Raw genomic sequence first — 143852 nt, 5'->3', positions numbered from 1 at the left:
CCCTGAGCCAAGGAGATAAGTAGCTATACAATCTTTAGAAGACATCTGAAGGCAGCCTTGTATAGTGAAGTTTTTTATGTTTAATGTTTTTATATAAGTTGGAAGCTGCCCAGAATGGTTGGGGCAACCCAGTCAGATGGGTGGGGTATGAATAACAAAAGTATTATTATTATTATTATTATTATTATTATTATTATTATTACTATTACTACTACTACTACTATTATGGGATAAGATGTCCCCATTTTCATTGGAGAAATGTTGGAGGGTGTGGAGGTACACTGTCTGAAACCAACCTTTTGTGCATGACTTTTAAGGTAAGTGTTAAAAGTAGCTTTGATTTCTTTTATATACCTTTCTATATCAAAACGCCAAAATCCACCACTATCCATAAGTGGAAATGCAAAAAAAAAGTAACAAACAATTCTGATTGGGGGATATAAATTTGGATTTTTGCAAGCAAATCTGAGTAAGAAGAATGAGTTCCTCAGATGTTTTCTTCTTCTTCTTTTGCAATATAATCTGTGCAAAGTTACCCTCTCTTGATTTTTGTTTTCTGCCTTTTTGGTTTGAAGTGCCCAGATTTCAATCTGAAACGCTCTGCTACAAAAAAGCCCTGGCACAGCTCTATATTTGGGCGTCCCTTGGGATTATAAACCTCGGAGCACAAAGTGGGGGAGGAGCTATATGAATTTCTCCCTCTCTTTCTTTTACAGGATCACAGTTCTTATCCGTCACCCTTCCCATTCTTAATGTGAGAAAATGGAACGTGTTTCTCCTATTATCACCTTCTAGGTGACGATGAGCCTCCAGGGACAGGGGGGTGGGGGTGGAGGCGGAAGAGGAGGAGGAGGGAGGCGCAGCCGAAATCCACTGCGGGAGCTCACCCTCCCTGTCACAATGGATCACATGGTTCATAGTCAACGGTAGCGCAAAAAATCCTTCGAGCGCCACTAGGCCAGAGGGAGACCAGGAGAAAAGGCCTGGTTCATCTATCAAAAGAAAGCACTAAATTGGTTCGCTTTGTATGTGAGATGGGGAAGAAGACAGTGCATAGGCTAATGAGATGGGGGGGGGACAGGGAGGGGAGAGAAAACCCTCCACTTAAAAGAGGAGAAACCCAACTAACAAGGAGAAGTGGGGAAGCAAAGCTAGATGCCAACTTCAGGCACAATCCACTGGGAAGTTCTTCTGTGCAAGCCTCATTGAGATGAATGGGCTATGGTACAGTATGTGGGTTGGGTGCTCTTTGGATGTGTTGGGCTACAACTCCTATCACCAAACCTCCAACTGTCCCTATTTCCCCGGGACATTCCCAGAATTGCAGAAGCCATCCCGGCTTCTGATTGGATCCCGGAATGTCCTGGGGATGACCCATTGCTGGGGCTTGCGGTGGTACCATGCCCTCACATGAATCAGCCGGCTCCTGCGAGACTGCCGCATCAGAAGACATGTGCCGCTATAGTCATCAGAGTAATGTTGGAGCGTTATCCATCAGATGCAGCCAGCACTGGTTGGGGCTGATGGGCACCAAAGGTTGGCAAAGGCTGGGGTAGATGATTGCCCCTTCTACTACCCATTAATCACCTGCTGTCAGAGCTGCTGAAAGCTTTCCACCAGGATGGGGAATCTGTAGCCCTCCAAATGTTGCTCAGCTCCCTTCAGCCGCTGACAGAACGTCTCCACCCCCATCGTTCAGCCCGGACACTGAGGTTCAGCGCTGAGGCCCTTCTGGCGGTTCCCTCACTGCAAGAAGTGAGGTTACAGGGAACCAGGCAGAGGGCCTTCTCGGTAGTGGCACCCGCCCTGTGGAAAGCTCTCCCATCAGATGTCAAGGAAATAAACAATTATCTGACTTCTAGAAGACATCTGAAGGCAGCCCTGTTTAGGGAAGTTTTTAATGTTTGATGTGTTATCGTGTTTTTAATATTCTATTGGGAGCTGCCCAGAGTGGCTGGGGAAACCCAGCCAGATGGGCAGGATATAAATAATAAATTATTATTATACTCCAACAACATCAGGAGCCACATCTCTCTTGTGCACAGGCTGATGGATCAGATGGCAGATTCCAATGGGGGAGCTATTTTCCTGTCTCTCCCTCCTCCATCCCGGACCATGTGTCTTTTAAAAAATAAAAATAACTGTGGAAGAAGAAACACTGAATGTTAATTTCAGGTCTGAAGACTACATAGGGAGCCCTGCAATGAGTTTTACAGCATTCCTGGTCTCTGTCAGATGTGTTGTGTGGGTCTGGGCTGAGCTGTGATGCTGGCCTGGTAATGGATTCCCACATAAGCCTGCTTAGATTTCTGGGCCCATATACAAACAACCTCAGATTCCCTGCTGCCATTTTGAATTCAGAGTGTGCATCTGAGAATGGAAGGGAAACCAAGGTTTCTGAGGAACATGGCCTTAGCCACACTTTATAAAGCCCAAACCTTTTAAGGGTTTTACGATTTTCCCTTCCAACCCCCGGTCAAGCGGAGATGGTGGTGTTGGCCTTTTCATTTTCTGAGCAGCCACTGGCGGAGTAGTTTGGAGGCACTTGTCGCAAAGGCGAAGCAAGTCCTCTTCCCCGTGCCCCATTGCCAGGGGATTTGTAGCAGTCTTTTCATTCCCCTGCCCCCCAGCCACTGACACCAATGTGAGAAGAGTTCCCTTTCACAGCGCCAAGCTCCCTCGGCCCCCGGTGGCCAACATTTCACTCCTTCCCCAGAAAACATATCAATGTGCGCTAGAGATCAAAGGCCGGTGACCTAAAATTAACTGCGGAGACAGGCATGGATCTGGCATGTGGGCGCATCTCTCGCGGATCACGGGATGCTGAGGAGGAAGGTGGGGGGTGGAAATGACAGGCCACAGCTTTGGGGGAGCGCTGGGACCCCCCTCCCCTCAAATCGTCTGTGTGTATGCGTGTTAATACCCAAGACACAGAGAGCATGGAGAGGCTGCGGGGCAAGTGATCTCACTGTCAGGAGGTGACAGAAATGAACTTCCCATGACATTACTATACATGACTCTTCCCCCCCCCAAGACTCCCCCTTCTCTCTCTCTCTCTGTATAGTATATATATCTCCCCCTTCCTCTGGTATGGACAATGCCTGATCAAACCCAGCCAAGGGGGTAGATCTCAGCTGTCAGAGCTGATCTATGTTGGGGGTAACATTTTCCAAAGCGGTAAGTGGGGTTAAATTTAGGGTCATCGGTATCAAACATCAAAGAGTGTTTGTTTATCAATCCAGCCTCTCCCGCAAGCTCCCCCCTCGCCATGTCAGCTGCTGCCAGCCTCCTTCCACCCCCCACCCCGCCAAATCCGAGGTGCTTGTCTGAACGGACTCCTTGGGATTCTTTTGCATGTGCATCTCCTTTTGCTGGTTGAAGGCCTTTGGCACCAGACAGGGGGAGAGAGAGGAGGGTGGGAAAGACAAAGGAAGCAAAGCCAATGGGAAAATGGAAATCGGGAACAGCGGGTGGCATGGAAATATCTGTGGCAGCCTCCTTTCCAGCAGGGAGCCTTCCCTCCCTCCCGCCCTCCCTCCCTCGGCTCGTGCCCTTTGGCACCCAGAAACACCAGCTGCTGATCTTGTTTTCCTTCACCACAGCCTATATAGAATTTGATTTTTACTTTTTTTAGATATAATCTTGAAAGTTCAGAAGAGAAAAGAGAGCACCATCCAAGAGCCAGAGAGGTACACTGACTGAACTGAGTTCTGATACCTTTGCCATGGGTATGCTCTATGGCCTTTTGAACAATTGCCTAGCCTCAAATTGCCTACACTATGGACTCATCCACACTCCCCATTGTCCCATAATTTCTAGGTGTGGGTCAGAAAGGTTTTGCTTTGCTTTTCCCGGGAAAACCCACTGCTTACCACTGAACCAGAACAGACATCATTCCATCGAAAAGCCGATTGACTTTTTTCCCAATTCAGCAGTAACAGGCCCTGCAAGTGTCCCTATTTTCCAGGGGCGTCCCTGATTTAGAGAAGCCGTCCCAGTTTCTGATTTGATCCTGGAATGTCCTGCTTTTCCTTAGGATGTCCCTATTTTCATTGGAGAAATGTTGGAGGGTATTGGAGCCCCCCTCAAGCCGTCTGAAGGCAATCCTGCATAAATAGCAAAATTGTCATTATAGAATGGGACATCCCTATTTTCATCGGAGAAATGTTGGAGGGTATGCAGTAAACAATGGGTTTTTCCAGGGAAAGTGGCGGAACGAAAGAGAAACCTATCGGACCCATGCCTGAAAATAATGGGAGGAGATGTGTGGATGTGCTCTAAGAAATGGAAATCTGCACCATACATTTAAAATGTTGCGAAAATGGATGTCTTAAAAACTAGTAAAGATGATATAAAAATAAAGCACCGCTGTATATTATAAAGACAACTGAGCAGTGTGCAAAACAAAATGAAAATAAAGAGCCAGAGTGCAAGACAGCTTGGATAAACATGTATGTTTTAAAGAGTTATTTAAATATCATTACTGTCTCCACCTCCTGAATTTCCTGATGAAGGACACTCCAGAGGACAGGTGCTATTGCTGGCCACATTTGCACCATACATTTAAAAGCAGCATGATCTCACTGTCAACAACCATTGCTTCTCCCCAAAAATTATGGGAGAATTCACAGTGGCGAGAGCAGTTAGGAGGCCCCTATTCCCCTTACAGAGCCAAGATTCCCAGAGTGATTTAACTAGGGTTGCCATATTTCAAAAAGGGGAAATCTGAACACAAAAGTTGTTGGGCTGTTTCTGCAAAATTTTGAGCTACAGTGGTACCTCGGGTTACAGACACTTCAGGTTACAGACTCCACTAACCGAGAAATCATACCTCGGGTTAAGAACTTTGCTTCAGGATGAGAAAAGAAATCGCATGACGGCGGTGCGGCAGCCGCGGGAGGCCCCATTAGCTAAAGTGGTACCTCAGGTTAAGAACAGTTTCAGGTTAAGAATGGACCTCCAGAATGAATTAAGTTCTTAATCAGAGGTGCCACTGTATTTTTAAGGAACTTTGCAGAAATCTAGACTTCCAACATGGGTTGCCATACGTCCACTGGCAGAGGAAGGCGGGTGCGGAGGGTGCGGTGCACACCGGGTGTCAGCCGTGAGGGTGGGTGACATCGGCATGCCACCCCCCCACACGCTGCGCGGGTGGCGCTCCTGGACACTTGCCATGCAGGCAGTGCCCCAGGACGCTCACTGCGTGGGCAGCAGGCCACTCGCAGTGCCCTTCACGCTCATTGCGCAGGTGACTAGCAGTGCCCCTCCTGAAGCTTGCCGGGCGACAGGCAGCTAGGGACACTCACTGTGCGGCCGGCTAGCCCCACCCCCACACCACTCCGGGTGCCGTGGCAGGTAGCTCTGCCCCTGCATATGTCCGTATTTTCCTGGACATATGACAAACACTAGATTTAACCATCCTTCACTCTCCACAGGGAACTCTGAGAATTGCAGCTCTGTGAAGGAAATCTCAGCATTCTCAGCACCTTTAGCAAATGGTAGCTCCCAGAATTCTATGAGGGGAGTTATGAGTGTTAAAACTGGTGTCACTGTGCTTTCATTTTATGGTGTGAATGAGGCCGCTATGAGGGCCCTCTTCTGCACTGCCAGCAAGTGACAATCCACTTGGTGTGGAACAACAACCTGCTTGTTTTTTTAGCCAGGGAGGTATCTGGTAGACACCCCAATCCCAAGTTGCTCAGGGCTTTAAATGTCAACAACGAAACCTTGAACTTGGCTCAGCAGCTAATAGGCAGCCAGCACAGATCTTTCAACCCCACTAAGCCTCCTAGCAGCTGCGTTTTCCACTAGCCGCAGCTTCTGCATCAGGCACAAGGGAATACCCCATACGACGCATTGCGAGGTTCCCAACCTATGGGCCAGTGGCAGAGCCGTCTTTCCTATTGGGCTTGCTGGCGCGTTGCACCAGGGTGCTAGCCTCACAGGGGTGCCCCAGTGAGTGGGAGAGCTGCGCGGCTTTGCCGGCGCCCTCCCATTTCCCTGCCGCCCGCCAGCTGTGCCCCATCAACCATATGGCTGGCAGGCATGCAGGGAAAGGGGAGGCCAACGGGGCAAAGTCACCCACGTCAAGGAGCATTTTGGATCAGGCACTGTCCAGAAACATCTGGATTTGGTAAAGGCTACTTGGGCCTCTAGTTACAGTGATGGATCTAAGAGCACCCCCAAACCACGCAACTGCTCCTTCAGAGGGAGGGCAACTCATTCAGAGACAGTACACAACCCAAGTCTGCATGCAACATTGAGGTGTCCAGTGTCTTTATTTTAACTCCAAGTGGAAGCAATGTAACGTCAGCCGGTAAGTCACAACATATGACCTGTCATGTTTGCTACTCAATTTTATCTTATGAGGAGAATTTCTGGATTATATCACTTCAGTCTGGAGGCAGGGGCTCCCTTGGTAGACTCACCTTGCATGCAAACATCCCTGTAAAGGTAAAGGGACCCCTGCCCATTAGGTCCAGTCGTGACCGACTCTGGGGTTCCGGCTCTCATCTCGCTTTACTGGCCGAAGGAGCAGGCGTACAGCTTCCAGGTCATGTGGCCAGCATGACTAAGCCGCTTCTGGCAAACCAGAGCAGCGCATGGAAACGCCGTTTACCTTCCCGCTGGAGCGGTACCTATTTATCTACTTGCACTTTGACGTGCTTTTGAACTGCTAGGTTGGCAGGAACAGGGACCGAGCAACAGGAGCTCACCCCGTCGCGGGGATTCGAACCACTGACCTTCTGATCGGCAAGTCCTAGGCTCTGTGGTTTAACCCACAGCGCCACCCGCGTCCCAAACATCCCTGTAAATGTAAAGGTAAAGGTACCCCTGCCCGTACGGGCCAGTCTTGACAGACTCTGGGGTTGTGCGCCCATCTCACTCCAGAGGCCGGGGGCCAGCGCTGTCCGGAGACACTTCCGGGTCACGTGGCCAGCGTGACAAAGCTGTATCTGGCGAGCCAGCGCAGCACACAGAAACGCCGTTTACCTTCCCGCCAGTAAGCGGTCCCTATTTATCTACTTGCACCCGGGGGTGCTTTCGAACTGCTAGGTTGGCAGGCGCTGGGACCGAGCAGCGGGAGTGCACCCCGCCACGGGGATTTGAACCGCCGACCTTTCGATCGGCAAGCCCTAGGCGCTGAGGCTTTTACCCACAGCGCCACCCGCGTCCCAGTACATCCCTGTACATACACGTAAATTTATTTTCCCCCTGGGCAATGGTATTGCTAAGAAATAGGGTGTTTGCCTCCTTGTCTGTGAGACCAGGCCTTAACTGAAGGCTTGAAGAAAGGCAATCTTGCAAAGTGTTTGTTTTGTTCTTGCAAGCTAAACTCTTTGGTGGGGGTGGGGAGGAGGGGCGGTGATCAGCAAAAGACAAACTGACCAAAACGAAAGGCAAAAGTTAAGAGATGAAACTTTACAGCAGGAGGGTGGGAGTTCCATCTTTAAAAAGTGAATTAACACGAACAGATACTGCTCATCTTCCCAAGAAATGAAACAGCTAAAATCAGAAGCTGTTTCTTACCCATTGATTGACTGATTTAGAAAGGGGAAAAAAGAGGTTCTGGGCTCAGAAAGCTATGAGCTCTAACTTGGAAGTCCTTCTCCCTAGACTAGACATGGAGGGGCTGGTTGTGATTATGTAGTCGTGCAGCAAATGCGCTTTGCACATGCCCATTGGCACTCTTTCCTCAACCCACATATAGCTGAGCCTTGGAAATTAAAACTGGTTCCCACCTGGCTGACTCTTCCCTGCTAAGCCCCGGCTCAAGTGAAACTTTCCCGTCTAGTAACCAAGCAGTTCAATGGGAAAAGAGCAGCATCATTTTCCAGCTTTCTGAAAGCCAACACACGGAAACGAGCCCAGTGTATCCGAGCACATTTCACAGCGTACCCTCCCAATCTGAAATAGATACTGGATCCAAAACCTCAGGCTAAGGACTTGAGGAGTTGGGCAAAAAAGGACATGTCAATGGAGAGGTGTCAAAATCCCAGTGTTGTGAAATGTGTTTGAGTGCCGGGCAGTTGCTGTCTGATTTGCTCAGTCTCTGTTGGCCATAAATGCCGAGACAAGATCACACGTGGGGCTCGTCGAGAGGATATCAATCGGCAGGCAGGGCATTGGCACGATTGGGGAGCCAGCAGAGCTGTTCAGCAAGGAGATTAATTTCTATGAGGGTGGTAAAATGCTGCTTAGGGACGCGGGTGGTGCTGTGGGTTAAACCACAGAGCCTAGGACTTGCTGATCAGAAGGTCGGCGGTTCGAATCCCCGCGACGGGGTGAGCTCCCGTTGCTCGGTCCCTGCTCCTGCTAACCTAGCAGTTCGAAAGCACGTCAAAGTGCAAGTAGATAAATAGGTACCGCTCCAGCGGGAGGGTAAACGGCGTTTCCGTGCGCTGCTCTGGTTTGCCAGAAGCGGCTTAGTCATGCTGGCCACATGACCTGGAAGCTGTACGCCGGCTCCCTTGGCCAATAAAGCGAGATGCGTGCCGCAACCCCAGAGTTGGTCACGACTGGACCTAATGGTCAGGGGTCCCTTTACCTTTACCTTTACCTTTACCTTTAAAACGCTGCTTGCGAATGGGGGGGCGGGCACCAGGAAGAGGACAGTGGTGTTTTCTTGCACAAGATGTGCCCATGAGAACCACAGCAATATGTGGAACACAGAGCAGATCCACGCCATGCATTGAAAGCACATCAAATTTGAAATTCTGTACAAATGCCAAATTATTATGATTTACTAGTCAAGTTTAGGGACGCGGGTGGTACTGTGGGTAAAACCTCAGTGCCTAGGACTTGCCGATCGTATGGTCAGCGGTTCGAATCCCCGCGGCGGGGTGAGCTCCCGTCTTTCGGTCCCAGCTCCTGCCCACCTAGCAGTTCGAAAGCACCCCCAAGTGCAAGTAGATAAATAGGTACCGCTTTATAGCGGGAAGGTAAACGGCGTTTCCGTGCGCTGCGCTGGTGCTGGCTTGCCAGAGCAGCTTCGTCACGCTGGCCACGTGACCCGGAAGTGTCTCCGGACAGCGCTGGCCCCCGGCCTCTTAAGTGAGATTGGCGCACAACCCTAGAGTCGGACATGACTGGCCCATACGGGCAGGGGTACCTTTACCTTTACCTTTACTAGTCAAGTTTATGTTATATCTGTGTATTCATTAGTAGATCTACATTATTTCCTGATGTTTCAACAGCTCAATATGTGTTCGGAGCTATTTAATTCTCTTACTATCGGCACCTGGGCTGGATTTTCTCTTCCTTGACCTGTGAGAATCTCGTGCCCTTAGGAAACAAGCTTGTGGGGACCTGGGGCTCCTGAGAAAGAATAGGTTTGAAAACCCTGCTTAAGTTAGGATTGGCTCTCCAAAGAGATGTAACCTCCGAAATTGTGTTTCCCTACCACCCTTAAACAAGTCCACCCACTCAAATGCGGTGGGATTAATACAGCAGCTGGATTTGTCTATTTTTAAATGTAGAACCGTGTTTTGAAGCGGCAGCTGTTCTTGGTTTTGTAATCCTACCATGACACACCTAGCGTGGCCCTCATTATATCTGTCATTATAGAACCTCGTGCCATAATAAGCCCTGATGAAGAATGTGGAAGTTGGGGTGAGGGGAGAAGCAAGCAGGCAGCAGAAAAATGTCGGAACGGGACAGTTGTGAGAAGAAGCCTTTGAAACATCCCAAGAAGCAAGCAAAGGAAACAGATGAGGAAGGCAAAGCTTTCAAGTGAAAACAGGAGGAGGAGCAAAACTAACTGGATGAGTTGAAGGCAAAAGCTGCTGGCAAAGGCCCACTGATTGGAGGTGGGATTAGGAAATCTGGTAAGAAGGAGCAGATTTGATCATAGAATCATAGAATCATAGAGTTGGAAGAGACCGCAAGGGCCATCGAGTCCAACCCCCTGCCAAGCAGGAAACACCATCAGAGCACTCCTGACATATGGTTGTCAAGCCTCTGCTTAAAGACCTCCAAAGAAGGAGACTCCACCACACTCCTTGGCAGCAAATTCCACTGTCGAACAGCTCTTACTGTCAGGAAGTTCTTCCTAATGTTTAGGTAGAATCTTCTTTCTTGTAGTTTGGATCCATTGCTCCATGTCCGCTTCTCTGGAGCAGCAGAAAACAACCTTTCTCCCTCCTCTATGTGACATCCTTTTATATATTTGAACATGGCTATCATATCACCCCTTAACCTCCTCTTCTCCAGGCTAAACATGCCCAGCTCCCTTAGCCGTTCCTCATAAGGCATCGTTTCCAGGCCTTTGACCATTTTGGTTGCCCTCCCCTGGGCACGTTCCAGTTTGTCAGTGTCCTTCTTGAACTGATGAGTCTTCGTGACAAGAAAAGCATTCGTTTTCATTGGTTGCTGGGCAGTAGGGTGGATTTCCAAGCTGATGTTAAACATTAAAACAAATTAAACAAATTAAAACATTAATTTGAGCACCTTTGTGCGTTTTGTTCAAAGAAAATAAATAGTGCTTTTTTTGTTAAAAAAAGAATGTGGAAATTCCCAAGAATAGGGAGGGAGATTTAAGATCATGATAAGGGCCTTGTTGTGATCTTCATAAGATATAAAGGGACAGTCCAGACTGGTGTTTTATTGTGGGTGCATTCCGCAACATGTTCTTGTCACAATAATAGTGCATTAACAGTGGATTTATTCTGCTTCAATTTTGAGATGCTTCCCCAATCCTACCACCTTGTGCCCAGCTGCCATCTTTCATCCGAACCTACCTCACAGGGTTGTTGCAAGGATAAATGTGGTGGAGGGGTCTATTTACATTAATTTAAACATAACTTTCTATTCATTTGTTATTTAGTTGTTTTCTGAAAGATGTTTGTCAGCTACGTTTGAGTCTGAAAAGAAAAATGGAAAACATGGTTTTAAATAAATGACACTGTCTCTCTGTGTGTGTACACACACACACACACACACACACACACACTTTCTTTCTAAATATAGTCCATGCCTGGCAGGTTGCAGCAGCCAGATGTGTCAATATAAGCTGTTGGTATCTCGATTAGTCTGAACTTTTTCTGACCCTTCTGAGGCTAGAAGGGTTGCTGACAATCAAATGAGTGCAATGCAATCAGGAGGGTTAGATCTCTGTGCTCAATAAATGAATTAAACACACACACACACCATCCAGATTCAGCCACACATGTAAGGCTGCCTGCAATCCTATGCACACTTCCCTAGAAGCAAATCCTGATCCAAGTGCGTTGACTTTTGAACCGCCCTTCATTATCTGATCAGGATTCCAGGACGGTTTACAAAAGACTTGTTAGAAGACCATCATTTAACATGCCATTTAAGCAAAACATTAAAAACAAGAAGACGACAAAGCTGAAATTTAAAACGGAACCAACACGTTTGTAAGCAGAGTGGCAGTCAAAAATTGCCCTTGGACCGGAAACAATTTCTTCCCAAAGCATGTGTGAACATGTCACGTGACCTCAGATCAGTAAAGGAGATGGTATTGGCGTTTGGTACATATGTTGTAGTGGTTTGCAGAAAGAACGAGTCTCGTAAGAGACACAGGGCCGTCTTTAGTATATGCGCTGCCGGGGTGCAAAGATCTGCCCAGCGCCCCCAATTTTAGTTTAGCTGCCCCCAAATTAACTTTCACTGAGCTTTTTTGGGAGGGGGGAAGCCAAAGTTGTTGACCTTGCTCACCTGTAACAACGACGCAGTGGGAAAAACTGCTTTTGTTTCCTGACTCGTCGGGAATATTTTATGCTACGGAGTAACAGAGCAACGGAGGAGGGGGCGGGGAATTTCACTCCTTTGCTTTTCACTGCTGCCAATCAAGAGGGACTGGTATACCGCAGGTATACATTTGGCGCCCCCCGGAATTCGGCGCCTGGGTGCACTGCACCCCTTGCACCCCTGGGTAAAGACGGCCCTGGTAAGACAGCTGGTTGAAAGGATAAAGAAAACTGAAGTTTCTTCCTCATAGCAAACAAAGCCATTCTACGTATCTGTTTTACTTGTGGCCAAGGTGGAACCAAAAAGCTAACGATAAGCACATGTTAACTCATTCTGAAGAAGCAAGGAAGGAATCAAAGCCTGAGAGGAAGAGATCTGCTTTTACCAGCGATGAGTTACTAAAAGAGAAGGACTCAGTGAGGAGAAGGGACAGGTTGCCTTTTTGTCTATCACCAACTCATTCTGGTAACTTATTACAAGTGTTGTCGCTTCACAGAAGCCACCCATACCTTTGCGGCTCAACTTCTCAGTAGAAGAAGAGAAGAAGAGTTTGGATTTGATATCCCGCTTTATCACTACCCGAAGGAGTCTCAAAGCGGCTAACATTCTCCTTTCCCTTCCTCCCCCACAACAAACACTCTGTGAGGTGTGTGGGGCTGAGAGACTTCAGAGAGAAGTGTGACTAACCCAAGGTCACCCAGCAGCTGCATGTGGAGGAGCGGAGACGTGAACCCGGTTCACCAGATTACGAGTCTACCACTCTTAACCACTACACCACACATGCATAGGACTGCAGTTTAAAATGGGAAACATGACCACATTGGGGAGCATGAAGTAGAAAAACCAAATGGACCCTCCTTTTCTACTAATAAACACAGGATGCAATTCAGTGGGAATTCATACAAGTGTCCTGCTCAGATGGAGCAATGATGATTTAATGGGTGCATTTTTAACCCAAGAAGCTCCTTACCACTATTGAAGTAATACTAGCCTTATGAGTTGGAACAACAAGGAACCCTTTGAACCTCAAAAGCTAACACATTTATTATGGCATTGCATTTTGTGGACTACAGTCCACTTCCAGGAAAGTTTATGCCTACTACTAATAATAATACACAATATCCTATGTGTACCATCTAATTGAAGACTAAATTTCATGCATCTAGGGTAATGTATTGAATGCGTGTGAGAGTTTTCCCTCTGATATCTGTCTTCAATAAATAATTGCATCGCATTGTGTTATGTTAAATTTTGCATTTTCTTCCTTTTTCAAAGGTGGGTGGGGTCCAGTTGACCACAGAAAAGTGTGTATGCAAGCTCATTCCATACCTTAACATTAAAAAGCACCATCATTTTACAGACAAACATTGCAAACAGAATGCCAGACTAAATTACTTCTTTTGCTCCGCCGGATTTACAAATTGGCTTGATTTGCATAATTTATACAGGTTGCTGAATTCATTTTCTCTTGGTGCAGGATTTGGGTTGTTTAACCATAGAATTGCGATTCCTTGTTTTTAGCAGGGTCAACGCTTAAAAGCACACTGAATTATTCCTGTAAAGTGAGAGCAGGCAATGAGAGACTTGTGATTCTCCCTATGATATTGGACTACAATTTCCATCATCCCTGACCAGTGCTTTTTTTCTTTAAAAAAATATTTAGGGGTACTCTCATTTTCCTACTCATATTGAAATACTGCCTCTCAATAAGGCCAAACTTACATTCACAAAATGTTTAGGGGTATGTGTCCCCCCCCCGAAAAAAGGACTATCCCTGACCACTAGCTATGCTGACTGGGGCTGATGACTGAAGGAGGCCAAGAATACCTGCAGGTTAGAGGTAAGGATGGGGAGAAATCCAGTTCGATTCACATCACAATGTGAACCTAAACACAACTATCCTTCAAAAATCACACCTCAGAATTTTGAATGGGGTTCTCCAATTTTTTTAACAAATGTACAGAAAGACATATAGTGGGGGAAATGTCCCAAAAAATGCATATAGTAGTGACAAACCTAGACAGCATCTTAAAAAGCAGAGACATCACCTTGCCGACAAAGTTCCGTATAGTTAAAGCTATGGTTTTCCCAGTAGTGATGTATGGAAGTGAGAGCTGGACCATAAAGAAGGCTTTTGAATTATGGTGCTGGAGGAGACTCTTGAGAGTCCCGTGGACTGCAAGAAGATCAAATCTATCCATTCTTAAGGAAATCAGCCCTGAGTGCTCACTGGAAGGACAGGTCCTGAAGCTGAGGCTCCAAGACTTTGGCCACCTCATGAGAAGAGAAGACTCCCTGGAAAAGACCCTGATGTTGGGAAAGATGGAGGGCACAAGGAGAAGGGGACGACAGAGGACAAGATGGTTGGACAGTGTTCTCGAAGCTACCAGCATGAGTTTGACCAAACTGTGGTAGGCTGTGGAAGACAGGAGGGCCTGGTGTGCTCTGGTCCATGGGGTCACGAAGAGTCGGACACGACTAAACGACTAAACAACAACAAAGTGAAAATACAATAAACGCAATTAAATTAGGGGAAGTTGCTTGCACAAAAAATGTCTATTGGGGGAAATCACATACAAAGATGTGTGTAATAGGAAGAACCACACACACAATTTTGTTGTGAGGACTTTATTTTAAAATTTCATTTTTTAAAAAAATTGCATCAGAAAAACTGGGGAAGCACAGATTTCCCAGGGTAGCTGTGTTCCGATTCGTGTATCGTTTTAAATATGCGTGAATTAGGCTGAACCAATTTTCTCTCCCACTCCTCACACGACTTATGCCAAAGGTCACACAGCCTGTGTTGCATGGATCTCTCAGCCTCCTTCCCTCCGGGAATCTCACAACCCTGAGTGTCCAGATTTGATAACCCACTTAAGTTGCCCCATTTCACCTCTTGTCATGGGGCCTGGCCAGTGTTTCCGATCAGCTGCCGCCATGTGGGACTTGCGTTTTGAGAATTTTGCAAGTGAGAGGAGGGAGAGATGGAAGCCGTTACGAGTGGGAGGGAGAGAAATGTTACTGAACTAGCTGCTGAAATTAAAACTGCTTTTATCTCCTTCCTCCTGACCTATTTCTAACATAGGATTGGACTGGGTTCCCCACCACCACTTGAACATTAGTCATCCCCTTCCCCTCCCCCTCCCGCCTTCTCCCCAGTTTGCCATGTCAGCCCAGCGTCACATCAATTAAAGCACAGGGACCGTCATTTGTCACTTTGAATTTTCTCGCACAACACCAAACGCTTATCCATTTTTCTTCCCATCCCCGCCACTCTGCTTCCTCCAGCTGCATAGGACTGAGTTTTTATAGCATTAATGATTGCCCATCCACTAATTCTTGCTATTAATTAAGAGCCAGATTTATTTCCCCTCTGCTCATTGTGTGGCCTTGCTCACACGACAAACAGCAAGAAGGAAGCGCTTTTATTTCATTTATTTATAGCGCATTGTTAAGTTAAAGTTGAAGTTATTCATTCATTCATTCATTCAAAGTGTATTGTTAAATTGAGGTAGATAGCCTCAGTCTTAGCAGCTGTATTTTGGCGCCACTTTGGCCCCCTTGGAGCGCATATCTACTCAGATGTAAAGCCCATTGGCTTCAACAGGACTGACGACAAGGTGAGTTCGTGTTGGATTGCAGCCATGATCCCACTTTTGTGTCTCTCACACAGAGAGACACAGGTAGGCGTTTATTTCAGTTTACACCTTTCTTTCAAGGCACTGGTACGTGATTCTCCCACCTCCCCATGTTATGCTCACAACAGCTGTGCAAAACAGGGAAGGTTGGGCTGAGGGAGAATAAATTTCCAACCTATATAGTTGATTGCCCAACATTCTAACCACTAAACCACAATGGCTTACCATTGTTCGAACTGAAAGAGTGAGAGAAGGCCGTGAGCAGTCAGGGAATGGGCTGGTTGTGTCCATAGATGCTCCTGGAATTACAGTGGTACCTCGCGTTAAGAACTTAATTCGTTCTGGAGATCCGTTCTTAACCTGAAACTGTTCTTAACCTGAGGTACCACTTCAGCTAATGGGGCCTCCTGCTGCCACCACGCGATTTCTGTTCTCATCCTGAAGCAAAGTTCTTAACCCGAGGTACTATTTCTGGGTTTGTGTAGTCTGTAACCTGAAGCGTATATAACCTGAGGTACCACTGTAGTGCATTAACATGCTCAGAGGCTTAATGAGGACAGCAGGCACCCACGTTGCTTCTCATTTTTCCCTGGGCCACCATATAGGCTCAGGAGAAAATGCAAAGCGTATGACACTAGGCAGCAGCTACTATCCAAAATGGCTGTGTGCTCCCTCCACTGTGGGAGCTCTGAATAGCAGGAGCTAGGAATCGCAGGTGTGGAGGGTGCCCAGCTTCTGCTCACAAGCTTCCTATGGACCTCTGCTGCCTTAGCCAGTCTGAGAAAAGGTTGTTGGACTAGATGGGCCTTTGGTCAGATCCAGCGAAGATCTTCTCATGTTCTTAAGCCAGCAGACTTTCCACACAACATTTTCTGGGTCAAGAGCAGCTATACGAGCCAACTCCTAGGGGCTGAGGGGGCCTCACCCCCCCATTAAATATTTGCCCCCCCAAGTTGATGGGCACTGCCATTCAAATGGTGTGTGTGCACCACATCATGTGATTGATTATGCTGGGTGGGGCTTACCTGGGCCCCCCACAATATTTTGTTCAAGTTGGCACCCCTGGGAGCAACCCAGTGCAACTTTGTGATTTCAGCAGCTGTACGTACACCAGTTCTTAATTGATTTAAGTGCCAGTTTCTGGGAGAGATGTGTACTTGGGAGCTTGTCTTGGAAACTGAAAGGGCACTGGAGGGCTAGCATCAGATTTGAATAGATGAGTCTGTTTCTCATTGGTCAGTTTCACATCCTTTGAACCAAATCCCCTGGCTCATGGTACTTGTCACTGGGTAGTACAAGGCAAGAGATCATTCTGGCTGCTGTGAGACCAGAGGTAGCTCTCTGGTTGAATGGGAAATGGAAGAGCAATTGAAAGCAAAGAGAAACCGCTGCCTAAGTAAATGAAAAGCAGAGGCCGCTTTTGATTAATCGAGGCCAAAGCGTGCTTTTCATTTTTAATCATCGTTCTTCTTCTTCTTTAATCCAGTGTTGCTACATCCGTTCATATGGAAAATACGGCCCTCCCAGACTTGGTTGAGCAATTTACTGTCTCAGGACTGATCCGCCAACTTCCTCGCTGACGTGAAATTCCCCAGCGCCTCCAAGTCGCGTTCTGATTCGGGAACGTGGTCCACCAGGTCACCTGGAAACTCTTCGGCACTGTTGCAGATGCATCTCACTGCAGCGTTGATGAAGACAAGGGGACAGAAATTATCAAACTGCCACACACCCACACACACCCATTCACCCCACCACTTTTTATCCTTTCCATTTCTGGATGGCAACTCACCGAATGCAGAGTCTATTTATTTCCTTTCCAACCAACCCATCTCTGGGAGAATAGAGTGACTTATATAACTCTCTTTTTAAAAAGGAGAGGAGAGGAGAGAGAGAAACCCAGATATGTAAAAAAAACAAAACCCAAACCCTTAAGTTATTGTGGCATTTCTACAATGAAATCTGGCATGCCATCACACCCACAAAGGGCACATGCTGGAAATCTCAGTTTTGGGGTACTTAAAAGGTAAAGGGACCCCTGACCATTAGGTCCAGTCGTGGCCGACTCTGGGGTTGCGGCGCTCATCTTGCTTTATTGGCCGAGGGAGCCAGCGTACAGCTTCCGGGTCATGTGGCCAGCATGACTAAGCCGCTTCTGGCGAACCAGAGCAGCGCACAGAAACGCTGTTTACCTTCCCGCTGGAGCGGTACCTATTTATCTACTTGCACTTTGACATGCTTTCGAACTGCTAGGTTGGCAGGAGCAGGGACTGAACAATGGGAGCTCACCCTGTCTTTGGGGTGCTTAGCCCAGCAATAAATAATCTCTCCTAGAGGCCACACTCCTGAATTTTGATACTCTTTGGTATTTGAGAAGGATTTGCAACATCAGCCAGATCAGGGCAAGGAAACTTTGTTAAGGGCCACGTTTCCTCAGAGGGGGTATACTTTGTTTTCATCTCTTTCTAATGTTGCATTTTAAATCATTGTGACCCACCCTGGGACCTTAGGGTGAAGGGTAATGACTCAAATTCATCATCATCATCATCTCCATGAATAGTAGGCTATTGAGGATGTAGACATTTCTGATTACCTCTGTTCATCGCATCTCTAGTCTACTCTTCCTCCATGTAACTAGAGCTACTGCAATACACTAGGTCCATTTCAGTTTATCTCTACCACATTCTTGTGAGATAGACAAGGCTATCACTACATACAGACTGAACAGTACTTTTAATGCACATTCAAAACAAATTTTCCTTCTCAAAGAATCATGGGCCCTGGAGTTTACCCCTTACAGAGTGACACTTCCCAGCAAACCCTAACAAACTACAGTGGCCAGAATCCTTTGAGGGGAGGGGGGAAATGTGCTTTGAATGTGCTTTCAAAGGTATAGTGTCTACACAGCCTTAGAAGGAATAATTGACCCAAGCAGATATTTTAAATCTGGGTCTCCCTGGCCCAAGTTGGATACTGTATTCACTAATCCCAGGATATGTTCTGAAGACATATGAGGCCACCACTTTTCTGAAGATTACCTGGGTCTTGTCAGTGCCTGGATGGGTGACTTCCTGGGGACCACTTTGGCTTCCATAATGGAAAAAGGAAGGATGTAAAAAGCATAAGAAAATAAATAGATAAAAATAAATCTACCTACAACCTGGCGGCCATATGCAGCCTTCCAACTTCTTCCATGCATCCTTCTCCAGGTCTGGGGAGAGATGTGGGGCAGGAATGAAGACAGCAGGAGGTGCTTGCTTGTGTGTGTTCGTGTGGGTAGATGTATGTATCTTTGTGTGTGTGTGTGTGTGTGTGTGTGAGAGAGAGAGAGAGAGAGAGAGAGAGAGAGAGCACCAGATAGACACACACACACAGAGAGAGAGACAGACACAGATACAGAAACAGAGAATGATGGATGAAGGAGAGAGAGGTACATCAGCCATTTTGTTACTTTAGCCCCACTGACTTTATGCATTGGCCCCACCCACCACTAGTGGCATGTGAACCCTGCCTATTTCCTTCTCATAGGAATGCAACCCTCCGTAAAAAAAGGTTCCCTTCCTGCCTCCCTTGCTGGGTCTCCATATCTGCTTTCCTTCAGTTTTTCTGTTCACACTTGGAAGAACGATTCCTGTGCATTACACACACCCCGCCGCCGCCACAGAATTTGCTTCTATGGCCTTTCATGACCTGTACAAACCCGGTTGCCTGTTCGAAACCATTCCTGACTGTTGCCTTGCTAGTTTCCTCTCCTTTTTGTGCCAGTCTTCCTTGCAGGAGCCGCACGACATATGCTCCTGTGTCACTGTGTCCTTGCTGCTTCTGCACAGAGCAAAAGTGACCACAGCACTCATGTCGTCTCCTACACAGAAGTGACAGCTGAAGGAAATATGTGTGGAGCGAAGCAATGAAATTAACTTAACATTTCTCCATTGGTGCTTGAGAGGAGCTCTCCAAGGTACTGATTTCTTCACCAAGCTAACCAAATTCCTTCTTAGCCTTCAGCTAAGCCACCCAGGCCAAGGACTCAGGAACACAGGAGTCTAATACGGAGTCAGACCCATTAGTCTATCTACCTCAGTATTGTCTACACGGACTGGCAGAAGCTCTCGAGCATTTTAGGCAAGTTACTCTCCCAGCCCTACTTGAAGATGCCAGAGACTGGACCTGGGATCTTATGTGTGCAACCACTGAGCTACGGCCATTCCATGCTCTTAAAGTAATACTAAAGAGGGTGATTCACACAAATTCCTCTGTACTCTTCAAATGATTTCAGGTCTCCCCTGCCCTCTGCTTTCCAGAAAACTTCCACGAGGCCTCCTCCCAAAAGCCCTTCTTTTCTGTGAAGTATTTGGCACAACTTCCTAGTCCCTAAAAACCCACTGCAGCCTTTGCTGTGTTGGCTTGGGCTGATGGGGGTTGTCGTCCCAAACAGCTGGAGGGCACCAATTTGGCGAAGGCTGCCCTGCTGAACCTAAGCCTGACTGCAGTCACATTGTCTTCCCCCTGTTAACCCCAACCTTGATTTCCTTCCACTTTCTCAGTCATCTCTCTTATTTCCTTTTCTAGATTCTTGTCTCTCTTCGCTTCACCCTCTTCATTCCTCTCTGTGTTCTGGGATGGGGTGGGGGGAGATGGTCGCAGCAGAGACTCCCCGGCTTCTTCAGAATAAGAGTTTGGATTTGATATCCCGCTTTATCACTACCCTAAGGAGTCTCAAAGCGGCTAACTACCTCCTTTCCCTTCCTCCCCCACAACAAACACTCTGTGAGGTGAGTGAGGCTGAGAGACTTCAGAGAGAAGTGTGACTAACCCAAGGTCACCCAGCAGCTGCATGTGGAGGAGCGGGTAAGCGAACCTGGTTCCCCAGATTACGAGTCCACCGCTCTTAACCACAATGGCTCCCAACTCTTCACCTCATCCCTGTCTCCTGGCCCCCCTCCTCTCCTCCTCTGACCCACTCTCTGCCACAGCTTCTTCCTGCTCACTAAACCCTGTTACCTCTTCAGCTTCCAACACCTGCTCCCTCTTCTCTCTCTGACCGCCCATCATCCTACTACCACGGATCTCCAGGCTCTGAGCCAGGGGTGCCAACTTGAATAAAATATTGTGGGGGCCCAGGTAAGCCCTGCCCCACATAATCGACCACATGACACAGTACACACACACACACACACAGAGAGAGAGAGAGAGAGAGTCCCATATGAATGGCAATGGCCATCAACTTTGTGGGGCCCCAGCCCCTTCAAATATTTTATTGGGGGCTCCCGAAGCCCCCACGGCCCCTAGGAGTTGGCCCCTTTGCTCTGAGCCGTCCTCCCTTAGGGGTTCCCCAGCTGGTGCCTCCACCACTCCTCTGCATTCAGCCTGCCCATGACATAAAGGTATGGCAGCCTCTGGCCATGGCCAGCTTTAACAGTGAGGAATGGTTGACTTACTTTATGCTGTGCCTTTCCTTCATTGATTTCAAGGCAATATTCCTGGTTCTACTCCCCTGTTCCCCCAGAAAAACCCTGCAAGGTACGCCAGGCTGTGAGATAGTGACTTGTCCAAGGTCCCCAGTGAGCTTTGGGGCTGGGCAGGGGGATCTGAGGCTGGTTCTCCCCAAATCCTAGTCCACTACTCTCACTACTAGCCCAGCACACTGGCTTTTTGAATCTTTGAAATGGAAGAAGCAAAAAGGGGCCAGGAGTATTCAAGGAAGGGACTTGGAATCCATGATGGGATGGACACTTCCAAAAGATGCTCCTGAAAGTACTGCAACTACCACAGGATCATAGAAATTGTGGAATTGGAAGGGATCACAAGGGTCATCTAGCAGGAACCTTTGGCCCAACATGGAGCTCAGACCCAAGACCCTGAGGTTAAGAGTCTCATGTGCTACCGACTGACCTGTCCCAGCTATACCACCACCACCTGCAATAAAATAGGTGTTGTGGTTATACTTCCTTGACTGAGAATCTAGTGTGGTGTAGTGGTTAAGAGCGGGAGACTTGGAATCTGGTGAACCGGGTTCGCGTCTCCGCTCCTCCACATGCAGCTGCTGGGTGACCTTGGGCCAGTCACACTTCTTTGAAGTCTCTCAGCAGCCCCACTCACCTCACAGAGTGTTTGTTGTGGGGGAGGAAGGGAAAGGAGAATGTTAGCCACTTTGAGACTCCTTCGGGTAGTGATAAAGCAGGATATGAAATCCAAACTACTACTACTACTACTACTACTACTACTACTACTCTTCTTCTTCTTCTTCTTCTTCTTCTTCTTCTTCTTCTTCTTCCAGTAATCTGAATGCCACAAAAACAGCAAGAGGCACAGTGTAGACAATGTTAATGGGGCAAGTTAGAAGCTGCTGAAAAGTCCAACGTGTGGGAGGGCCTTTGGAGGCAAAGGGGAGACTGTGGCTCCCTACCCACCCTGTCCATGGGACTGAGAGGGAACTATGAAGTATGTCAATGCCCTATTGGTGGGTTCTCTTCAGTTGAGAACCAGCAGCGGCCTATTGGAGCCCTCGTAGCTTAGGAATCTTTGCTAATGAATCTTTCCTTACCTGGTCAACCATTTCCAGTAGAGGGGGCCAGAGATCTGCACTCCAAGGGGTGGGGTGCAAAGGCAATAAACAGACTTCTTTGGTATCACAACCATCTTTTATTCCACGCAACACCCCTCAAATTTACTCCCTGTCTTCATCAATTGACATTGAAAGATTTTTATTCGCTTCTCCAATGGAGCATTGCATCTGCCTGGTCAACAGTACTTAGTACTATTCTGCCTTCCTCAAAAGGGATAAGTTCCTATTTATAATTTCTCCTTCCAACATCCTTCCTTCCTTGATTATATGCAGGGCAAGTTGGGGTCAGGAAGGTAGTGGATCCCTAAATATTACAGCTACTGCTGGGGTTTCAGTTTCTGTTCAGGTGGACCTCATTTTTGTTTTTAAGCTTGTGTGGTAATTGATACTCCTCTCCTCTTCCATCTGAAACTATTGAGTATCACTTGAGAGAAACTATGATCACGTCACAGGAAACCACCAAGGTAGGCTGGTTATTTGTCAGAAGCCTGTGTGTGTGTGTGGGAAGACATGCTACTGTAGTTACTACTACTGTTTAAATTTTTCTGCAGTTAATAAGTGTATACATGGTGATGTTGTTGTTGTTTAGTCGTTTAGTCGTGTCTGACTCTTCGTGACCCCATGGACCAGAGCACGCCAGGCACTCCTGTCTTCCACTGCCTCCCGCAGTTTGGTCAAACTCATGCTGGTAGCTTCGAGATCACTGTCCAACCATCTCGTCCTCTGTCGTCCCCTTCTCCTTGTGCCCTCCACCTTTCCCAACATCAGGGTCTTTTCCAGGGAGTCGAGTCTTCTCATGAAGGGCCCTGCAGGACGTGACATCTTTCCGCAGGGCCTGCAAGACAGAGCTGTTCCACCAGGCCTTTGGTCAGGGCGCAGCCTGACTCCCTCCTTTGGCAATCTTTACAAAACTTTAGTTTATGGTTGCCATCAATTTTGATTTTAATTAATTTTTATAATGCTTTTATAATGTTGCACTGTTTTAGTGTTGTTAGCCGCCCTGAGCCCGGCTTCGGCTGGGGAGGGCGGGATATAAATAAAATTTATTATTATGATGATGATGATGATGATGATGATGAGGTGGCCAAAGTACTGGAGCCTCAGCTTCAGGATCTGTCCTTCCAGTGAGCACTCAGGGCTGATTTCCTTAAGAATGGATAGGTTTGATCTTCTTGCAGTCCATGGGACTCTCAAGAGTCTCCTCCAGCACCATAATTCAAAAGCATCAATTCTTCGGCGATCAGCCTTCTTTATGGTCCAGCTCTCACTTCCATACATCACTACTGGGAAAACCATAGCTTTAACTATACGGACCTTTGTTGGCAAGGTGCTGTCTCTGCTTTTTAAGATGCTGTCTAGGTTTGTCATTGCTTTTCTCCCAAGAAGCAGGCGTCTTTTAATAATTGTATACATGGTGATAATTATATGTTTTACATACTGCTTCATTTCTCAACAGAAATCTAAATGGGTTTCTTTATCCCCAAAAAAGGGAGTCAGTATTAAAAAAAATAAAAATAATGCAAGACAAATCCCACATCCTAAACCAAATAAGAATAATTCCACATTTTAAGTAACAGTAATTTAACAATAAACATCTCCAAGCAATGCACAAAAGGAAATCATATACAAAAAGATCAACCTGCAGCTTTGAAATGCAACGTAATTTCACACCTGATGCTCCTCACCTCATCACAGGAAGCGCCCCAGTCAATCAGACAAAAGCAGATGAAAACAATCTCCCTCAAAGAGCAACAATGCACCTAGGATAAAGCCCACAGAAGTGGCAGAATCCTGCCGATTAAAATCTGATTTGCAAGACTAAAGTAAGGAAAGGGGTGGGGACTGGAGCAGAATAGAGATGAGCAGAACTATTCAGACCCCGGGGAGCAGAATGGCAAAAATTACAAACTCAAGTTTTAGAATTAAGAGGATGATAAAGTCGAGAACACTTTCCGGCATTTTTGAAATTGAACTTTTTTGCCTAGAACGTAGGAATCTGGCTTCATTGGACTGAACTTCATTTTGGGGTGGGGTGCTGCAAGAATATTTTCCTACAATTCTCTGTTCTCACAATTCTCCCTGTAAAACCAGATACAGTGGTACCTCGGGTTAAGTACTTAATTCGTTCCAGAGGTCGGTTCTTAACCTGAAACTGCTCTTAACCTGAAGCACCACTTTAGCTAATGGGGCCTCCTGCCCGCGCTGCCAGAGCACAATTTCTGTTCTTATCCTGAAGCAAAGTTCTTAACCTGAAGCACTATTTCTGGCTTAGTGGAGTGTGTAACCTGAAGCGTATGTAACCCGAGGTACCACTCATCCATCTATCTATCATCTATCTATCTATCTATCTATCTATCATCATCTATCTATCTATCTATCTATCATCTATCTATCATCTATCTCTATCTATCTATCTATCTATCTATCTATCTATCATCTATCTATCTATCTATCTATCTATCTATCTATCTATCATCTATCTCTATCTATGTATCTATCTATTTATCTATATCTATCTATCTATCTATCTATCTGTCTATCTATCATCTATCTATCATCTATATCTATCATCTATCTATCTATCTATCTATCATCTATCTATCTATCTATCTATCATCTATCTATCTATCTATCAATCTATCTATCAATCTATCTATCATCTATCTATCTATCTATCTATCTATCTATCATCTATCATCTATCTCTATCATCTATCTATCTATCTATCTATCATCTATCTATCTATCTATCATCTATCTCTATCTATGTATCTATCTATCTATCTATGTATCTATCTATCTATCTATCTATATCTATCTATCTATCTATCTATCTGTCTATCTATCATCTATCTATCATCTATATCTATCATCTATCTATCTATCTATCTATCATCTATCTATCTCCCTGCTCTTAATAGCACCCACAACCTGCCACTTGAGGATGCTGTCTCGCTCCCTGCCCCCCCCCCCAATTGCAGGCATGCATTTGAATCCAAAATAAAAGGGGAAGACGGTGGCTTGTGTTTTCATCATGTGGAGAGGCCTCTTCGGCCCGCCATCCTTTCCACCTCTCCCTCTAACCTCTTGCATGGATTCTGTACACCACAATTTGTTTCAGAGGGAACCAGATTGTGTCTGAAAACAAGCTTTCCCCCCTTTCTAACCGCTTGTGGGGTTACTCCAAACCCTGTCGGCCCGACTTAGTGTAACTCTGGAAAGCAGAGTCTTTGGGGCGGATGGCCAGAGGGGCTGCTCCTTTCATCAGAAGGATTAAAAGGCGAGGAAATGATGGGTACTGACCGCTAAGGGAGAGGTGGGGGGGGCGGGGACGGGAACTGGTAAATATAACATGTGTTACAACTTCTTAGAAAGAAAAAGCAAAAAAGGGTCAGTGGTCTTGTCAGACGCTGATCCCTGCCTGCACCTTCTTCTTTGAATGTGGGCATCAGGGAATTTGGGCGGGTGAGGAGGGGGAAGGGGGTGGGTGCATAAAAAGAAGACAAAGATGGAGGGGCAGGGTAGAGGATGGGGAAGTGATGGGAAGAGGCAAGATGGGAGGGCAGGAGGAATACTGGGCCAGGAATGAAGAAGATGGGCAACAGAAGAAGGGGAAAGATTGGAGGTGTGATGAGGTAAATGTAGACTCTGGATGTCTGAAGCATCCCTTCCCCGAGCTTCAGGTGATACTGCTTCAAAATATTGTGGCAATCCTGCTGCATTTGTGGGGAGGCCTCCTCCTTCTCCTCCAATAGCAGGGTCCAACAGCAGGGTTGTGAGGCAAAGGGAAAACCAAACAAAGCAGAGTGGTCCAAAATGGCGGGAGTACGAAGCGCAAGGCCCATCATGGTAGGCAACAGGAACAAGAAGAGTCAAAGGCCGCCTTTGACTTATGAATATGGTCACCTGGACCTTGCCCAGACCCAACTGCAACGGGTTAACCCATTCAGATCACACCAATAGCCTCATCTCATCCAACATCCTGTTTCCCCATAGTGGCCAACCAGATGCCTGCAGGAAGTTCACTAGTGGGGCCTGAGGAAAATGGCCCCGCCACTTGTAGTTATTCTTCAGGGGCTAATATTCAGAGGCCCTGTGATCCTGGCAGCACAGTTCCGCCATCATCGATCGCCTCATCCTCCACAAACTTGACTCCATCTTTTTTCTACAGTTGCCTAAGTTGGTGTGCCAATGTCGCTGCATGAATACAGTGGTACCTCGGGTTAAGTACTTAATTTGTTCGGAAGGTCCATTCTTAACCTGAAACCTGAGGTACCACTTTAGCTAATGGGGCCTCCTGCTGCCGCCGGAGCACAATTTCTGTTCTCCTCCTGAAGCAAAGTTCTTAACCCAAGGTACTGTTCACATCCTGAAGCAAAGTTCTTAACCCAAGGTACTACTTCTGGGTTAGCGGAGTCTGTAACCTGAAGCGTCTGTAACCCGAGGTACCACTGTACTTCTTTTTGTCTGTCCTGAATCTCCCACTTGGTTGGGTGGCCCTGGGTTCTTGGTGTTGGAGGGTAAAATAGTCCTTTCCCCAGATGTGGAATAATAATCACATTTCTCCGTTGGAAGCCATACATACTTCCCAGCCTCCCACCGCCGGCATTCCTCTCCTGCGGTTCCAAGGAACCTGACATTCCAGTTCCCCTCCTGAGCTGGAAGGACTTGGCAAATTGGTCACACATATTCTTCATACTATAACTCTTGGAACTGGAAGCCTTCCAAGACGGGTGCCTCCCTCAAATCCCCCTCCAATGTTTCCTTGCCAGCCCCCCCCCCACTCTGGCCCCAGGGCTCTCCTATCTTGTTTCCAGCTCTTCTTCCTCCCCCCCCCCCCCCCCGTCCCACCTCTCTGCTGCCGGCCCTTGCAATCTCTTGCTTTAAAAACCAGGAGCTGGGAACTTGGGGTGGCATTTACTTCAAGGTTCAAATGCCGGCCCTGAAGGCTGTTTCAGCCGCCAGGGCTTTGCTCAGGGGCAGCATGTCTCTGAGCATCTGCAGAGTGCCTTCCTCCCAGAGTGCCGGATTACTGTGCAGCTGTCAGGAAAGCAGATCACTCTTACAGCTGTTTCACAAACTTTACACAATCCGTAAAAGGTACTTACTGCTTCTGGTTTCATTTGTAAATGTCTCAAGGGAGACTGGGAAACTGAGGGAAAACACTAATATGGCTGAGTGGACAGGATTGTAAAGCTGGGTATTATTTTGGTTTTCGGAGCATTTCTGCTGCTCATTCCCCAACACCACTACACACAACCTTACCCTCATTACTGTCTGCAGGACAATTCCACTATACAGTGGTACCTCAGGTTAAGTACTTAATTCGTTCTGGAGGTCCGTTCTTAACCTGAAACTGTTCTTAACCTGAAGCACCGCTTTAGCTAATGGGGCCTCCCGCTGCCACCGCGCAGGCAGAGCACGATTTCTGTTCTCATCCTGAAGCAAAGTTCTTAACCCAAGGTAATATTTCTGGGTTAGCGGCATCTGTAACCTGAAGTGTATGTAACCTGAAGCATATGTAACCCGAGGTACCACTGTACATGTAAATAAATCACCCATATGCTGATTTGGGAAAGGCCAATTATACCCATAATCAAATTGTGTGTTTTATTCAGGCCAAAACATGGCAACGGGCTGCTAGTTTGGAGAGCTTTAAAAAGGTGTGAGGGTGGGAAGGGGAGATGAGATGAGGCAAAATCATCAGTGGAGGTTAGGTCCATCAACAACTGAGCCACAATAGAGCCTCCACATTCAAAGGCAGTATACCTCTTAGTGGCATATGATGGCGACAAGCCAGAAATGGAGGGGCCACCTTGCCCTTGAAGTAGGATTTGACCTTGTCTGTCCTCCCTTCATGTCCAACACTGGAGAAGAGATGTGACTGGAAAGGGATTAACCCTTGGGAATCTTCTCTGTCTGTCTGTCTGCCTCTCTCTCTCTCCTCCCCCCAATTTCAAGCTGTTTTTGGATGGCATTAACTGAGCTATGCTAATGGCTTTCCTTCCTGTTCCTCTCTGTTTACACTGGCAAGGATCAGGTTGTGCTCCTGTAACTGGAGCTCACTTCCTTCCAGAAGATTAAGGAGTGCTTGCCTGGTAGCCCTCTCCCTCCAAAGGATGCTGACAAGGAGCTAAAACTAGTGATTAATATCCCAGAACAGGTTCTTAGATCTTCACTTCTCCCTCAGCATGTGGGCCAATATTCATTCAGCTGCGCCCCCCCCCCTTCTCTGAGCCACCACAGTACTGTGTAACAAAACCTTCCCCGCTTGGCTCAACAGAGCCTGTTAATTCCTTTAGGAAGCTTCTGCTTTCAAAGCAAGGAGGGCTGGAGAAAGTTTTGAGGCCTGCCTGTCTGCAACAGTCAGTCACAGAACGAACTCTTATTTATCAAAGAAAGCCTTGGGTTTCTGTACAGTTTCAAAGCAGTGTATCTCTAGAATTTAAGGCTCAGGAGCCCTTTCAGATTTGTCTTAAAGCAATGAGGAATAGAAACATGGTGCCCCCCCCCAATATAAATAGGTAAACACAGAAATTGGAAGGACACCTATTCAGAAGCTGCTGGGGTTTTTCATTACAGAACTATGACATATTTTCTTTGTGGCACCACAGCAGTTCTGTGTGTTTTCAGATACTCCTCACCTCAAGAGATTCCTCCAATCTTAAACCAGCATAATGATGACTTTATGCACACTGGCTTCCACAGAGCAAGGAAATGGACTTATATTTTGGACTTTCCAAGCATGTTTTTGGGATACAGTGGTACCTCGGGTTAAGAACTTAATTCGTTCTGGAGGTCCGTTCTTAACCTGAAACTGTTCTTAACCTGAAGCACCACTTTAGCTAATGGGGCCTCCTGCTGCTACCGTGCCGCCAGAGCATGATTTCTGTTCTCATCCTGAAGCAAAGTTCTTAACCTGAAGCACTATTTCTGGCTTAGTGGCGTCTGTAACCTGAAGCGTCTGTAACCTGAAGCGTTTGTAACCCAAGGTACCACTGTACTAGAGAGTCCATTTTTAAGGCTCTGGTGGAAGAGAGCAGCATTTAATTTCTAAAGGAGAGTTCATGTGGGATGCTCACATGCTCACACCTTCCTCTCAGCCTTTTGAGTCTGCTCCCAAAAGCTCAGTCAGTAGAGCATGAGACTCTTAATCTCAGGGTTCAAGCCCCACATTGGGTGACAGATTCCTGTATTGCAGGGGGTTGGACTAGATGATCCTTGTGGTCCCTTCCAACTCTACAATTCTGTGTTTCTAAGTGGGGGGGGGTTGGCCTGTGGTTTATTCGCTATTGGTATAAAGACATTCTGTTTATTCTTAGAAGCACTTTCTTCATTCAAAATAGGTTGCCTTTGCTCACATTTAATGACCACACACACAGAGAGAGAACAAAAGTACCTGATTCCCTTACACTGGTTGCTTTCAGACAACCTGTCTATTAAGGATTCTTCCTGATTTGTTTGCAGGAAGGTTAGATAAAGTTGCATCAGGCAAGTGTAAACCCTGCATTTCCCCAGCACAAAAAACAACAACAACCCCACAATTTGGGGAGGGTGAAGCTTGTTGCACAAGTTCTCCAAATCAACTTTGAAGGTGAAATCTACATTTGTCAGGAGGTGATTGAATCCCACCCCCAAATAGCAACAGTCTGGAAGTGTCCGCTTCCTGGAAAGCGTTTCCACTCCCCCCCCCCTTTTAGTGTTCCATTTGGGTTTCCCATCTGAGTTATATTTAGGGTGGCCACTTATGCATTGCCAAAAAAAGAGACAACAGAAACGAAAGGGCTATTTGCATATCATTAGCATGGGTTAACTTATATGCCTATGTAGAAATTATGGTCACAATTTCAACAGAAAAAAACAAGACATCTCACTATAATGGAGAGGACTGTGAACAGGGGTCCTGCTCAATCTGCTGTCCAGGTGGTCACTGAGGATTGACCACTTCCAGCCCCCTGCTTGTTCTCCCTTCTGAAGGTGCCCTACCTTTAAAATGGCATTAGACCAGGCAGCCCTTCCAATAAAGGACTCCTTCAAATACACAACTGTCCTCTGATAAGTAATGGACCACAGGTAAAGGTAAAGGTAAAGGTAAAGAGACCCCTGACCATTAGGTCCAGTCATGACTGACTCTGGGGTTGCAGCACTCATCTTGCTTTATTGGCCAAGGGAGCCGGCGAACAGCTTCCGGGTCATGTGGCCGGCAGGACTAAGCCGCTTCTGGTGAACGAGAGCAGCGCATGGAAACACTGTTTACCTTCCCGCCGGAGCGGTACCTATTTATCTACTTGCTCACACGGCCCTTAAATGTAAAATGTATGATGATCTCCGCCAACAATTTTTAGACCATCTATGTATTCCAACATGGAAACCAAAGACGGAGGTTATACGCTTCTTATTACAGGGGAGAGACCAGGAGCTCACCAAGACAGTAGCTAAGTTCCTCTATTTGATTTTTTGTTGCCGAAGTACGCTACAGGATCCTGCCCTTGCTGGAGACCCAAAGAGATGAAATAGATTGCTCGCCTCTTCTTCTCTTTGGCAAATGTCTGTACTGTTGAAATGGCGACCAGATCGCACTGGCTTATTTATTCTGAATGTTTGTAAGTGATGCCAATAAAGGTATGATGATGATGATATTGCACAGAGATGGTTTTCCAAAGGAGATTAAGCATGCAGCTTAATCACACAAGGAATGTGGAGGTTCGGTGGTTCTCCTGTGGCCTAAGTGCAGGCTTATCCACCTGCCGGTATTTTACAAATTTATCCAATCTCGACAGAAACCAGGGTTTGGGTTCTGGCAAGTCAACAAAATACAGGTTCTGATCTTGACCTTTCTCTTCTGCAGTGGCTCCCCGTTTGTGAAATGCTCTCCCCAGGGACGTTCGCCTGGCGCCTTCATGACACACCTTTAGGGGCCAGGCAAAAACATTCCTCTTCAACCAGGCCTTGGGCTGATTGACATCCGAGGCCTTTTTAAATGTGTTGGGTGGGGGGAATTATCGGTTTGGTTCTGTTCTTAATTTTATTGTGCATTTTGATTCTTTTATATTGTAATTTATACAAATTTAAACAACAAGAACAACAACTTTTACCTCGCTCCACCTCATCCCCTCAGATTTCTCTGGGCTCCACCTTTCACCACCTGGGTTCTGTCTTCGTTCTACCTGTGCTGGGCCACAAGTGGGAGCAGTATTTTTTTAGACATAACTAATGGACGCGGGTGGTGCTGTGGGTTAAACCACAGAGCCTAGGGCTTGCCGACCAGAAGGTCGGCGGTTCGAATCCCCACGACGGGGTGAGCTCCCGTTGCTTGGTCCCTGCTCCTGCCAACCAAGCAGTTCAAAAGCACGTCAAAGTGCAAGTAGATAAATAGGTACCGCTCTGGCGGGAAGGTAAACGGCGTTTCCGTGCACTGCTCTGGTTCGCCAGAAGCGGCTTAGTCATGCTGGCCACATGACCCGGAAGCTGTACGCTGGCTCCCTCGGCCAATAAAGTGAGATGAGCTCCGCAACCCCAGAGTCGGCCAGGGTCCCTTTACCTTTACCTTTAATGGGCGTTAGATCCTTGGTGCGAAAGAGTGTACACAGGTGGCTTTGATAGCCTTTCGAGGCCCTTCCTGGCCTCCCCTTTTGAAGCGTCTGGGTGAAATTCTGTTTGGCAAGACCTTCCAACTAGCAAGCAGGGAGGCCCCGGAAAACCTCCTGCATCTCCAAGAGTGGTCCTTTCTGATGAGATGCGACAGCTTGCATCGAAGGCAGGAGAACGGCCAATATCTTGGGGGCAAGCATCTTGCAGGAAGTGGCATTCACACACAGACAAACAGACGTACACTGAAGCTGAGTCAAGATGTCAGGCCTGAAACGTAACAGTTTGTCATTTCCTTAACCTTATAATTAACGGGCGATTCTTCCGAGCTGCGTTGCACGCGCCTCTGTTTTTGTGTGTGCGCGCACTCGCTTGCATGTGTGGAGCTGAGGCAGAGTGAGGGCTGTGTGTGTGTGTGTGTGTGTGTGTGTGTGTACAGAGAGACAGTGTTGTGTTAAATTTGCTTGCAGGAGAACAGCTGCCTCGCTTAGGGATAGATTGCACTGCATTTGCAATGACTCTTTGCAGGCAGAAATGCAAGTCCATCGCAGTGTGGAAAGCAGCTTGAACACGATACTGCCGAGCAGATGGGGGTAGATTGGGGGGGGGGGAGGAAGCAGTTCCAGAAGGTCTACCCACATGCTGTATCACATGCACACAATGCTCACATATGCAAGGAAAACACAAGGAAGCTGGCAAGCATTCTCTGTTGGCTCCACTTTTAAATTTTTTCTTCCATGAGGCATTTTGGGTCCTTCTTTTCAGGATCAGATTCCTGGAAAATCTGTGCGGTGCAAATAGCTCCAATCGAATTAAGTCATTGAACCAAGCCACATAAGAACGTAAACAAAAGCCCTCGTGGGTGGGGACAGCTTGTTTTCTCCTGCTCTGGAGGGTAGGGCAGGAACCAATGGCTTCAAATTACAAGAAAGGAGTTTCCCACAAAACATCAGGAGGAACTTTCTGACAGTAAGAGCTGTTCGACAGTGGAACGGACTCCTACAAGATTCTCCTTCCTTGGCGGTTTTTAAGCAGAGGTCAGGTGGCCATCTGCCATGGATGCTTTAGCTGAGATTCCTGCATTGCAGGGGCTTGGACTACATGGCCCATAATAATAATAATAATAATAATAATAATAATAATAATAATAATAATTTATACCCCGCCCTCCCCAGCCAAGAGGGACTCCCCAGCCAGGAGGGCACTCCTCAGGGAGGCTAACACAATTAATTAAAATACAACTTAAAAACAAGATTAAAATACAACATTAAGATGTTATGCTGCCGATTCTATGGGGATATACGCTCGGTATTTATCACTCCTGTTATACAAAAATGTCCAAATGGGTCTGAACTTCAATGTCTAAAACTGCATCCTCATTTCAGTAAAAACTCAAATCAAAAACTTTTGGGGGATGAAAGGGACCTTGGGGTCCCTTCCAACTCTATGATTCTAAAAGTCTATACAGCCTGTGTACACTCTGCACATTTAAAGCACATTTCCCCATCTCAAAGAATCCTGGGAACTGTGCTTTGTTAAGTGTGCTGGTGTAGCACCCTGCTTGTGGTTAACGCTTAGCTGGAATGAAATATTCAACGCAGCAATAGAGAAATTAAAATAATAATTTATTTGTCAGACAAATAAATAAGAGGCACAGTGGTATATGGTTACCAAGCTCTGGCCTGCCTTCCTGCCCTTATGGCCAGCACTTATATTCCCTCAGCTCAGCCCCCTTGCTCCTCCTTTGGCTGCCTCTGTCCAATCAGCCTGGTTAAAATTCCTATTGGCTGTTTGCTAGAACCAATCATAAAAGATACACCCATTTCCTATTACCTTTTATGGGAGACAAAGAGCTATATTTCCTTCTATTTATAATTGGCAAATAAGTAGTCATATATCTTACATTTACCTCGACCAGGCACCTTAATTACCAGATAACCTTTTGCCCTAGACTAGGCGCCTTAACTAACATTTCATCTTTTGCCCTATTGCCCTATTCACTCCAAAACAGATGATGGCTAATTTTATCTGAACAGATCTTTTGTTCATCTTCCCACACATTATCAATGAAATATCTCCTTCTTTGGAGGTCATTAAGCAGAGGCTTGACAACCATATGTCAGGAGTGCTCCGATGGCGTCTCTCTGTCTGGCAGGGGTCTGGACTCAATGGCCCTCATGGTCTCTTCCAACTCTTCTATGATTCTATTTAACATTTCTTCTAAATCCTTTGCATAATTACATTTAAGCCAATATATTTCATACATATATAGTTTTTTTAGAAGAAAGGGAACTTAGTAAAAGCTAAGCTAAATTCTAAGTTCTAAAGATTCAAAGCAGTTTCAGAGAGAAGCCTCTTCCCTAGCCAGCTGCTGTTTGTATTAGCTCTTGCCCTTTTTAACCTTAGGAAGATGTGGCTCAAGTTTAATGGGAGGCACAATAATTATTACTATTTTTGCAACCTTGATTGTATTCTATAATTTGTATGGTCAGTGTGACCTTTTGTTCCCAGCCTGTAATTTCCTTTTACAACCCTGAGACACTGCTATAGATCAGGGGGGCCCTTGATCAAGAAGATAAACAGCTGCCAGAGTATGGTTTCTGCCTGGCATGAGAGATACAAACATTTACAAATATATATTTCTTTAAGGTCATTTTTAGAATACAGGAATCTGATCAAAATATAAGCCTTGATTAAAAATGCAGGCTATGATCAGATGCCTCACTGGGATCTGGCACCCTGTTCCCAAGAGTGGCCAATCAGATGCCTATGGGGAGGCTGCAAGCAGGACCTGAGTACCACAGTACTCTCCCTGGCAACTGGGATTCAGAGGCATCTACTGCCTCCGATAGACCAAAAGAATAGGAAACCCGGCTGAAATATACTCGGAGTTGAGAGTGGATTTCATGCTCTTTATTCAGGTCATAGTGGTGAGGAGGAATGGAAGTTCCCCTAGGATGTCTGTTTTATATACTTTATTTACACAATGGGCCCCATGTGATTGGCTAATTCCGGGATTCACCTGTAGGCCAATGAGGTTGCGGATTCACTTCCACCTGGAGCTGGATTGGGTGGCTCCTGTGGACCAATCAGACTGCTGCATTCTGGATCCTATCATTCTAGGACCAATCAGACTGCTGCATTTTGGATCCTATTCAACTCAGTACATAACACTGGCCAGCCCTGGTGCAGGGAGCAGATTGGAGCATGAAAGAGCAGGTTCTCAGAGCTCAAGCCATACTCTTGCCCAGCCCCCATTCATCTCAGTAGGACTTGTGCAGGAGAACTTCCCAGTGCCCTTGAGTTCTGGTGAAACCTCGGCTGAAAGGCATTCTGTAGCCTTGTGGCTAGACTCTAATAATGCACCCACAACGAATTCACCAAACTCAAATTGTCTTTCATGCACCTGCAACTTTCCGGCTGGTCTTAAGCTGCCAGTTGTGTGTGCGCGCGCACACGCATAGGCACACATGTGCAGTGACTCAGCAGCTATTTCAGTGTGGGTATTGAACTGGTTATTTCCCAAGGGGGTTGCCAGCTGTTACGGATGCAGCCTTCGCCAGCGAACGATTTCTGCTCTCATGCATCTGTATGCTTAGAAATGAGAAACATTAGGTGAAGTTTGATGCAAATGCTCCCATGTGGGGAGGCTCCCTGCCCATTTCCACTCCGAGACTCAGGTTAGTCATAGTTTGTTTGGTGTTTTCAAAAATGAAACAAAAGTTCTTTATTAAGAATAAGAAGAAAACGCCCACAACTTCCCCCACTTTCCCCAGTTCACTCAACCTTGCCTCCATATCGCTTGCTACCAATACACAATGTGGTTCAAAGAAGCTCTCAGACCTATCTATATCTCTTGTTTTACTTGTTTCAGTTATTTGTGGATTAAAACTAATTCTCCGAAGCAGCTTCCATTAAAATAAACGCAACAGTATACCAAAGAAATGCACTACAGTGGTACCTCAGGTTAAGAACTTAATTCGTTCCGGAGGTCCGTTCTTAACCTGAAACTGTTCTTAACCTGAGGTACCACTTTAGCTAATGGGGCCTCCCGCTGCCACCGCGGCGCGATTTCTGTTCTCATCCTGAGGTAAAATTCTTAACCCGAGGTACTATTTCTGGGTTAGCAGAGTCTGTAACCTGAAGCGTATGTAACACAAGGTATCTATCTATCTATCTGTCTATCTATCTATCTATCTATCTATCTATCTATCTATCTATCTATCATCTATCTATCTATCTAATCTATCTCTATCATCTATCTATCTATCATCTATCTATCTATCTATCTATCATCTATCATCTATCTATCTATCTAATCTATCTCTATCATCTATCTATCTATCATCTATCTATCTATCTATCATCTATCATCTATCTATCATCTATCTATCTATCTATCTATCTATCTATCTATCTATCTATCATCTATCATCTATCTATCTATCTATCTATCTATCATCATCATCTATCATCTCTCTCTTTCTCCCTCCCCACAGGAACATAAAAAAAAAATCAAGGGGTGAAAAAAGGAGGTTTTTAAAAAAATGACAGTGAAGATACAATGGGACACCTCCCAGAGTAAAACTGTTTTCAAACGCCAACAAAAACTGGAAGGGAAGGGACTTGGTCAACCTTCTGGCGGGTGAAATTCTGTGTCAGGGACTGGCTCGATGAGAAAGAGTGGGGGAAGCCGCCCAACCAAGAGCCCCCCAGGGAAGGTGCAGAGGAAGAGGATTTTGAACCCAGCAACTGGTGGGGGGACACTGGCCACACCTCAGAGGAGGGGACAAGCTGGGAAGTGCTAGAAGCAGAGGGCTTGAGGGATAGCGAAGAGACTGGAGCAGACAGGTATTTTGTTAATAAAGAATTAACTCGCTCAGTGTAATTTACTGCTGGCTTGCTCCTGTCCTCCTTTCCCCCTTACTCACCTGAACTAAAAAAGCCCCCAAACTTGTCACCTTTCATCACAGAGGCCTGGTATGTCCCAGTGCTATATGGCCAACATGAGTCAGGGTAGAGTTAGGTGCTTGCTTGTTTCAATGCAGTGGTACCGCCGTTTACGAACGTAATTCGTTCCAGAAGTCCGTTCTTACACTGAAAGCGTTCTTAAACCAAGGCACGCTTTCCCTATTGAGGCTTCCCGCCACCGGTGCCCTTCCACCATTCGGCTTTCGTTCTTCTTCCAGGGAAAAGTTTGATAGCTGGAACACCTACTTCCATTTTTGCAGAGTGTGTTGCCTGAATTGTTTGATAACAGGAGTGTTCTTAGACAGAGGTACCACGGTATCTACAGACTTTCTATATGCTGAAGGTGGCTTCAGGGCCCACAGGGCTTTGCAGAAACAGTTTGCTTGGATGTGTCTCCTTCCCAGAGCGCAATGAGACAATAGAAGAAGAAGAAGAAGAAGAAGAAGAAGAAGAAGAAGAGGAGGAGGAGGAGGAGGAGTTTGGATTTGATATCCCGCCTTTCACTCCCCTTCAGGAGTCTCAAAGCGGCTAACATTCTCCTTTCCCTTCCTCCCCCACAACAAACACTCTGTGAGGTGAGTGGGGCTGAGAGACTTCAAAGAAGTGTGACTGGCCCAAGGTCACCCAGCAGCTGCATGTGGAGGAGCGGAGACGCGAACCTGGTTCCCCAGATTACGAGACTACCGCTCTTAACCACTACACCACACTGGCCATTCTCCCAGTACATTGATTCATATACTGTATATTTTTTCAAAAGGGTGCAAGTGTTTCCATTAAATAATGGTGAAGTTAGCCAAGAACTGCAAGCAACTGTGGGGAAATGGGATTAGGAGCACCTTGGTGGATGAGCTACTGAGTCCAGCAGCTTATTCCCCAAAGTGGCCAACCAGATGGTTCTGGGAAGCCCAGCATAAATATTGCCAATTTGTGTGGGAAGGAATGCACCCTTGCTCTAGTCTTCAACCTTCTCAGGCGTGGGACACACCTTTAAACCAAGCATACAGTGGGAAACCCCTTTTTTAAAAAACACATATTTGAATTGCTGGTAGTTCTGCTATTATGACCCATCTTGAATTAGGCCACAATTTAGCAGTGGATCCCTCCTTCCCAAAGACCAATGCAAAAGGGTCTGCAAACAGTAGAAGCAAGGCAGTCACTCCATAGCTCAGTGGTACAACACCCGCCCTGCATGCAAAAGGTCCCAAGTTCAAACCCCAGCATCTCCAGTTGGGCAAAGACCTGTGGCCAAGACCCTGGGGAGCTGCTGCCAGTCAGTGTAGACAATATTGAGAAAGGCTGATTTATAAGTAAATGAAAAAAAGTTTGTTAAAAAAAAACCCAGAAGCCTTTTTATTAGGTATTGTAGGAGCAGAGATTCCAAAAGACCAGAAAAAATTGTTTATGTATGCTACGACGGCCGCCCAAAGATGGCAAACCAAGTTAATGGACTATGCTGAAATGGCAAAACTAACTGGAAAGCTCAGAAATCAAGATGACAATAAATTTTTAAAAGAATGGGAAATGTTTATTACGGATTTGCAAAAGCATTGTAAACAGGTTAATACATTGGCAGGATTTTAAGAGCACTTGTCATTTTAGAAACAGTATAGGAAATTTGAGGTAGAAAAAATAATCTGGAGTAGAAATGATATGCAGTTGAAAAGGAAACTTAAGGAACTGGGGGAGGAGGGGAGGGAAGTCATGGGATTCAGAGAATCCCATTTTATGGATTTGATACTGTTTTGTGTATATATTTCCTTGTTTGTGTTTGTTGTGGTGGTGTTTGTTGTTGTTTTTTTGTTGTTGAGAATTTAATCAAAATATTATAAAAATAAGAGAGAAAGGCTGACTCAGTAAAAGCAGATTTGTATGTCCTTGAAGAAATCCAAGATGGGCAGGCATCATACTAACTTAGGTTGGCTGAAGGCAGGGGGATTTCTTCTGTAAGGATGTTATGCTTTACTTTCTTCCCTTCCTGGCTTGATGACACAAGGTATTCATTACATTTATTTATATTTTCCTTTGCCGAGGAGAAAGTGAAGCTAGAATGAATTAACACGTTCTTACATTGAGGCCGCTTCTCATTATAACACTTTCCCTTCTCTTCCTAATGAGTTCTCACGAACAAATTCTTCCCAACATAAAGGGCTGGGCTGGGAATTATAGAGGGAACATTATCTTCTGACAATAAACAGAAAGTAAGCGAGACACATCTTTTTGTGAAACCAACCTCCCTTTGGAGAAGCAAACCTCTGTGTTACACAGAACCCTTTTGCAGACTTTGGTGTTGAGAGGAAATGTCCAGACACTCTCTGAGAGAGCCAGTTTGTTAGAGGGAAGGGTTAGAGAACTTGTGGATCTCCAGAAGATGTTTATGGCCACTGGTCTTGCTGGCTGAAGTTGATAGAAGTTGGAATCTAACAGTGCCTGGAAGATGGCAGATTATCCACTCCCACTCTCAAGCTTTTGTATACAGTGGTACCTCAGGTTACATACGCTTCAGGTTACATACGCTTCAGGTTACAGACTCCGCTAACCCAGAAATAGTACCTTGGCTTAAGAACTTTGCTTCAGGATGAGAACAGAAATCGTGCTCCGGCGGCGTGGCAGCAGCAGGAGGCCCCATTAACTAAAGTGGTGCCTCAGGTTAAGAACAGTTTCAGGTTAAGTACGGACCTCCAGAACGAATTAAGTACTTAACTCGAGGTACCACTGTACTGCCCATATAACTCTGAAGCCAAAGACCTTGTAAGATAATGGAAAGTCTCCAAGAAATACTGTTTATGCAACACCGGTGTTTCCCAAATATTTGGTAGCTGCTGTGGCACACTTTTTACTAAATTAAAAGAATTAACACGTTGCTGTTTCCTCTTTGTAGCTCAGTAGTAGAGCACAGGCTTTGTATGCATACACAAGGCCCCAGGTTCTATATTGGGCACATATTGTTAGGGCTTGGAAAGACTCTATCTGAAACCATGAGCTGGACCGGTTGACATAAAGGCAGCTTTATATGTTCCTAGTATGTTTTAACTTCCGGGTTGCCTTTCTATGCTTTTGACTGCTGTGTATGGGGCAGGGGTGGGGGTATGGATAGAGAAACTGTGTGCGATAAGGTGGGGGTGTAAACATACTAAATAATTTAAGCAAATAAATAAAATGAGAGCAAGGCATACTTTTCGGGCTCATCCAGCTCAGCCCCAGTTGTCCCATGGGTCTAAGCAGTTTTCGCTTTGACCCACTATTTTCCCCTGGAAAACCCACGCTTTAGCACTAAATCAGAGCACACGACAATTGGCCCTGTATACCTGAAGGAGCATCTCCACCACCATTGTCCAGCCTGGACACTGAGGTCCAGCTCCGAGGGCCTTCTGGCGGTTCCCTCATCGTGAGAGGTGAGGTTACAGGGAACCAAGCACAGGGCCTTTTCGGCGGTTGTGCCTGCCTGGTGGAACGCCCTCCCGGCAAATGTAACACAGATAAACAGCTATGTGATTTTAAAAAGACATCTGACGGCAGCCCTGTTCAGCAAAGTTTTTAGTGTTTGGTGTTGCATTGTGATTTTACTATTTTTTGTTGGGTGCCGCCCAGAGTGGCTGGGGAAACCCAGTCAGATTGGCGGCATATAATAAATTATTATTATTCTCTGAGGAAAACCCGGTTGCTGTTTGTTCCGATTCAGTGATAAATCATGGATTTGCTGTGGGGGAAATTTGGGGCAGGCGGGTGTGAATGAGCCCTTGATCTGTGTAATTGTGAAGAGTAAGGATTCCCACTTTCAAAGAAATTCGTTCCCTGTGTTTCTGTGTGAGCCACTGCTAACCCAAGAGTGCCTCTCCAATGAAAAGAGTGATTCATTCAGAGAGGCAAAGGGGTCACACTTGAGGGTCTGCTATTCCAATACCTTTCTTGCCACTGGGAGCAACTGAATGGGAGGCAACAGCTGATGGAGAGATGAGGCCAACCAGTGGAGGCTAACCGAATGCCACCAAGGCCAGAGCAGTGACTCATGGAGAGATGCGGTGGGCAGCCTCTTTTTGAGAGAGAGCCCTTTCAGAGTTCCCCCAGATAATTTCTTGCAGTAAACAATTTGGGAGTTACTGTGCCAGCTTCACTTGAAGAGGCTGAGAATGCCACATCTTTTCCCCATGTGTTGCATTGTAGGTCCAAGTAGCCAAAATGACTTAAAACAAAAAAGGACATTTCAGGAATGTCAGTGATTGCAAAAGATCCAGGTTTTTTAAAGTACACGTTGACACTGATTTCAGCTGAGCTCTGTCACCCTCAGTTGCCTGTGGCTCTTGTTAGAAAGAGAGGCCACTGCAGGTTCATCTGAAATGGAAAAGTACCTGCCAGTTTTAGGTATATACTGGAGATGGAGGGGGCTGAGGATCAACTGTATTTAAAAAAAATAAAAATCTATTTGTATTTGCTAATAAGTGTTGTTGTTTTTTAAGGTAGGGGAAAAAAACTTTCTGCAAAAGGTTCCTCAAATGGCAGGGTAGGAAACCTGCCACTTTGGCAGTGATTTATTTTTGGTTTTCCCCCAGCAAGGGTGGCCATGTGTCCTTATTTACAGAGGACTGTTCTCCATTTGAAGGACTGTCCAAACTGGGATTAAATATACAGAACCCTAAGAAGGGAGAGAAGAGGATTCAGGAGAGTTAAAATGAAGTACACTGCTCATAGCTAAACTATGGAACTTGCTCCCAGGGGAGGCAGTGATAGCCACAGACTTGGGTGGGCTTTAAAAGAGGATTGGGCAAATTCATTAAGAACTAGGCTAGGCAATCAGTGGCTACATGAGGGCTGTGTTTTGCAGTAATGCAGTAATAGGAATTGCTGGCGGGCAAAGCACAGTTGTGACAGCAGCCACAAAATTAAAAGATGCCTGCTTCTTGGGAGAAAAGCAATGACAAACCTAGACAGCATCTTAAAAAGCAGAGACAGCACCTTGCCAACAAAGGTCCGTATAGTTAAAGCTATGGTTTTCCCAGTAGTGATGTATGGAAGTGAGAGCTGGACCATAAAGAAGGCTGATCGCCGAAGAATTGATGCTTTTGAATTATGGTGCTGGAGGAGATTCTTGAGAGTCCCATGGACTGCAAGAAGATCAAACCTATCCATTCTGAAGGAAATCAGCCCTGAGTGCTCACTGGAAGGACAGATCCTGAAGCTGAGGCTCCAATACTTTGGCCACCTCATGAGAAGAGAAGACTCCCTGTAAAAGACCCTGATGCTGGGAAAGATTGAGGGCACAAGGAGAAGGGGACGACAGAGGACGAGATGGTGGGACAGGGTTCTCGAAGCTACCAGCATGAGTTTGACCAAACTGCGGGAGGCAGCAGAAGAGAGCAGTGCCTGGTGTCCTGTGGTCCATGGGGTCACGAAGAGTCCGACACCGCTAAACGACTAAACAACAACAACAACAACCTCTTTGAAGGCTTCCCACAGGCCAATGTGAGAACAGGATGCTCAACTTAATCCTGGAAGCTGCCCATCAACAGTTAGCAAGCCAGACAGCAGACTCAGCTGTCAGATTACCTGGCCTCAGGCACCTTCACTATGGTCCTTCTGTTGAAATTATTTCTTAATTTGCATCTATCTGCATATCGCAGTACACATTATCTGTTTTTTTGATGATGCAGGTTTATTCTGCAGCATGGCATCGAAGCATTAATGACGCACTGGTGGTGGAATTATACTGGATCGTCCACACTTCCTTCTGTTTTATTAGCTGCTCTGTGATATTCATTGTTACCACATTATTGTCATCTGGAGGGGCGACTCTTGCAGTGTGGTACAACAAAAGTGGGGAACAAAGCAGTGTTGGAACATTGGAAGTGTACAAAGTTTCAGGATTCTCAGAAAGGAAGTTACAGGACAGGCACTGGTTAAAACTGAAGATGTGTGACCACCCTGAAACATCTGCAGATACAAACAGTGTTGAAACCAGGGTCAAGTATAAGCACTCCAATTTTGTTTGCACCAGGGGCAGACTTGGGTAATAAGACTTTGGTAATGAGGGAGAGTCAAATTTGGCGCCCCCTGCTGCAGCAGCTCCTTGGGCCCTGTAGAAAAAGTTCGAAGAGGTCTATGTACTTGGAAGGGATGCGGGTGGCGCTGTGGGTTAAACCACAGAGCCTAGGGCTTGCCAATCAGAAGGCTGGTGGTTCGAATCCCTGAGATGGGGTGAGCTCCCAATGCTCGGTCCCTGCTCCTGCCAACCTAGCAGTTTGAAAGCACGTCAAAGTGCAAGTAGATAAATAGGTACCACTCCGGCGGGAAGGTAGTGGCGTTTCCGTGTGCTGCACTGGTTCGCCAGAAGCGGCTTAGTCATGCTGTCCACATGACCCATAAGCTGTATGCCGGCTCCCTTGGCCAATAAAGCGAGATGAGCACCGCAACCCCAGAGTCGGCCAACGACTGGACCTAATGGTCAGGGGTCCCTTTATCTTTAACTTTAGCAGTGCTGGAGGGGCAGGGAAGAGGAGGTGGAGGAGAGCCACCTGCCCTCTCCAACCCAGGGCACACAAGCACCCAACACTTAGCTCCCCATCATGCTTGGAAATAGCCAGGATCTTTGTTAGGGGAGACCCAAAAACTTGTTGAGCTTTTTTGGGGAGATCACAGGTAAAAATCCCCCCCAAATAGGACGTTAGAGGTGGCAGGCTTTTGTTAGGAGGCCAGGCTTCTGCTAGGGGGTGCAGAAGCCCCTTGTTGGCTATGCCAATGTCCCTCCCTCGCTTATGGAAGCACCTGTGGCTCCCCCAAGTGCCACCTATGCCTGGTCCGGAAAAACGAGTGTCCTGGCTGCAGGAGCCCCCTGATAGTGCTAGAGAGGAGGAATCAGCGGCTGGAGTCTCGGGGTGCCCCCTCAATCTGGTGCCCTGTGTAGGGGAAATGCTCTCACCGCCCTAAGTCCAGCACTGGTTTGCATCTGCAAATGTTTCAGAGGAGTCACACTGCTTCATTTCCAACCAGTGCCCATCCCGTAACTTCCTGCTGAACTCCTGAGTGGTACAGTGGTACCTTGGGTTACAGATGCTTCAGGTTACAGACGCTTCAGGTTACAGACTCTGCTAACCCAGAAATAGTACCTCGGGTTAAGAACTTTGCTTCAGGATGAGAACAGAAATTGCATGGCGGCAGCAGGAGGCCCCATTAGCTAAAGTGGTACCTCAGGTTAAGAACAGTTTCAGGTTAAGAATGGACCTCCAGAACGAATTAAGTTCTTAACCTGAGGTACCACTGTAGTTGCCGAGTCACACTACATGTGTCGCCCAGTGGCCACCCTATTTTCAGCTGGTTCTGGAAGGGGAGCACTTCAGTGGCACATTTTAAAAGTATTTTGCAGCATTGTGAGACATAGGCACAAGAAAGGAGGAGCTATGTCATTTCTCCATAGTGATGTCAGAGTCATCATTCAGTAGGAGCCTGTGAGGCCACATTCCGCAAAGAAAGCAGCCACAACTCCTGCAGAAATAACACAGGCTGTGTGTGGAATCCTGAAAGACTGGCATGTTTATGTTGGCATAAACCAGGGATGGAGGGAAACTTCCGGATTTTGTTGGATTCCAGCTCCCATCGGATTCAACCAATGGTCAAGGATAATCAGAGTTGTAGCCCCCTGTATGCACTGCTTGGGTATTCCTCGAGGGTGGAGCAGTTTATACATTCTGAAATAAATAAACAAACTAAATTAACATCTGGAGGGCCACAGGTTCCCTGCCCCTGCAGAGAGCTTTAGTGGAGTAGAAAGCACTGCATCAGATGTTTTAATTCTATTAATGTTTAGTTGTTTTTAAATTATATTTTCCCTGTTTTTAGTGATTCTTGTTTTTATCCATAAGCTACCTTGAGTCCTATCAAGGAAAAATGTGGAGTACACTTTATTTCTTTATTATGTTCTGTCCTATGCAAAACAATTCATTGGCTACAATAATGCTTTAACTCTTAAGTGCATGCACCCGGCTTGGGTTAGTTATGTGTTCTAGTAAAGAAACAAAGCAGAACTCATAAATCTGCCGTTCCCTGCTCTAAGGTGCTTCAAGATTCCACTGGCTCTTGCAGCAGACCTGCTTAGTGAGCATTCATTCTGGTTTGCACAGAAATTATATGAAATCACCCAACATTGCCTTTAACCCACTTTCTGGTGCATTTTCCCATAATTTTTCTTACTGTAAAAATTCCATGGGTTTCTTCTTCTTCTTCTTCTTCTTGTTTTGTAAGTGAGTTTGTTGTGCTAGTGTGACAAATCCACTATATTCACTCAACCTAAATTGCATCATTAAGCCATTTCATAATTAAATCATTCTCACAAGATACAGTGGTACCTCTGGTTACAGAAGCTTCAGGTTACAAACGCTTCAGGTTACAGACTTTGCTAACCCAGAAATAGTACCTTGGGTTAAGAACTTTGCTTCAGGATGAGAACAGAAATCATGGGGCGGTGGCGCGGTGGCAGCGGGAGGCCCCATTAGCGAAAGTGGTGCCTCAGGTTAAGAACAGTTTCAGGTTAAGAATGGACCTCCAGAATGAATTAAGTTCTTAACCCGAGGTACCACAGTAGTGGGGGTCTGGAAGCAGCCTTTGTTATTTTTGATGCAATACACTAAAACAGCCACCCCTCCAGTGAAAGTATAAAGGAGTTTGTATTGGGGGCCAACTTCTTGCAGTTGCCAACACAGAGCTATTGTGGTGTAATGGTTAACAGATTGTCAGGTGAGGACAGGGGAAATCCTTGTTCAACCCCCAACTGAAGCATGAAGGAGGCGACTCACAGGGTTGTTGTGAAGATAATGGAGATAATGATGTAGTAATTCAATAGTAAAGACCAGTGTTTGAGCTGCACAAAATTACTTTCCAATGGAAGGCAGAACGTTTGTCATACAGAGATGAACAAGAAGGGTACACATAAATGCTACAATGCTAAAATTCAAATATTGCTGTTCCTAGAGGTGGCCAGGCCTTGGTCAATTAAAAAAGATGTTGTGTGGGTGTAAGCCACATTGAAAGCCCAGCCTTGAGTTCTAAAATGCCTGTCCACTAGCAGCTAGCTTGTCACTGGTAGGAGACAACAGTTTAAAGGTGAATTCCTGGCATTTTAAAGACAACAGCAACTTTGTTTCTGGACAATATGATGTGCATCTCTTGTGGCTGAAGTGAATGCTGCTAGAGAAAAGCATAGAATACAATTATTTTAGGCTAGAATCTTGACAGTAGGGTTTGTTCGGCTTTTTGTTTCCTTTCTTTTCTTTTGAGAACCGTAAAATATGCCTTGGGCATGAGATGCAAACTCATTCCACTGTTGCCTCTGGTCAAAAGGTGTTGCAGGTTCTTGCAGTTCTTCCAAAGCTCTCCAAACCTGTATGAGTTTGGGAGAGTAGCAGGACAGAAGAAAGTGAGTTTGTACACAGAAAGGGACCTGTTTCATAACACCACTGGCTCCCTTAGAAAGCATTTTACAGATCTCTGCTTCACAGATCTCTGCTTTCTGTTGTGTTTGCTCCCCTAAAATCCTAGAATGGACAGCTGCTTTATTCTGTTTTATTGTTTCCTATCTCATTTCTGCCACTTTCTTGTAATCCTTGAAGCTTACAGCGGCAGAGTGGACCTTACAGGAAGCCGGAAAAGGGTTTTTTGCATACAGGAGGAAGAGACAGAAGGAACCCCTCCAAACAATGAAAGTTGTGAATGGGCTGAGATGGCTGCTAAACTCTGTCTGATGGGACAATACACAACCCCCCTGGAGAGACAACCTGGCCCATCAAACCAGCTCTACTCACATCTTCACAGAGGGGGAGCACATCCCTTGGTTTACATAGCATCAGACAGACCTTCCTGCTGGTGCTCTGGGTGTCTGCAGGGATTTCCTGATCTAACCTTAAACACAAAACTGTTATGAAGACTTTGTGAAAACTGCCAGAATAACACCCTCCCAAAGAACCTTTGATTGCTGCCCCAAACACTCTCTGTCTGTCACTCTCCCCCCAGCTGAAATAGTTCTTTTTCATATAGCACCATCAGTTTCCTCAGCATAGTAGTAGTAATAATAATAATAATAATAATAATAATAATAATAATAATAATTTATTTATACCCCACCCATCTGGGTAGGTCTCTCCAGCCACTCTGGGCGGCTCCCAACAAAATATAAAAAAATACGATAAAACATCAAACATTAAAAACTTCCCTAAACAGGGCTGCCTTCATATGTCTTCTAAAAGTCAGATAAAGTGGTACCTCGGGTTAAGAACTTAATTCGTTCTGGAGGTCCATTCTTAACCTGAAAGTGTTCTTAAACCGAGGTACCACTTTAGCTAATGGGGCCTCTCGCTGCTGCTGCTGCTGCGCCATGTGATTTCTGTTCTCATCCTGAAGCAAAGTTCTTAACCTGAGGTACTATTTCTGGGTTAGCGGAGTCTGTAACCTGAAGCGTCTGTAACCCAAGGTACCACTGTAGTTGTTTACTGTATTTCTTTGACATCTGATGGGTGGGTGTTCCACAGGGCGGGCACCACTACCAAGAAGGCCCTCTGCCTGGAGTGAAAAGGACAGGGGAGGTTTCACCTTGTGAATTTCGGCCTGTTGTGCAACTCCATGCTCTATATGTATATGCGTTTCTCTCTCCTGTAGCCTCCCACTCATAAAATTGTAGAGTTGGGAGGGGTCCCAAGGGTCATCTAGTCCAACCCCCTGCAATGCAGGAATCTGAGCTAAAGCATTCATGACAGATGGCCATCCAGCCACTGCTTAAAAACCTCCAAGGAAGGACAGCCCACAACCTCCACTGTCGGACAGCTCTTACCATCAGAAAGTTCTTCCTGATTTTTACCTGGAATCTCCTTCCTGGGAACTTGAAGCCATTGGTTCGGATCCTACCCTCCAGAGCAGGAGAAAATATACTACCTCCATCTTCCATGTGACAAGGCCTTGAGATATTTGAAGATGGCTATCATATCATATCGGTAGCAGCCAACAAGTTAGGAATTAGTTCTAAATCCAGTGTTCCTATATCCTATTTTAAAAGAACCCAATAAAGTCTTTTTCAGCTCTGGGGGTGGTGGGGATGTTATATCATGTTATTTTTCAATTTCCAATTGCGATTCGCTTCCAAAATGTTTCTGTATATTGACATAATCAAAAGATGTGCATGAATCTACATCAGATGAATTATGTCTCTTGACAGCTATCAGCAGCATTAGGATAAATAGCATTAAAAGTTTTTGTAAGTTAACACTAATTAGTCTTGTTGGAACATTTTAAAAATAACCACGACCATTCCTTCCCTAATATAAGTGAATTAAGATCTGTGTCCTATGTATTTTTAAGAGAGGAATGAGAAGAGGATCTTCATAAATTAACAGCAATATTGCTTATAAAGTTACATATAGAATGAGTTGTAATTAATATTTCAGAAATTTGGTTTTGCGTGTAAACAAGACTATTTAACTGTTAGTTGTATAATGATATGCCTTACCTGGAACTAATGGAATCTGGGTGATCTAAACCTTGTGATCTTAGTTAATAACTACCCATGTAGAAGTATATGTTGGTCCACCACCTGTTTTAATTTCCAAATGGAAAAGTCCCCAGAATACGGTAAATTAGTCATCACTTTTTCATTATCAGATACTGATATGATGTGAAGGGCTGTTTTTGGGCTGTTTGAGTTTAAATTTAGCTTTGTCTGGGAAGCTGTATTGTAAAATAAGTGAAGTAACAGTGAAGAAGACAGTGCCTCTGAGTGTATGCAGGGTGCCTTTTTCTTGCCACTGGGTATCCTTCACTAATCCCCAAATATTGTAAGCAGGGATGAAGGGAAGCTTTGCTTGGGATCCCGATTTTAGTGCCATGACCAAAACTTGGAACATATGAAGTAATAAAGAACAGCACAATTCTGAGCATGTGTCGAGTAATGTAAGTGGCCACCACTCCAGAATGAAGGAAACTGAGCTTTTTTAATACAGTGGTACCTCGGGTTACATACGCTTCAGGTTATAGACTCCGCTAACCCAGAAATATTACCTCGGGTTAAGAACTTTACCTCAGGATGAGAACAGAAATCACACAGCGGTGGCGCAGCGGTAGCGGTAGGCCCCATTAGCTAAAGTGGTCCTTCAGGTTAAGAACAGTTTCAGGTTAAGAACGGACCTCCGGAACGAATTAAGTACTTAACCCGAGGTACCACTGTATTGTGACATTTGCAAATGTAAAGCTTCAGTTCTGAGTTTATTTCCTTGGAGGTTAATTCTGTTGACATCGAGGATTTCCCTCAGCCCTCCTCCATAAGATTGAATTGATAACGGATTTCAGGAGTTGGTTGTAAGAAATCTCAAATCATATGCCCTAAGTATGATCTGCTTGCTTTAGTCTGAACAAGGACAAAAAATGAGACAATGTAGTTATTCAACTCCCTGGCTAGCGTTAGAAATACACATAGACATGGCAAAAATGCCAGTGTTCAGTTATGGAGTAGGAGAATATGAGGAGCAGGGATGTGACTTTATCTTTGCAATTTGGCATTTAGGCATATCAAAGTGAAATGCTGGACAATTATGTTTAAGCATCAGAATGTACAGGACAATGTTTAAACTTTGATAATTCCTCCCAACCCCTCAATGCACCCCGGCCCAGTCCCTTAAATTCAGTTCTATAATTGGTAATACTAAAAACCATCAAAGTAGTATTGCGTTGTATTCAGATTGGACTCGTTGAAGTTCATGGACATGACAAACTTGGGTTCATTGATTTCAATGGGTCTACTCAAGAGTTAACTTAATTGGGTGCAACTGAGAATGTTTACAGGCAAATTCAAATTAGGAAGTACCTACAGCCACTTTAATTGTTTACGTTCTGCTGAGAGAGAGAGAGAGAGAGAGAGAAAGATCCCCTAAATGGATTGATTTAAATAGATCTCCTTCATATTACAGCAGTGAACTCTTTCTAAAGGGGCACTTGTCAATGAATTTTAAGATCAGTATCTCAAACCCAGGTGTCAATATAATCACATTTATGTTCAAATCACTCCTGGTAATGTTGTATGAGGCCTATTCTTCTCTCTCCCCCCTGTTAATTAATCAAGATGGTAAATCTTAATTTCCAGGCCCATTATTTAAAGCAGAAGTGGGGAGCCTGTGACCCTGCAGATGTTGGTAGACTACAACACCCATGATCCTTACAATTGCTAGCAATGGCTTTAAAGCAAGCCACCATCTCTCAACTTAACCTACTTCGCAGGGTTGATTGGAGGATAAAGCTGCAGAAAAGAACTTTGTCGGAGGAAATGAAGTTATTATGGAAGTCTTAAATCAAGGCTTACTAGTTAGGTCAATTGGTTGCAGTGTGGTGTTGATAACGCCAAGGTTTTGATCCCTGTATGGGTGCACATTCCTGCATTGCAGGGTTTGGACTAAATGATTCCACAAAGTCCCTTCCAACTCTATGATTCTATTATTCTGTGCAGGCAGGGACACCTTTGGTCTTCCAGATGTTGATGGACTCCAGCTTCTAGGCTTTACAAGCACAGACAATGGTCAGGGATGATGATAACTGCAGTCTAACAAAATCTGGAGGGCCAAAGATGTACTTTAATTAATTAATAAGCAGTGACTGGGATGTACCAAAAACAAAATCCTCTTAATATTTTATGTTTTATCTTATTGCATTTATACCACTCATTTTGTCCAAAAGGAACCTAGAGCAGCAATGAGGGTGGGGGGGGGAGGAAGTGGTCTTGCACGCCTGATCCCTGCATATCGAACAAGAACTGTTCACACAGACGGCTCTCTTCACATGGTCAGGAACCCTGATTTTTCTTGGTTCACACTCAGGTGGAGGCAGCTCCCTGTGCACACAGATATATATGTGGTGACCCCCCTTTTTTGGGGGGGAATCTTATAATCAAGCTGCAGATTTGATTGTGCGTGCTCAACCTCTGAAGTGGGAACTAGGAGTTCATACAACATCTGAACCTGAAAATAGAATATAAGCATTGCCCTGACACCACAGAGTTTTACTCAGGCAGTTGGTTTTAATTCATTTTTAAAATATAATTTTTATTGAGTTTCAGAAGAAACACCCCCCCAAAAAAAAACAAACCCCAGAATAGTTACTTATATTTGAATGCAGGAATATTCTGTCCAAAATAGTACCAACCATATATAAATTTATTTATTATTCTGGGATATAACTAGGCAAAAAAACAAACAAAGCAAGAATACAGAACTGGCATGTTGGAAATAAATAATAATAATAATAATAATAATAATAATAATAATAATAATAATAATAATGATGATGATGAGATCACTTTGGGAGAACCTGTCTTCTTAATTCATTGGAGCGAAGCTTGCAGAATTGAAGGGGAAGGAGCAGCGGAGGTGGGCGTGTCTTGGAAACTCCGCTCAGCCAATGGAAGCGAAGCCGACACGAGAGCTCGAACGCTGTTCTTTTAATAGGAGGCAGGTCGAGAGAGCAGTTTTCGGAGGCGGCGAGGATGGGCTGGGCAGAGTAGCAAAGAAGAGAATAAAGTAGAAAGGGGGAAAAATAACCCCCCTCTTGAGATCCTTAGGAAAGAAAAAGTAGAGCAGAAACCCGGAGTTAAGCAGCTGTGATCTTGACCCATCAGCTTCCGGATCTGGCGAATATATAAACAACAACCCAAACTTCTGGCGATGTTTTGCGATGCAGGAGAAAGCTCGGCTGCTAAAGAAGGATGAGGAGCGAAACTGAGCAGCCTCGTTCCGCCAAGTAAGGAAACGGACCAGATTGCTGTAGATAAAGCGGACTAGGCTGGTCTCGGGTAGGGGACACCACTGGGTGTTCCCTTTCCCAGCCACGATGAGCCTTTGAGGGTTTCAAGCCAACCCTCGGGACTTTTCCCCCCTTCCCTACTTACTTACCTACCTACCTTCCTCCTCCTCCTCAGCCCTCCTCCTCTTTTTTCCTCTGCTGCCAACTCCCTCCCGCTCTCCCCCACCCCACCCCGTCAGCCTTTCTTCAATGGGCGCTTTGGATTCCCTCGCCGGAGGAAGCGCCAACCCGACCGCCGCTGCCCTCACCATGCTGAACGGGGCAGAGAGCCAAAGTTTCGCCAAGGAGCCGCCAGACCTCCAGGGAGCGGCGACCAAAGACCCCGCCGAGCTGAAGATCGGTGTCCCGCAGGAGCGCTTCTACTACCCGGAGCCCCACATGCAAGAAGGCGGCTGCAACTTAGGGCTGACCTACGGCGCACAGATGGTGCAGGGAGGAGGAGGCGGCTTTGGGGTGAGCAGCCCGGCCCCATCGGGCAGGTTTCTAGGGCCGGCCGTGAACAACTGCTCCTCTTACAGACCTCCGCCTCCTCCTCCCCCGGTTCCTGCTCCTCCTTCGGCTGCCCCTGCGGGGAATCCCGGCTTCTCGGTGTCCGCGGCCGAGATCTACCCAAGCGCCGGGGACCTGTATCCCAGCGCGCCCGGGGGAGAAGGCTGCTACTCGGCCGCCGTCCAGCACATGTTCCCGCGCGGGCCTCTCTACCAAGTTCCGGGCTACCAAGTCTCCGGGAAGATCCAGGTCGTGCTCAACAACTATCCTCTCTGGGCCAAGTTCCACAAGCACCAGACGGAAATGATCATCACGAAACAGGGCAGGTGAGCAGCAACGCGCGATCGGCCCGGAGGGCGCACGAGGTGGCGCGGGGTGGGCTGGCCGGCGGGAAGCGAGAGGCAGGGATTTCAGTGGAGAGAAAGAGAGAAGGAATGTGCGGATCTGGGGGATCGAAGCGGGATCCCAATGGAAGGAGAGGTGGGAAGCGCCCAGGGATCCCGCTGCGCGCTAAGAACTTCTGGAGCGCGCCGGGAAGAGGATCTTGGGGAGGTTGGCAAGGGTGGGCCCGGCAGGGAATATTCCCGGGTCAGGCGCGTAATTGGGGCAAACATGTCCGCTGGGAGACCGGCTGTTGGCTTTTGGACTGCGCCGCGGAGGACATAAACAACCCTAAAGTCTTGCCAGGGAGGGAGAGAGAAGCGCCCACGGGCGCGCGGCTGGAGGAGGTACGCTCGAGGAACGCGCATTGTTTTCTTTTTATTTCTTACTTTTATACTCCAGCCGCATAAGAAGAGTTCTTTGGGTGGCTCACAAAAGCGCGCGCGCGCACGAAACTACAGCATAAAGCAGCAATGGAACAAATTAATCGAAAACCAAAAGCCGGTTAAAACGCAGTTCACCTGTTCGTTAAATTTGCCAGGTTCCCCAAGCATCAGAGCTACAATCCCCAGCACTCTTAATGAACTACAGTTCCCAGGATTCTTTGTGATTGGGGGGGTGTACCTTAAACGTACCCGCTGACTGTCACAGGCCCCGCTCTGGAATGTCTTATTCCTAACGTGCGAATGGGAAACCCGTGTTTCTTAGTGGTGTGACGGGAAGCCCTCGGCCTTCTTTCCCGCTCACGTTCACATGGCTGAGGGGCAGCATGGAGTATGCGAGTCGTGGGTGTGAAGGCTGTGAAGGGAAAGTGAGCTTCGTCTCTTAATAACATTGGAGCTGGTTGTCCCGCATAAGAGGTAAGAGCAAAAAAACAACAACAGAAGGCCAAAAGTGTGGCTGGGCTGCTGGGATTGCATTTGCGTCCAAATTTGTGAAGAAGCAGTTGTACCTCAGTGCTGTGACAGGGCTGAGCTAAGATATTTTGCAAGATGGCAGCGGCCCTCGAAACCTACCTGACTGGTAACTGACTCTTTAACACTAGTGAGGATGGGACACTGTTCTCCTTGTGCCTGAAGAAAGGAGGCTACGTGCTATATTACACATTTCATATCTCCAGGCAACTCACTGTGGCTTTTCTCTGCACTTCAGCATCTACTAACTGAGGCATCCGCCTCCCTCTGCCTAATGGTAGAGCCAGCTTTGACTTTAAACGCCGCTACTTAAACTTTGCAATATGTTTGGAGAATATGGCTGAGGCACAGCAGTTGTTGGCATAGTGTGTTTTGGAATTATTTTTAAATGGTGTAAAAGGGACCTGAAAAAGGAAGAGTAGGTTCTAGTTCAATGAAAATTTAGTTCTCTGCTGAATCTAGTTCTCCTTTCATGTTTTAGGCCTTTAAACAACAACGATACACAAGCAAAACTTTGTAGATCCTTCCCCATCAGTACCAAAAAACCCTCCCCTCTAAAAAATGAATGCAAAAGCTGCATCACTTGGAATATACATTCAGGGTTGAGCTTGTGTCTTTGTTTTAAATGACTTTCTTGTGCTTTCTAGTCCTCCAACATCAGGATGCAATTTTTTATTAGATTAACTGGTAGGTTAATTCACCAAGGTTTTTAAGGTAGTCGATTCAGATAGATAAGTTAAGTCTGAGTTACGGACTTCTCTCCCTTTCAGGTGTTATTTCTCCCTTTTAACAAAAATGGAGGCCAATTTCAAGGGTGTGGTTAAGTCTTAAAGCTACATTTGTTGATGTATTTATTTGTAAGGCTGTTTTGGCTCTGGTATGTTACCATAAGGGGGAATTATAATATTAACAATATAGTAACTTGTTTTTTTTTAATTTTGAGCTACCCTGCACTTCCTTCAATGTTCTTTTTTTTTTTTAAATGAGAGCCTGGTAATATGGACATAAATATAATCAGTTTATGCAATCCTGTGCCTACTCAGAAGTAAGTCCTCATGAGATTCAATTAGATGTGCATAGGATTGTACACACACACACCTGAGAGTAAGTTCCATTTAACTCTGTGAGGCTTATGTCTGAGTATACATGTACAGACTCACTCTGTAAATGAGCTATAAGGCAGGTGATTAATCGATTGAAAATTCTTTAATGGGTTGACAGCTCTATTTTGATAGGGTTCTCAAAATAGGTTTCTAGTGCCGCTTATGAAAACATGCTAGGCCAGAGATGGTTAGTGCCTGTCTTTTTAGAGGCAACTTAATTTTCCATACAACCTGCACTGGACACATGTGTGCACACTAACAAATTTTACTCCTGAAACTGATACGCTTATGAATGACCAAGCCCCTTTAAAAGTGTTGTCAGGCCAGGACAGCATCCCTTTTCCACTGAGGTCAGGCACAGCATTGTAAATAGAGGCCTATATATACAGTGGTACCTCGGGTTACAGACACTTCCAGAAATAGTACCTCGGGTTAAGAACTTTGCTTCAGGATGAGAACAGAAATCTCACGGCAGCGGGAGGCCCCATTAGCTAAAGCGGTACCTCAGGTTAAGAACAGAAGGAATTAAGTTTTTAACCCGAGGTACCACTGTACATATTACATACAAAATCTAAAGAAGAAATGTAACGTTAGAATATTGAATGTCTGTTGTCTACAGCTTGGAAGGAAAGCTTTTGTTCTGAAAGTGGAAACTTGACTACAAATTTGACAGAGGCATGATGTGGACCCATCTGGACTATAGTCTGCCAGTTACCCATCCCCGGCCTAATCTGAAGAGAAGGAAAAAAGAGACTAGGTTGCCCATTGCTGTGTGCAATTTGTTCAAGTTATTTATTCATTTATTTTTATTTCTCATGATTTATATACCATTTGATGGTAATAAAACCTAAAAATGGTTTTAAGAAAAGAACAAAACACTTAGAATTATAAGTCTAAAGCCATTAAATGTAAAGGTAAAGGGACCCCTGACCATTAGGTCCAGTCATGACCGACTCTGGGGTTGCGGCACTCATCTCGCTTTATTGGCCGAAGGAGCCGGCGTACAGCTTCCGGGTCATGTGGCCAGCATGACTAAGCCACTTCTGGCGAACCAGAGCAGCGCACGGAAACGCCGTTTACCTTCCCGCAGGAGCGGTACCTATTTATCTACTTGCACTTTGACATGCTTTTGAACTGCTAGGTTGGCAGGAGCAGGGACCGAACAACGGGAGCTCACCCCGTCGCAGGGATTCGAACCGCCGACCTTCTGATCGGCAAGTCCTAGGCTCTGTGGTTTAACCCACAGCGCCACCTGTGTCATTAATAACACCTATTTAAAATATTCAAAAAAGTAAAATCGGTAATAAACTAAAAAACCAGATTGGAACACATGTCTAGATAGGCTCGTCTGCCTGAACAAAAATGCTTTCAGTGGGCACCAAAAACAGTACATTGAAGGTGCCTTCCTGATGTCGATGCACAGGGAGTTCCAAAGATTAATTTCTTGCAAATGCAGAACTAGTATTATCTGGCACCTGTAACAGTGCCAGTTCCACAGATTGAAGTGATTAAGTAGGCATATATGAGGTAAAGCAACCTTGCAAGTAAACTGATCCCTAGGTGCAGTGGGGGACTTTGGGTTTTCAAAATTATACAGTGCAAAAATTGTGCACCAACTAACCAACCTGCCACCTCTAAGTCACTGTTGTGGTGCCCTCTTGGCTCTCCTCCCAGTGCAGGTGAACCGGTGGCGCTCCCCTAAATCTGCCTCTGTTGTGAGGTTTATAGCCTGCCCTTCATCCAAAGAGCTCAGTGTATCTTATGTGGCATGCAGATATTTCAAGCAAGCATGAAAAGACAGAGAGGGTTGGTATGTGAGTGGGCAGAGTTGGCCCAGGTCTATAAGTCATCAAATCCTAGTTTGCATCTTTCAGACTTCTGTTTTCCTCACTTGGCATGAAAAATATAACGACTCTTATGGTGTTTGTGGGCACTGATTTATCCATGCAAGAGAGCCCTTTTAAAACCAGGATAAATGTGTGCTACTAGCCAATATGGATCTTAAGAGAGCCCCATCCCCATTTCAGAGCTAGGAAATGCAAAGGGCAAACTGAATGTCATGTGTGAATACACCATCTGGCTTTGCAAGATGCAGACAGAACAGTGGTAAAAATTTAGCTCTCATGAGCCTCTCTGATGGTACAAAGAAGGAGATACAGATATTGTTAATAAAGGAAATTAGTGTGTTTGTGACAATTTTCTCTGTGCTCAGTTACACACAGAGAGGGCAGGGGAGAAATTAACTTGATTTGTTCTAGAGTTCAAACTTTGCATCTGTTTTCAACAGGGATGGCTGAATCTGTCAATTTTGATTTCTCTGCATTTCTCATTTCCCCAGTCTTAATTTCAGTTTAGTTTCTGCAACAGTTTGTGACTTATTTTCTTTTTTTAAGTGAGGTGTATTTTCATGCACATTTCTGTGCCTTCTTTCCCCTAAAGTTCACATTTTTTTTTAAAAAAAATTTGATCAGAAAAAAAGATTTGGAGAAGCAAGCTCTATGAAGGATCGTTGCTTTTCTGTTTGCAAACTGGTTCAGAAAGGGCGCGTTAGGCAGGTTCACGTGGAAATGGGAAACCAAACTAATTTGTCTCCTCGACCTTGGTTTTCAATGTCTTAATCTATGGATGTAAAAAGGCAAGAATAAGGTGCCTTTTTAGAGCTCGCTTCTATCCATGCTGATTAACTACAGAGGTCACACATTTCAAGGTTTGGAGTGAAGGGCTTCTCAGTGTTGATGTGCCCTTTTCCTAGAAATTAAGCAGAAACACACACACACACACACACACACACACACACACACACTCTTTTATAATCTCTCACCTTTCCTCATTTCTCCCCCAGGCTGTTCACTGTCAGGTCTGCAAATCCTCTTTATTAACCACCATTGTGGCTCCACAACTCCCCCCCCCCACCTCCTTTTATTTTCCACTTTCCTCTTTTCAGTATATCTGTGGATATGCTGGTAAGGTGATTAGGCATTTTCAACCAAGTTGGAAATCCCCAGGCACCAGCTCTGTAGTGGAGGGAGGGGGGCAGCGCCATACAAACATAATCGCCAGAGTTTCCCCCTGTTGCAACCTGGCCGGGGGTGGGGGGCGGTTTGCAGGCAGGGTGTGTGTGCAGAGAAGAGCTGTTCTTTCCACCCTTCCACTGAGCTGTCCACAGACACCCACTCACACCCCTGTTTGTGGAAGGGATTGCTTTCGGGGGGGGGGGAATTAGGAAAAAAAGACTTGAAAGGCTGCGAAGGTTCATAGATAGGCAAGGTCCCCAGGCAGTAGATGATATGGGTCACAGCCACAGAGGCTGCGGCAGACACCAAAATCCTTTCCTCCTCTTCCAGCCTACTGAAGTCGGGCCTTTTAAAGCCACACTCTGTGCAGTAGGATCACATGGAAGCTGAGTTCGGTTGAGCAAAGGGCTAACAAGATTCAAGTTTTGAGATGTAGGGCTGACTCACACTTCACATTTTGTACTGGGACGGTGCAAACGGCATTCACAAATGCACAAAGACTGAAGGGCAGGAAAACGTAAAAGTCGAAATGTGTCCCTTTAAAAATAATCAGAAATTCAGGCACTGTCCTTTTTGATCTGTTGCTTCCAAAAGTTTTTAAATAACATGCCCCCCCCCAAATAATTCACAGAGGTGCTTCCTTGGTGAAAGGTGCATGCTCGTCTTCTGTATCCACCCAAGTGCAAAATGTAAAAACTGTTTTTTTTAATTATTCCTTGTGGTTGTTTCGATAAATATATTGTGCTTTACATGCATGTAATCTTTGTTGGAAGCCACCCAGAGTGGCTGGGGAAACCCAGCCAGATGGGTGGGGTACAAATAAAAAATTATTTTTATTATTATTTATTATTATTACATACAGCAAAAATAGGTAGGTCCCTGGTCCCAGCGAACTTGCAGTCTTAGGCCTATTGTAACTGAGGTGGTAAATCAGGACAGTATAGAACAAGGTTTCCCAAACTTGGGGGGGGGGTCTTCAGCTGTTTTTGGACTACAACTCCCATCATCCCTAGCTAGCAGGACCAGTGGTCAGGGATGATGGGAACTGTAGTCCAAAAACAACTGGAGACCCAATTTTGGGAAACCCTGATATAGAATCATAGAATGGTAGAATTGTAAGTGACGCATTTTCAGGCTCCAGGTGGAGAGCTCACACGACAAACGCACATATAATGCCAAAATTACCTGCATATAGAAATCTAGCATATTTAGGAGAATGTATGACTAGAACTCTTCTCCCTGATAGGCTACATTTGTATGTGAAGTGAACGTTTTGAGGTTAGACCCCACCTTTGAAGTCTGAAGTGGTATAGTCCAGACACAGGTTTACTTTTTCATTGAGGGCAAAGAGAGACGTGATGTGGGGCATCTGTGACTGAGGCCAAATTCACACCATATGATTTAAAACTGTGGTACCACTTTAAAGAGGCATGGCTTCCCCCCAAATAATTATGGAAGTTATAGTTTGTCAGTGGTGCTGAGAGCTGTTAGGAGACACCACCCCCCCAATTCGTCTCACAGAACTCCAGTTCCCAGAATTCCCTGGGAAGACCTAGTGATAAAACCACTATTGATATAGTTAAACCACGTTGACACTTGAGATGCATATTTTAATCCCACCTAATTTCTAAGACGGTAATTTGTTTTAACTTCCACTCCTGAGTAGTTTTGTGAGTATTACCCCCGAGAGTTGATCCAACCCCATTTTTGTCTGCTCTTTTATTGCATAGTATTTTAGGTTTATAAAATGTATTTTAAAATAGTTATGATTCTAGTTGGCCCTGATATCCCATTGTAATGAAGTAGGGGGTTATAATTTTTTTTTAATCAAATGTACAAACCTTCTTGGAGTCTAATCTCTCCACGATGGACAGAAAGTTTTGGCAGGTACGGCCCGTAAGACATTTTGTTGCCGTAGAAGGGGCTGCCACCGAAAGCCTCCCTGCCCAGTCAAGGTGCAGAGCAGTATCCCCAAGGCCAGTCGATATATTTTGGCACCTGAGGCAGGAAATCACAGAATTACCTCCCCGCCTCCCTGCCAGTAAAAATAGAATAATAGAAAATTGAGTAACTAACAGTTTGCTGGCCTTTCATGACACAGAACATCTGTTGCTTCGGATGCCTGTCTCATTCTGTCTAATGGTAGGTGCTGGGCTTGAGAAGTGTGAAGATGGAGAAAGAAAGAAAGAAAGAAAGAAAGAAAGAAAGAAAGAAAGAAAGAGAAAGAAAGAAAGTTAAGCACTCCCTCTTTCACCTAATAATTTGGTGAAAATAATTTGGGCTATGTGTGACATTTAAATCACCATCGTATTATTGTCTGTTTGCTTGTTTACGTTTCTTAGCTGCCTTTCTCAAAACTATAGGCATGAGGCCAGTTACAAATCATCATTTTAACAAGTTTTTTGATATAGAGGGCAGCTGATCTTCTGTATTTGTTGAAGGCAGACCCTCCCAGTGTCCCTATTTTCTAGGGACAGTCCCGGATTTACAGAAGCTGTCCCGGTTTCTGGTTTGATCCCCAAATATCCCGCTTTTCCTTAGCACGTCCCTATTTTCATCAGAGAAATGTTGGAGGGTATGGTAGGATGTCCCTGTTTTCTATGGGGAAATGCAGGAGAGCATGGAGTTATGTGACCCCCGAGCCTAAGGGGATAAGTAATTATACAACCTTTAGAAGACATATGGAGGAAACCCTGTATAGAGAAGTTTTAAAATGGTTTATTATATTTTTATATATGTTGGAAGCCGTGCAGAGTGGCTGGGGCAACCCAGTGAGATGGGCGGGGGATAAATAATAAATGTTATTATTATTGAAGAGGATGTCCCTTTTTTCATCAGAGAAATGTTGGAAGGTATATATTCACATCTACTCAGATGTAAGACTCTCTTAGTTCACTGGGCCTTATGCCCATGAAAGCATGTATAGAATTGCAGTCTTAACCTTGGTTGCCCATTAGCTCTGCCAGCTTTTCTGCTTCTGCAGAAAATGCAAAATGCAGCCTTTCACATTGATTAAGCAGTTTTTAAAAATACTTAATTTTTCAAAGAGTGCGCATGTGCAGTACAGTAATAACCATTCTGAAACTTTATGGTTTCTTGATTTATGGTTTCCTCAAGCTGATATTATGGGGAAGGAAAGGAAATTTTAAGAAATGAAACGGGCTGGTAAAACGACACCAATTCCATTGTTAAACATTGCTGAGTTATTTCCATTAATGAGTGCCTTCCATGACATCATGCCACATCCCTTCTCAAATGACTTGAGTGTCTCCCTCTCTCATATCAGAACTGGCACACCGTTAGAACAATTGCCACATAACACTTGTTCCGCATTTGTAGGAAATGAATCTTTTACTGTGGCAGCACCTGCACTTTGGAACTCCCTGCTGATTGAGATCAGGAGACACCTTCACTGTACAGTGGTACCTCGGGTTACATACGCTTCAGGTTACATACGCTTCAGGTTACACACTCCGCTAACCCAGAAATAATGCTTCAGATTAAGAACTTTGCTTCAGGATGAGAACAGAAATTGTGTTCCGGCAGTGCGGTGGCAGCAGGAGGCCCCATTAGCTAAAGTGGTGCTTCAGGTTAAGAACAGTTTCAGGTTAAGAACAGACCTCCGGAACGAATTAAGTACTTAACCCGAGGTACCACTGTACTCTTTTCGGCCCGTGCTAGAACCATTTTTGTATAGACAATCCTATCCAGATCTGTAGTATGTTGGCCTGTGGTTTTTTTAAAAAAATAATAAATTATCATTATTTATACCCTGCCCATCTGGCTGGGTTTCCCTAGCAACTCTGGGCGGTTCCAACAGAATATTAAAAACGTGATAAAACATCTTTTGCTGGGCACATACAAAGAACTGAACTTGCATGACCTCCTGCTCCAGAATCTTGGGTCTCTTTGAAACAAAGCCATTTGCTTAATCACAAACTCATGACACCCACAAACTCATAACATTTCACTTCCTTGCAGCCTAAGGAAAGCTGTTTATTGGCAGAACACACTGGGCAGAAATGGGGATGAGGAGGTCTAAGGGTGAAGTCTTGCCATCTTAATACTGGACAGATTACTACAGGGTGTTGAGAGGGGTTATTTTTAACTATTAAGTGAGAAACAGCAACCATAGTCTAGGCCAGAAGTGTTTTCCTTTGGTAACCCCACCATATTGAAAATGTGTTTGTGTGGCGATTCCTGTCCTTTCCAGAAAATCACTGAGCTGCATGAAAAGGGGTCTTGAACTTTTAAAAAATAAATTAAATAAAACCGCTTAACCCACTAAAATATATATTTTAAAAAAAATGAATATTAAGGGGAGCCATGCCCATTGTTAAGCAGGGTAGCTAAAGTCATGGTGTCATGTCCTCCATTGTGACCCGCCCCCCTGCTGAGTGACTTGGCTGAGGACTTTGGGAAGAGCAACTATTTGAGGATAGTTAGTTTGAGGAGCTACAGTTAGTTTGTGAGAAAGCCAAGATGTTTTCCGGCGCAATGAAGAGACTTTCTTCATCTAAAGTGTAAGTCGGATTTTTAATTCTTTCTTCATTCTGCTTCTTTTGCTATCCCTCAAAATTTAGAAACATAGGGAACCATATTATGGTTAGATTAGTTTTTAAAGATTGTCCTCAGGGCCACTTTAGAGGCTTTGAGAGAAATAAATGGCTTGCCTTCTCCCTTGTGGGCATCATCACAAGAAGGGAATCTCCCAGTTTGAGAAGGTCTTTTGACAAGATACCCTCAGTGTTGGCCTGTGTTTTTACCCGCTTTTTAGCCTGCCATTGATTTGAAGTATTTTTGAATGTTTAAAATAATTGTTTTGCTTATAATTTCATTGCTTTGTTCTTTTTGTCACCGGCTTTGGGGATTCCCCCCCCCCTTACAGTTGCACAGTATATAAATTTTATGAAATCAATATATCTTTCCCCATTGCCAGCATGGCAGAAAGCAAGACGTGATTAGGTGGGAGCAAATCACCAAGCCAATGCCTTTTTTGCTGCTAGCAGTGATGGCCAACTCTGCCCTCCACCTGCTTTGGGACTACAGTTCCCATCATCCCTGACCACTGGTCCTGTTAGCTAGGGATGATGGGAGTTGTAGTCCAAAAAACAGATGGCGGGGCAAGTTTGGCCATCACTGTGCTAAGGTGAACAAGACGCTGCAATTCTTGATTCCCCATACAGATATTGACTGGGCAAGCAGCTGGCTTTTACTTCCAACACTTTATCTGACAGCACCATCCCTTGTATCTGAGCCTAGGACTTGCCGATCAGAAGGTCGGTGGTTCGAATCCCCGCGACGGAGTGAGCTCCTGTTGCTCGGTCCCTGCTCCTGCCAACCTAGCAGTTCAAAAGCACGTCAAAGTGCAAGTAGAGAAATAGGTACCGCTCCGGCGGGAAGGTAAACAGTGTTTCCGTGCGCTGCTCTGGTTTCGCCAGAAGCGGCTTAGTCATGCTGGCCACATGACCCAGAAGCTGTACGCCGGCTCCCTCAGCCAATAAAGTGAGATGAGCGCTGCAACCCCAGAGTCGGCCACGACTTAACCTAATGGTCAGGGGTCCCTTTACCTTTACCTTACCATTGTATTGGGAACAGGATGCAGGGCTAAAATGAGTTTCTTGTGTGATCCAGCAAGGCAGTTCTGATCTGGTTCTTGGTTCTGTTTCTTTGGCTTTCTTTCTTACACATGCACACACCCTCTCTTCTAACCAGGAACACTTTGAATAACAGAACCACGGAGGACGAAGGGACCTCAAAGGTACAGTTGTACCTCGGAAGTCAAACGCCTTGCAAGTCGAACGTTTTGGCTCCCGAACGCCGCAGACGCGGAAGCGAGTGTTCTGGTTTGCGAAAGTTCTTTGGAACCCGAATGTCCGATGCGGGTTCTTCAGGTTCCGATTGGCTGCAGGAGCTTCCTGCTGCCAATCGGAAGCAACACCTTGGGTTTCTGAACGTTTTGGAAGTTGACCGGACTTCCGGAACAGATTCCGTTCGACTTCTGAGGAACGACTATAATCTAGTCCGACGTAAATGACTTCTTGTACTCTCCATGGAATCCTATTCTCAAGTGCAAAAAAAATACCAAACAATATTTATGAATGGCAGACAGTGGGTGTAGTGGGCAGCTTTTGCCTGTGAAATGCCACCTTTCCCCTTTATCTCTTACACACACACACACACACACACACACACACACACACACTCCTCTTTGTTTCTTTCTCACACTGTTTACAAGGCGGCCTCTTCATCTCTCCCCCTTGCTTACTGCTTTCTCTTTCTCTCTCATCCTTCCTTGTTCTCCTTTCTCTCAAGCCCCAGACAGAGAGTGTCACTTTGATGCTGTAACCAAGCCGCTCCTAATGTGTTGAAAGTCTAAATGCATTAAAGCCGCTTCATTTCCTGAACACCCTTCAAGGGTTTGCAATCTGGAGAAAAAGAAACCCCGTCCACCTTGTGCTCCCGGCGCTTCAGCGACACGCCACCACCATCAGGGGAAGGAAGGGGGAAGGAAAGAGATACCAACACAAGAGAATAATTCTATTCTGAAATTGCGCTGACATAAAATGGTCCGCAGCCAGTTCCGAAGCAAAACTTCCACGTGCGCCGCTCCAAACTTTCCCTCTTTTTCTTGGGATCCCAGTGGGAGATCAGGGTTCGAATCCGCACTCAGACATCAAGTTCGCAAGGTGGCCTTGGGCCTAGTCAGTCTCTCAGCCTGTCCCACCTCACAGGGTTTCTGTAAGGATAAAATGGGGGAGGAGAACTGCATGCCGTCCTGAGTTCCTTGAGGGAAAGGTGCGATAGAAACATTAAAATAAGGCATTAAAATAAAACAATGGATTGGCTGTTGAGGAGGGAACCTTCAGTTCCAAGAAGGAAGAGCTGTGTTGTATCTGGGAAGAGCCATGCAGTATTCATAAGCCACGACTTTCCTCTGGCATAGCTCAGTCAGTAGAGCATGAGACTCTTAATCTCAGGGTCTCTGGGTCTAGGTGCAAGCCCCATGTTGCGCAGAAGATTCTTGCATTGCAGGGGGTTAATTATAACCATCACCATAGTAATAAATTTATTATTTATACCCTGCCCATCTGGCTGGGTTTTCCCAGCGACTAAGGGCGGCTCCCAATAGAATATTAAAAACATGATAAAACATCAAACATTAGAAACTTCCCTAAAAAGGGCTGTCTTGAGTTGTTTTCTAAAAGTTAGGTAGTTGTTTATTTCCTTGACATCTGATGGGAGGGTGTTCCACAGGGCAGGCGCCACTACCGAGAAGGCCCTCTGCCTGGGTTGAACTAGATGACCTTTGTGGTCCCCTCCAACTCTACAATTCTGATTCTAAATGTGGTTTCTTCCCTCACAGAGCCACAATTCCCATCACCCTTAACATACTACACTTCCCAGAATTTTTTGAGGGAAGTCCTATGTTTTAAATGCATACTGAATGTGCTTTAAATGTCTATCCCTCTGTGTTTTTAGTGTCTGATAAGGTTCACGCGGGTGGTGCTGTGGTCTAAACCACTGAGCCTAGGACTTGCCGACCAGAAGGTCAGTGGTTCGAATCCCCATGACTGGGTGAGCTCCTGTTGTTCGGTCCCAGCTCCTGCCCACCTAGCAGTTTGAAAGCATGTCAAAGTTCAAGTAGATAAATAGGTACCACTCTGGCAGGAAGGTAAACAGTGTTTCCGTGCACTGCTCTGGTTCGCCAGAAGCAGCTTAGTCATGCTGGCCACATGACCTGAAAGCTGTCTGCTGACAAACGCCGGCTCCCTCGGCCTATAGAGCGAGATGAGCACACAACCCCAGAGTCGTCCGCGATTGGACCTAACGGTCAGGGGTACCTTTATCTATGGTTCACTTTTTTTAAAAACCGCTTTTGGTGTCACTCACCAGGTAGGCAAAATATACCTTCCACTGGAATTTCTGTGATCGGCACCGGTATATTTATTGACCAAATTTATTTCAGATGTCCACCATGTTTCACCATGTCCAGTGGCTCACATAGGCTTTTGCTAAGGGAGGCGGAAATGGACAAAATGATCAAATTGTAAAATGGGATTTCACTGTTCCTAAAGGTGTGTGAAAGGGCTTCCTTGAGCAGCTATGAGCAATTGCTGGGGAGAGCAACTGGGGAGAAGCGTGACTCCTTCCATACCAGATACATTTTTGTATTGGTTTTAGTCTTTGCCATTATTATATCATATAACCGGCTGGGTATTTAGTTTGTAGGTTGTCAAACTGTGTTCTAGACAAGGGTGCCATGGGGGGGGGTCAGCATTGCGGGGCTGTCTGTGAGGCCCATGCCACTATGTGTGTGTGTGTGTGTGTGTGTGTGTGTGTGTGTATCCTGACCCTGGTGTGCCACCTCCTGGCTGCCATTGCCTGCTCACCTGTCTGAACAGGCAAGCGGTGACAACGAAGAGATGGGACAGCAGCCTAGTCATGCCTAGGCCTCCCCACAGCCTGTGTGTGTGTGTGTGTGTGTGTGTGTGTGTGTGTGTGACTGTGACTTTGGGCCAAGATGAAAAGGGCAAACGTGGTAAGAAACTGGCACAATGCAATGACAGCATCTCTTCCTCAAGGAGCTGGCAATGGTTTTGCTGAACGCCTGTGCTCCTCCAAATCCTGTTAGGGATTCCTCAAAGGACTGCGCTTCCCTGAAATACAGCTTGTCTATCCACTACTTCTCTTCTTCAGCGTTGTGTAGGCAAGGGGAATATGATGGGTGGGCAGTGGCGTAGCGTGGGGGGTGCAGGGGGGGCCGGCCGCACCGGGCACAACATCTGGGGGTTAGGGTTAGGGGGCGCAAATCCACGTGTTAGGGGGCGCAAATTACTTGCCTTGCCCCGGGTGCTGACAACCAATGCTACGCCACTGTGGGTGGGTCTTTCTCTGGCCTCAGTTCACACAGGGCAGCAACGGTGGCCAAGAGGCCTGGTGCATGGGAAACAAGAGTGTGTCTTAGAAAATATGCCCCATAATCCTCTTCACAGGAGGTCCACGGCAGACGTTTGTTTGTTCAGTTCATAAAATTTATGCACCACTTGGTTGAAAGAGCAAACAAACCTCAAAGCGGTTTACAGAAGATAAAACAGGAAAATCGGGGGGGGGGGGTCTCACAACCACGCTTAAAAACACACAAAAGTTGAAATACTAACACAGATTTTAAAATTTCTTAAGAGTTTGGCTGGACTTGTCTAAACAAGATTATGAGCAGGTGCCAAAAAGAGCACAGTTGAAGGTACCTGCTTTATCTCAATAAGCAGGATATAACAACAACTACTACTACTACTATTGTTGTTATTATTATTATTATTCCCCACCTATCTGTCTGAGTTTCTCCAGCCACTCTGGGCAGCTCCCAACAAAATATTAAAAACATGCTAAAACATCAAACATTAAAAATCCCTAAACAGGGCTACCCTAAATTTCCCTAAACAGGGAATCCCACAGTGTAGGCACTGCCACACCAAACGACTGAATTTTTACAAAGGTGGAACAGGTATCATGCAGCATCTGTAGCAGCACCAGTTCTGCCACATGGGCATGTGTTGGGTAAGAACGTCCTTGGCAGGATGAGTTGTGGGAAGTTTGAAAACTGATGTCAGAGCCCTGCTGCAGCCTGGTTATCTCGTCCTCACACCCTGGCAAGGCCATCTCCCACCAGCTGCCTTCTGGGTAGGATTTCAGGAGAGATGGGGGGGGGGGAGGGAGAGAGACTATCCTCTTCCCCTCTCAGGGTTATCTCCCATCAGCTGCCCTGTGGGAAGGATGCCAATGATCTGTTATATTTTGATATTGTGATTTAATTAATGCGTTTTGATGTTACTTGGAAACTGCCTAGGAAGGGTTGATATACTGAATGAAGAAAGAAAGAAAGAAAGAAAGAAAGAAAGAAAGAAAGAAAGAAAGAAAAGCAATAGCTTGCTGTCAATAACAACAACAATTTAATTTAATTTAATTTAATTTATTACTTGCCCTTCGCCCTAAGGTTTCAGGGTAAGGTAAAGGGACCCCAGACCATTAGGTCCAGTCGTGGCCGACTCTGGGTTCGCGGCGCTCATCTTGCTTTATTGGCCGAGGGAGCCGGCGTACAGCTTCTGGGTCATGTGGCCAGCATGACTAAGCCGCTTCTGGCGAACCACAGCAGCGCACGGAAACGCTGTTTACCTTCCCCCTACCTATTTCTCTTACTTGCACTTTGACGTGCTTTCGAACTGCTAGGTTGGCAGGAGCAGGGACTGAGCAACGGGAACTCACCCCATCGCGGGGATTCGAACTGCCGACCTTCTGATCGGCAAGCCCTAGGCTCTGTGGTTTCACCCACAGCGCCATCCGCGTCCCCAAGGTTTCAGGGTAGGTTGCAACAATTTAAAATACTACTTTTAAACAACTTACAAAAGTAGTGTGGGTCCTAAAAATATACACCTCAGATGTCAAAGGCCAGGGCAAAAAAAGGGGGGAAGGATTCAGTCCCATCTGGAAAAGGCGGGATATAAACAAACAAACAAACAAACAAACAAACAAAAGTGTATTTATCAATAGACAGTCTACACCTGTGTGTTTTTATAGTTGCATTGGACATTAGGTTCTGGTCAAAGCAGCTATGGAGGCTCATAACTTTATTCTCCTTTTCCATCCCCAACAACTGGAAATTTATTCATGAGTCACTAGTCTATGAAAAATACTAGATGTGACATTTGGTCATTGAAACGTATAAGCTCAAATGACATCCAGTAAAACAAACATGAAACAGCAGCAACAGCCTTAAAATCCAATGAATCCAAACAGTTACTGATATGAAATAAAACAAAACACAAGCTCACTCTCAAAAACTAGTACAGGAACAGAAATTGCATGGTGTCCACACAGGACCAGGATTATTCAGGCAGCATTTCCTGCCTTTGTATTTTGGCTTCCTCATAAATACAAGACATCAGGTGCAGTTTTAATTGAAAATTCCTTCCTTCCTTTCTCCATTAAGGCTGTCTCCTTTTCTACCAGCTCCTCTTCAGGACAAACTTCCAGACAACAGAAGTGATTAACTTGCAGGACGCAGCACATTGTTCCCTTTTATAACAACAGGATTGGGATCTAGGTCTTATTGGCATTAAAAGACTTATAATCTTTTTGTTTATCCTGAAGTTTTCCCCTAGTATTTGGGTTGCCAGAGACAAAATCAATTGGTCATCTATCTTCTTGTATTTACTGAGAGCTTCTTGTCACTTTCTTGAACCTCATCTGTGAGATCAAAGCTGGAGTGGTTTCTTCTTGACCTTACCCCTGAATCATTAGGAATATCTTCTTCTTTGGCTATCACTGGTAGCCGAGTAAGATTGTTTTCCATAAACACAGTTTTAACAATGAGTCCGTAAGTGACTGTGGAGGCCACCCGTCCTTCCACAGTGGGAACATTGGTTTCCGGGCGGGAGTTGATCATGGTGTGGATTTGCCAAGCGTGCCTTCCTCTTAGCACGTTTCTCCCTTTCGTCCTGAGTTTGAGTGTCTTCAAAGCCCATGACACCTTTGGTAAAGGCTGTTCTCCAACTGGAGCGCTTGCAGGCCAGTGTTTCCCAATTGTTGGTGTTTATACTACATTTTTAAAAAAATTGCCTTGAGACAGTCTTTAAACCTCTTTTGTTGACCACCAGCATTATGCGTTCAATTTTTAAATTCGGAATAGAGTAGTTGCTTTGGAAGATGATAATCAGACATCCGCACAACATGACCAGTCCAACAAAGTTGATGAGTCCTGTGATTCGCCATTGGATAAGCTTGGTGTTTGCTTCCCACCCTTTTAGCAATTCAAAAGGCGATTTTCATGTAACAGGGTGGGGAGTAGTTACGTAATGATATCACATTTGCTAGCATACATCTATGCAGGAATTGAGGAATACTCGAAGTGTACTCACAAAACACACACCTGATTTTGGGGAATTAGTTGAAAAGTTTAACTCAACTGGGGATGCCCGGTGCATTCAGTAATAAGGAAAATGTCTCAAAACAGCTTCACCTTGAATCTGAAAAGGCTTTTCCACAAAGGATCCAAGCTTGCAAATAAGATTGTAACACATTGCACAACAAAATACATAGGTGGAGAGGTCCTCAGACATCCTGAATGGAATTAATTTGATATGATGCCACAGGTTGAAAGCCCAGCCGAAAGAGACTTCTCTGTTGATTAAAGTATTTTAACAAGGTATTGTTGTTTTTGCCGAAAGGGGAATTCAGCATACTCGGGCTTCTCAGGAAATGCAAAAAGGCTACTTAATTTAATTAAGGTGGGATGAGCTTGCCGACTGAACCGGGGACTCAATAGGAGATCAGAAACCATGCTGAAGGTGTTGCTTGCATCAGATGTGGTACTTGTTTCTGGAATTAATTAGGCTGGAGTGTTACCTCCTCCTTGTAACTGGGATGTTCCTCAAGCTTACACCAGTGCTGACTCACACAATAGGGACTTCCTCAGGTGACCACAATGCTTCTCTCACTGCCAAAACTGAAGACAAACCATGCACACATACCCTTAGCTTGTCTTAGCTAAACTAAACTTTTTGGTAACTACTAAGCAAACAGAGTTTTGAGAATTGCCTCTTTTGAGGGTTGTTGTGAAATGGTCAGTTACAAATTCTCATTTAGTAATCTGTTCATTCTTTCCCCTTAGCAATTCTCTCTTGGATGGAACAACCTTGTAATTTTTAAAAATTGCTGTAGAAGTATTGTTCTAGTTTAAATGAGGTAAGTTGTCACCCATTGTCAGTCACTAATTCGTTGGGAAGGCCTTCTCTGGTAAAGACTGCAGACAAATCAACTTACGTTGCTTATACAGTAGTGGTTTGCCAGAAAATGAAACATCTGGACATTTAGAATAATAGTCCCCCACCATGATGATAAACCTCTTATTTTGCAGGCTGGTCAACATCTAAAGGTCTCCTTATGTCTAGAGTTAATTTTCCCCATGGGCTGTTAGGATATTCTGTTGGGCTTGTGGCAAATGTTTTCTGGGATTTTTCACAAGTACAGTATAAGCCATACAGTTCCTGATTACTTCCTCAATTTGTTTGCTCATTCCTGGCCGCCAAAAGCTTTGTGTGATTCATCTATTAGGGAATCTGATACTTAGGTACCTTCATTAGGCTACATTAATCAACCTTGCTTGCAGAGATGTTGGCAGTACCAAACTATCAGTCCTTTAAAGCCAACTTGTTGAGAAGGGACAATTCACATGCTTATGGTCTGTTGCAAATATTCAGACATCTAATTCTTACTGTACATGTACACGGACATCCTTTGGTTATATAAGGTGTGAGTTTAGTAAACACTCAGGGCTGCTTTCTGTTCCAGTGCTGTAAGCGTTTCTTAGGTGGGGGAAGCTATTTGTGCATTTACTGACCCTTCATCCTCATCTTCGACTTGGGCTCCTCTGTAGGACAAACTTCTAGACACCTGAACTGATTAACTGGCAGGGTATTGCACCCATCTGTCTCCCCTGATAGCCCCTCCCTCTGATGTCCTTTTATCATTGGGGCTGAGCAGCTGGATGATGCTCAGCCCATCACAAAACTTGGTGTATCTTCCCAGGAAATGGGACTGTAGGGGGAACTCCCAACTGAAGCAATCAGAGGTACAAGGCCTCTGAATACAGTCTCTGAATGACATTTTAAAAGTCATGTAAGCTGGTGGCCATCACATCTCATGGCAATGAAATGCAATGACCTTAATCCGCTTGGAGTCTAAGGGTAAGGTTCTTTTTCTTTCTAATTCCATTTCCTGGTTGCAGAAAAGTCTGGGCAGAACCGCTGCAGTGATACTGAAGCAAAACTTAACAGTTCCCAGAGTTCTCTGAGGGATGACAGGCGAGGCAAACCAGTTGGTACTGTCATCAATACAGGCAAGGTATCTTGTGCACACAGCACAACACTAATGCAATTTCAAAGACATCCAAATGGATGTTCTAAGTTCATGCAAATGGTATGTGTATAATACGATATACCATACTAGCCTGCATACAGCCTACGGTCTTACAGATATAATATTCTTACATCCTGACTATGGTGGAGGCTTGGCTCATGAGACTAGAGAAAGGCTTTCTTTATTGAATAAAGGCTCAGTTGCCCGCTCCTTGTATATATTTTTTTGCATTGCAAAACCCTTTCTTTTTAGGCAGGTGTTTAGTATTAATTCATTCATTGCCTTTCCGCCCCCACCTTTTTTTCCATGGTTCTTCCCATCCATGTTTTTCTTGTGTATTTACCATATACCATATTTTTCTGTTTATAAGACGACCCCATGTATATGACTATTTTTTGAACTCTAAATTAAGAAATCAGTATTTTAAACACCCGAGATCACCCAAATTCGTCACCGCTGAGGGAGGCAGGCAGGCAAGGCAGGGCGGGCGGGCGGGCAGGTGAGCAAGTGATAGCTAGCAAGAGGGAGAGTAAGAAGGGACTGGAGTCAAGCAAGGCATGAAGATGTTGGAAGCGGAACGAGCAGCTGAAGCTCTGGACCGTATTTTCCCATGTATAAGACGACCCCCTCTTTTGCACTAAAAAAACAAATAAGCAAAAAACATCGTCAACACAGAGAAAAATACGGTAAACCCCACAACAACCATTCGAGGTAAATTTAAGCTGAGAGGCTGTGACTGGCCACTCAATGGCTGAGTGGGGATTTGAATCCTGTTCTCCCTGGTCTTATGTCATACATTCTTAACCGCCACACGACACTGTTTGGTTTAACGACTAAGTTTTTATCCAATACCTCTATTTTATCCATTGTACTTGTCTCTGTTTCTCTCAGGGGTGGTTTTACAGTAGCTGCAGGGGGCGCCACAACAAGGCCGAGGAACAGAACGTGAGAGGCCGAGTGGTGCCAAAATCTAGCATTGCACTGCATGGCACTGAAATTTGAGAGCCCTCCACTGTTTCTATAATCGTTGTTGTTGTTGTTGTTGTTAATAATTGTATTTTATGGTTGGCTTTGATTGACTTTAGCTGTGCTCAATGGTACCGAAAAGGCGGGATTTAAATCTTCATTCATATATATATATATATATATATGGGGCAAATCAGCTGCAAGCTTCTGGCTCGCGATACATTTCCAAGCTGCCCCATGAGCACGGAGCAAGTTGCCAGTTGCGGGCTTGCTGCCCTGTTGCCCTCCTTGAAGCGTCTCCCTCTCCTCCCCGCCCTTCCGCCTGCCACTTCTCTGAGACTCAAATTATGTCTCTTCTGCACAAATCTTGGCTGCATCTTTCTCACACCCACAGGGAGTGTTTATATCTGTTAATTTTTTATCCACTGAACCTTCCTTTCTCCAAGGGCCTGTTGGTGCACAGTGCCAGTGCTGTGTCCCTGGGGGGAAGCTGTCAACACGCATGTTCTTTAAGTGGCCTCCTTTGAATGTGGACAAAAAAAAATTCCAAACCTTTGGAGGGAAAGATGAGGAACGGGGCTTCTCCGTGTGGTTTGAGTCCCCTTCGCTAACAGGGCTGTGCCAGAGGAGAGAGGAACTTTATTCTTTTTAAAAACAAAGGAAGGGGAGACTGGAGCCGACATGATGGAAGCTGTACCACAGGGATGGGGAACTTGTGGTCCCTGCCTCAAGGAGCTTACAAAGCAAATTTCAAAACTTGAGAGGCAAGGTGAGGGTAAACAGGAGAGGAATCATCTGTGTTCAGCTCAATTAGGGAGAGGGTGTTTTCACACAGGGTGTTCACTGGAGAGGGACGCGGGTGGCGCTGTGGTCTAAACCACTGAGCCTCTTGGGTTTCCTGATCGGAAAGACGGTGGTTTGAATCCCTGTGACGGGGTGAGCTCCCGTTGCTCTGTCCCAGCTCCTGCCAACCTAGCAGTTCGAAAGCACACCAGTGCAAGTAGATAAATAGGTACCACTGTGGCGGGAAGGTAAACGGCGTTTCCGTGCGCTCTGGTTTCCATCAAGGTGTTCCGTTGTACCAGAAGCGGTTTAGTCAAAGCTGTCTGTGGACAAATGCCGGCTCCCTCGGCCTGAAAGCGAGATGAGTGCTGCAACCCTATAGTCACCTTTGACTGAACTTAACTGTCCAGGGATCCTTTCCTTTTTACCTTTACACTGGAGGAGCCACACTTCATCCACAACCTTCAAGTGCGGCATCTACACACTACTGTCAACAAATTGTTATCCTCCTGTGTTTCCCCATGTTCCTTTAATATTTTTGCAGAAGTTCCAAAAATAATTATATGAGAAAGAACAAAACCTAGTGCATTCTCCACCACCTTAGAATTGTTCTTCTGTCTTTTTTAAGGCATAAAGACATAGCATTGACATGTGCAGTGATGAGAGTCTATATGCATCTATACTCTGGCAAAACTTCCCCAGCAACTTTCCTATCAAAACCCATTTATTAGCATGATTTTGTCCCCCATTGATCTTTTTTTAAAATTTGCTGTAAAACGCCTTTATACACAACACACCCCTCTCTTAAAAAGCTTGCACAATAGCACTTAAAACTTCAAAAGCATTTTAGCACAAAGCTCAACATTAAGTTAGGGGGACGGGGAACCAAGCTGGCCTATTGTTGGCACCATTTTTGCATTGTGTTTATTTCCCCCATCTGTTAATTAGTGCCAAAACACATTTTTTTATTTTGCCTTTAAAAATTATTAAAGAAATTGTGCAGTAGCACCTAGATTAAAAAAAAAAGTGATATAATGCAGATTTAAAAACTGATCTTAAAAAACTGTTTGGGAAACAAAAAAGTTACTTTTAAAAATGGCCCATGTAGACATTTTGTCCCTTCTTCCCACAGGCTATCTCAGGTCCATTCGTGTGGACAGAACATAGCAAAATGTACCCACCATATTCCCCAAAGTGTTGAAAGCGCCTTTCAGTTCCATTTGTATCTTACAGAGGATGTGCAATAATTGGGGAGTTTGATAGCGGATAAAGACTAGAGCAGGCATAGGCAACCTTAGGCCCTCCAGATGTTTTGACCTACAACTCCCATGATCCCTAGCTAACAGGACCAGTGGTCAGGGATGATGGGAATTGTAGTCCAAAACATCTGGAGGGCCGAAGGTTGCCTATGCCTGGACTAGGGCATGTGCTCAAGAAGTCACCAGATGTAATCCATGATTAGATGCAGGAGCATCCCAGAAGCAGCTCTGTTGCCCAGGAAGCCTGGTCCCATTCCTGAACCATGACTTGACTTGACAATTTGGAGGCAACATCACTGTGCACATCTGCAGTAGCAATGGCAGGATGATGGCCCATTGTTCAGGGAGCGAACAAATATACCTAACCTTTTTTTAAAACAGCTCTTAGAGCATGAGCCAGCACAGTGTAGTGGTTAGTATGGCAGACTAGGACAGGATGGGGGGGACGGGACTCGGACCCACGTTCAAATCCCTACTTGGCCTCACGCAAGGCAGTTAAAAAATAAGAAAGTTACAGTGGAACCTTGATTCTCAAACGCCTTGGTACTCAAACAACTTGGAACCCAAACACTGCAAACCCGGAAGTAAGTGTTCCGATTTGTGAACTTTTTCGGAAGCCGAATGTGATCCATTTTGAGTGTTACGCTTCTGATTTGAGTGCCACATATCCTTTTCGAGTGTTACGCTGAGTTATGCCTGTTTTTGCTATTTGTTTTGCGTTTTTGTTGTTGTGGCTCTTTTTTGTTTTGTTTTTGTGACTGTGTGGAACCCAGTTCAGCTACTGAATGATTGATTGTGTGACTGCAGTACATTGTTTATTGCTTTCATTTTATGGATCAATGGTCTTGTTAGATAGTAAAATTCATGTTAAATTGCAGTTTTATGGATTGTTTTTAAAAGTCTGGAACGGATTAATCCGTTTTGCATTACTTTCTATGGGAAAGCGCGCCTTGGTTTTGGAACGCTTTGGTTTTGGAATGGACTTCCGGAATGGATTTAAGTTTGAGAACCAAAGTACCATTGTATTGGTTTTTCTTCAGAAATATTGTCTGTATTTGTATTGAAATGTATGCAGATTGAATCAAGTAATCGTTAAACTTATATGAGGCTGTGTTGTGGAGAGGATAGCGCTCTGCCGAAGTCTGCTGCTCTGTGTGTGTGTGGTTTTTTTTTGTGTGTGTGTACTTGCATATGTAAAATTTCTGGAGGTGCAGGTGGGGAGTTGAATGAAGTGTTTGAAGAAATGGTTTTACCCCTTTGTTGATAACAAGTGTTTGATTTGTTCCCGCGAGGTTTGTACCTTCAGTTCTGCCAAACTTTTGAGGTTTTGTGGCATAAAACTCAAGAACAGAAGGTTAGCGTTGAGAGTTAAATTCCAAAACACCACTCTCCTCTTTTTGTTTTATCGTAGACAGGTAGAAAATATTTGCAGGAGGTACGGTTTCAGATTAGGGGGTTTAGGGTTAGGAGAGAGATTATTTTTGTTTGCATTGCAATGAGAAATTATCTAATTCGCACTTCTCGAACCAACACATGAACGCGGCTCCCCTTTGAAAGGCACATTACTGTGAATTCTGCGATACAATTCTCCAACCAAACAATGTGTACAAAAATGCATGCATTAGGCACAGTGTATCAGCGAAACTTAGGGACGCGGGTGGCGCTGTGGGTTAAACCACAGAGCTTAGGACTTCCCGATTAGAAGGTCAGCAGTTCGAATCCCCACGACGGGGTGAGCTCCGGTTGCTCAGTCCCTGCTCCTGCCAACCTAGCAGTTCAAAAGCACATCAAAGTGCAAGTAGATAAATGGCTACCACTCCCGCGGGAAGGTAAACGGCGTTTCCGTGCGCTGCTCTGGTTCGCCAGAAGCGGCTTAGTCATGCTGGCCACATGACCCGGAAGCTGTACGCCGCCTCCCTTGGCCAACAAAGCGAGATGAGCGCAGCAACCCCAGAGTCTGTCACGACTGGACCTAATGGTCAGGGGTCCCTTTACCTTTTACTATCAGCGAAACTTAACACATGCATAAATACATTGGGGGAAACGCTTGCCAAAAATGTGTATATTGGTCAAAACTGCATATAAAAACATGTCGCTTAGCAGAAATTTGAACTAGAATGATAAATGTTCATGAGGATTTTCTTTTTATTAAAAAAAACCCCTGCATACTCTTGTGGAAATTTGAATAATTGAACTTAAGATTAGCAAAATGAGAAACGTTGAAACGGACACATAAGTCCACTCTTGGGGGCTTGGGAAGACCCAGCAGTGTCCAAACGCCTGGACATAGGGCCAAACTACATGAAGATGATACAGTTCCACAGTTTCCTTGACTATTTCAGTTTTGTAAAAAGCAGTCCCAGCGCTTGCACATACAGTTAAAGAAACTATGTCCCAGATCGGGACCAGAGAGAGAGGTTTTCTAGGTGGCTGCCAATCAACTTCAGAAGTTTCTCATACTGAGAGACTCTCCAAAGGCCTTTCTGTGTGTTGTGCTAAGGCAGTTTTATTCAGACAAAATTTTGCCACCATGAGCTAGTAGACGGCACCACAGACAGACCACATGGGTGGGACGAGAGCAGACAAGGGCAGAAGATTGGATTTGACCCTCCCCATTGTACTCTAAGCCACGTTCACCCCATCAAACGTCAAAGGTTTCTGCGCACATCTCCCTGGGGTCCCTGTGCTGCGCAGCTAGGTCAGTGAGCCTTCGTCTAAGATTTCCCACGATGCCCCAGAATGATGCTATGTCAGGGAGATTGTGGGGAATTTGAAATACAGGCTCACAGCCACCTTCTGTTGCTGCTAGGTAACATGACAAGGGCCCCACCAACGCTGGAAGGAGCCCACCAGAGAGTATGCCTAGGACCTCCTCACACCTTGAAGCTTTTTGGCATATTCCTGTTGGCTATTGGCGCATCTCTCCATCCTTCATTCAGGAAAGTAAGATACACGATTTCAGTTCAAAGTTTCAGGCAAAAGCACTCGAGGAGGTCACAGAGCAGGAACAATGGAAGGTCTGGCCTGAGGGCCCAGGCTGAGAGGCCCAGAAGGCCACATTTAGCACCCAGGCCTGACGTTCTTGTGCCTATAGATTAATAACTAAGCCTTAGTTTAGGATTTGTGGGGTGGGGGCTGTCTAAATCAATGGATGCATTTTAATAAAAGATTTTTCCCCCAACGATGAAATATTGTGATTTTCAGATTCAACCAATGGAACAGCTAGTAACGTGCATCAAAAGTGGGACAAGTGGGCATATATTGGGCAATGAGCTTCCACAGAAAGGCCTGTGAAATGGATACTTTTAATGCAGATATAATAAACCTGTAAATATTCCTGCCTTTGATGTGGTGTGGCAGTGTACATTTAACACCGCATCTGTGCGGATGGGATAGGAAAATGTGACAAAGTACTTTGTTACAGGACGCTGGCTTTATGGTAAATCTGCTTAATTTGTGGTAGGAGCTTGGTCTAAAGCAGAGGTTTTCAATGTTTTTGAGTCCGTGGCTCCCTTAACCAACTACATCCTTTCTGCAACACCCCTGTGGGGCTCAGGAGCCCAGTTATGTCACCCCTCGCCTGCAGAGCTGGCAACCTCTCACCCTTTTTTGAACATGTTCCCTTGTGGAGGGTTCCCTCAGCTTCCTCTCCCCTCTCCTTGGGAGTCCTCTGGGCAGCCGCTGTTGTCACTGCTGGTCTCTGAGCTGCTCCCCTGCCCCAAAGAGAGGTAACTCCTCACACTGCACCACGGGGGCCTGGGAAGCACCCCCTGGCCAGCCCCAGAGGCACCATTCGCCTGGGGAGCTTGTAGCCAGGGCTGCTGCAACGAACAGCCATGCAAGGCTTTGGGAGGCAGAGACGTGAGAGGGCATCAGAGGGAGGGAAGGAAAGAGGGGCGGAGGCCAGTGTTGCCTGCAGCGCCCCTGACCATCATTCAAGGCACCCCCTGGTTGAAAACCACTGGCCTAGAGACCACAGTTGTGACTTAGGGCCTGTATATAGCTATGGGCAATAGGTAGTCTGTCACCCTCAGGTCCTCTGTCTGCAAAATGAGCATGCCAGGAACCAGTTTAGTGGCATTGTTAGGCAAGGTTAAAATACAGAGAACGTGCTCTACAGTAGAAGTGACTAGATGTAACAACACCTGCAAAGTTCTGCGTTTGCAAGAGGGGCGAAGGTGGGATTGGAGGTACTGGGGTTGAGAAGCTCGTCGGCTCTGAGTGGTTATTGCGGCCCGTATCACGTTCCCCTGGCAACGTTGGCTCAGGAAGCCAGCAGCCCACCACACGCCCTGTTTAGTTCTTTTTGTTGTTTTGCTGTGGTGCGGCGATGAGGAGAGGGGATGGGTTTTGGCTCCCCTTCTGAAAAGTTCAGTCTATAAAACTTGATTTCCCCCCTCCCGCTCCCCACCGCAATCCTTGCATGTGTCCCAGCTCCCACCCAACACGTGCAGACAGAGGCTTTTACTTGGAAATAAGAGAGAGATTATAATTCAGGCAAGTAACAATACAGCAGATACGGTGTTCAGGAATTACAATCCAGGAGTAGGGAAGTTCAGAACTGGGCGGAAGGGACAAAGATGTCCTGACAAATTTCCCCACCCCTGCCTCCAAGATTCTGTGTTTATCAACTACCTTTTGTTGTTGTTGTTGTTGAATGGTCACTGTTAGTAAGGTAAGTATGGTTCAGTGTTCCAAGAGTGAACTTTGTGTTTTCATGTTCCCTGCACTTCTCACTCTTTCAATCAATGGTTTTCTCTTTTATGCAAACCATAGTTTTATGCTATTCTGTCCAAGCCCAGAAAACTAAGGTTGGCACTTGCTCACCAAACCAGGATTGCAAACCAGTTTTTAATTGCTAGCGGCTGCAAAGCCACATGTTGTAGATATGTAATAGTGGATATTAGTTGCTGAGTGTCATTTAGATGGGAGTGTTCTTTGTTTGTGTGGGTCTCGTTAGTTTGTATTTGTTTACTACCTGGTTCGTTTTCGCTTTATAAGTTTGATATTACGTTTCACACTTTGTTTGGGCCAATAAACTGAATTGGGCTGAATCCTGGTTTGGCAGCAAAGTGCATGTCACTATATGCTGGTTTGTATGCAAACCATGGTTTAAGTGACTGACTGGAGCTCTCTTGGATCTCAAGCTGAATTTTTCACTGCACTTGCTAATCTTTCAAACTGGATGTGTCAGGGATGGAATTTGGGGCCTTCAAAGGCAAAGCTTGAGCTTTACCAGTGAGCTGTGGCCCCTGCCACTTGTATTTCCTTTCTAAAAGAAATGTATTTAAAGATTTCCTTTTATTACTTAATCTATTTTGTGAACAACTTCTTAAAGTGTCCCTTAAGGATGGATTTTTGACATGTGGACCCATACTTCAAAACCATCAAACATTCTCTTATTTTGCCTTGAATCCGTCTTTATATATACTATTATATATAGTCGTGGGGACGTGGGTGGCACTGTGGGTTAAACCACAGAGCCTAGGACTTGCCGATCAGAAGGTTGGCGGTTCGAATCCCCGCGACGGGGTGAGCTCCCATTGCTCGGTCCCTGCTCCTGCCAACCTAGCAGTTCGAAAGCACATCAAAGTGCAAGTAGATGAATAGGTACCGCTCCGGCGGGAAGGTAAACGGCTTTTCCGTGCGCTGCTCTGGTTCGCCAGAAGCAGCTTAGTCATGCTGGCCACATGACCCGGAAGCTGTATGCCGGCTCCCTCGGCCAATAAAGCGAGATGAGCGCCGCAACCCCAGAGTCGGTCACGACTGGACCTAATGGTCAGGGGTCCCTTTACCTTTACCTACATAGCCATAGAGAGAACTTCCCAAAACTTTGTCCAATAGTTCCTGCTTCATGTGAGTCCCTGAGGGTCAAATCAGACTTGATACTGGGTCGGGGTAAGGTGAGGCTGCAATGGGGTGACAGCACAAGTTTAACCCTTCGCCTCTGCTTTGTTTTCCTGACTTAAATTCCCCCCGCCCCCATGGGAACCTTCCATGGCTAATAGTAGCTATGTTGGGGTGGGGAATTTAAGTCCGGGAAATGGGATGGGGAAAAGGTTAAACAGCCACCTCTCGCCCCCGCAAAGCAAAATTGAGAGCAATTGCAGATGCTTTGAACCAATGGCAGATTTCCCACATCTCAGTTTGGCTGGAGTCCAACACCTGCGTCCCAACACCTGACTCTTAACTGCTACTAATAGTACCAAACCTATTTCCTGTTGCCTCTCTGAGAGCTGCTCTTTTACATAATTTAGTAAACAAACCAGGAGAGGTCAGTTCAGGTTATGTCTTCAAAAAAACAAAACAAAACATAGATGAGAAGCATCTCAGTTTCCTCTTTTTCTAAGTCTTGGCCCCAATTGCTCACCCAGCCAAGGCCAAGGTTCAATGGGGTCTTGAGCAAAGTGCGCCACCCCCTCAGTCCCAGGATCCCTTTGGACTTACCTGGCGGATGAGTGGCTGCATCAAACTGACATTTTCTGTAGCTCCCTAGAAGGATGCTATGTCCGGGGCATTGTAGAAAATTAAGGTGCCAGCCAGAGCCAGCTGATCAACAATATTCAGAGGGCCAGGGCAGGCATCAACAGTGAGGCCTGCTAGGTGCTGAGATCCTGGCAGATGACCACAGATTCCCACCTGGGATTGGAAATCAGATCGACTGCAGCATTCATTCATTCATTCATTCATTCATTGTTGTATTAGATAGCTTATCTGCCCTTCACCACAAGATACCAAGGGCAGGTTTACAATAATAAAATATCTGTTGATTTTATTTTATTCTGATACTATTTTTATACTGCTTACATTTTTTAAAAAAATAAATAAATCACAAAGCAGTTTACAAAAGTAAAACACACATTAAACCAATATCCAGTTATAAAATGGTTACAACCATAAACCAAGGGCAATAGCAATTAAAAACAGTCTGATAAATAAAATAATTAAATGTATAAAAACTATACAAACATTTAAACACAATTCTGCGTATAAAAACTTTTTACCAAAAAATAGTTACGATACAGATGATCCTCAGATTTAACCATTTATAAATTTAATTGCTTAATTGGTCAGGATAATAATTTTAAGAACCTGTTTTTACAGCGCAGGCCTATGTATGTCTACTCTGAACTAAGTCCTCTTCAGTTTTAGTGGGACTTGCAACCGAGTAAGAATGTAGAACTGCAGCCTTTTAATCAACTAAAAATAACCAACACATCCCCATTTTTTTAAACAAGGGCCAAATTGTTGTATGATCATAAAAGGGACTTAAAAAAGAAAAAGAAAATATTAAGGATGCCCTTTCTTTTGTCAGTGAGTGGTAGTTTTTGTGTACAACTGAGCTGTTAAGTTTTATCACATTGCTTTGAATATCCAAACAAGGCGTCTATACCAAGTCCTTTGCAGTTTGCAAATTTAACCAGATTCTTTTCAAAAAGGCAGATGATTGATAAGATAAGCATTCCTTTATTGGTGAATACAGAAGCATGTGACTCTCAGAAGCTTGCGCTAATTTTTTTCCGCATTCTTACCCGGGCTGTGGTTACATTTAAAACATCCCTGATAGCTCAGTGATGGTTTGGGAAACTTGAGAAGACAACATACATTTCCGTTCGTATGCTGGCAACCTCCTGTTCTTTTTTTATATATGCATCCTTCCTGTCTGAAGCAGCTCCTTTGAGGTCCCTCTGAGCTGACCAGACTGAATTGGTTAGTTAGAAAGCTTTGTGCCAGTCCTTTTCTTCTGCTCATTTATTCATTTGTTAAGCAGCAGGGGTATTGATAGAACTATTACAATACGTACCTACATAATAATAAAAACAACAACAACAACAGAACCCTCAAAGTCCAAAAGGGAGGAGGAAATAAAGGTTTCAGATACATCAGCTAACAATTTACGTTTCCCTTCCCTTCCCTTTCGTTATTTCCATTTTGCAAAAACAGCTGGAAATTTAGGACACTTCCCATTCTGCTTCTAATTTTCGGGTGGGATTCTGTCACCTTCTGGCAAATTCAGGCTGCACAACTATAGTTGATTGGGAGGTCTTGCACAACTAAGCTGCTTCCCCAAATGAATGGACTTTTTTTGTGACCAGTAAATTGAGGTGGGAAATTTCCTGAAAAGCATGAAATAACACTTGCCTTGACCCAACATCATCTAACTTCTCCACAAACAAATCAGAATGAATGCTCATTAAATAGGCAACACCATCTAACCTCCCTGCAAACAAATCAGGATGAATGCTCAATAAATAGGTCATCTGGAAGCGACCTTACAGTTTTGAAACAGTCTCTAAACAATTACTGATGTATTACAGTGGAACCTCGGAAGCCGAACGCCTTTAAACTCAAATGTTTTGTCTCCCGAACGATCGAAAACCAGAAGTGATTGTTCCATTTTCTGAATGTTTTTCAGAAGCCGGACGTCTGGTGCAGCTTCTGATTGGCTGCAGGAAGCTCCTGCAGCCAATCAGAAGCCATGCCTTGGTTCTCGAACCATTTTGGGAGTCAAACGGACTTCCGGAACGGATTAAATTTGAGAACCAAGGTAGACTATACAGGGAAAACACTCTGAGGGCAGGTCATCTTCCCCAGTCAGACCAGTACTATCTGATACAGATGTACTATTCTTCTGTCAGGTCACTAGAGGTGGGGTGGGAGATAACGTTATTATTTTTCATTTTATTATTGTTATTTTATAATGTTTACATTCGGGGGGGACCCAGCTATAAACGTGAGGTGCATTCTTGCAGTTATTGTCAGTTTTGCTTCATAACTATGGAATGATTGGCAAATGAATCTTCGTTCTAGTTTGATGTCTCCCAGAAGACCAAGGGAGTTTTGTCTCTTTAACACCAGTTCCACTTTAAATGTGTAACTTAAAACCCAGGAGTTCTATTCATAATGAGCTGTGAGTTCCTGGCTGTAAGATCCTTCCTCTTAGGTGATGAATCCAAACCAGCGGGCTTTGAAGTCATATTCCTAATTAATATTTCTCTTCACTCTTAATTGTTTAGTACGTTTTTGAGAGGCAACATTATTTTTAGTAGGTGGAACAGAGAACGTTTATAGATATGATTTGCCATTTTGGAAAGGACAAGCACCCATCCCGATATTTTCCCCTCTGCCATTCTGTTTGGTATGACCTGGGGTGGGGGAAATAGGGTCTCAAAATGTCAGAGATATTGACCCCCCCAAAAAACAGGACTTAATCAGTCTCAATATGAAGGAATAGGAGTGTGCTCCTGACCATGCAGAGTGCTTTTTCTGCTCACTGAGTAATCACATGAATAGCCCAGCTCCTATCACTAAGTCTCATCAACAAATCACTCATCACCAAGTAATTAAAACTCTTGGAAACAAAAGGGAAGAACTAGGGTTAGGTCAGGTGTAAGTTTCATATATATAGTTTTGACCTGTCATATTGCAAAACAAAAACCTTGTCAAAGAGGTGATACCAAAGTTACAAACCACAGCAGCCGTCTCCTTTCCATTCTCCTCTTTGAAAACACGGCGTTTTGCAACCTGTAAATGCACAATCCATTTATTTTCTATATAACCCTTGATGTGTCCTGAAGGCCTTTTGTCTTGTAAAATCTGACATGGCCAAAACAGTATTATTAATAACTTTAGTACTGTATTACTAGCAGCAGTGGTAATAAACATGCCTTTATTTATGCAGTTTTCACCCCACCACCGCCTGGTAAACTAGACCGTTGTTATTATTATTCTTGCAGCTGGTTGTCCATCTATGACTGTCACTGTCTCAACATGTTAATTCTGCCCTAGCCACTTTTCTGTACATTGGGAGAGGGAGAGGCTGAGTGTTCTGGGCTAAAGCCAAAAGGCTTTGACTTGGCATCCTTACCCTTCGGAGACCATAGGAAGAGGGGGTGCATGGATAATGACTCCACTTGTGAAAAATGCAGCCTTACAGAAAATTTCCCTGCTTTTGGGAGACTGGCTGAGCAGTTGTCCTCTGACCCGTGCAAGATCCGTGGAAAATATGACTCAGCAGTTAGAGAATATGTGATTCTTGGCCATGTATTAATTCCTTTTCCACCCCCACACCTTCCAGTTGTCAGTCTCTTAAGGATAAAACCAGGATGACGATTATATACTCTCTCTTTTCTCTCTGCCCCCTTCATTACTGGAATTACTGCTGGTGCCGATTTGATGGCACAGCGCACCAGATTTTGAGGGCCAAAAACAGGCTTCTTCCATAAATACAAGGGCATGCAATATGGAGGCAGACATTCTGAACAGAAGCAACGCCCTGTTTAGATATAAACCCATGAGTGGTCCTCAATGCTCCTTGTCCCTTTTTAATCTGCAAGGGCAAAATGGTCCCTGCCACAAAGCTATAATTTGGACTACGGTTCTACCATGGAACTTGCTTTAGATGTCAGGGCTTTGCTCCATCAGGAAAAATATGAGATGCCTCTGAGCAAGTGCAGAATCCTTTTTCCTCTCCGCCGCAGGACCACAAGCAACCCACACACCTCTGGAATTAGATAAAAGGGCATCTGGGATGTGACTTCCAAGATTGGCAGAAAACATGGCATGTTTTGCTCTGGTCCTTGCCTTCAAGCCTAGCTGTTGACAAGGTGTTTGTGATCTGGGGAAGCAGGTGGCGTTGTGGTCTAAACCACCGAGCCTCTTCTTGAGCTTGCCGATCAGAAGGTCGGCGGTTCGAATCCGTGCAATGGGGTGAGCTCCCGTTGCTCTGTCCCAGCTGCTGCCAACCTAGCAGTTCGAGAGCACACCAGTGCAAGTAGATAAATAAGTACCACTGCGGCAGGAAGGCAAATGGCGTTTCCATGCGCTCTGGTTTCCGTCACGGTGTTCCGTTGCGCCAGAAGCGGTTTAGTCATGCTGGCCAGTGACCCGGAAAGCTGTCTGTGGACAAACGCTGGCTCCCTTGGCCTGAAAGCGAGATGAGTGCCACAAACCTATAGTCGCCTTTGGCTGGACTTAATCGCCCAGGGATCCTTTACCTTTATTTGTGATCCTTAAAATCTTTTTATTAAAACAAATCACTTAAATATTTCTAATTGAAACCTCTTAGACTTTTCTATTTTTTAACTTTTCTGCTGACTCGCTTGACTGATGAGGGTCCTCACTCAATGTATTTATTAGATGTGCAAAATTTCTGACTGTGATTTCACCTAGCTGGGTTGGACCTCAGCATCTCTAATTACAGAACTTCAGAACTCCTACACGATGGGGGTAATCCTATCACTGGAGTAGGTGGGGACAAGAGAAAAAAGCTGTGGGTTTTTGTTTTTTGTTTTGTTTTAAAGGTGCTGGAACTCAAACCTGACCTCGAACCAAAATCTCTGGATTTATTTATTTAAAGTATTTGTTGTTTACCCTCTCTTTAGCTGGATAAAAGGTTCTCAGAACAGCTCACAATAGCTGATATCAAGACAGTCCCTGCCCTCAGGGCTTGCAGTCTAAGAGACATGTCACAAAAGGAACATAGGTTGGAAGGGAAGAGGAAGAAAAACAAACTTTTCTTTAGGCTTTATTTCCTAATAGCAAAGCAAGCTCCCTGCATCTACCCCCTCTCTGGTTGCTGTCAGCGCCCCCCTTTGAGCGTCTCAGACCTTAGTGATATGTTTCAACACTGAAAACGAATGCTGCGTATACTCAGATATAATTTTATATTCTTCTTCAGGTGGCCTCTTGCGTTTTTCTTGATCTCAGTAGCATATTAGTACGTTCCTGTGACTTTTGAATGGGTTTAATGGGTCAGGCACACAGCGTTTGTGTGTCAGGCTGAGGGAACTGGTCAGAAAATGGTAAACCAGGAACAGCAAGACTTGCTGTTCCTTTCTGCGGCCCAGCAGGACCTGCAATCCTGCCTCCGGGATGGGCTGTTTCCTCTTGGGATTTAAATGTACTGTTTAATAGTATTAAAATATTGACCTAGCCTTCCCTGGGGAGGCCATTGAAGAATGGATTACTTCTTTTTGCATAGAGATGCTCCCAGATTGGGGGGGGGCAGGTGTGTGTTTGTGTCTGCAAGGGAAGAGGGAAAGGAGAGTTGGTTGTGCATCAGCTGTGAAGAAGGAAGCTTCTGATTCCATGAAATTAGTTTGCTCTTTAGAAGTTTTGTCTCTTTTCCATTTCAAACGTGCAACCTTCAGGGGTAGCTGACGTGGATTCTGTGTTCGATTGCGAATGCAAAAATTGATAAAATCTGCCCATCGTGTTATATGGTGATTGGAAGCTATGTAGACTCAGAATTGCAGTGGGAATGCTTATGATCAGTTTTGGGGGTGGTGTGTGTTTTAAAATGGACTTATTTTGGAGATGAAGTACTGTAAATAAAAAAAAATGTCCAGTAGCACCTTAGAGACCAACTAAGTTTGTTCTGGGTGTGTTCTTTTGGAGAGAATAACTAGCAAGCTTCAAATAGCACTGTTTTTTCCATTGAGAATACTACTACTACTACTACTACTACTACTACTAATAATAATAATAATAATAGCAGGTCCCAACTGATTTCAATTTGATGGTACTTTTAGAAGATATCTGAAGGCAGGGCTGCAAAGGGAAGTTTTTAATCTTTAATGTTTTATTAGGTTTTATATATTCTGTTGGAAGTAGCCCAGATGGGGTAACCCAGTCAGATGGGCAGTTTACAAAAATAAGCCCCATCATAATCAGTGCTTTCCCCCTAGAAAAATAGGTGCCAGTACTCACAATGAAGTTGTTGCAATAAGTGCCATACTTTTTAACAACAACAAGATTAAGAAATCAAGAAGAGAGAATTTTTAATAAAAAGCAGGGATCATTTATACTTAAAGAATTATTGCAAACAATTTAAAACATTGGCAGGATTAACATAAACACACGCATACTGCGATGTTAAAATTGCAGAAAATTTGGAGATGCAGAAAAAAGAAGAGGCAATTTATGTAACCAGAGAAAGGGAGGGGGAGGGAAGTCAATATCCACATTAAATGTATGAAATAGTATTTTTTACGTTCTGTAAAATGTGAAAATAAAATTTATTTTTAAAAAGAAGTGGTGGTACTGTGTACCCTTGAGTACCCCCTAAAAACACTGATAATGATCGCCATCATTTACCTATGTTGGGGAGGTTAATCCCAATGAACTCAAGGGACTTACTTCTGAATGGACTATTCACTGTTGATTTCTTTTTTTTGTATCAGAGTTCATTCAAGAAGAAGCGCTGCTCCTCTGTGAGGCTTGCTTCCTACAGCCAGCCAACAGTGTCCTAACAGTTTTACTTATTCCATTTATGACATATGCCTTCTTTCTTCTATGGAAAAAAATACCATGGGGTTCAAAGGTGCCCTCCAGCCCAGGGCCACTGAATGAATCCAGACCTGCTTGTCCAAAGTCTGGCCCGGGGGCCTAATCCGGCCCGCCGGTCAGTTTAATCCTGCCCCTGCAGCAGTTTATTTTTATTTCCTGGTGTAAAATCCTAAAATACGGTCAACAACTTAAATCCTAAAAAAAGGCCAACAACTTTGGTCGGCCCTCATGCATGTTCACGTCATCAAATCTGGCCCTCTTTTAAATATGTTTGGACACCCCTGACTTAAAGCAAAATGTCTGTGCATTCATAACATGCCTTGGGACGTGTGTGCCATAATCACAGCGCCCCCCCCCCAAAAAAAATCAGGGCGAGGGAGAATGTCAGCCTGCAATTAAAACTTTAATTTGTTTAAGTGTGATGTTTACAGCCCTGGTGGTTTGGTTTTGGTTTAAAATAGCCATTTGCCTTTATGGTAATTTACCAAGTACAGTGGTACCTCTGGCTATGTATTTAATTCGTTCCAGAGGTCCGTTCTTAACCTGAAACTGTTCTTAACCTGAAGCACCACTTTAGCCAATGGGGCCTCCTGCTGCCACTGCGCTGCCAAAGCACGATTTCTGTTCTCATCCTGAAGCAAAGTTCTTAACCCGAGGTACTATTTCTGGGTTAGCGGAGTCTGTAACCTGAAGCGCATATAACCTGAAGCGTATGTAACCTGAGGTACCACTGTAAACCATTGAGTCATGCACTCCTCACATGCTCAGGGACACTTCTTTGTTATGGCTACATGCACTCCAGGCCTAAGCCCTGACTCTGAAAACAGGTTTCCAGGTTGTCCCAGAGCCCTTGTTGAATCAAGCCTATCTGCATATCTGGGATTAGGGAGAAGGGTATTCTGGGCAGAGCCAAACCACTTGATTTTATAAATTAGGCACCCATTGAATCTGCACAAGGGAGCCTTGGAGGAATGCTGATTTTTTTCCCTTTCAAGTGATTCTATTTCTCGTGGGTGTGAGTGTTAAATAAAATGTAATAAATTCTGTGTAGTTTGTGAGTGCATTTTCTTGAGGCAGCAAACCAAGTTTAAACCGTCAGGTGAAAGTATATTTTGAACAACGAAGAGTCTTGCAGGATATCGGGGCGCTTCCAAACGACCAGTTTATTGAGTGTTCATTCTGATTGGTTTGCAGGGAGGTTGTGTGATGTTGGGTTAAGCAAATATCCCATACTTTCTGCTGCACGTTCCCCTCACTTTCCTTATTGCAAAAAGTCCATGTTTTGAGACTGGTTTGTTGCGCAAGAGCACCAAATTGACTGTCGTTGCAGAACCTGAACCTACCTTTATGTGAATGAATCCCACTCACAAAATAGCAACAACAGTCTGTTAGGTCTTTTAGTCTGCACAAGCAAATGTCAAAAAATTGTATGGGTTTTTAAGCAAACACAAACAAAATGACCTTTATACCCTTAGCCAGCAGTGTTTGTTTTTCCTGTTGTCTCTAGACATTACACAGTTAAAATTCAAACATATTACTTAACGTGACCCCTCCACTGAGAATATTGGGCAGCTGATATAAGAAAGTCTTGATTTCTTGGAAAGTGTCTCTATTTGTTGAGCCTTTAATTACTTTCCTGTGTGTGGTGAGATGCTCATTGCTATAAGAAAGATACTATTTCCCCACATGTTCAGAGAAATTGGGGTTGTCCTTAAGGTGCCATAAGATCCTGTGGTTTGTGGTAGATTTGTCATAGTGGGGAAAATGTCCACTCACCTATGCTGGGGCACCTGATTTTCACAGATCTCCGTCATCCCTAAGCCCTGCACCTCCTTCCCCCACCCCCAAATCTAGTCGTTTAGTTGTGTCTGACTCTTCGTGACCCCATGGACCAGAGTACACCAAGCCCTCCTGTCTTCCACTGCCTCCCGCAGTTTGGTCAAACTCATGCTGGTAGCTTCAACAACGCTGCCCAACCATCTTGTCCTCTGTCATCCCCTTCTCCTTGTGCCCTCAATCTTTCCCAACATCAGGGTTGGGAGCCTTCTCTTCTCATGAAGTGGCCAAAGTATTCAGGATCTGTCCTTCCAGTGAGCACTCAGGGCTGATTTCCTTAAGAATGGAGAGGTTTGATCTTCTTGCAGTCCATGGGACTCTCAAGAGTCTCCTCCAGCACCATAATTCAAAAGCATCAATTCTTCGGCGATCAGCCTTCTTTATGGTCCAGCTCTCCCTTCTACTCCTAAAATGGGCTAACTGAGCCGCTACTTGTTTGCATAGGAACCTGGGCAAGCTACTCTGTCCACTTACACTCAAGTGTGACTTATATTGGTGCTAGATAATACAACATTGCAGCACCTCTTCCAGGGAATTTCTCATGAGATCATTCAATGCTAGAGCATTGAACAGGATCGGGAAATTTGTACTGCGGCGAAACTGCTACTCATTTAATTTTGGGGAAGATTGTGGGTGCTGTCCTGAATGTGGGGCAAGTCAAGATTGCCCCCACCTCTGTTCATGGAGCCCACCTAGGATGGTCCTACACAGTGGTGTTGACTGCAAGGTAGAGTGGAAAATGCCACCCACCGCCTTATTAAAATGGCAAAATCTATTTCTATCTGTGTGTGGGTGAATTGGGGGTGGCTAGAGGGGCTATTAACCTGGCTGTTAATTTTTTCCTTAGATCATACTCAGTGATCCACATTAAATGTACACATACCAGAAATGGTCTGCCATTTTCCGACTGGTTTGGGGGCTTACAGAGGCGACTGGAAGGTGTTTTGGTTTGGCATTAAGACATGATTCATGGACATTCCAAACCAACCTCTTGTGCCTAAGCACGATGACTGCAAATCTATGACTAAACTTTCCTAATAATTTATGTTTTAGTCATATATGAAGCTTCGTATTTTTAGTATACTGTATATATCTAAGTTATTTTTTTTTTAAAAAAAAAACACCTCTTGCTGTAGCAGGAGGGAAAATCCTCCTCATCATTTATATTTCATCACTCCAGTTCCTCTCCCCCACCCCCACCCCAATTTATCAGCAGCAAAATACATTTTGCATTCTCCTTCCCTTCCATCCCAACCTCACTTATGGATAGTGTTAGATTTGGGTGGGGGGACATATTTGAACCCCCAAATAAGAGGCAAAGCACATACTGATATCCGGCAAATTCTGCTAAAAACATTTTTTGTTTCAGGAAGCCCAGCCCGATATGTAGAAGTTACATGTGTTTTATTTCCTTTTAGCTGCTGTTGATGTCAATAATCTTTTGAATATTTGTAAATACCAGTTTTTCAACTGTTTTTTTTTAAACTGGCAATTTCAATGTTTTATATTTTTGTAAACGGCTTAGAGGTTTTCTCGCAATAAGCGGCACATGCATTTTATTTAATGACCAAATAGAGGTCAAGATTTGCATCATATTTGCATATGCTAATGTATAGGTGTAGGTGAAAATTTATAAAGGGCGAGTGTCATTTAAACAGAAATGCATCACAGTTTCACTTCCCTTTCTCCCCCCCCCATAGATGTTTTTTGTTTCACTGCCCATTTAAAAATAATTAATTTGATACAGTGTTGGTGACTTGGTTCTGTATTCTACTCTTTCATAACTTTATGATGCGTTAATGATTTTATGGTACAATGCCGTGGTATTTTTTTAAACAAAGCTGGAACAGAGTGAGGCACCTTCCCCTGTGGGCAAATTTTAGTCACCCAAAAGGGTGGGATTTGCATAAGCTTGACCCAGTTCACTGGCACAAACCATTGCAATGAAGCTCCAGTTCAGTGGGGCTGTTACATAATGTCTGCAATCAATGTGTTAGGAATGAAAAGTTGGGTTGTATACAAGTAAGTTCTAATCAAGGGTATACCCACTGAAACCAATAGTCCTACGTTAGTCATGCCCATTGACTCCCATGAGTCTAGAACTATCAGCCCAATAAACCTCTAGGGAGTGGCAGACTGTTTAGACGGGGGTTAGGTACACGCCATAAATGTAAAGCACACTTGCACGTTGCTTCCCCCTTGAAAGAATCATGGGAACTGTACTTTACTCCCTCGCAGAGCTACAATTCCCAGCACCCTCAGCAAACTACAGTTCCCAGTTGGGGAAAGCCCAGGTGCTTTCTATTGCTGTGTTTGGGGATCTTCCTGCTTATTAGCTTTTATTATTATTATTACAGTGGTACCTCGGGTGAAGTACTTAATTCGTTCTGGAGGTCTGTTCTTAACCTGAAACTGTTCTTAATCTGAAGCACCACTTTAGCTAATGGGGCCTCCTGCTGCTGCTGCGCCGCCACCACCGCGCGATTTCTGTTCTCATCCCATCTTAAACTCAAGGTACTATTTCTGGGTTAGCGGAGTCTGTAACCTGAAGCGAATGTAACCCGAGGTACCACTGTAGTATTATTATTACTACTACTACTACTACTACTGATAATAATAATAATTAATAATATTACCCTGCCCATCTGACTGGGTTGTCCCAGCCACTCTGGGCGACTTCCAACAGAATATAAAAACACAATGAGACATCAAACATTGAAAGCTATATAGGGCTGCCTTCACACTCTTTGCGGCTTGGATTGTGTGCGCATCTCTGTGTGTTACATGGCAGGGAGTGGGGTGGAATGTCATTTAGAGCTGCCATATATCTGGATTTTCCCAAACATTACCTGGATTTCAAAGGTGAAACTTTTGGTGGTTTCCTTTAAAAAAAAACACACCAAACAAACCAGCTTAGCATCTTTCTGGGTGTCCCGGTTTTCATTTTTTGAAATATGGCCACCCTATTATCCTTCGAATTTTCCACCTCAGATATCCAAAGGTTTTAGACATGCTGTGTGAATAAGTTTCTCACAGCCATCCATGAGTTCTTTGGTGTTTCTCTCCCCCCCCCTTTTCTGGCCATCCGTCCCAAGTCTTTCTGTTTCTGTCCCCTTCTCGCTTTCTCTGAAAATAGAAGCTGCGTCTATTTCTGAACCGGAAGCTCGTGTAGGGGAGGGGAGTGAGGTAGAGGGATTGGGTGGGGGCCGGGGGGCAAGAGGGAAGTGGCGAGGTAGAGAATTTGGTAAAGGTCAGGGGGGGTAAGAAGGAAACAGAGCTGTTTTTGCATCTGTCGCCGTCACTTCAAGCCGCTTAGCTTGAAGAACGAAAAGATGGAGCGAGTGTCACTTGGATGGAGCTGTTCTGCTGTGAGTGTGTGTGTGTGCGGGGAATGTCCTGGAAATATATTGACCGCTGGAAAGTAGATCATAGCACTGAACTATTAGGGCTGGGTGCAGTAATTGATGAAGCCAGCTGGAATACAGACAAGATTATCTCCTGTGGGAAGAGATAAGGAGTCAAAGGGCTTCTTCTATGCAGCATTGGAACCCAGGCTGCCCCGCCCCATTACTACAACAGTTCTCTTTGGGATAAGCATTTAGGCTCCGCTTCCCTGCTTAAGTTTTGAGCCACAAAGACTCCTGGGGGGTTTTATGGCCTCCTCCAGACGATTCCAAGGAAGCAGACGATAAAAAAATGTATTGCCGTTTCCTTGAATTATCACACAGAGATCACTTGCTCACGGGGCTGTTGTGAGGAAATAAATAATCTTGATGTCCCATGCGCACCCTCAAATTATCTGGTGGAACAATGGAATCCAAACAAGGCAACATAGGTTACGTCCGCACCACACATTTAAATCACATTTGTACACTTTTAACAGTCCTGGCTTCCCTAGAGAATGGTAGTTTACAGAGCAACAGTTCCCAGCACTCTTCGCAAACTGCAGTTTCCTGGATTCTTTGGGGGAAACTATGCTTTGAACCTAAAGTCAATGTGAACCTTAGTTACCTCCTCCACATCCACCATTCTTCCTCCCAAGGAGTTCCTCCTTTCTGTATTTGGAAGATAAGTCCCTCTGCCTCCTCCTGCATAGACTGTCAAGCCTAGATAAATGATGGGAGAGGTTATAACAGTGCAATCCCATGCATATCTACTCAGGAGTAAGTCTCATTGAGGTGAATGTGGATGGTTTCTTGTTAAGTATGTATGGGATTGCAGTCTAAGTGGTATAAAGGCTTTCCCACAATTCCTCTTGTCCCGCTGCTTCCATGTGCCCTCCCCAACAAAACCTGCTCTTTAGTGCTCAATCGCAGCAAACAACAATTCAGGTTTTCTCTGGATTGACGTTTGCTCCGATTTAGCAGTAAAGAGCAGCTTTCCCCTGGGAAACGAGTGGGGCACAGGGAAAACTGTGCCTAGAAAGTGTGGGTGAAGCTGAAAACTCTGCAGGGGGTTGGACTAGAGGACCCTTGGGGTCCTTGCCAACTCTGATTTTAGGTGTGAGATTCATGGAGGTGTGGGCAAGCCCAGGCTTCTTGTTCTGAATATCAGCTCATGGAATCAAGCAAAACACTTGCAGCTTTTTCTTTCCCCTTCATGTAAATTAATGGGTTGGAGTTTATTGTCTCAGACGAATGCAGGACAGATAGCTCTAGCAGCGCCCATTCACCCAGCTAGCTAAAGATGAAAGTTTGATCTCTTGTTTATCTCCACCATATTGAAAGTTTGCTGTTCAGAAGTACAATATGACTGAGATGCTGAAGATTACAATCTTTGGTTTATTATCTCCATCGTGCTCTTTGAGCTTCTGGCTGGTCACAATCTGGAGGCAGAAGGCTGGGGTTTCACAGACTTTTTTTGCTCTGAGGCAGTGTTTATGTGGTTATTCCAGTTTGAATAATTGCGTAGGGACTGCAGTTTGAATTCAGGGCAGCGGCTCTTAACAACTGATGTTAGTACATTCATTTTGAAAACTTCTTGTGCCTTAACCTCAAAACAACCAACCCAGCAATGTGGGGCTATTTTATTCCTGTTTTACAAAAGGTTGTGTTTTCTCTCTCCCCTTCCCTCCGCAACGCTGTTTAGGAGGATGTTCCCATTTCTGAGCTTCAACATCTCTGGACTGGACCCTGTCGCCCATTACAGCATCTTTGTGGACATTGTGTTAGTGGATCAACATCATTGGCGATACCAAGGCGGGAAATGGGTGCAGTGCGGCAAAGCAGAAGGAAATATGCCAGGTATGAGGGAGGAATTATCTTCCAGTGCAGAGTTAGACATATTAGCCCATGGGTAGGGAATCTGCAAAATCCACAGTTGGGCCATGACTTTATTAGGACTAACCAGAATGTCACAGAACAGCAGCAAACTTTTGAATTCCCCAGTGCTTGAAATCCTGCCACAGTTTTGTGACCACTTCCTATTGACAAGTGTTCTTTCAACTTAGGTCTTCCTATGTTTGTTGGACTACAGTTCCCATCATCCCCAGCCAGGTCAGTCAGGGGAGAGAGGCGATGGGAATTGTAGTCCAACATCATCTGAGGAAAAACATTGCTACAGAACACATTTCCTTTGTTCCCCCTTCATTCCTTCATCATGGCTAGCTTCTTTATATATGTTTTCCCATGGTAAACCATTCTCAGAAAGTAGCTCACATCAGGAAAGTTTGCATAATAAAAAAAAACATTTTTATTCACTTTTTACATTTATATACCACCTTTATATTCCAAGGTGGTGTATATGGTCCCCCCCCCCCATTTCAGCCTTACAACAACCCTGTGAGGTAGGTGAGGCTGAGAGGCAGTGACTGACCCGAGGGGCTTCATGGCTGAGTGGGAATTCGAACCCTGCTCTCCCAGGTGCTGGTACAATGCTCTAACCATTATGTCACACTGGCTCTAAAATATAGCGCCATTTCAAGAAAACCAACCGTTGCAAAACATAACAGCATTTAAATAGTCATTAAAAAATTAGATTGGCAATTGAAGAGCTCATATTAACAAATATACACTAAGGCTAAACATTTCACTAACAATTTAGCCTAAATAATAATAATAATTTTTTATTTATACCCCGCCCTCCCCAGCCAAGGCCGGGCTCAGGGCAGCTAACAAGCAATAATAAAAACAAGTTGAATGAATGCAACTTAAAAACAAGATTAAAATACAGCATTAAAATATTGAAACAAAATATTAAAATGCAGCCTCATCACAGGAGGAGAAAGGAAAAATAAAAAAAGAAAGAGGGAGAGGGAATAAAATTGGCTCCAAGCCAAAGGCCAAGCGGAACAACTCTGTCTTACAGGCCCTGCGGAAAGAAATCAGATCCTGCAGGGCCCTGGTCTCATGAGGCAGAGCGTTCCACCAGGCCGGAGCCAGAGTTGAAAAGGCCCTGGCTCTGGTTGAAGCCAATCTAACTTCCTTGGGGCCCAGGACCACTAGGGTGTTGCTATTTATGGACCTTGAGGCTCTCCGTGGGGCATACTGGGAGAAATACAAGAATAATCCTCCTCGGCAGCTCAGTTGGCAGAGCTTGAGACTCTTCATCTCAGAGTTATGGGTTCAAGCCTCATGTTGGGCAAAAGATTCCTGCATTGCAGGAGGATGGAATAGATTACCCGTCATGGTCTCTTTCAACTCTACAATTCTATGATGACACAAATACCAGCTAAATGTTGCCCCCAACAACAACTGTTAAATTACTTGGGGCCTTATCCTGCTAGGCTGCATGGAAATGAGCCAGACAGAAAAGCAACATCTGGGTTTTGCAGGACTCGTGCAAAGTGAGGGGAAAGCACTCTGCAAATTCTTGTGGGATTTCTTGCATTTACTTCACGTGTGAATCTTGCGCCAAATTCAACGTAATGACTCTCCTCCAAAAAGTTGTATATGAAAGTTCTAACCATGAGAAAATTTGAAGAATTTTGAATATGGGCAATTGTTCTAATCTAGCTGGGTTATTTAAGACCTTTTTCGGCGGGAGCCCAAATTCAGCCTTTCGTTCTTGGTGGCAGTTTTCAATTAGACCCTAAATGAATTTGGCAAGGGAAAGTTCTGAAGTCCCTCCCCCCTTTTCTCCTACGCATGAATTTGCTGAGCGGTGGGTGGGTGGGGAGACTTTTATTTTCCCCTAATGTGGATTCCCTTTTATTTAACTGATAATTTATTTACTTGAACTTATAGTCCTCAAGTCTTACATACCCAGGGCAGTTTAGAGCATTCGCAGAGAACTTTTGAACAAAGGCATCACAGCAGTTTTAACTAAAAAAAAAAAAAATTAAATCTAACCAAATACTTTTGGAAATGAAATCACAGTACATCTTTTTTTTTTTTAGTCCAGCAGCTCTGCCTTTGCCCTGTTTGCTCTGCAGCGCCCCCACCTCCCCATTCTCAGGAGCTACAGCCCCATCTGGTGGTCCAAAGAAGAAACTGAATCGCTTCATTGTTAAAGCACAGTGCTCTGCACAGAACCAACGTTTTGATAATGTTTTGCATTTTCTTTGCTACTACCTAAACCACTAGTCTGCACCCCATGCATTTAGTATTAAGAGCTGAGTATCCAGGGCAGAGGACATGACTTTCTGTTTAACTTGAATGCTGGCACCTTTCTTTTTAACGCTCAAGAATATAACTACATGCTCTCTTCAGGGAAACTTGCCTTATGTTATATACCCATGTCCTTTGCATTATACACCCATGTCCTTTGCGTGCCAAGCAAAGGCCTTCTTTTGTTTTCCCAGAGCTTTTTAAATATTAGCTGAACATGGTTTTAACCTGCTGTGATGTATTAACTCTGCCGTTTTTAATTCAGCTTCTTGAGCATTTATTGTTTGAATGGTTTATAATGTTAACAGTCCTTGAAGTTATCTGTACATCAGGGGCAGGATGTAAGTTTAAGAAGAAACACACACACACAGAGACACACACACACAAACACAAACACACAGAGTGAACAAATAACCAAATGAAATATTATAATTCACTTTCAGTAAATTTATTTTACAGATCAGTCCATGTCATAGCTCTCAACCTTTCCCTTTTCTTGCGAGGAATTCTATTCGGAATAAGGGAATTTCCCTTTAAGAAAAGGGGAAAGTTGACAGCTATGGTCCACGTGAATCATTAAACCCTTTCAAAGTACACAAAAAATATTTTTCTTTCGCTTTTTACGTTGTACACTCCTTACACCATCTTGGTTTGCTGGGATCAATGCATACATTTTGCTCTATATTTGAGAGATTCACCTACTGACCCCCCCCCCTAAATTCTACGCAATGACTTATGTTTAATCTTCCATCTGTCCAACAGCAGGCATTTAAAGTTCGCTGTGATTCTTGCCTCTTCCACCTGCAACGGGAATCTGAAATGATAGTCCCGCTGGTGATCTTATCTTGGACAAGGTCATTAATTTGCTTCCTATTGGGCCTGGCTCCATAATGCAGGGCTGGGAGGGGGGCAGAGATGAAACCCGCAGCAATGACTGCCCCCAGTTGCTGCTGCTGCTACGTGCCCACTCCCATCTGCCTGCACTGCTTCAGCTGCCAGCCTCTCTTTCACAATCATAGGCTTACCCACCTGCAGTACCATAATTGGACAGGAGCTGAGCAGCTACCTGGCACCCATCCTATTATGCCAGGTGGGCAAGGTGTCAGTTCAGCCAGGTGTGTGCACCCCAGTGTGCTTAACACCAGGCCTGGCTTCTCTGTGCTATGCTACAAGCTCTTAAACAATTTTCAACACTGCTTATTTACCACGACTTCCAACAAGAAACCCTTGGCATGATTGTTGGAGCTAAGGAAGAGCTCTCAGCAGTCCCACAGTCCAGCAATTCCTTAGGGTTCTTTGTGTTAGAATTCCTGCTCCATGATTGCAGTCATGGGATTGTTGACTTTCACATGACAGTATATGTTTTGACTCCACAGAGTGGGAAGTGACGGAGATAGGATGCTTGTGTTACTGTGTTCCTTGAAGTGGGACTCTTGTCCTTTGTTCTTTCTCTTTGCTGTCTGATACTAGAGAGAGAGAGGGAGCCATGTTGCAGTGCACCGTGTGTGTTTATATGTAAATAAAGTAGATTAGCCAAAATGCTGAGTTGCTGGGGTTCTGTCACGCAAGCTGCGAAGACTCTGCGAATCCCTAAGTGTGTCTGTTGGCATCGGTCGCTGTGATGTTCGGGCAGAATAAAGCTTCTGAAGCTCCCGAACGAAAGACCAGAAGGCATGTGTCTCTGCCAGAGTCCTACTCAAGTGTAGGACGAGCTCCTGACACTTTGTAGGACAATCTAGCTGGAGTGATTTCGAAGCAGTTTAAATGTTTGTTGTGTAGATCAACGCTAGGGCTGTCTGCTTTGACCTGGACCTAGGCAATAAGGCTGAGAGATGCCTACTAGAAATGCCCTCTTTCCGGCAGGGAATCGCACGTACATGCACCCAGATTCTCCCAACACCGGAGCCCACTGGATGCGGCAGGAGATCTCCTTCGGGAAGCTGAAGCTCACCAATAACAAAGGAGCGTCCAACAATGTCACACAGGTAATGGTGGCTTCCTAAATCAGTTTTCTCCTCCAAACAAAACAAAATCAGGAGAGTTAATGTCATGGAATATACTGACAAAATGTTATTCATAGATCTTGTGCCTTGTCCTGTTTGTCCGACAGATGATCGTGCTACAGTCCTTGCACAAGTACCAGCCCCGTCTACATGTCACTGAGGCCAAGGACGGCGAGGTGGACAAAGTACACCCTTCCATCTGTAGCCAGACCTTCACCTTCCCCGAGACTCAGTTCATTGCTGTTACAGCGTACCAGAATGCTGACGTGAGTTTGCAGTCTCGGTCACGACTGCTCACTGTTTGGATAACAGATGGGATAGAAGGGGTCGGGTCGGGTCTGGGAAATAGGGTCATATTGGTCTGTGCAGGATTTGGGAACTGAGGTATGCATTCACCTGGAATCTGTGAGTGCGGGTTTTTCATATTTCGGCATCGGTGTAACCTCAGAACATGCCGAAAATATTTGAAACTCGAGTGCTTCTGAGCATAAGCGAGAGTGTAGAGGAAGGGGAGCTGTGTTGCTTGCCACAAGTTTCTATAATGCACTAGTTAATACATACCTATGATATTTGTGTAGCCATATAAACTTATCACGGTAGGCTTGCTAACTAGGATGAAAATAACTTTCTGCCTGTGGCAAAACGTTCCTGGCAAAAAGACATTTTTTCTTAATTGAGGGGTGATGTCCTCCTCAACAACAGAGTAACAACTTGTGTGTTTATTGCACATAATCTGATAGCCCGTAAAAGCTCACAGAAGACAGATTCTACCACCTCCGTAGGCAGTGATGATGTTGACTGACACCAAATGTTTAACATAGCTTTATAAAGATACTAAAAGCTATGGTGCTTGTGACTTCATAAACAAGAAGTGGGAGAGTTCAAACCATAGTTTAGTGTGATGATAACAAGCCACAGAAAGCCTTGCGCCCACCAACCCCACCCAAATCTACCTTTCTCTTTTACTTAGCCACAGCTTTGTAGTGTTATCTAAAACAGCTTATTTTAAGTTCAGGTAGGTAGCCGTGTTGGTCTGATGCAGTCAAAATAAATAAATGTTTTATTTATGTTTTAACATTTTGACATTTGCCATCCTGGGCTTCTTTGAGACAGAAGGTGAGATAGAAATTTAATAGGGAATAACTATAAATGACAATAATAATCCGACCTGGCAAGATGTGCTTAATGTTGACCATGGTTTGTTGGAAACAAGCCAACTGTAAACCATGGTTAATTTAGCATGACATCCAAAAGTGATTCCTTGGTTTACAGACGCTCTCTTGTTTAGAGATCTTCAATGGCAGAAAGTTGTGCTTGTGAGCAAAACGGGTTGGGGTACATGGAAGGCACAGACAGGATTATAAATGCATTACTAGATCACTGTTTGCTCTGGTCACTCACATTCCACACTCCCACACCTGACACAGTGGATTTCTGTGCAGCAGCTACAAAATGTGAAGAAATGTGCTTTCATTCATCCCATCATTCACTACATCGGTACCCAAATCCCATCATGATGGGAATTGGTGGCAGGAATAAAGGAGGTAGAGGAATGGAAGCAGATAAAAGGCTTAGAAGGAATTTGGGAGTATATGGGGTGCAATGAGGTACATCTGTTTTTCTGGTACTGAACTTCAGAACAATAGCTTTCTTCTTTGTTTTCGCTTAGATCACCCAGCTGAAGATAGACCACAATCCTTTTGCTAAAGGCTTCCGGGACAACTTTGATTCGTAAGTCTCTCTTCTACTTGCCCAATGTCAATTTGGCTTGCCTGTTTTAGTATACGTTGGTCCCAGGGGGGAGACTACTGTGGCAATGTCCCGATTTCAATTTTTAAACTCTGCATCAGAATCCTGCAAAAATTTCTCACATTCTCCTACACCCACCTACTTCAACCGTTTCTGTTAAGAGCTAGGTTTTTCCCCCCTTCTAGCACCTGGGGGGAATATTTCATACAGCAGATCAGTTCAGGTAGCACACCAAACCATGGATCTAAAGGAAGCTTTAACTATGGTTTGGCACGATTCCATAATGACAAACTGTGGCCTTCAAATAAAGACAGCAAAGCCAAGAAGCAGAAGCTGTGGTTTGAAGTGGGTTTTGAAAGCGGTGTGCTGTCCCATTTAAGACATTAACTTCCTGTTTCGCCCTGTCCATTTCCTGTCCTCCAGGATGTACACCACGGCCGAAGGAGACCGCACAACTCCATCCCCGCCCAGTGCCGCCAGCTGCCAGCAGCTCCTCACCAGCAGCCGCTTCCAGCCCTTCTTGCACGATCAGTACACGCTCCCTCAGAGCCGCTTCTACAACAGGGAGCGGGCCCCTCTGCCTCTGCCGCCCAAGGAGACCCACCACTGGTATTTCGCTTCCCAGCAGCCCCCCTCCGGCCCTCTGGAATACGGCACCTACGAGGGCGACTTCAGAGGGAACAAATTCATGCCGTACGGGATGAAGCCCTTTGCCCTGCAGGCGGCGCCGCACCCCTCCTTGCCCTATTACCAGGAGCATCCCTTTGGGCCCCCTGCCACCTGGAGCTCCCCACCTCAGTATCACCACCCCAAGCCCACCCCGGGGACCTTGAGCTGGTTCCGGCCCATGAGGGACTTGCAGGCGGTGCCCCCTGCCGACGAGAAAGGGAAGGACAGTGAAGGCTGGGCCGAGCCCGGCTCTGTGAAGTCGGCCGATTCCTCGGACTCCGGGCTGTACGAAGCCGAGTGCAAGCGCCGTCGTGTGTCTCCCTACGTCTCCAGCGCCGAGAGCTCCCCGCCCATCCGCAACGGGGAGCTCTATGACAAAGAAGGAGGGGATGGGGGCTATTATGGCTTCTATGGCAACTGAAGTGGGAAGGCGGGATAGAAACCTGTGAGGGAAACACGGGGTGGGGGTGGGGGCCTTCTCACCATCCAGCTCTCCTCCGTTCATATCAGGGGTAACCTGTAAAAAGGAAAATGGACAGCCCCCCTTCTTGGTTTGGGGAAAAGTTTTGCACCTTTATGGGCACTTCCGGAAATAATGACGATGGCATAAATGAAGCTGTATGTAGTTGTATCTCCCTGCCCTCCGCCCCTGTTCAGCCACTTCCAGGTGCTAGTCTGCTGGTGTTAAAACATGCCCTCCCCTTTGCGGACAGATGCCTGCATGGTGGCGGCGAGTTCAGATCTTGGGCTTGTGTTCAGACCCGAAGAGCTTTCACTCATTTGTGCAGTAGCGCAGCCTGGGCTTGCCAGGGCAGCTTCCTGTCTCCGCTCCCACCCACGTTTAGTTCTGAGGCTGTGTCACTGGGGAGAACAGAAGCAAAATTTCTTAAGAGATTCAAAGCCCAGGGAGAAATTCGGAAATAAAAATCCAACTTTGGGTGGGATGGGTTTTGAAAGCCACATGGTGCTTGTCGGGTTAAACTCAACTCTGATCCAGCCAAGGAAATCTGCGTAGAGAAGCAGGCTTCGTTGTACTCCTCACTTGCTGAATTGGGAAACACAGGGGGAAAACTAGATGTGTGTCTGTATGAGATCGTCCCGCTGTGGTGCATTGATTAGAATGGGGTAGGCGTTCCAGTGTATATTTTGAGGGCATATCCCCTCCCGTGCTCCTGCACACCTATTCATACATTGACATCACATGAAACAAGATCCAGATTGAGATGATTACATTCATACTCTAGTTTCCCCAGCATGCCTATTTGGGATTCCTGGGTGGGGAGCAGCTAGAAATCAGGAAAATTTGCTTGAGAAAAATTCTGCCCTTGAAATTCATTGCAGTTCTGAGACTTTGTTTGCAAAATCAGTATCTTTTGGCCCACTTCAGAGAGGGACTGGGAACCTCGAGCATGAATCAGATGCAATTCAACACAGGCCAGAATGCACATTTGAGTTCTAATCATGTCTGTCCACACCACATTGCATTCAATGCAATGAGTTTGTGAATGTGCATTTAAAAGGCATTCCCACATCCTCGCTCTGGAGTCGTGTGCAATTATCATTATAGGTGATGATACGTAGTTTGGGGCAAGAGAACTGCTACCCCTGAGGCAGCAGCCTGCGTTCACTTCAGCCAGAAATCTGGGATGTCACAGCCATGCTCCCTTACAAATGCTCTTGGGCCATTCATGGGTCGCCATTTCTCAAGTAAACTGTGAATTTCACACATCTGAGATAAATACTCTGTTTTAAGCTCCCTGGGTTTGACAAGAGGGTGCTGGCTGCCTTCCCATTCTCAGTTCAGCCCTAGAACATGTAAAAAAGCCAGAGGTTAAAGCCAGCTCTGGAGTTCTTCATCCCAGCCTAGCCAATGGTTTGAGAACATGTGATAATGCAAACCACCCATTTTTGCTAACCAGTGCTTTTTTTCTTTGAAAAAGAGCTGCTGGCACTCAACATGAACACCTCCCTCGTTCTCTTATAATGGCAATGGCGCCCACTTGAGTTCCGTCAAGTTCCAGCTGGGAAAAAAAGCCCTGCTAACTAACCAGCATATTCTCAGATGGGCATCTCCCAGTACTGCCTTCAGGCAGACTTGGAACTGCTGAAACACCTTCCTCCATCTCTTGGGATTTCAAGAATCAGAATTCAAGGTCCAAGAACATGTGGAAAGATTCCTGGGGATCAAAGAAACATCAGGGTGGGGGTGGGGATAGCCCTGCAACATGGACTCTCTTCAAACAGCGTCAGACCTGACATACCTGGGCAATACAGGAAGCGCTGGTGCCGTGAACAGCTGACACCCATCAAAAGCAACAACAGAACAGGCCATAGGTGGGAATTATGCAGCACAAAGCTTTGCCTGCCTTTTTCTCTCCCCCCCACCCGCTTCCTACATGCCAGACAACAGCCATGAGCCCTCAATGAAGGCCAGTGCCCCAAATTAGTAAATGAAACCAGCAGGGATGGCAAACCTATGGACGTCCAGATAATTGCTTGACTACAAGTCCCACCCTCCCTGACCATTGGCCACAGGGGCTGGGGCTGCTGGGAGTTGGAGTCCGACAACACCTGAAGAGCCACAGGTTTCCTCATCCCTGGTATAAAGGGACAGGTTTCTCAGGTAGCCCTCTTGTGCCAGATGTGGAGATGCCTATGCACAGAGATTGGAGGAGAAGTGAACTGGGGGGGAAACAACCTCTTGTACAGATCCATAGGGGGTTATCCATACACAAAGCCCCTTGGCTAATTTTTGTAGCATTGTGCCTCACTGTTTAGCTGTGTGTGCCGCAGAGCACACGCTTTGATTTGGTGAGATCCCCAAAGCGGAAGGCAATTGCAAAGGGGCAAGTCATCTGGGCATCTTCGCATGCATGCCTCCCTAGAAATAAAACAAGAGACACCATACATTTCAATGGGGCAGGTCTACAATGAAGAGTGGATTGTGTCCAGAATGATCATATTTAAAGCCCTCCGTAATTAGTTTTATGGAAAGCAGGAGGCAAAGACATAGGTTGTATTTTTATACTTCCACTTCCTCCTCTAAAGAGATTTCCTCTCCCCCTTCCCTCCCTCAAATCTTGGTGGTATTTTATAATCCTGGAAAGACTTGATGGTCATTTGGTGAAGTGAATTTTAATTATGCTAGACAATCAAATGGGACACTCTCTCCCCTTTTAAGCGCTCCCCGTGGCTCGGCAAACCCAGCTGAGTTTCTCGGAGGCGGAGGGGGGAGTTAGGCTCAGCTCTCCTAACTGTTTACACTCTTAAAACAAAAAAAAATATGTAGATGTAAAAGACACAACGGTCTTTGTGGTGTTTTGAGGTTCTCTCTTTTTTATTTTTCAAGACAACAAAAATTCTTGACATTTGCAAATATTTATTGAAAGCAGTGTACAGGCTGCCTGTTGAGTTTTCGTTTTGGCTTAAGAATTTCTTTAAATAAACTGTAAAGCTGTTAGTTCTTTGGGTGTCTCTCCACGTGCCAAATGCAGCCTGTCATGTCTGTCAAATTTATTCTGCCTGGATCAGGAAGGTACCTATTATTTATATTTTAAGACAGTAGCCCCATCTTTAGTTCGGAGATAGTATTGAGGTACCTCACTGGGTCATGGCTAGGACGCCAAGCATTATTGTTTACTTGTCTACAGGAAAAGAAACTTAAATTATCTGTGCCAAGTTGCCTTATGCCCACTCTCCACCAGCAGGCTCACGTCCAGACCAAGCCATTCGTTGCTTCTCCCCCCAAGTGGATTCACCTCATGAGCCAAAGTCGTGTGCTCCAGCATTCCTTGCAACATAGCAGAGGCTAATGTCCCCCCCCCCCAAAAAAAAATATTGGGAAGTGTGGTTTGTAAAGGATGCTGAGTGTTGGGAATTGCAGCTCTCTGAGGGGAATAGGGGTCTTCTAACAACTCTGCACCCTTAAAGTTCCCAAGATTCTTTGGGGGAAAACTATGACTGTTTAAAGTGATATCATACGGCTTTAAAGGTTTGGTGCAGGCATGGCCCTTATTATGATAAATTATAATACAGTGGTACCTCAGGTTAAGTACTTAATTCGTTTGTACTTAACCTGAAACTGTTCTTAACCTGAAGCACCACTTTAGCTAATGGGGCCTCCTGCTGCTAGCGCACCGCTGGAGCACAATTTCTGTTCTCATCCTGAAACAAAGTTCTTAACCCGAGGTACTATTTCTGGGTTAGCGGAGTCTGTAACCTGAAGCATATGTAACCTGAAGCGTATGTAACCCAAGGTACCACTGTAATTTATTATTTATACATCGCCCATCTGGCCAGGCCTCCCAAGCCACTCTGGGCGGCTCCCAACAGAATATTAAAAACACTATAAAACATCAAACATTAAAAACTTCCCTGAACAGGGCTGGCTTCAGATGTCTTCTAAAAGTCAGAGTAGTTTATTTCTTTGACAACTGATGGGAGGGCGTTCCATAGGGCAGACACCACTATTGAGAAGGCCCTCTGCCTGGTTCCCTGTAACTTTGCTTCTCTCAGTGAGGGAACCACCAGAAGGCCCTCAGAGCTGAACCTCAGTGTCCGGGAAGAACGATGGGGGTGGAGACGCTCCTTCAGGTATACAAGGTTGAGGACGTTTAGGGCTTTAAAGGTCAGCACCAACACTTTGACTGGTGCTCGGAAATGTACTGAGAGCCATTGTAGTTAAGTACTTCCTCTGGCTGCTTGTCTCTGCTAATCCAGCAAGTGGTAGACTTTCCTGCACCATGGCAGGGCTGGTGGCTGCAGTACCACGCATCTGTCAAAATGATCTTAAACTGGCGCTGTAGCACAGTATCTTTGGCAGTGATTCACCCTTTTGAACCTTTCCACAACCATAGATTTATGAGGTGACATCTGCCCACTACCTGCAATATGGGCTTGATTTTTTTATTTTATTTTTTTAAATGGCTCCTATTCGAGAGTTGCTTTTAGGAGGAGAATACGTACTGTGCACATTGAGCAGTCAAAAAAGGGCATATGAATGGTGGTTTTTTGTTTTTGTTTTAAACTACCATTCAATTAGGGTGGTGCTGTGGGTTAAACCACAGAGCCTAGGACTTGCCGATCAGAAGATCGGCAGTTCAAATCCCCGCGACTGGGTGAGCTCCTGTTTCTTGGTCCTGCTCCTGCCAATCTAGCAGTTCGAAAGCACATCAAAGTGCAAGGAGATAAATAGGTACCGCTCCGGCGGGAAGGTAAATGGTGTTTCCATACACTACTCTGGTTCACCAGAAGTGGCTTAGACATGCTGGCCACATGACCCGGAAGCTGTATGCCGGCTCCCTCGGCCAATAAAGCGAGATGAGCGCCGCAATCCCAGAGTCGGCCACGACTGGACCTAATGGTCAGGGGTCCCTTTATCTTACCTTTACTATTCAATTATTGATGGTGAGGGACAAGCAGTTGATCACACATGCTTGCCGACTGAGGAGGATGAACAAAATGGCCGCCACACGTTGGAACTTTTCTGAAATCTTTGTTTTTTATTATTGGACACGCCGTGGAGTGTTCAAGCCACAACACAAAGACAGAACAGAGGCCAGTCAACATGGACGCAGAAGACGGAACGGCGGCTCATCACTGGACCAGCCAGGTGAGGTGAACGAAGAGCAGGCCGACCTGCTTTGTGGGCCAGACGAGACATTAAAGACAACCAGCACACAGAAAGGAGGGGCAGACAACAAGACAAGACACCAGTCTGGATCTGTTGGACAAGAAATCTTCAGGAAGGGGCAGAGAGGGAGGAGCGAATAACAGGGAATAAATTAAAGCTCCTCCTCCTATGCAGCGATTATCAAAACCCTTTCAGGAAGTATCTCTTAAAATAAAATAGATCAAAGCTGAAAAGTGAGGCTCAGTTTCCAACAGTGTGCAAACCCCACCCTCCCCCAGCAAGGAAGGGAACCAAAGTGCTTTGTAGACATTCAGTTAATGATGTCGCCCACTTCAGACCCACGTAAATGGTGAGGCTGGGCCAGTAAACAAGAAAAAAGCAGGAAAAGGTTATGACCACCTCGGGGTGAGTTGGGCAGCACAGTGGTGAACTGCAGTAAAAGAACATAGTCTGGACGCTAAAAATATATAAAGCTGTGATGTCCCTAGGCTGCCCTGCATCCAGATTGGGAATTCAGAGAACTGAGGGCTGCTTCACAGGTTGCATTTCTCCACTTCGGCAGTAGATGTTCATTTTCGTAACGCTGGGAGAGCTCAGACAGGTTTGCAGGATATAGGAGCATGGAAGATGGACCTAGGAGTTCTGCATGATGGTCTCACACTTGTGCCTGAACTTTGTAACTTCATAAAGACATGCAGCATTTTCCAGTTACAGTACTTCCCGAAACAGAGTTTGAAAACTGGGTGGGGGGATGAAACCAGGAACAAAAACCATAAAATTGGAAAGCTAGGTGTGAACAGAGCCATTGGACTGAGCTTGCAACACCTTGTAACCCACCAAGCCAAATTAACCATGTGTACTGCAACCCCTCTGGGGTTCAATAAACCTGGAAATGCAACAATAGCAGGGACTGTCAAGCACTCGCTGGTCTTCATTGGCTTGGTGGGCCACAACTCGTGTGGGCCTGCTCTAGACTCAGCCAGAACTTCCTCCTTTCTTCCCTCCCTTCAAAACAGGACCCGAGCCTCAGGATAGTCCATATTCCTCTTGCCACAGCTGAGAAAGAGATCGGAATATGTGTTTTGCTCCCATGATACACACACACCTCTACATTCAATCATAATCGAGGCAGCTTTGCATATCACAAGTTCTGATAGACCCTGACCTGATGCTGAGGTACAAATTTCTGCAAAGGATTGTGGGAGTGTCGTTGTTTCCCCACTTTTTAAAATTATTGCTTCAAATGCTGAAGGGCAGTGGGGAGGAGGAGAACGGCTTAAAATCCTAGCAAACAGGGAGGGAAGGAGATACCAGAGATGGGGTGATGAAGGGAAACAAAACACACATACACACAATGTCCTGATTCAATGCTATAAGCCCCAACAGTGGCCCAGAACTCAGAGGACTTCCTTAAGGCGTGGGGAAAAGTCCTGGAGTCTCCACCATACCAGGCATCTCTGGCTAAGAGCGACATTAACCCAAATCCCGTCCTACATCCGCCTTGCGGGGAGAAAGAGAGTTGCCTCAGAGGGCTACCACAGCTTCACATATTATAATCTGCTCCTGGAGCAGGAATTCCTAACTTAGGCCAGGCTTTACCTCAAAACCACCACCAGGAGCGACTTGAAAACAACCAAAAAAACAGGAGGGGAGGGAGGGCGCGACCAGCCACCCCCCAGAAGGAAACTACTAGGTAGTCGGAAGGACCCAAAACATCCGGTATCCAGGCTTCGCTGTGCAAACAACCACTCCACACTGGAGCACACATTTGCCACTGTTCTCTGAGCAAAAGGCAGGCTTCAAAAATTTAAAGAGCGCTTTCCCATTTTCAAGTTGCTTAGGGGGGCGTCCAGTCTCGCTGCTCCTGCCCCGGAGCCGGTTTGCGACTCGGCGGGTGTTAAAGTGCTTCCTGTCGGCATCCGCGGCAACCCAAGGCTCCACACCAAGGTCTGCCTAGCCAGCAGGCATCAGTTTTGAGGAGGCGAGATGGACCACAGTCGCCTTCCTCAGGTGTGCAAGGGGGGTAGGGCTGCTTTGGAAGTGCATGGCGCAACACCGAAAGGCGTCCCTCCGCTTCACGAGGTGCTGGTAATCCCAGGATTGCATGCCTTGATCACCTTTGTGCTTATCTAGCAGGGGGTCCTTGCTGTCTGGTCTCCTACCCCCCGCCCAACCCCCCTGCTTTGGGAGATGGCGGGCAGACACAGCCGCTCCCGTAGTTGCTAACCGCTACCACAAGACAGCACTGTCCATATTGCTGAAGCCAGGCTCCGCCCTCAGCTTCCAGTAGCTGCTGTTGGTTAACCAGGATTCTTTGCCATTTGCATCCACTTGTCGCCTGCCAGGAAGAAGGAAGAAGAAAAGGAGCCCGTTAGAAGTCAGGGTTAACGGTTTGGTGAGGGGAGATGCATCTGGAGCCGCTACCAATTCATGTTTCAAAAGCAGGGCATGTTTTGATTCACCCCTCGGAAGCTGGGAACTAGGATGTTGACAGGATGCAACCTATGGTGTGTGTGTGTGTGTGTGTGTGTGTGTGTGTGTGTGTGTAGTCTATATGCTTACAAAAATAAAAAAGAATCATGTCCCAAAAAAGGATGAATCCCGCAACCTGTATATAAGTGCAAATCAAGGAAGACTACATGTTTAATTTTAATTTTGCATCCTCTGCTCTGCTTCTATACATGGCAAGGAGACTCGAGTTCCACCTCCTCGCAACAGGACACTTTGCTTCACCAACCATGGTTAACTCCTGGTTTGCTAAATAAACCACAGCTTACATGAACCATGGGTTGGCGTTTATGTAAAAACCTGGCCATAGGCTCCATGGAGGAAGAAACAACAGGAAGCAAAGGAGGAAGTACCTGAAGAAGCGTGCCTGATGAAGAATGTTGTTATCCTCCATCACCCGACGCCGGTCTCGCTGCAACTGCTCGATTCGCCGCTTCTGCGACTCTGCAGCCTGCACATTTCCCTCTTCTAGGTACCTGGATAAGTGGGGAGGAGAAGGGCGCCAAACCCAGTCGTATTCCTTTCCTTTTCATATCAAAAACTTGTGTGTGCACGTCTATGGGGTGTAAATGGCAGCCAGGATATGCAGGAAAGCTTACGATGGCCTTGCGTTTTTTATGTTCGCTCATTTCCCTAATTTTTGTGTATATCAGCTTTAGCATGGATGCTGCAAAAACAGGGATTTCTATGAACAGAAGCTGCCTTGAACACCTTACCAGCAGAAAAGTAGGCTATCTGACACAAAAGAGGAAAAGACAGTCCCCAATAGCTTTCCTGCCCTCACCTTTGGTCAGGTCTCAGGCGCGTATCTGTGGAGGGAAGGAGACGCTTGAGCTCCGGCGTTAACTCGTTGAGCTCCAAGGCAAACTGAGTGAAACCATAGTTCTTCTCGAAGTCTCGAGGCATGGGGTCTGGAAGTGGCAGGGGAGAAACAAGGCAGAGAGAGAAAGATTTCAGAAGATCAGGTGCCCACCACCCACTTACTCTGACAGGTTGATCCTACCTAAATCTCTCAAAAGCTGTGGATTGTATTGGTTGCTGGTCATGCAAAGTGGCCTGAGATGAGAGTGGGGACTGGTTGCTGAATTTACATAGGGCTACCAAAAGGAAGGTGCTTCTTGCCAGAATAAGCACCGTTTTCACTAATGTTTGCTTTGTTGCTTTGTGGCCCAGAGTTAGATGAACAGAATTTGTTTTTATTTTCTGCCTGCCTCAAAGGTTGTATCCCACGTTCTTAAAGTCATGCACTATCACATAACAACTGCCATGGTCTGTTGCATATTTATGTTCCCACATTCATCCTCGAAGGCATGTTAAGCAAGGCAACCTTTCCCGTTTCCTTAGAATGGGGTATGCTGATTGCTAGACAAGCAAATAGGTCTGAGATGTGGGAGGGGATTAGGACAACAGCTGCTGATGTCACAAAGGATTCTATGCTTCCCAGAAGAACAGGAAGATTTCTTTCTTGCAGTTCCTTTCTGTTATGGACCAATGCAATAAATAATTTGTTCCTATGCCGTTCTTATGGGATGAGGGTGTTAAAACTGGGAGCTCTCTCTGGGAAAGGTCCCCAAGCAAAGTCTATTACTTTCCTCGCCTCCTCAGATTCCAGGATATCACTCCCACTCAGACGGCAAAAGTGGTTCAGGAAAAGATGGGCAAACAGATTAACAAATGCATGGAAGAATGCTATACACGATAAGGATCCATTTGATGGTGGCTCTTGCACAGTTTCCATTCCTTTCAATAGGGCTTCCCCAGGAGAACACCTTAGTGATTTGCGCTCCATGGGTCAGATCAGCTGGCTACCCTTAACGGCCCCCAAATTGTGTCACCAAAGATGTCTGCTTCATGGTAGGGGAGCCTTTGGCTACTTGGACCCTACCCAGCAACAAACCCTCCCACAGCTTCCACACCTTTAGAAGCCATATTTACATGTACTTCCGAGGTTCAACAACAATAGCTAGAAATTTGATAAATTTGATCTCTGGTTTCAAACTAAGACCAAACACCACCAGCATCAGAAATCCAGGTTCCATGAGTTTCCACAAAGAATTGTGGAACTGTTGCATTCACAGAACTGTAGCATTTCAGAATGGACTCATCAACCATTGTGGGGCAAGACCTACAGGCGCACCAGTAACTGCCAGTTTCCCCCATTGCCCCGGTGCAAGCAGTTCCTTACTGGGCCTCCAGATGCACTTGCCGACAGGGGCCACACCGCGATACAACCCGTCGTGCCACTTCCCGAAGAGCCGGTGGATAACCTTGCCGCTATGGCTGAAAATGGCGCCCTGCACCTCGTTGACCCCGGAACCCCAGTACCGCGCCTGCCAGAGAGGGGAGGGTGCGGTTAGAGCAGGGAGGAGGGCTCCACACAATCAGGTGTCAATGCAGGCAGGAACAGGGTGGGATGAATAGGGCTGGAAGGAGAGATTGAAAGGTGCGAGGGCAGAGAGGAACCTGGGAGTAAAAGGGAGGGAATCAATTTGGGGGTCAGGCGTTAGTGTAAGAATTAAAAGGGCTCCAGAGCGGGGAGGGGAATCTCAGGATGGTTAGAGAGAGACAGGCCTGGTTTGCATGTCACTTTAAACCAGAGTTAAGCTTAACCATGGTTTAAAGGTGGACCATGCAGCATGCTGGTAAAAAGGTAAAGGGACCCCTGACCCTTAGGTCCAGTCGTGGCCGACTCTGGGGTTGCAGCGCTCATCTCGCTTTATTGGCCGAGGGAGCCGGCGTACAGCTTCCAGGTCATGTGGCAAGCATGACTAAGCCGCTTCTGGCAAACCAGAGCAGCGCACAGAAACGTCGCTTACCTTCCCGCCTATTTATCTACTTGCACTTTGACATGCTTTTGAACTGCTAGGTGGGCAGGAGCAGGGACCGAGCAATGGGAGCTTCACCCCGTCGCGGGGATTCGAACCGCCAACCTTCTGATCGGCAAGTTCTAGGCCCTGTGGTTTAACCCACAGCGCCGCCCGCATCCCATAGCATGCTGGTACATAGATGCAAATTGCGGCCACTTTGCACCTTCCCTGCTTCTGCAGTGCCAAAAGCCAAGCTATGGTTTGGATTAGCATCACTTACAAACCTGGGCTCATTATTTGTTTTTCTTCAAACAACCAAGGTTTTCTTATTTAGTTTACTGCTCACAGTTTGTTTGGAGGAAACAAACCAGAAGCCCCAGTTCAAACCTAATGCTAAGCCAAACCATAGGTTAAGTCTCAGCAACGTGGCAGCAGAAGGAGTGAAGCAGCTGTTATCTTTGCCATCTGCACCATCAAGCTGCTTGTTCATCTTTAAGCCATGGTTAAGGTTAACCAAGGTTTAAAGTGATCTCTGAATGCTGCCGCAGAGTGACGAATCTCCAGTAACAGGCACGGGGCAGGGGGAGGGAAGGGGGAAAGAGACTGAAAGCTCAAAAAAGATGGAGTGAGGAGTGCAGAATGAAGACACTGAGCAGCAGGGGTGAGACAGTCCAAGGGGAAGAACCCAGGTACCACAAGATGTGCCAGGAAAGAGGGAGAGGCACCAGAGGGCCGGGCCATAGCTCTGTGGCAGAACACCTGCCTTGCAATCAGAAGGTCCCATGTTCAATCCTGGGTATCTCCAGGTTTGGCTGAGAAAGACCAATGCCCCAAACCCCAGTCCAAATGTAGACAAGACTGAGCTGGGATGGGCAAGTGTGCCTGACTCAGTATAACAGCTTTGAATGTTCAAATTCAGATGCCAGAGGCTGGGTTCAGAGCCAAAAGGGGCAGGATTTGGAGGGGCAAGCACAGATCAGAAGGAGCAGGGGGCTGAGGGAAGAACGCAGACAAAACAGCCCCAGGTCAGAACCTACCTTGCAGAAGGTGATCTTGCAGTGGTAGGTGCTGTCTCTCGTGTTCCGGATCAGCACCTCGCCGTAGTGCTCGATCCATCGCTGCCCACTCAAGATATTGTGGATGCAGGAAGTCACCTTGTTCCATTCATAGTGATCCCCAAACCTTTCGTTGGGAGGAAGAAAGAAAGAAAGAAAGGGGGACCCAGGGTCTGGATGTGGGTGGAAAATCCACCAAGGATCAAAGGGGCAGGAAACAGGACGGGTGACTCACCTGGGAAGCTGGACGTTCACTGTACCCACAGGGATTATCTCCAAGGATTTGCCCCAGAATTTATTTTTCCACTTCATGTCTAAGCAAAAGAAAATATGGGGGGGGGGGTAGAGAGAGAGAGAGAAATATGAAAAGTTAGGTCACACTAACTATGGGAGGTAAGCCAAATTGTGAAGTGGGGTGGTGACTGCAGCACAGATTATGAGCCTACTCTAAAGGCATTCTTCTAGGATAGTGTTTCCCAAACTTGGGTCTCCAGCTTTTTTTGAACTACAATTCCCATCATCCCTGACCACTGGTCCTACTAGCTAGGGATGAGGGGAGTTGTAGTCCGAAAACAGTTGGACACCCAAGTTTGGGAAACACTGTTCTAAGGAAGATGAAGAAAGAAAGAAAGAAAGAAAGAAAGAAAGAAAGAAAGAAAGAAAGAGTCCAATGCTATGGCCAATGGTATCTGCAAGTTGACTTTTCTGACAGAGCCCATCCTGGCCTCCTATTGTCAAATGCAAAGAAGTTTTTGCTTGAGTCCATGTGTGAGGAACCTTCAGCCCTCCAGATCTTCCTGAACCACAACAGCCATAATCCCCTAGCAAGCAGGGCCAAGATGTAGTTCAGCAAAATAAGGAGGGTCACAGGTTCCCCACACCTGCTTTTATTTATCAGTGAGGAAGGGACACATGCTCAGAAAACACTCTTTCATGTTCAAGAGCTGACCCCCCAAATGTTTTAAAATCTGATTTGGAACGGAACTCTGTTGACAACCTGGAATGGTCTTTTTGACCCAATAAACAAAGCACACACTTTCTCCCCACCCCCAAAGAGAGCTCCTGGGTGCTATTTTCTTTTCCCCCTGCACACTCCTTCCAGGCATGTATTTGCTTTTACCTTGAAGCCTCACCTTGCCAGAATACGAAGTTGTCAGACTCTGCGTGGCAAGCCGAAACAGGAGGATGGTGGCAGACCTGCAGTTTGGGGGGGGGGCAGGAGGAAGATAATAAGCCATCAGCGTTTCAGGGGTGGGCACCTTCAAAAAGTGGGCCATTTCCAAAAAAAAGGAACTGTTTTTTCTTTCTTTCTGCCCACTTAAATTTCAGAGAAATTGGCGGAAATTCAGGTCATGACAGCACTCTTAAATTGGGGTTTGCGGTTTAACAGGATTTAAGGAATACAAATGTTGTCTGGATTGCACATTAAACATCCAGAGCAACAGATTTAATTTGTGTACCCACACCTGTATACTCTGCATCCAATGTGCTCCCATCGCAGGTTTAAGAAGGACTGTACACACGATGATAGCCACAATCCATATCTATCCTTGAGCTTCTGAGGAAATTCTGCGTTAGGGTGCATTCCCGCCCTCCGCCCCCAAACCAGCGTGGATCTAAATTGAGGAAGAAAGAAAAAACTAGCTGTGTTTTAAGCTGGTAATATGTATGCAGCCTTAGGCGGGCCTAAACACCTGGCATAAGTTACATCACAGGATTCTTATGAGGATAAAAACGGGGTGGGCACTTGTATGTTCCTTGAAGGAAGTGCCTGGCAAATAAAAATTCAATTGAAAAATCCTGGGCCCAGTGAACTGCTGCCGATGGAAACCACAATCTCTCTGTAGGTTTTATTTCAACTCCTGATAGCCCCAGGTAAAGGTAAAGGTACCCCTGCCCGTACGGGCCAGTCTTGCCAGACTCTAGGGTTGTGCGCTCATCTCACTCTATAGGCCGGGGGCCAGCGCTGTCCGCAGACACTTCCGGGTCACGTGGCCAGCATGACAAGCTGCATCTGGCGAGCCAGCGCAGCACACGGAACGCCATTTACCTTCCCGCTGGTAAGCGGTCCCTATTTATCTACTTGCACCCAGAGGTGCTTTCGAACTGCTAGGTTGGCAGGCGCTGGGACCGAACGACGGGAGCGCACCCTGCCGCGGGGATTCGAACCGCCGACCATGCGATCGGCAAGTCCTAGGCGCTGAGGTTTTACCCACAGCGCCACCTGCGTCCCTTCCTGATAGCCCCAAGTGGCTATCAAAGATGCTCACAAAATATCCTCAAAATAAAAGATCACATCCCAGTTTGGTGTCGAGAACAGAAATAACACGGCACCCCATATGGTGCCATGATTATTCCAAGAGGCATTTTCTGCCCTCACCCTTCCTTCTCCGTGGCCTCTGCCTACTAGGCAGCACTGTCTACTGAGGACCTCTGAGGGACCTCAGCCCAAGATGGAGCCCCAAGTCTTCAATTCTGAGTCAGCGCCAGGATACAAAGGGCTTGGTCCACACTTCCACTTGCCCCATGTCTAGAAAGCACGGGTCCAATCTGTTTCCCACTTCTCTTGTTCCTTCTAGACATGGGTCTGAGCAGTTTTGCCTTTCCCCCAGCCACTTTCCCTTGGAAAACACATTCTTCAGCGCTAAATCGGAGCAAACGTCAATCTGGAGAAAACTCAATTGACATTTGCTCTGATTTGGCGGGTTTTCCCTGGGGGCAAGTGGAAATTTGGATGAGCCCTAATTTATTTTTGTCCTACTCATGCTCCTCTCTCAGCACCATTCATCCTCTCCTTCCCTCCTAAGCTAAAAAAGCAAAGTCCTGATCCCTTTCGCTACTCCGTGAGAAACACTCGCCCAACCCCTCTGGACCTGTAAGCCTGAGGCACCTGCCATATTGCTTGGCGGATGAGGCTCCCCTCGTTTCTCAACTACCCTGCCTGCCTGCCTGCCTGCCCCCCTCCCTCTGCTCTCTCCAGCTCCTTACCTGTTCACTTATGAAACGAAAGCCCTTGTCTGGCCGGATGCACTCGTACGTTTCTCCAAGCACAGGGTTGAACGGTTTGCTGCCGGCACGGTAGTACGTTGAGGCATAAGCCGATACAGCGAAGGCAGCCATGCAGATCTATGGGAAGGGAAGGAAAGGAAAGGGAAGGGAGATAAACATTAGGGGCGGAGAAAGGTGGGGGTGGGGGACAACACATAACCAGCTGAGAAAATACTATGATTGTAAAGGCCAAGGGAAAGGACAACCACTGGGTTAAAGCTGACCAAAAGTCCAGAGGTAGTAGTGTTATTATCAATTTACGATAGGGTAGAAGGTTTGCAGGCTATGAAGGAACTCACTCACAAATTTATCGACAGCTGCGCAAATTATGATAGCTAGGCAGGGGCAAGCAGAATTTAAAATGGAAGAGTGGTATAGAGAGGTGTGGGATATAGCTATTAATGACAAATTAACATGTGCCATTAAGGTAAGACGGCAAATATGCAGGAGAAATTATTTTGAGGAGATGTGGAAGGTGTTTGTAGGATTTGTACTGTTACAATGTAAAGGGGTCAAACCATCGCAAGAGGTGTTGAAATTTTGGGAGGTTGGAAAGTTATAGTGGAACGGTCTCGGTGGTGGGGTGCACATTTTTATTCTTATTTATTTATGATTATTATTTTGTCTAAATAAATAAATAAATAAATTCTTTAAAAATAATAATAAGTCCCGCCCCCCCCAAAGGGAAAGGACAACGATGTTCTGCCAATCTCACTGCAGACTTTGCCTTTCCAAAGGGGATGGGTTCAATCTCAGGCCAAGTAAGAAGATTCAGGCCAAAGGGATAAAAGAACCTCAGGCCCAGAGGCCAAATGCAGGCCTTCGATCTGGCCCTCAGGACTCTCCCTGGGCCACACCTGTCGCTGCCCCCGATTTGCGCCTGCCTTGAAGCCTTTTATATTTGGCCTGCCTGGAATGTGATCTCCAACTCTCTTTTTTTCCACCAAGAGCTGGTCACCCACACACGGATGACCTTCTCGCCTGACCAACACAACCCCTGTTCCAAGATGGCGGCCTGGTTAAGGCGATAAAGAGGGCGAGGCCAAATACCAGTCTTTCACAGGGGTCCAGGTTGCGGCTGGCCGCATCCAGCAGGGCACTGTACTCAAGTTCTTCACAGAGGCGCTGCAGCGTGTTGAGGGGCTCGTTCAGCTGAACCGGCATGGAGACCTTGGAGAGATCCTTGCCGATGTTGTTGCGGAGGATGTTCCAGACGCTGACGTCGCTGGCGTGGACATGGGAGGCCGGGAGGCAGTTCCGTCGGATGATCCCAGGACCCGGCCCGGGGAGGTACAAAGGGAGAGGCACTGGCAGGCTGAGGCTCAAATCAGAGGTGTCCCCAACACAGGGCATGGCGCCTGGGCCTGTAGCGAGGGGACAGAAGCAGCTCCTGTCAGGTCTTAAAAGAAACCCTACGCCTGGCTGTGAAACTGAGAGGCAAGACCCGGGGATGGCTGAAGAAACGTATTTACTGTTGTTGCTCTTCGGAGTACGAAACCCCTGCTTCGGGACATTTAATCTCTTCAGAGCCAGGAAACACCCTGTTTTGCAAACCTGAATTCAAAAACCCAGTTTTGTCTCTGCAGTGATTCGTGACAAAGAGCTTGCCTCCTCCTTGTCTGACTCATCGCGGTGCTTCCACCACCTCTTCCTGCGCACTTGAGATTAGGAGCCAGAAATCAGTCTCCTCCAGGCAGGGACTTTAGATATTCCGCCTCTGTCTAGTTTGCCCATGACGTGGGTGTATGAGGCTTCTATGTTACAAGAAGCACAGCCCCAAACTCTGAGGGCCGCCCCCCACTCCCTGCAAAGAAGCCGAACATGGCCCATTTTATACACAATTTCCGCACAAAGAGCGCTTGTGAACTACATGACCCAAATTTGTATTTGTGTGTGTTTAATTTGAATTCAATTGCATTGTCTTTCTTTACTGTTGTGTTACTGAACTAGATGTTGCTGCTAAGATAAATAAAAATTTCAAAAATATTAAATGTCTAGCATTTTGTTTCCAGCAGCGGTCAGTCAGATGCTTCTATGAAGGTCCCAGGAAGGCTAAGGATGCAATACTTTTTCCTTGCTGTGCTGAATGCCAGCTTCTGATATTCAGAAGTATAGAAGCTCTGAATATGGAAGCTCCACTAAGTGGATAACAGTTAGGGATAGACAAACACACACAAATCCTCCAGGGGTTTGTTCTTTCGCTTTTAAAGCCATCTAACCTAGCAGCTAAGGGACGCGGGTGGCGCTGTGGGTTAAACCACAGAGCCTAGGACTTGCCGATCAGAAGGTCGGTGGTTCGAATCCCCATGACGGGGTGAGCTCCCGTTGCTTGGTCCCTGCTCCTGCCAACCTAGCAGTTCGAAAGCATGTCAAAGTGCAAGTAGATAAATAGGTACCACTCCGGCAGGAAGGTAAACAGTATTTCCGTGCGCTGCTCTGGTTTGTCAGAAGCGGCTTAGTCATGCTGGCCACATGACCCGGAAGCTGTACGCCGGCTCCCTCGGCCAATAAAGCGAGATGAGCACCGCAACCCAAGAGTCGGCCATGACTGGACCTAATGGTCAGGGGTCCCTTTACCTTTACTTAACCTAGCAGCTAATGCCACACCTTGTGATAGTGCAGGAGTGGGAAGATTGCAGCCCCCTGACTTGCTTTGTGACAGTGGGAAGGAGCATGACAGGGAAGGAGGAAGGCAAGATGGGGACAAATTAGGGTGCTGGGAAGGGAAGGGAGAGTCAAAATGGGCGGAGCAATGGGAAAAGAAGCAGGGGGAGGAAGCTCCCTCTGCTACTGATCAGATCAGACCTCAGGCAAGAGGGATCTGTGTGCGCTCCCCACCCACCCTTAGCAACCCACGGGTTGTGGAGGAAGAGGGAGGGAGAGAGAAAGCGGTGGCTGAGAAAAAGAAAGCAAGAAATGGGGCTGGGGCTGGGGCAGGGGAAGAAAAGGGGTCCCACACACTTTCAGCTCTGGCTCCACCCAATTCTAGCATCACCCCACCCTGCTCCCAGTTATCCCCTAGGAATGTTGCTCTCCACAGCCCCACACCCCTGTGGAAGTGAAATCCAAAATGTCAATCATTTGTTATGTGAATGGTTCCCCCCCCCCTTGGTGCCTATTCCAGCTCTTGTGCTATTACTATTTTGTATAACTTGCTCTGGGAGGTTGGCATATACTCGGGGACGGCAGGCGACATTTATAGAAAGGATGGATTACCTCCAGCTCCTTGTTCTTTAGTGCCCTCCAGATGTTGTTCGCCTACAACTCCCATCAGCCCCAACGAGCAAGGACATTTGTCGAGGATGATGGGAGTTGTAGTCCACAGGTTCCCTGCCCCTGATTGATCCCCTCCCCTAGCTCTGTTCTGTAGCTCCTCCTCTGCAAGCACACCCACCCTGATCACCTCCAGGAACAAGTACCTTTGAGACAACGCCCTGGTCCTCCCGCCATGTCTGTGGCTTCCTCCAAGATGCTGTTAGTCACCTCGCTGATGCAGGACTCGTCGTCTGTGGCCTGGAGGAGCAACAGAGGTTACACAGGCCAAGGGAAGTGGTGGGCTTGCCAGGAAAGAGGAATGACGGGGAGGAGGAGGAGGTGGCTGTGTTGAGTTTAAATGGAATCAGAGGCAGGACAAAAGGCTAGGACTTAGGCAAGGGGCATGGAATCCAATGCAACTTTCCTGTGTGGGCAAGGTGGACGGAGGCGGATCTTATATAAAAAGGCCCAGCAAAAATCCAACAGGGATGCTTTTGGAAAATGGCGTCAGGGTGGACTGACAGCACAGATTTAGTCAGCGCAATCTCCATTCTCCTTCCCAATCAAGTTTCAAAGCAGGAGTGGTGAGCCTTTGTCCCTCCAGATGTTGCTGTACTACAACTCCCATCATCCCAGGCTTGATGGGGCTGATGGGAATTGTAGTCCAGCAACACCTGGAGGAACAAAGGTTCCTCACTTTAAAGGAAGAGGCTGCTGGGAAGTCCCTGAGCCTTATGTACTTTTGGCCCTATAGTGAAAATTTGGCCCTGAAATTCATCCCCAGCAAAATGACTGAACCTGGAAGCCAGAGAGGATATGTGGGAAGCAAAGGCTGCTTCTCCCGTGAAGTGTAGGATAGAAGGAGAGACAGAGGACAAAGATGAGAGAAAGATTTCACAGGATCCTCCAGGTCCACATTGCAGAGACGGTAAGGGCTGTGACACAGAACTCTTTGAAGCAATCAAAAGAAGAAGCCACGAGTTGAGGCCTTGGACATCAAAGGAACAGCAAGTTGGAAAAGTCCAGCCATCTCCTCAGATGCCTTCAAGACTCATGGGAAGAGCTGCATGCAAGCAGGGGATTGTGAAATTCAATACCATAGTGCTCCTGAGTCTCTCAATTTGAAGCAGGCACCTAGAGTTGTGTCCGAAAGAGAAAAGGTGGTAGAAAAGCAGCAGCAGCAGCAGGAGGAGAGGCCTAAGAGAACACATTGTAGAACTGGACTAAGCCTGGACCTTCTACTAGGAAGAGGAAGCGAAGAGAAAGAGACTGAACATAAAAGATCTGGCCAGATGTATACGAGGCGCTGGGGTGGGAATAGGCCACTGGGGTGGATTTGGGGGGGGGGGACAGCAGCTGCTAGGCAGGGGGGAGTGGCTTTGCTGCTGGCTAATTCACAAAAGGATGAGAGAGAGAGAGAAAAAGACGACAGTGAAGACACAGCAACAAAAATGTAATTCTATTTTTTTAAAAAAAAACACAAAAAATCTTACACAGATATGGAGCGTGTGACACAATATCATACCCTGAAAACCTAGATTAAAATCTAATTGCAATTTATTTACCATTCCCACTACTTTTTAAAAAAGAAATGCTGCCAAGGCCTATCTTTTAAAAAATGAATCACTCACCAACAGTTGTTTATAAGAATATGAGCTCAGATGTGCAGAAAGTTAATTGGGCAACATTATTGAGCATTTTCTTGTGGTTGCTGGTTATTTTTTCTTTTTTAAAATATTTTTTATTAGTTTTCCATTAAAAGCATCTACCGTATTTTTCGCCCTATTGGACGCACCGGCCCATAGGACGCACCTAGTTTTCAGGGGGGGGGAAATCAAGGAAAAAAATATGATTTCCCCCCCGCAGCTCTGGGAGCAGCGGACAGGCTGCATGCAGCCTGTGCGCTACTCCAAGACCTTCTCCCTGCTTTTGCGGGAGGTGGCGGAATTCCCCCACCTCCCGCAAAAGCCTACAGGAGCTGTGCGCGACTCCTACGGGCTTTTCGACCAGGAGGGAGAAGGGACTGAAACGGCCAGTCAGTCCCTTCTCCCTCCTCGGGGAAAAGCCCCCAAGAGCGGCGCGCTCTTCAAAGCCCCCACCTCCTAGAAAAGCCAGCAGAAGCCGCGGAGCCCCTTTAAAGAGCGCGCGGCTTTTGCGGGAGGTGGGGGAATTCCCCCATCTCCCGCAAAAGCCCACAGGAGGGAGAAGGGACGGACTCGGCCAGTCAGTCCCTTCTCCCTCCTCGGGGAAAAGCCCCCAAGAGCGGCGCACTCTTTAAAGGCTGTGCGGCTCCTACGGGCTTTTCTACGAGGTGGGGGAATTGCCCCACCTCCTAGAAAAGCCAGCAGAAGCCGCGGAGCCCCATTAAAGAGCGCACGGCTTTTGCCTGCTTTTGCGGGAAGTGGGGGAATTCCCCCATCTCCCGCAAAAGCCCACAGGAGGGTTGGAGAGTAGCAGGAAGGCATCGCACGCCTTCCCGCTGCCCCCCAATCTCTGGGGCTGGCGATGGGGGAAGCGCTGCTTTCCCCACTGCCAGCCTCCAACCCGGGTTGGAGAGTAGCGGGAAGGCGTCACTCACCTTCCTCCTGCCCCCCAATCTCTGGGGCTGGCCAATGGGGAAGCGCTGCTTTCCCCACCACCAGCCTCAAAGAGCAGACTCTCCTGGCTTCAGCGGAAGCAACGCAAAGCCTCCGGAGCGCAGGCTTCGGAGGCTTCGCGTTGCTATCGCTGAAGCCAAGGAGCCTGCGTTTGCCCCATAAGACGCACACACATTTTCCCTTCATTTTTGGAGGGGGAAAAGTGCGTCTTATAGGGCGAAAAATACGGTAATTAATAACAAATCAAATCCAATCATAATCCAAATCAAGGAAAAAAGCACACACAAAAACCAAATTACAATCCGAATTATTGTGGGAGGCAGCCATTTCCCACAGCAGGAAGCTGGAAGTCTTATTTAAAGGTTGCTAGTTATTTTTTCAGGCATCAGCAGGTAGAGACACTGACCGTATTCACACTTACCTTTCCTTCACTTTTTCCAGGCGCAGCCTGCTCTTTAAAGCTCTGTGTCCAAGCATTTTTTATGCTCCAGAGCTTTCCCTGCAAAACCCGCTCTTTAGCGCTCAACCAAAGCAAACGTCCACCTGCGGAAACCCCAAACTGACATTTGCTCTGATTGAGCGCTAAAGGGTGGGTTTCCACTCTCTCCTAATGGCCTGTAAGAACACCTTGAAATTAATCTGCAGCAGGGAAAATTATGCTGGGATCAGCTATAATTTCACCTGTTGATGTGTGTCACCATAAATGATGGGTTTCGACCATTTGCTCTCAATTACCACAATCATTTTGTTTATTTATATGAGGAACCCGTGTACCTCCAGATGATGGAAGCTGTAGCCCGGGAACAACTAGTGAGCCACAGGTTCCTGTTTTAAAGACTCCCCCCCAGAAATGGCTATATCCACCAACCTCGTTCTCAGATGAGCTGGCCGACAGGAAAACCTCGCAGGCATCGAAGAACTCCGTGTGCGAGTCGGAGAGAGACACGATGCTGCGATTGGAGAGTTGCTGCTCCTGACCTTTAACCAACAGGGCATCCGGCTAGAGGGCAGAGAAAGAAAAAAAAATGTTGTCAAGGCAGCCAGTCAAAGACGACTATGGGGTTGCAGCGCTCATCTCACTTTTAGGCCGAGGGAGCCGGCATTTGTCCACAGAGAGCTTTCTGCGTCATGTGGCCAGAATGACTAAGCCGCTTCTGGCACAACGGGACACCATGACGGAAACCAGAGTGCACAGAAACACCGTTTACCTTCCCACCATAGCAGTATCTATTTATCTACTTGCACTGGCATGCTTTCAAACTGCTAGGTTGGCAGGAGCTGGGACAGAGCAACAGGAGCTCACCCTGTCACAGGGATTCGAACCGCCAACCTTCTGATCGGCAAGCCCAAGAGGCTCAGTGGTTTAGACCACAGCACCACCCACATCCCTTAACCTGAAAGTAGAGCGCCTCTGGCTATCACTGCCAATAGCTGTGGATGAACCTCACCTTCCATGAATCTCTCTATAGTCCTTTTTTAAAATCTAACATCCAGCCTAATGGCCAGAGTCACAACCTCTGTAAGTAATGGCTTGTAGTGGTTTGGAAGGGATCAGCCTGCCTTAGGGACTCAGGAGTTTGTTTGGTCTGTTTATTTTGCCCAATCCATCACTCCTGAACTTGCTTCCAAATTGGACTCCAAAGGCTCATCCGCACATGAATTGCATACAGTTTAAATGCAGGCTTTTTTTTCTTTCCAAAAAGTTACACACAACACAACGGAACAGATCTATGACCGGTCACTAGTGAAACTCAAAACAGGATGGAATATGGCTGCTCAGTTCATCTCTGGGTTTGCCTGGAGCTCTCTGCAATACTCTCTGATCAGGTTAAGAGCCTGCAGCAGCCTTTGCCAACCTGGTGCCCTCCAGTCGTTTTGGACTAAGACTCCTATCAGCCCCAGCTAGCATGTAGCGGCACACATTTTCTCCGCTGTAAAAAAAAGGACAGCTTACCTCATCAGGGTTAAATGAGGCAAAGGAGTCCAGGGTTGTGTCCGAGGAGATGGAGAGAGAATGGAAACGGCGTATACAATCCATATTGTCCAGTGTCTGCAGAGAAGCCAGGAGGGGGAAAAGGAGGAATTTAGAGAGGGCCGCGGAATGTAGATAAAGAAATTGCCATGTAGAGCATCATAGACCAGGCAATGCTTAAATTTCTCAAACATGAGGTACCAGCACTCAAAACCACCAGAAAGATATGGAACCCCTCCAGACTGGGGTTTGTTTGTTTTTGTCGGTGTATCCTGCAACATGTCATTGATGCAATAATAGTAATATCTATTATCTACAGGTGGCGACCATTTTAGGTGTGTCCTATTGACGTGCAATCGCCAATGCGTGGGTCTTTTTGGACCTGAAAGAAGACAGAACAGGGGTGGGGCTTATACAGGCTCCACTGACGCATTTGGGGGCCGCGAATTTTATCATGTCATTGTCATTTGGAAGGGCACTCTTGCAATCTAGCGCAACAAAAGTGAGGCAAAAATTAAATAAATTAAGCGGCATGTTTGTGGTGCACTATTTGACAGGGCTTCAGCATGCACAGATTGGAAACAAAAGCAGTATGCCTGCCCCAAAATGTTTGCATTGAAAACGGGACCGCTTATACCTGCCCCAATACCACCGTGAGCCCAAATCTATCATGAATGCACAACCAAAAACAGACATCTGTGGAGCCCCATATTCTCTCTGACTTGGACATGTACTTAAATCAAAGATGGAAAACTTCTTTTGGTCAAGGTTTGCATTCCCCCAGAAGGGTTGGGGTGCATGTGTGCCCAAAGCCACCTGAAGAAATGGGGGCAGAGACAGTCAGACTCCCTTTACCTGCCTGAAATTAAGTTCATGCTCTTGACTTTATATATTCCGTATTTTTTGCTCCACAAGACGTACCTGACCATATGACGCACCTAGTTTTTAGAGGGGGAGTGCAAGAAAAAATTTTTTTTAAAGGGAATGCTGAGCAGAGCCTGTATGCATCTCAGGCTCTGCTCGGCACTCCCTTTCTTGAGCCGCGTGGAGCGTGTGTGTGGCACTTGCAGGCTTTTCCCCAGGAGGGAGAAAAGCCCCCAAGAGCTGCACACATGCTCCATGTGGCTCGTGAAAAGGAGCGTGGCTCTTGTGGGCTTTTCTATGAGGTAGGAGAAGGACAACCGCTCAGTGACAGGCTGCTCTTCCCCCACCTCGTGGAAAAGCCCGCAAGAGCCGCATGGAGCGTATGTGTGGCTCTTGGGGGCTTTTCCCGCCTGCCTCCCGCCTGCATTCGCTCCATAAGACGCACACACATTTCCCCTTACTTTTTAGGAGGGAAAAATTGCATCTTATGGAGCAAAAAATACGGTACTGTACACTGATTGAGCTCTTCTGTGCCAATGCTGCAGTATTCTGCATATGTTGGGTTGTTGTTTTTTGGGTATAAGCATCTAACATATTTTTTTTAAAAAAAGTAGTAATAATTCTATACCAGCAAAGTTTTAAAACCAGCAATTGGCGAGCCTACCAGAGGACAGTGGGAGGAGCCTTACCCCGGCTGCTGCCATGCCGATGCCACCCCCACGACCACCTTGTGCGGAATACATAGTGGAGCGTTGCAGATCGAGCGTCCGCTGCAGTTCTTGGAGACGGTCTCGCTCCGCCGTCAGCACGGCCAGCACGCTGCTGAGGGAGCCATGAACTGGCAGAGGAGGAAAGCACATTTCAAAGCAGATCCCATCACTCATAAGGAACCAGGCATTCGGCAAGGACTCCGGAATCCTTGGAATGATCAACTTTTGTTTTTAAAGGAAGGAGCTCAAGTTTCTAGCCCTTAAGGCCATCTTGACCAATTTGAAAACAAATGTATATAACACCCAATGAAAACTCAAAAAGTGGAACGAAGTGCGTGAGCAGAATTGGCAAACAAGGCATATATATATATACCCCGCCCTCCCCGGCCAAAGCCGGGCTCAGGCAGCTAATACTAGTAAAATTACAGTAAAAACATAATAGGAACAGAAAAAAACCAATTTAAAATACAGGTTAAAATGCAATTTAAAATGCAGCCTCATTTTAAAAGTAGCCCATAGATACACTCATCTTGTTCTGCAGAAGCTGAACTACTTATGTAAAACAAGAACATTTCTGCGATTTATGCAGGACACAAAATCCAGCTTTCCTTTGTACAGAATCTGGGTTGCTTCAGTCACAACACTGTGATTTATCGCAGCAAAGAATAGGTTGTGGAAATGGGGGGAATTAACCCCCCCAAAAAGGAACAAGCCCATAAAACAATCTTTCCTTCCAATCTCTCTCAGGCTCCTGCTCTCTGTCGACCTTCGAAATCAGCACATCCCTCTCCACCCACAACAAAAATAACAAATATAGGTAAAGTAGGACTGTCATTCCTGAGCGTTGCGAACAACAATAGCCAACACCTGCCACAAGCTGACCTTTCTGAGCTAAAATCCAGAAACTTCTCTGCAGCTGGCTGTATTCCGGAGGGACGCTAAAGATGGCTTGGTTCTGACAGGATTCCAAATATCTTGAAAGGTTGGGTACAGAGCCATGCAGGCGCCCCACCTGCAGGCGACAAAACACTTCTGGTTTAGACACCCAAGTAGAACATTTCCCCAATCGCACCCTCTCCCCTTCCATATTACTTAAAAGCAGTGCTTTTTTTCCCCTGCAGGGATGCAGGGGTACGCATACCCCAAACATTTTGTAAATCTCTGTACTTTTGTCCACTTACTGTATTTATTTTCCCCAATATGAACTATAAAGTGGTGATTTTCTTGAGTCAAAATGAGAGTACACCTAAACATTTTAAAAGCACTGCTTAAAAGGCCTTTCTCCTCTGTCCCAGAAACGGATTGCTCTCTCAATAACAGCAAGACAATGCAAAATGCCACCCTCCACTTTCTAAGCTAGACACAAACCCTCTCACACACCCCATATCACAGTGATGGCCAATCTTGGCCCTCCAGCTGTTTTTGGGACTACAACTCCCATAATCCCTAGCTAACAGGACCAGCGGTCAGGGATGATATGAATTGTAGTCCCAAAACAGCTGAAGGGCCAAGTTTGGCCATCACTGCCATATCAGAACAGACACCCCCAGTCCCAAGCCAGCTCACCCTGCCTATCGTGTCATCTTTTGCAAAACTCTGAGTGCACCAGATGCGAGTGGATCTTTTCCCTTTCCTGGGTCTCTCCGTGCCCGCTGAGGTCTGTAAAAAAATCAAGAAAGAGTCTCCTGCCACAGCTGCCATCGAAAGTTTATTCAGTGTCAGAGAACTCAAAGCAGGAATTCCTCAATTTGGCAGATGTTGTACGAGTGGGTACATAACCATGCAAATCTGTTCTAAGCCCATGGTTTCTACATTACTGAAATGGCAAGAAAGCAACTCCAGAGCCAGTGGCAACTGCACTGTAGGGGGTTGGGCTAGATGCCCTTTGGGATACCTTACAAATCTATTATTATTATTATTATTATTATTATTATTATTATTATTATGCTCTATACCCGGAGGACTCAGGGCGGTTCACAGCACAAAATCAAAATATAAAACCACAAAATATATAATTGAAATGAAAACAACAACCCAACAACCCAAATAACAGAATCTACAATTCTATTATTCCACAGGACGGCTTACAATATAGAAACACAAAAATACATAATATGATAACAAACAAAAGCAATTAAAAAACGCACACAGTTTAAAAGGCCATAGATTGTTTAAACAGCCAAAGGTCTGGGAGAAGTGGAATGTTTTTGCCTGGCGCCTAAAGATATGTAATGAAGGCACCAGGAGAGCTTCCCTGGAGAGAGCATTCCACAAGTGGGGAGCCACTGCAGAAAAGGCCCTGTTCTCAGGCTGCCACCCTCTGGACCTCTCGTGGAGGAGGCACATGAAGAAGGGCCTCAGGTGAGGATGACTTGTTGCCATCGCCGCTCTACATACCTGACTATTGGAGATGAGGGGAGCAGATGGAATGCGGTGCAGGGTCTCCAAACTCTGCAGCATCCGGTTGAGCTCTTGAAGTTTCCCCTGACATTCAGAGAGTTCTGAGGAAAAAGAAACCAAACGTTACGCGTGTGAAAATTTTGCACTCGGAAAGAGCACGCATGGGCGATGTCTGCAGATTTAACACGGCAGAAACAGGCCAGGGAGTCAGGAGGGGGGACTTCCTGTCTGTTGAGTACATCGGTTCTTTGGTCAGTGAGCATTTGGAAGACAGCGCATACTATATCATGGCAGCACTGTAGAGCAGAAGTCGGCAAACTACAGTCCGCAGGTCAGATCCGACCGATTTGCCCTCAGGATCCGGCCTGCTGACGGTCCGTGGATCGTATGGATCCTGTTCGTTAATTTTTTTTCTGCACCGCCATTTTTTTGGGGTGCCATTTCCTCTCTCCCTCTCACACACCACGGCGCCTCCTCCCTCCCTCCTCCTGGCTTCTCCCTGCCCTGCGTAGAGGAGGAAGGGGGCTGGACTGAGCTCGCTGAGCACCATTTTGGGCAGCGCCTCTCCGGAGCCAGCCCACCCTTGCGCCGGCAGCACCATAGGTAGGCAGGGGGAGGGGAGGGGCTGGGGGAGAGAGAAGCCCCCTCCGCCATGTGTGTGTGTGTGTGTGCATGCAGTCCGGCCCACCACAAGGTCTGGGGGATGGTGAACCGGCCCCCTCCCAAAAAAGTTTGCTGACCCCTGCTGTGGAGACATTGGGTGGGTGGCTTGCACTTTGAGCATAGTTTGGAAGCCAAATTCCCACAAAGAACTACAGCATGCACAGACTCTCTGACCCACAGGCTGCCCCTTCATTCTGGCTTATAACGGCCACTGATTCCCGTCCCCCTCCCACTACTTAGCCCACTTCTGATCTGCTGACCCTCCCCCCAGGGAAAAGCCTTCTTACTGGAAAGGTGCTAGAAGGAGACAGAGATCAATGGAATAGGAAAGGGTTCACCAGCAGCAGCAAATGCAGATGCCAAGAAGCGACAGTGCTTCAGAAAGAGTGCCTGGCTTGGAAGAGCAGAGGAGAGGGAGCTGGGAATGGTGGAAGGCGAAAGGGTACTTGTTCCAGGCAAGCGGTAAGAAGATCCCATCTCACCTGCTGAGCACCTGTCCAGGCCTTTGCTGTCGCTCAGCCAAGAATTCACCTTGTCTCGGGGGCCGGCCAGGGAAGACAAGGCAGGGGCACTCTCGGACATCAGAATGCGGTGCCGTGAGCTGCAGGCCTGCAGGAAGGAGGCAAGAAGATGTGGGCCGAACGGAAGCTAAGAGCAAAGGATTGTGGGAGGCGTGTCCATTTTGCAGGCCACAGCTGTGAGCTTTTAGCCTCTTGTTCACCAGGAAGCTCTCCCTGGGACCCGGGCACAAAGCTGAACAGCAGAGGCAAAGTCATTTTAGGATTTCAACACCCCTTTTCTCTATAAATCAAGAGGTGAAACCAGCTAAGTGCCAATACTTTAAACTCTTTTACAAAGACACATAACGTGGTGTTGGAGAACTCGCAGCTCTTTAGTATAGTGGTCATCCTCTGGGGTAGGGAACCTATAACCTTTGAGATGTTATTGGACTCTCAACTCCCATAGGCCTCAAGCAGTATGGCTAGCTAGTATTGGAAGCTGGAGATGTACAACAACATCTGGAGATGTACAAATTCAGTTATACACACAGCCGACGCAATTTAGCAGCTGAACGTTACAAATGTATTTGCTAGATGTACTTAACATTTCCACGGGAACCACCAAAGCTTAACTTTGGCCTATAAAGCAACTCTTTTCTGCCAGAGCTATGTAAGGGCCCCTCCAGACTGGTTTGGGTTTTTTTTGGCAGGTCTATTCAGCAATATGCCACTGATACAAAAATAGTGCATCCTTCCAGAATGATACAGCATTATTGCCCTCCAGTGGGCAGCTCTTGCGCTGTAGCACAACAAAAGTGGCACAAAAAAAGACTGCTGTAACATTCCTTTCATTTGAAAAATGACAGGATTTCAGCAGGAAGTTACAAGACGTGCACCGATTGGAAACGAAGTGGTGTGTCTGCCCCAAAACTGTTGCAGGTACAAACAGCATTGAAAGCAGGATCTACGTGTAACCCGCTGATGCCATCATGTGCACAAACTGTCATGAATGTGTAATAAAGAAGGCATCTGGAGTCCGGGCCCCAAGTCTCTTCTTCCTGCATATGACTAAGGGGAAAGAACCAAGGAGGGACACTGGAGTCCCCTGTCCATTCACCCCACCATCATTCCATGTGCATGGCCCTTCCCATCCATCTTGCGCAACACAAAAAGTTCTTTCCCCCCACCCTTTCCACCAACTCACCTGTGTAGGATGCGAGGCTCTTCCACCATGGCTACTTGTCAGGTACTGCCTTTGGGAGGCATCCAACTTCTGCACTTGGCGGTGTGAGCAGAGCTTGGCCACCCAGTTATTGAAGAGTTCCTGGGATTTAATCTAGAAGGAATGAACCGTTAGGAGCACAAAGGTGGGCGGTGGGAATTAAGATACCTGTCCAAGTAGAGGTTTACACTGATGTCTGAAATCTGAACCCAAGAGCTGATAGGGTCCTGAGCGCAGCTGATCCTCAACCTAAACCATGGAGATTTGCAGCCATCGGATTCAAAATATCTCAGTTTTCATTATTGAGGAGAGCAAGATGCTTGTTCTCCTACAAATTAAAGCTGCCTAGATTTCTTTTCAGATCTTTTTATTAGGTTTTTAAATACGTAACAATTTTTCAACATAACAAAGAATTATGTAGTGTAATAATTAAAGCTTCCCCCCCTTTTTTTCTTTTTAAAGGCAAACGTAGACAAAGACCTTGTCAGCATTGTTCCACTCGGACTACAGAATCCACAAAACAATCCGGTTCACAATCAAAGCATCGTGAAAGTCTGCAAACGAGGGCTCCAAGCTTGTAGCAAAACGATCTGATGACACCACTGATATATACCATGTTCAGCTTCCTGCATGTTTTAGGAACTGCTAGGAAAACGTGCGCTGAAAGCTAATTGCAGTGAATGGCAAAGGATGTCCACCTAGCCTGTTTTGCCATAGCTGGGGAGAAACCTTTCCCCACACTCTACATGCCCACAGAATCCTCCTGGTTATGGGCCCTGGTGTTCATGCATTAGCTTGGATTTGAACCCAGAGCAACAACGCAAGCCAAACCAACAGGACAAGCAATCTCTTTTTTACATGCTACCCTGACCCCAAGAACTACAAATGCAGTTACACTCATGCAGAGCTTTCCAACCCTAGCTGATACACAGTGCCTATCGAATGCCTTGCGAGTCAAACATTTTGGCTCCCGAACACCGCAAACCCAGAAGAGAGTGTTCCGGTTTGCGAACCTTCTTTGGAACCTGAACGTCCAACATGGCTCCTGCGGCTTCCGATTGGCTGCAGGAATTTCCTGCAGCCAATCGGAAGCCGCACCTTGGTTTCCAAACGTTTTGGAAGTCAAACAGACTTCCGTAACGGATTCCGTTCGACTTCCAAGGTACCACTTTACATATTACTATGCTGCGTACTGTTAGCTTGTTTCCCTGTAAACCTTTGTTCATCCAGAAAAGCAGGCAAACAAACTGAAACTTCCTTTCAGGTGTCATTTGCCAGATCAGGACTTTCAGCTTTCGCATCCTCAGGCTAACGCTCCCATTTCCCGGACTCGGCAAATTGAGGCCCAACAACCTCCTCAAGGCTAAATGATGGCTTGGCATTTGACCTTTCCCATTCACTCACCCAGTCTTCCTTTTCCAGTTTTCCATCTGGTTTCTCTTCAGACCGTATAAATCTTTTGCCTTTTTCCCATTTCAGTTCCTTATGCTTTTCTGTCCCATCCTGTCCTGTTACCACAACCACAACCCCGCAACCTGCATGAGGTTCCTCTTTTGCACGCCTTACCTTGAGATGATATATGTTCTCTTCTGTGTCCAGATCTACGCGCTGCGCCTTCTTGTTGACCGACATGACAGACAGGCGGACGTCAACAGAGCCGTGAAGCTTCCCCTTCAAGACCTGGGAGGGAGGGTGAAATGGTGAAATGAATACTGACCCAGCCCTTTGAGCTCTGCCCTACGAATCTCATTGATCTCTGACGTCCCCCTTTGGCCACTTCTGCTCTTAGATTCCCGTGAGTCCCCACCTCATCGAAACCCAGGCATCCCAGGCTCCCTACCCTGTACTCACATCTTGGCGTGTGGTGGCATATTTCAAAATCCCATCTTCCAAAACAAAATAGCGCTTTGAGAAAGAGAAGGGGAGAAAGAAAAGAAAGAAGTCACAAATATCTGTGTGGTCAAAAAACCATCTGAGACACAAGAAAAATATCCACCCTTTTCACACATATACCCTTTGCCCCAGTCCAGAGAACCGTGAGAGGAACAGGAGATTGAGCAGAAGATGTGGCCTACATAGGAATGAATCTTACGGGGTTCACGTGAGTTATTGTGAATGTGGGATGAGTTAGTTTGACACATTGGTTTTCCTACAGCACTGGAAGCTGCAAGGGATCCACTCTGGTCCCAGGTTGATTGAACCTACATTTCAAAGGCCTGGAAGGGACCACAGTTTAGAACCACAGGAAGTCTGGCATCACACTAGAACAGGAGTATGAACCGCACCCGCAACCAGCAACTCCCAATACACACACGGGGCTCTCAAATCTCTCACCTTGTGCCAGCCCTTCAGGGGCCATTTCCGCTTCTTCAACAGGTAGCCTTCCTGCCTCTCTGGCTCCTGAATGACCCCGCTCTGGATCCGCAGCTCATCCACCACCTCCCAGCTTTCGGAACCCTAGAATATTTTTTTAAAAAAACAACAACATTAGACAGAAGGGATAGGGTGTTCTCCCAGAGGGAAAACTGGTTGAAGTTTTACACTGCAGTCCAAAGGCTTTGATTAAAGGACATACCCACTGGTTAACCTTTAGGCCACACCCACTGACCTGAATGCCCCTCCCACCAACCTCTGGGATGCGTGTAGATTGTTTATGCGGTTCTCCAGGAGTGGCCGGCAGCTCCCACCAGCCCAGCCAGTATGGCCAATGGACAGGGATGATGGGTGTTGGGAGATCAACAACATCTGAGGGTCTCAGGCTACCCGCTCTTGGTCAGAGGGGAGACATCTCACCTGCCGAGCAATGCTGTGCTTGGAAGACACAGTGCTGTTGGAGCGAGAGGGGGGCGGAGCCCTCTTGGGAGAAGATGGGTCCTTCTCATGGCTACCCATTCCTGTGCAGTCCGTCTCTTTGGCCAATGCCCTCTCTGGATGGCAAGGAAGGGTCAGAGATGCCGCTCTCGGTCAGAACCTTGCCCTCCTTTCCTGAGCATCACATTCAGAAGGGCAGCTGAGAAGACAGACCAAAAAACAAGGCTCAACATCCTTATTACAGTTCAGCACAAGGAAAAGCAGAGAGAACCGGGGATTTCCACAGAGGAACGCTTTTAAAAAGCGAGGAAGACCAACAAAACAACCATTATCTTGGATGAAAAGAAGACAACAAATGATTACATTTCCAAACAACTACTCGTTCTTTCGTTTTGGGAAATAAAACGTGAGTTTGGATGTTCTTTCATTTCTGCATTTCTATGTTTGATTGGTTGCAAAATGTGAACTTTCTTCCCTTCATTTCATTTCACTTTTAATTTGTATACTGCCTTTCTCTATTACAGTGGTACCTCGGGTTAAGAACATAATTCGTTCTGGAGGTCTGTTCGTAACCTGAAACTGTTCTTAACCTGAGGTACCACTTTAGCTAATGGAGCCTCCTGCTGCCACCGTGCAATTTCTGTTCTCATACTGAAGCAAAGTTCTTAACCCGAGGTACTATTTCTGCATTAGCGGAGTCTATAACCTGAAGCATCTGTAACCCGAGGTACCACTGTACTATACACACGGTGGTTTGCAGCAACAAAATATACAACAAAGTATCTTGTAACACAAAAAGTCATAATAAAGCATAGCTTTAAAATGAAACGACTTATATAAAATAAAGTAATATTCAATAATCTATTAGAATAGGACACAATAAAATTAACTCTTATCAGCAAACAATAACTAAACAGAAATAGCATCTTCCTCCTCCCCCAGTTGCAGGATTTAGCAAACAAACCCTAGACCAAGACACACTCAGGAAAGGAGAAGGACAGAGGGGAGAAATATATTTTAAAGGAGAGAGGTTATAATCCATTGCTGTGACTGATTTCCCACAATCCTCTCATTAGCTGGACGCCACCTCCTTTCTATGATGAGCCTGGCTTCCAGAACGTCATCTCTGCAGCTAACCCTTTTATCAATCTCACCTGCTTGTCCCACAAGACTCTTTGAGCGGCTGCAGCTGCTGCTTTGGATAAACTGTTCACCTGCACCTATTTTCCATCTCTCCTCCCTTGGCAAACAGGTTCTCCCTTTGCAGCCTGCTCCTAGGCAAGTCTAACTAGATGCAAGCCCCACAGAAATCAATGGGAAATACTTGCAAGAAAAAGAAATGTGTGCCTTACATCACTCGCTCGGACAGGGTTCTGTGTCAAAGTACTCCTGCGGCCCACTTGTTCCGAGACGTTGGACCCGCCTTGGTTTAGAGCATACTTAAAGCACAGGCTTCCCTCAAAGAATCCTGGGAGCAACCTTAAAAAACTAAAGCTCCCAGGATTATTTGTGGTAAGCCATATGTGGTGTGGACGTGACCTGGGCCAGCCAATGGGGATCTCTATGGAGAGCCTAAATGTGTATATCTGGGTAGCTGGTTACACTCTGAGCAGCAAATCCGTGCCTACAAAAATCAGATTTTACACACCGATTGTGTTTGCTGGACTGAGATGAGCTGCAAGGGGAAAGTGCCAGGAAACTCACAGTTCAAAACTTACCACTGCTGTGAACTTGACTCATTAAATGGGCTTAATAAACTATCTGACTTTTAGAAGACTTCTGAAGGCAGTCCTGTTTAGGGAAGCTTTTAATGTTTGGTATTTTATCATGTTTTTAATATTCTGTTAAGAGCCGCCAATAGTGGCTGGGAAAACCCAGCCAGATGGGTGAGATATAAATAATTTATTATTATTATTATTATTATTATTATTATTATTATTATTATTACTATTATTATTATTATTATTATTATTCTCAATCTCCCCTCCACATCCCACCTTGTTCAACCAATCATGACCTGCGTATATTCATCGCATTTTGCTGTTTTATAATTTGCCAGACTGAGCTCCTTGGGGAGGAATGTCAGGATAGAAATTTAATAAGCAAATAAATAACCAAATAAGACGAGGTGTTAGGGAAAAATTTCCCTCCCCTTCCAACCCCCCACCAAAAGTTATCCTCCCTTGTAGCTGGTCATATTCCTCCCGCCCCCCCAGTCTGCAGCCACATAAACACAGCTGCCACTCACCCATTTCTCATTCTCCTTCTGTCACTATATATACTGTGCCTCGCCCCAAACCTCCAAATTTAGCAACTACTGGAAAAAAAACAAAAAATGCCCCAGTCTCAGCAACAATCTGGATCTGAACACGCTGAGCAGAGTCAATGCAAAACGAAGCCCGTTTGCAAACATGTTGAATTGATTTGCGTAATTGTGTTTGCATGAAGAAAAGAGAGTCTCTCGCTTAGCACAAAATCTGAGGTTTCCTGAGAGCGGCTCCTCACAACACTACCTGAAAAGGACTAAAGCACACCCCCCCCCAATTTACATAATATTTGCATATGCTAATTGCATGCACAGCCACAGGTATAGAACTAAATCTATCCCAAGGTAGTGGAGAAAGCTGACAAGGTGTTCTGTGTGCTGTCCAGGTTCTAACCCGGGGATGGAAAATGTTCTTTGGTCTGAGAGCCACACCCCTCATGGGCAATCTCCTAAAGCCACATGCCAGCGGTTGGGTGAGGACAGGAGAGCAAATGTAAATGGAACAAGGGATTTAATTTCTACCTTTCTGGGAAATGGATACAGTCCAGACATGCAAAAGTCAGAGATTGCTATGCACCTCCATCCAATCTCTCCATCCTCCATTCAAACAAGCCAGAGGCACCTTCACAATTCATGAACACATTCCAGCCAGGCTAAGGGAGAATGGAAGTCTGGGGAGGGGCGTGCCTGGGGAAAGGTGGTGTGGCCTGGGCAGAATCCCAAGGGCCAGGTGAAGAGGCCTGAAGGGCCACATTACACACACACAAACACACAGAGCCTGGGGTTTCCCACCCCTGATGGAAAGGACCCTGGGCTCTGAATTCTTACATTCTCTCTCTGTATACCTGACAGACCTCTGAATTATTATTATTGTTTATTATATTTGTTAATCGCTTTATCTTGCTCAATGCAGCCCAAAGCGAATGATAACCAATCAAACAAAAATCAGAAAAACCCACACAGATACATGAAAACCAAGCGGCAAGGGAAGATACATTAAAAACGTCCCACCTACTTCTGAAAGGCCACAGATAGTGAAGCCCAAAAGGCCTGGTTAGAAAGGCAAGTTTTTGCCCAGCACCTAAAGATATATTAACGATGGTGCCAGGAAAGTCTCTTCGGGAAGAGCATTCCAGAATCGGGGAGCCACCCAAGAAAAGGCCCAGTCTCAAATGTTTGTAATTCTTTTTCGGTTTTAGAATAAAGTTTTAAAAAGAAAAAAAGAAAGAAAAGGCCCAGTCTCGTGTTGCCACCCTCCAGAAATCTCGCAGGGGGTGGGTCGGAAATGAAGAAGGGCCTCAAATGATGATCACAGAGACTGAGGCGCTCCTTGAGGCATTGTGATCCTGAGCTATTTAAGGTTTTCATAGGTCAAAACCAGCAGAAACAAATTGGCAGTCAGGCCAGGATTGGTGCTATATGCTCAAAGCGTCTTGCCCCGGTGAGAAACTTGGCTGCTGAATTCCGCACCAGCCGAAGTTTCCAAACAGTCTTCAGAGGCAGACCCACGTAAAACACATTGCAGTAATCTAACCTAGAGGTCACCAGAGCATAGACGACATAGGTTAGGCTATCCCTGTTCAGATAAGAGACACAGTTGGGCCACTAGCCGGTGCTGAGGGAAAGCAAGACCCCTGGCCCCTTTTACTACAGCATAGTTATGATGGAGCAGCCAGAAAGAGCGCAGCAAATTCACCCAGGATAGTGAATTCGTAGTTTAGAAAGCCCTGACATAGGTCTCTACATTATGGATTTTGTTTCCTTCTCCACTGGTTTCTAGCCGAAGCTCACCCTGTTGAAGTGAACGGGAACAACTCAGGAGAACAGTAGTGGCTCTTCCCACTCATTTCGACTTGCTCATTTCAGACTGGAACAGAGACCTCCCCACTCGATTGAGTCCATGCTTTTCATTCTCATATATATATTATATATATGACATGACTCAGGTTTTTGGAACCTGCACGAACAACAACCAGAACGGCTACGTAAAGAGTGCCAAGGACCTGCATTGGGGAAGCCCTATTCAGGGGACAGCCGCTTTTAAAGGCTTCCAAGCGGCCTGCCATCTGTCAGTTCCAACCACTCACATCGCATCACCTGCCTTGGGTGTTAAAAATAGGTTTCGGCTTAATAAACAGCAGCTTCTTGTTACAGGCCGGCATATAAAAAAAGGTGTGTGGAGTTGCAACTGGATATATCAGGGTGACATGCCGCGGACGGGCAGAACGTAAGGAAGGTCTTATAAGACCCGCGCAAAGACCATTTATTTATTTGTTTCTTCCCAAAAGCTCAAAGTGGATTACCTCCCTACATTTTATCTACACAACCTCCCCGTGATGTAGGGTTAGGGTAAAGTAGCTATGCCCTGTTTGTCCATATAAACCGATGAACCCTGCTTCCTGGCTCTGGGGCTTTTGTTTATTTTGTTTGTTTAGGCTCTAGGGTGATACATTTGGCCTTTCAAGGCTGTAATCCTAACCCTACTTTCCTGGGAGTAAGCCCCATTGGACACAGATGTAGAGCAGCCACGGTTAGGCTTGCGTTGCACATCCTTAAATAGCACTGTATTCTCATGTTTCTTACTATGTTGTTCTCATATTCTGATTTTCTGGACATTGCCTTGGTGGTTTCCAGAAAGGAGGCATAAAAGTATTATAAATAGGTACAGTCAGCAGCCACTGACAGATCTAACTCAATAGGTCTGGTTCTTTAGAGCAGGGCACCTATGTCAATCATGAGCAGCACTTAAATGGCCCAGTTAGACAACATTACAGAGCTTTTAGCAAGCAGGTGACACCAAAATGAAACCAAGGGAGGAACTGAAAAAGCCAGGATATTAATAAAGGATAATGGGGTGGCAACACCTCTTATACTGAGGGCATTTGCAGCAGCTGCAACAATAGCTACAATTAAAATTCCATGGGTAATACTTTACATTTCTTAAATGCTGATCTGCACATGACTTAACTAAAACAAACATGAACTTTTTCCATAGCTAAATAAGTGGTTTCCCGAGGTTCCAAAGTAAGGCTGCGTAAACACACTACACCTTTAAAGCATGTTCTTTCCACCAAAGAATTCTGGGCACTGTAGTTTACCCCTCACAGGGTTACAAGTCCCAGCAATCCTACAAACTACAGTACCCAGAATTCTTTGAGGGGGAAATGCGCTTTGAATGTGCTTTAAGGGTATAGTGCAGGCACGTCCAACAGGTAGATCATGATCTATTGGTAGATCACTGGATGTCTGTGGTAGATCACAGGTAGATCACTGGCTCCCCCCAAAGAAGCTCAGCAACTTTGGCTCCCCTAAAAAAAGCCCTTAACCCCAAAAAACAGGGCCTTCCTTCCTAAAAAAAACTCAACAACTTTGACCTGAACCCCCAAAAAGGGGGTTGATCACCGCCAGTTTTCAACTCTGTGAGTAGATCGTAGTCTCTTGGGAGTTGGCCACCCCTGGTATAGTGCATACACAGCCTAAGGCTGGAAGCCTAACCCCACTTACCTGTGAGTAAGCCTAACTGAATTCAATATAACTTACTTCTGAGTAAGATTATGCTGTCAATCAGTGTCAGAAGTGGAGACGGAGGAAACACAGCAGGGTTACTTTTCCTTTACAAGGCCTCAGCCGTTCATCAGCTTAGTTTCCTTCTCTAGACACCAAGGCTGACACCCCCTTTGACCCTCAAACACCACAATGGAGCTGTAAACGGGAACCGGAAGTTTGGTGGTTACCCGCCCCCGATTTCTGATGGTACACTGTAAACAATGCCCAATGACGTTTTTAGGCTGTAGCAACAAAAGCATAGTTCTCAGTTCTTGGGAAGTTAATAGAATTGCTGGACTTGGTAACTGGCAAGGCTCCATTTAGAATAATAGCACATTCAGTTCTGAGTACCACTGCTCAGGAGTGACATTGGCAACGTTGGAAAGGAGTCAAGAAAAGAGAAAGAGCTACGAAGAAGAGAAAGGGCCTAAATGAAGAAAGGCTGAAGGAACTGGGCGTACCAAGCTTAGAGTTCATTAAGAAGGGATGGTTTGTGTGTGTGTGTGTACACACATGCGCAGATAGGAGAGCAGGGACAGAATAGGGAGGGGAGCAGATATAGTGGAATGTCTTGTTTAGAAGGAATTGTTGGCTGGAGAGCTAGGGGCGGGGGCGGGAATACACAGTGACATTTTGTTGTAAGTCGCATCCATTTGGAAGAATTATCAAACTGTAAACTCCAGCAATAGAAGAGGGACCCAAGGAATCTCCTTCCATAGGTTGGAGACGCATCCTGGAATATTTGAATACTCTAGTGCAGCAAGGAAATAAAAGCTGGTTTACACATGTGCATGTGCATCACCTGATGACTGCAACATCAAGTGATGACTGGTGTGCGGATGTGTGAATGCATCATCACGGATCTTACCCCACAGACATAAATTTCAGATCATCCAACGACTGCCCAAATGCAATGCTTTCCCACGGAAATAATTCATAAATTCAGGATCTGGTCCTTGAAAGTAGGCGCGCACAATGTTTGATTGCTCTGTAATTCATTGCTGATGTTGAATGAGCCACTCCAGCACAAATAGTTGTGTCAGAGACAATACAAAAATTCAGTCTGTGAAGGCCCATGCTGTGCCACATGCACACCAGATATTTAAAGCACTATGATGCTACTTTAAACAGTTGTGGCTTCCCCCAAATAATTGTGGGTGCTGAAAGTTGTCGGGAGACCCCTATTCTCCCATAGCTACAATTCTCAGAGTTTCCGGGGGAAAGCGATTTGATTGTTAAGTCACTCTGAGAATTGTAGTTCTGTGAGTCTCAGCACCCTTAACGGACTACAGCTCCCAGAATTCTTTGTGGGAAGGCCATGGCTGCCTAAAGTGGTGTCATAGTGCACTAGACCATGGGTAGGCAAACTAAGGCCCAGGGGCCGGATCCGGCCCAATCGCATTCTAAATCCGGCCCGCGGGCAGTCCGGGAATCAGTGTGTATTTACATGAGTAGAATGTGTCCTTTTATTTAAAATGCATCTCTGGGTTATTTGTGGGGCCTGCCTGGTGTTTTTACATGAGTAGAACATGTGCTTTTATTTAAAATGCATCTCTGGGTAATTTGTGGGGCATAGGAACTCGTTCTTTTTTCTTTCTTTCAAAATATAGTCCGGCCCCCCACAAGGTCTGAGGGACAGTGGACCGGCCCCCTGCTGAAAATGTTTGCTGACCCCTGCACTAGACCTATGGCGTGAATGTGGACCCAAGTCATTGCAGGATGTTGCAATCATCAAGTGAGAACATCAATGTGTACAGTAATCAACATACAGTACACACACACAAAAAAAAACATGCAAACCAACCCTTCAGTAACCTCTGGGTACGTTTATTTCCAGGACTGCATTTCTACGCTTTTTCTCTTTCTTTTGTGCACCCCTTGCTTTTGTACCAAGCTGTTAGTTTTCCAATTAATTCTTCCCTCCCACTTCCCCTTCACATTTTTTCTCTGTGCTGTGGAATAATCCACTATCTATTGATGCTGTGGAGCACAGTTCACCTGACCCTCCCAAGTTTCCCCTGACAGTCTCTCAGTTCCCCCAGGGGCCCTTCCCCAAGTCAAAACTTCAAGCACTCCTATACCTTTGCCATGGAGAAAAATCATGCCATGACACTCTCAGCCAGAGACCAACATTCCCCAGCCTTTGGATTCTTTATCGAGGCATAATAGATGTCAAAATCCAGCTAATCCCTCCTATTTATCTCTCCCTGAAACCAAAATCCCCCTTTCTCCTCCTCACATGTCTTTGAAATGGGCACAAACTTTCTCTGTGGGCCAATCTGTCATCCGTCCCTTAAGCCGCACTTCCCCAAATGCCTTTACCTTCCCCCCACCTCAGGCAACCATCACATCCCCTCCAAATCCCACAGTTCCCAGACCTATTACTAATATTATTTATTAAATCTGTATACCGCCCTTCCTCCGCAGCTCCCAGGGCGGTTCACAGCAGAAAAATACAAGATAAAACTATGCAAAATACATAATAAAAACAAGAACCAAAAACAAAAACAACAGCCCCCTCCGCCAATGCGTTCCCTGGACCACATTCCCATCAGGCTGTTTCTGTCCATCAAAACAGAACAAAAAACCCCCACTCCTATTTCCCTCCCCACTAGGAAATTTCCTGACCTCTTTCTCGGCCGTAGGTCCACAGTCCTCCCCTCTGAAGGTGGGGGGGGGGAATTCCTCGGCGTCTCTCTTTCCCTGACACTTCCACCCGCCTTGACCCTCCAGCCCCACTCAGTCCCAGGAAATCCCGCTTCGCCAGGCTGCAACATTTGCCTTACCAAAAATAGAAAGAGCAGGCTCCCTTTCCACTCCCCATCTGTCCAGTCCACAGGGCAAAGTCCCGAGCAACCCGCCCTGCTTCCTCCTCCTTCCTGCCCTCCCAACTACACACAGTGCAAAGGAGGTGCCCCCCCTCCCCGCCCCGTGGCAAGAGTGGGATGCAGGAGGTGGGCAGAGAGTGATGGTTTTATTGATCAGCCGCCTACCTGCGCGCAGAGGCGATGCTTGCTTTCGCCTCCCGTCTCCCTGGACTCTCCGTTTTCCAATTCCTGCAGCAACGGCTGTTTGTTGCTGCTGCTGCTGCTGCAAACCGGAATCAGGAAGCAGCTGCCAAGCTAAGTCGCAAGCAGCCAGCCCTCTCGCTGGTGGTGCTCTTGAGTTAATCCACCTTTTGCAGCTTGGCTGCGCTTTGGCTCGCCTCTGCCGCCCTGCCTCTTGGAGGACCGGGTGGAAGCCGGCTGGTCTTCTGCCTCCGTGCAGGGTGGTTGCCCCTCGACGGGAGAAGTTCTCCTTTGGAAATCTGCCCGACTAGGACTGGGGGTCTGTTTGCAGCAGCATCAGGGCGGAGCCGCGCCAAGCGGAGTGAGTGATGTGACGGCATGAAGTCCTGTCGGCTGCAACAAAATGTTGCAGTAGCCCATAGCTGTCAATTTTCCCTTTTTTGCGGGAAATTCCCTTATTCCAGCACCGTTTCCCGCTGCTTCCCGCTGCTATCCCGGATTTTCAGATATCCCGTAGACTGTCCCCGGGACAGGTGAGGCTGCTGATCCCTTATTTTCAAATCTGAAAGTTGACAGCTAGGCAGTAGCCTATCCTCAGGTCCTAACGGGAGTGCTCTTGTAACTCGGGGCCAACCACAGAATCAGAACTGTAGAATTGGAAGGGACCCTGGAGGACATCCAGTCCAACCCTCTTCAATGCAGGAATCTCAACCAAAACATCCATGACAGGTGGCCATCCAAACTCTACTTAAAGTCCACAACATCCTGAGGGAGTCCATTCTACTGCGGAACAGCTTACTGGTCAGAACCAATTATTCTTTCTTCCAAGATACTCCATTGATTGGTCCACCCCCTTCCTTAAATGTTCTTCTTTCACTAAGCATGCTCAGTACCTACTGAGCTGCCAAGGATGGGGTGCCCCCCCCCGAGTTGTTTTAAAAATCTCTATATTTGTATTTATGCAAAAATTATCCCGCCGCCACCAGAAGTCTTCAGTTTCGCCTGGATTGCGTGTGTGCAATTATTCCTGTTAAATACTCTGCAAACTGCTTTCATTTTCAACCCTGGCCATATATATAATCCGAAAATCCCTACTTAAATAATTACCGATGCTTCTGAAAGAGGCTTGGGGGATCAGATCGTATCTGGAGCAAACAGTGCAAGTACAGAGAAGCTGCAAACGGCCCCTTAAAGAATGGATTTGTTGTAATGTATGCTTTTGTAACTGCAAGGCCCCGTCGTCAGGTGCGTGGAATGATGATCTTCAGTTCACAGAGATATACATCTCTGGGGTGCAGGAGATTAACAGCGAGACCAAATGGCCCTGAAATATATAAAAGGCTTATGCCTCTTGCATTTACTCAGTTTTTTAAATATTTAGTCGTGTTTGTGTGCGACAAAACGGGTTGGGTCACAATAGCTTGTGCCATGCAATATATCTGTCTGCCTTTAAAGTACCACAAAAGGACTGTCAGTTACAACAAAAACAAGCTGTTAAAGAGAAAGAGGAGGCTAGTAGTCATTTGTTTATTTTATTCCATCTATGAGTCACTTCCTACAAAGCTTCTCTAAACGATAACCACATCCACCACCACTGAAACAATCACATATATCAGGCTTCCTCAGCCTTGGCCCTCCAGATGTTTTTGGCCTACAACTCCCATGATCCCTAGTTAGCAGGACCAGTAATCAGGGATGATGGGAATTGTAGTCTCAAAACATCTGGAGGGCCAAGGTTGAGGAAGCCTGACAAATATGAAACAATATATGAGGAATCACTGAGA

The 143852-nt window shown here is 45.9% G+C and overlaps 3 protein-coding genes across 5 annotated transcripts; 2 read left to right on the top strand and 1 right to left on the bottom strand.

The window, feature by feature from the left end:
- Positions 1–9509: 9509 nt before the first annotated feature.
- On the top strand, positions 9510–9847 carry LOC128400307 (translation machinery-associated protein 7-like). The gene is given in 1 exon segment (XM_053362458.1): positions 9510–9847. A coding segment is annotated over 1 exon segment (204 nt). The 5' UTR covers positions 9510–9643.
- A 41073-nt stretch (positions 9848–50920) lies between these two features.
- TBX21 (T-box transcription factor 21) lies at positions 50921–102733 on the top strand. The gene is made up of 6 exons (XM_053362029.1): positions 50921–52102; positions 94325–94479; positions 98647–98768; positions 98894–99052; positions 100456–100517; positions 100959–102733. Exons 1-6 carry the CDS (start codon positions 51477–51479, stop codon positions 101623–101625), a joined length of 1791 nt encoding a protein of 596 aa, XP_053218004.1. The 5' UTR covers positions 50921–51476; the 3' UTR covers positions 101626–102733.
- A 3952-nt stretch (positions 102734–106685) lies between these two features.
- Positions 106686–142358, bottom strand: OSBPL7 (oxysterol binding protein like 7). Of its 3 annotated transcripts, none has more exons than XM_053361288.1 (23): positions 142054–142356; positions 133231–133447; positions 132772–132894; positions 132289–132342; positions 132004–132117; positions 130420–130551; positions 129198–129324; positions 128050–128153; positions 127219–127311; positions 126535–126664; positions 125632–125780; positions 124061–124156; positions 122975–123106; positions 119674–119767; positions 117305–117618; positions 116195–116332; positions 114340–114403; positions 113442–113520; positions 113189–113333; positions 111530–111674; positions 110129–110255; positions 109698–109820; positions 106686–109174 (listed from the first exon to the last, which is right to left on the bottom strand). In XM_053361288.1, exons 2-23 carry the CDS (start codon positions 133327–133329, stop codon positions 109066–109068), a joined length of 2691 nt encoding a protein of 896 aa, XP_053217263.1. In that variant the 5' UTR covers positions 133330–133447; positions 142054–142356; the 3' UTR covers positions 106686–109065. The 3 variants fall into 3 exon arrangements, 2 of the variants coding, with proteins under 2 accessions (XP_053217263.1, XP_053217264.1); XM_053361289.1 differs by lacking the exon at positions 142054–142356 and adding an exon at positions 141847–141943; XR_008327247.1 differs by lacking the exons at positions 106686–109174; positions 111530–111674 and having other exon boundaries at positions 109727–109820; positions 142054–142358.
- Between the last annotated feature and the right edge of the window lie 1494 nt (positions 142359–143852).

Source organism: Podarcis raffonei, chromosome 13 (genome assembly GCF_027172205.1).
Source record: "Podarcis raffonei isolate rPodRaf1 chromosome 13, rPodRaf1.pri, whole genome shotgun sequence".
NCBI lineage: Eukaryota > Metazoa > Chordata > Lepidosauria > Squamata > Lacertidae > Podarcis > Podarcis raffonei.
Note: the sequence above shows the minus strand (reverse complement) of the source record. Positions and strands in the feature narration are given on the sequence as shown.

What these genes read in the sequence shown, in the direction of transcription:
- TBX21 (XM_053362029.1), top strand. Translation starts at nt 51,477, where the DNA reads ATGGGCGCTTTGGATTCCCTCGCCGGAGGAAGCGCCAACCCGACCGCC. An exon ending in ATCATCACGAAACAGGGCAG is followed by an intron (nt 52,103 to 94,324) that starts GTGAGCAGCAAC and finishes AACGCTGTTTAG; the next exon opens with GAGGATGTTCCCATTTCTGA. An exon ending in CAGCGTACCAGAATGCTGAC is followed by an intron (nt 99,053 to 100,455) that starts GTGAGTTTGCAG and finishes GTTTTCGCTTAG; the next exon opens with ATCACCCAGCTGAAGATAGA.
- OSBPL7 (XM_053361288.1), bottom strand. Translation starts at nt 133,329, where the DNA reads ATGGGTAGCCATGAGAAGGACCCATCTTCTCCCAAGAGGGCTCCGCCC. An exon ending in GTGAACGTCCAGCTTCCCAG is followed by an intron (nt 113,334 to 113,441) that starts GTGAGTCACCCG and finishes TCCCAACGAAAG; the next exon opens with GTTTGGGGATCACTATGAAT. An exon ending in CGCCTGAGACCTGACCAAAG is followed by an intron (nt 109,821 to 110,128) that starts GTGAGGGCAGGA and finishes CCACTTATCCAG; the next exon opens with GTACCTAGAAGAGGGAAATG.